Consider the following 144179-nt stretch of genomic DNA (forward strand, 5'->3'; position numbering starts at 1 on the left):
TGGATAACGAACAAGAGATGGCGACTCTACAAATCAGCCAGGCCTTCTTAGAATCACTTTTGTATGCTGATATAACTTATGTATTATTAAACCTACAGGCTCCTCCAAGATTATCCAGAACAAAGAAAAGGTTTTTAAAAATGAAAGCTTCAAAATTTTTTATTTTAGATAATGCTCTTTTTTGGAAAAATCATGAAGGTATCCTATTGAACTGTTTAATAAAAGATGAAGCTGCAAAAATTCTCACAGAATTTCATGCAGGGGACTGTGGTGGACATCTTTACTGGAAATCAACTACAGACAAAATCCTAAGGGCTGGATTTTATTGGCCCACCTTGTTTGCTGATGTAAAGAAATTTGTCACCACTTGCCATAAATGTCAAATTTTTGAAGGCAAGAGGAAACTTTTACCTCTATCGCTTAGACCAATTTCCACTGAAAATCCCTTCCAGCAATGGGGTTTGGACTTCATTGGGAAAATCCACCCTCCCTCTTCTGTCCAACATAAATGGATTCTCACTGCCACAGATTATTTCACCAAATGGATAGAAGCCATTCCTTCCAGACAAGCCAATGATACAGTGATTATAGAATTCTTACAAACCAACTTACTGTCTCGATTTGGTTGTCCTGAAAAGATAATAACTGACAATGCTGCCGCTTTCAAATCTAAGAAAATGATAAATTTCCGTAACAAGTACCACATCACCTTAGGCCATTCCATAGCCTATTACCCTCAAGGTAATGGTCTAGCTGAGTCCTCCAATAAAAGCCTGATTAATATTATTAAAAATGTGTTGGAAGAGAACAAGAAAAACTGGCACAAGAAACTTACCAATGCACTATGGGCAGATAGATTAACTACCAAGAGATCCATTGGGACTAGTCCTTATGAACTAGTCTACCAGAGAATAGGTATACCAAATATCCCGAGTGGTACAATAAAAACTCAAGAAAATATTTGATAAGAGGACTAAGGTAGAAGATTTTTACTTAGGAGACAAAGTTTTAAAATGGGATTCCAGGAGAGAAGATAAAGGAAAACATGGGAATTTCGACTTCCTATGGAAGGGACCTTTTATTATCCAGGCCTCACAGGGGAACAATACTTACTTTTTGAAGAACCTGGATGGTTCAGAAACAGAAGAAGGGCTAGTTAATGATCGGATGTTGAAACACTACTTTGATCCAACCTCTTGATGAAGGTAAAGCCCAGAGAGGAGGCCCTCAGCCTCATAAGTGTAACTGTCATATATAAAATAAAGTAACCAGTAGAAGGATATTTCAGAGCATAGCCAAAGTTATGGAGAAGGCCATCTAACCTGTTGTCCTTGACTTTCCACCAGGGAAAGCCATCCCCAAGTGGAGCCAGTGTAATGCTCCTATACCAATAGGTGCCATATTTCATGATTGACTTCATTAGCTCTGTAATATGTTCATAACTTTTCTTGTTGCAAAGGTTTTCCATATTTTTCAAAAAATCAAAAAATTCAAAAAACGTAAAGAGGGTATACCCTAAAAGAAAAATCAAAGGGTAAAAAAATAAATGGTCAAAAGAAAAAATGAAAAGAAATGAACCCCAAATAAAAAAGACCAAGAAAGTGTGCAAGTCCAAATGCCACTATTATTTCATTTTCTGTAAATAAAGCATCATGTGCAGCTTGTAGAACTTTTGCCACAATTGATGAATGGTCGAACAGCTTAATCTTGGCAATTTCATGTTTGAATTTCATGTTTTAGATAAAGAATAAATCTGTCCAGATTGTTTAAACTTGGCAGATAATCAGATAGGTAGAGAAGCAAAGGAGCTCAACTGTTTAATCTGAGCCCTTGGATGTAATAGGTGCAGGCTTAGGTAGGCTTATCATGTAAAGAAAATAAAAGTTGAAAAGGGTTTGCTAGTCTAAATGCACCCATAGAAAAAGAAGAAAAAATGTTAGGCCAAGTAAGCTGGGTAGGTAGACTGGTGTTGTAGAAGCATACTTGTGATTGATTTTGTCTCTCAAGATGTTCATCTTACTGTTATCACAAGTACCATGGCATATGTTTGGATGTTGTTCAAGCGAAGCATGACTAACTCCCCTTCTTACTTTCCCTAATCATTTACTAAATTCCCCCAAAGATATTAGGATCTGCTTGATATCCTCTAAACCACTTATCTCATTTCATAAGCATTGCCTAAAGTAAAACCTTGTTTTTACTTAGGAGAAGTCACCTTATTTCTTCTATAAACCCCTGTTTTTTCCCTTTTTGCCTAAGTTTTGTAACATTATAACTTAGCACTTTTCTATTCTTTGAAACCATATTAACGATTAACTCTATTATATAAATCCCTTATAATTCTTCCCAATCCCCGTATTATGTATATATACATAAAATTCCCAAATGTTAAATATCCTGCCCCGGTTTTATTCTAAACCATATGTTACTATACAAATGGGAATTATTGGTTTATTTGAAACCTTTAATAGCCTTACCGCCCAAATAAAGGAATAATTAACCTTCCGAGTTAATTATAGCCAAAATTCGACAACCAATACAATCGCTCCCGAAACCATTAAAACCGTGTTTAATTACATCAGTCCCATTTCTTAAAGTACACTCCATCTTAGGAGAGCGCCCATCGTCCGATCTCGGCCCTCGCATCTGACGGCTGTGGATCATTTCACAACTCGCCTATCCACTGCACGTTAAGTCTCAGGAAACTAGTGGTTTCGCGCCCGTACCTGGGACACGTGTCACTCCATCGCCGTGTTCGCTGCCCCTCTGCCCAAAACCGCCCTAGCCCAAAAGCAGTGTGGGAAAAACAACTTACGTCCCTCCCGCTGACCCTTCGCTGACATCATCCTGCCATGTCACCATCCGTACTGCGACGTCATCTGTCCCGTACCCCCCTGACGTCATGCTGATGTCATCCTCTCAATAAATGCCAAAAAATATTGGGTGTGGAGCCTGATTATCTTCTATATTCAAAGGTATCACCACATTGGACCCCATTTCGAAATGGGGGCGGCAACGCCACCCGTAAAATATTCGCTGCAAGGGGGGGCGGCTGCGACCTTTGGGAGCCCCCCCCCCTGGCGGGGGGTTTCGGGGGTAGTGCCCCGAAGCTAAATACAGCGGTAAAATTGCCTTGTAAAAGTATAGTAATTTCTAGTCAATCTGGGCCATTCATTAGGCGGATGATCTGACGGCAGAACTTATGTTTAGTTTAGGGTTTTTTGCCCTAGAAGGAAACCCCTCTCTTTGTATGAGGGCATTATATTTGAGGTTGTGTGATAGATGTGTATTTAGTGAGCAGGAAATAGAGAGGTGAGACTATGAGAGAAAACAGAGGATATTATAGCTGATCTACTGTAGGTTGTGTCTCTTCATTTTGCTGGATAATAGAAAGGAAGGATTGGCTGTTCAGGGTGGATATAGCCCAAACTGGGTGAACCACGTATATCTGTGTCTCTCTTGTCTTATGCACTTTCTGTGTTTATATTTCTGCAATATTTTATGTGTTCCATTGCTCCATAATATATAATTTTCTAACAAAAAATACCCGCCAAATCAATTTTCATTAAATAAACGATAAAATGTCATTTTCACCCTGATTCTCTGTAAATTGTGCTCCATGCAAAATATGTCCAGTCGACTGTCCGAGCAGTTAGCCCATCACCCGGCCAAGAAACTCCAGCGTCGTGCTCTGCAGTTCGCCATTCGACCTGCAAATACACAGTTTACCTCCGTAAATCCAGGTATCTTTCAAGATGCCTCAACAATCAAGAGTTGGAACATCGTCTTCTGGAACTTCTCAGTAGCCAGCACAGAGTATCAGTGGAAGGCAGCTGTAAACCAACTCATAGAGCCTTCCTCTAGAACATCCGACAAAGATAGAACAGCTAGCACGGCATCAATTTATCTTTTCCCTGTTTTCTAGACTGTTTGTCTCTATCTTTTGTTAAAAAGGGATTAGTCATCACTAGATATTATCTCCATCAGATATTTTGTAAGATATTTTGTATAAATACCCCCCCAAATGAAGTATTTGGGGTTGGTGGGCATTCCTAGACTCTGTTGTAACACTGAACTTTTGAATAAAGAACTGTTTGGAACCATCTGTTGTCTAGCCTACTAGATGAGGAATTGATGCAGAAGACTTGTCACAGAATTCTTGAATCAAAATCCAGATCAATAAGTCCCCTATATCTCATGTTTTACAGTTTTCTCGTTTTCTATATCATCTGTGTTTCATAATCTAAATGGTAAAGAAATGGATTAATTCAGAATTTTCTTAAAATGCACTCTATTTTCAGTCTCTATTATTCTCTGTGTTTTCTTCAGAATTTGTATAACAGTGAATTCTTAATTGCTCATGTTTCCTGATTCTTGCATATTGACTATTTGCTAAGGAATTCTTAACTGCTCCTTAACAATAATCATCCATTTTCCCTCTTTCGATATGTTGAAGGATTCTTAATTTCCCTTTATCCATTTGAGTCCATTCCATCTGATTCCAGCCTATATTTGTTCCATGTTTGACTACCTTGCTCTATAATACCATCCTCTGTTAAGAAACCTAATCCAGAAAGCTACCTTCTTTGACTCCATCATGCCCAATGGACTGAACTATTCAGTTTTCCTCATTGTTCTATTGAATCTCACCATCCAAACCCAAAACAAAACCCTTGAACTTCATAACTAGCCTAACACTTTTCAAAACAAAGCTAAATCATAAAGAGAGAGCCCTCTTTGGATATAGATTGGCTAGATTCTGTATCTAAAAGATTGGTCTGTGGTTATCTCGGCTGTATTCCCTTTCTTACAACTTTTGGGAACAACCTGAGTGATAACACCTGCAAGGATCCGAACTCAACTATCCCACCATGGAAAAATAAGCATATGTGGTGTACAAGGCATTGAATCATTTTAGCCCCTACCTCTTGAAGAATGATTGCATTGTTTTTGTGCCGCACCCAGTAGTCAGTTCCTTGCTTGTTCAATAAGAGCTAGGTGAAAGGAGTGTGAACTAGATGACAGGACCACAACAATACGATCTTGAAATCAAACCAGTTCACACCATCAAGGGTCACAGCCTTTGCAAATTATCAATGGAAGCAGTGCATGCGCAAGAGGAAGAGGAAGAGCTCGATGGCTGGGTGCAAGAAATAGAGATGTATAATGTTGAGCAAACCCCTCCCACTTCTCATGGAACCTTTTGGTACGCATAAGTGCACCAATACCTAGTGCATGGCACCATGCCCTCTGATTTTTCTATGTGGTACAAGAGGGTACTCCGACTCAAAGCTCTATCTTATTAGTTGGTGCATGGAGTGCTTTATAAAAATCACCACAATGGTATATTGCTTAGGTGGCTAGAGGCATAGGATTCGAAAAAGGTGATCTCCATGACGGACCAGTCAGGGGACACTTCGAGAGTAGCACAACATTGCACAAGGTCATGCGGGCCAGTTTCTACTAGCCTACATTGTTCAAGGATGCACATGCCTATGCCCGCAAGTGTCTAGTCTGCCAGAGATGTGCCAACAAAAATCGAAGGTCAGCAACCGCATTGCATCGTGTTGCAGTGGAAGAACCATTCCAACAGTGGGGCTTGGATATCATTGTGGGAATTTTCCCACATTCATCAAAGCAACACTGTTATATTCTAACTACTACATATTACTTCATGTGGTGGACAGAAGCAGTTCCGTTGAAACAAGTGAACGACTAGGAAGTCATTAGCTTCCTACAAAAGAACATCATCTCCAGGTTTGGTGTTCTAATCCAAACTTAAAAAGGAATGCAACAACTTATATATATAATCATAAACACAAAGATGCAACAGAAAAACACTTCATTTCATTAATAGAAAAATATTAAACTATGCTTACAAACAAAATGGAAATAAGATAGCTTGGGCGATGGTAGCTTATCTTTGAGAAGAAATGTGGCGGCTACATTCCTCTGAACTGTGTTAAAATGAGGCTCAAGGACCTATTTATTATTAGAAAACATGATAAAACCCTAAAAAACCAAAACCCTAACCCTAGGAAATGCAACACCAAGGGTTTGTGGGCCCCGTTGGGGTTAGTTGGGCAAACAACTTCCCAGCGTTGTAACTTGGTCATATCTCTGTTTGGTGGGTATGATACCTTGTTGGAAAGGTCTCTCTCAGTACTACAGGTTTTTCCACACACCCCTGCATTTGGCTATGGGCCTGCCATGGACCCCAAAAAATGTTTTTTAGGGGGTAAAAACTGGTCCGGAAGTTTAGGACCCAAAAAACTGCTAAAAATAGTAAATTTTGAAATGAACAAGGAAATAGATGAAACTGATTGGGGGGTCTAGGTGGAATAGGCGGGTGGCCACCAATATCCATGTTGAAACTGGTCCTTGGTGAACCACTTGCCCTGGTGAAGGATTTGGCCTACTTTGACAACTTGATATAGTTGTATCCTCTGTTGGAGAGTGTTCTTGATCTATGTGTCCATGATATTATCAGTTGTGGCCTATTCCATGCAGTCTAGGTTGAGCTCTGTTGGTTTGAGTTGTTCTACAATGTCAGATCTATCCAACAATGGTGGAAAGTATGGCTGAAGGCTATCTACATTGAACTCTAGGAGCAGACCAAGGAACGGTGGAATGTTGAACTCGAAGGCATTGTCACCGACAACCTTGGTGATGGTGTATGGCTAATATTAGAGTGGATGAAGCTTGCGGTGAGGTCCAACAAGGCACTCCTTCTGCAAATGTATCCAAACTTTCTCACCCACCTGCAACTTATGTGGCACTCGATTTTTATCATGGCACTGCTTGTACATAGCATTGGCTCTGTCCAATATATCATGGACCTACTGGCAGATGTGTTGAATGTGCTCAACGAAGCTATTATCCCTTTAATATTCGAACGGAATGTGAGCTGAATGTACTTGAGTGGCTGCAAATGGTATGACCACATCAATGGGGCATAATGGCTGAAATCCCAGCCCTACCTAAAAGAGGTAGTAGCCTATTGAGATGTGGAGAGATTTGTTGTAGCTGTGTTGGACATAGGGGAGAATTTCATCCCATGTGCATGGATGCATCGAGTTGTACATGTCTAGAATTTGTATGATCATCCTATTGACAATTTCTATTTGGCCATCAGTTTGGGGATGGAAAGTCGTGGAATTAGTAAGTTTTGTATCTAGCATCGACCAGAGACTTGACCAAAATGCACTTAGGAATTTGTTGTCCTGATCTGAGACAATGGACTATGTGATCCCAAAGTGTACTCATACTCGCTCAAAGAAGAGATTAGTAGTGGCCTCTATGGGGATACTCTTCTTGCAAGCCACCATGATGGCCATCTTAAAGAATCTGTAAACAACCACGAAAATGCAATCACTATCATTATTAGTAGAAGGAATGCCCGACATGTAATCCATGGAGACAGATTCCCAAGGCTGGCTAGGAGTAGGTAGAGGAGTACATAGGCCTTGTTTCTTGATGGTTGGTTAGGAAATGGTGTAGGTAGTGCAGGATCTAATGTACTTCCTAATATCTTGATGAATTTTCGACCAATAAAAATACTTTTGCAATACCGCCACTATTTTCTCTACTCCGAAATGTCGAGCAACTTGAATGCAGTGCACCTCCCTAATAATATTGGCACACTCACTTGAAGGAACAAAAATGTGTCCCAGGTGGCATAATAGTGCATCCTGAAGGTGAAAATTTGGAACTTGCTTCCCTTCTAGGAGTGTATGGTATATTCTCCTGAATTCTAGATCGCTTTTGTAAAGATGCGGCCACCCTGATGTCTCATGCCCACAGGAGTTGAGCACAGTGATCAGTGTCATGACTGATGGTTGGATGAGGAAATCATCAACATTATTGGTGTTTCCCTTCTTATACTTAATGTTTAAATGGAACTGCTGCAAAAGGTGGACCATTTTTTATGGAGATCATTCTACAACTTCCCTTGTGTTTGTATGAATTGTAGAGGTCAGTGGTCTATGTGGATGACTGTTTCCTTCCCCAGAATGTAATGCTTCCATTGATGGAAGGCATGCACAATGGAATACATTTATTTGTCATAAGTGGGGTACTTTCAGACTGTGCCTGAAAGTGTCTCACTATGTTAAGCCATTGGATGCCCATGCTGAGTAAAAACCACACCAATAGCATAGTCAGAGGAATCTGTCTCAATCTTAAATGGTTGTTGCAGTTCTGGCAATGTGAGCATTGGTGCAGAACAAAGGCAATTCTTCAACTCGGAGAATGCTTGTTGTTGGGTTTCTGACTAAAAAAACTTTTCTTTCACTCCGCCTTTGGTGACTTGACTTAAAGACCAAGCGATATGAGAGAATCCCAACATGAACCTATGGTAGAAATTGGCAAGACGCAAACAATTGTGGAGCTCTATGAGAGTGGTTGGGGCTGGCCAATCCCGAATGACTTGTATCTTGGATGGGTCCACATGTACACCCTGCTCATCAATGATGTACCCCAGATATTGGACGTGGGTCAGGCCCAAGGTGTATTTCTCCAATTTAGCACATATCTTGTGTTGGCACAGGGTTTGAAGAACCTGTCGAATATGGTGGAGGTGTTCTTACCAACTCTGGTTGAAGATCAAGATGTAATCTAAATACACCACCACAAATGCATTGGTGAAGGGTCACAAGATTTCTTCCATCAGTCTCATGGAGGTTACAGGGGCGTTTGTCAATTCAAACAACATGACCAACCATTCGAAAAGGCCCTCCTTGGATTTTAAGGCAATCTTCCACACATTGGAGGGTTCGATAGGCACCTAGTGATAACATGACTTCAAGTCAATCTTGCTAAAATATTTTCCCCCCTTGAGTTGGTCCAGAAGGTCATCAATCCATGGGATTTGGTACCTATTCTAGATAGTCATCTTGTTCATCACCCGATAACCAATACAGAGCCTCCAGGTCCCATCCTTCTTCTGTACCAATATAATCGGGATCCCACAAGGTGATGAGCTTGGCCTGATGTGCTCTTTATGCAAAATTTCCTAAATCTGCCTCTTGGTCTCATCATTCTCCAGAACATAGTGTTAATAGATTGGTCCATTGGGCAGCGACACTCCCGAGGTTTTATTGATGGAGTGCTTGACCTGAGAGTACAGAGGTACCCCTATGGGTGAGGTAAAAATATCCATGTACTCCTCCATGACCTTGTCCATCTATTGTTGTTGTGTAGAGGAGCCCTCCCTCGAAGTTGTGGCCACAACCTTCTTCTTGCCTTGGGGGCGAATCATAAGGAAAACAAATTTTCTAGTCTGGGAAATGATCTTATTGCATTTCTTTGCAGTGATCAAAGAGATGGTGGTAGGTGTGACTACCTCCGGTATCTTGTACAACTTATTAGCCAAAGTAATAATCACATAGTGAGGTTTAGACTCATATACAACATGTCGCTTCCAAAAGTATGGTTTTCCTAACAATGCATCACAAACTTAAAGAGGAGCAATGTCACATAATACTTCATCTGTGAAGGGCTTGATGTTGCAGGGAAGGAAATACTACTGGCTAACATGAATATCTCATCCTTGGTGAAGCCACCTGATGGTGTACAACTATGGATGTGCTATAGTATTTAGGTCCAACTACTTCATGACCTTTACTGAAATGAGGTTCTTTTGGCTCCCGCTGTCAATAATGAACTGCAATGGAGAACCCTTCACGCAGATCAATGAGTGTAAGAGGAATTCCCCCTCCTCTGTATCTTCAAGCTCAATCTTCTAGATCTTGGTGGTGACCATAGTGGCACTGGACTCCGAATCAATGATCTGATTCCCTTATCAGGTTCTGATTCAGAGTCAGAAGATGCGTCTGATTCAGAAGCCTTCGACTTGGCCACAAGTGACTACTTGGCTCGACACTCACTTTTATTATGAGTGGAGCTCTTATGGAACTCACACCATTTTCCCATATCCTCCTTCATATTCAAGGTGTTGTTGTTTGTTTGCATCTTTGTAGGGTTGTCCTAGGTAGATCCGCCTTGGCTTGGTCCTTTGTTCTATGGTTTAGGGGTGCCTTTTCCTTGCTTTGGATTCATAGATCCAAAGTCTTACTTCTTTTGTTTAAACTTTTTCTCAATATTGACATCATACCGATACGTCGTGCTGAGTGAGGAAATGTCTAGGAACTCTAACTCGTCCTAGATGTACTTGTGTAGACAACAACATACTTGAGCACCAAATTTTGCTCAGTATCCTTGATACCGAGCTTCGTGCGAAAGGCATGGAAAGTGTTTGTGAACTCTGGAACATCTTGGTCCCTTCCCTGCCAAAGCGTGGTCCACTATATGCATTTGTGATCATATCTTCTAACAAGGTAATATCGTTCCTTAATAGCGTCTCTAAGAGAATTCCAAGTGGGTGCGGCTAAAAAAACGAGGGTTCACTGTCATCCTTTTGTTCATAGTAGGTTTCCCACCAATCCTTGACGTGTGGAGCGGCTTTAAGAATTTAAAAAGTAACAATTCCCAATTGGAAAAGTCATGAACTGAAAAATATCCTTCCAATAGATTTAACCACTTATCTACAGTGTCTGCATCTATCAGGCCTTCGAATATGGGAAGATGAAGATGCATCACCTGTGGGTAGCCATTGAAGGATCTGGACAAAGTTATCCATCATTGTGTCCCTCTATCACTCGAGGGATTACTCAAGCAACATTTTGAAAGGATCTACTGCCCCCTCATCTTTCTTTTCTTCCGCCATGGGAGGTCGTCAGGTTTTTCGAGGCTGATCTTGCAATAGTTCAACCAGATCAAGCCTTAACTCCTTATACCCTGACCTCGTTGGGGACATTCAAAGAAAAATAGAGAAAGAGCAAACCGCTTTGATACCACTGATCCAAACATAAACAGGAAAAAACAACTTACAGATATAATCATAAACACAGAGATGCAGCAAAAAAACACGTCATTTCATTAATAGAAAAATACTAAACTATGCTTCAAAACATAATCGAAATAAGATAGCTCAAGCGATGGTAGCTTATCTCTGAGAAGAGATGTGGTGGCTACATGCCTATGAACTATGTTACAATTAGGCTCAAGGACCTATTTATTATTGGAAAACATGAGAAACCCTAAACAACCAAAACCCTAACCCCAGGAGATGTAACACCAAGAGTTTGGGGGCCCCGTTGGGGTTAGTTGGGTAGCCAACTTCCTAGGGTCGTAACTTGGTCATATTATCCCCGTTTGGTGTGTACGATACCTTGTTGGAAAGTTCTCTCTAAGTACTATAGGTTTCTTAGTAGGCCCTTGCATATGGGGGTCAAAACTCCTTCGGAAGTTCAGGACCCGAAACAATGCTAAAAAGAGTAAATGCTAAAATGAACAAAGAAATAGATGAAACTGACTCAGGGGTCTAGGTAGAATAGGTGGGTGGACACCAATATCCACCTGGATCATGTTCCTACATCACTTGTTTTTGAAAATGCAATGTACTTTTATTTGTTAAAGTTTTATGACTTTGCATTGCAAAATGGTATTATGTTGAAGCATTCTACTAATTACTACCCACAGGGGAATGGTCTTGCTGAGTCTACAAATAAGAACCTCATCTACATCATCAAAAATACCATTTACTTTGAACATCAAAACTGGCACTCTGCTCCAGTGAATTCTCTATGGGTTGACCGAGTCACACCTAAGCCTTCTCTAAATACTTCCCCCTACTTCTCGGTATATGGAAAAGAATCCATCATCCCGCCAAACATCTACTTACCTGCTCTCCAGTTGTCCCAATAATCTGAAGGCAAATCGTGTTTGTTAGTTCAGCGTAGGATGGACACACTGGAGAAGCTACAAGAAGAAAGGATGAAATCAAAAGAATTTTTTACACTTCACCATTACCGTATCAATAGATGGTTCGACAGAATGTATGTAGGGAGTACTAGCTTCAGTGTGGGTGACTTAGTCTTAAAGTGGGACAAAACCCATGAGGAAAAAGGCAAGCACACGAAGTTTCAATCCTTGTGGATTGGTACATTCATAGTCCACAAGAAGCTTTTCCAACACACGTCTCATATTCAATCGCTTGATGAGAAGATTGACACTCTCCTTGGCAATGGCCAAGACTTAAAATGTTACTTTCAATGATCCGGGGTCATGCCCCACACTATGTACATAGTATTTTCATTACTTTCTGTGTTATTTTATTTACTGTTTGGTTTTCCTTACCGTTCTGTTGTTTTTCTTTTGTAAATAAGTGTTGTGTCGCACTATTTTCTGACTTCTGAATGTGTATGTGGCTGAAGTTCAAAGAGTCTTGTGACACTGCAACACTTAGCCAATCCTGTGTCCATCTTCTTTGTGCTTGGTTATATCTTTTGGCTGATGAATTCTTGATGGAAAATGCGATGCATCTGTAAGGATATTTTTGGTCAAACCATGAACCTGTGTCCATTTTGGGAAACCTCATGCATGTACTTAGTCTTCTGCTTTGGTGTGTTCAAGCGTATCCAACTAGTAGAAATAGAGAAGGGGAAAAATCTAAATGAGAAAACCTAAATTAGAGGTATTTACATGCTTCTCTAAAGGAACAACTTCTCCTACTCTCAATAAGTCAGGATCTCTCTTCTACCCCATAAATAAATAACTATGCGCATTTATCTTTAAAAAATAACAAAGGAGAAAGAAGAGAAAGGCTTTCTGCACAGAGAGGTGAAGAAGGCAACTCCACCGAGGTACTGTCGAAGCTCGTTGGCAATGGAGCAATGCTTTTTTTCTTATGTGACTCTATCGGGGTACTATCTAGGCCTGCTGGCAATGGAGAAACACCAGAGATGAAGATCTATACTATGAAAAATCTTAAGCTCGCGACCCAAACTACCATTTCCAATTAAAAACATTATGATCTGGTTGAATGTTATATTGTGTTTAACTAATTTGGTGCAAGGTGAACTATGTCTATCCATGGGGTAAGTGGGGAAGCCGAAGTAATCTACACGATGAAGCAATACTCCCCAAAGGACCAAGGCTCTGCACTAAAAATGAACCAAAACAAAGAAGTCAGTATTCAACCAGTGTGTCGACAAGTGTTGTAGCGGCTGCAACACTCTACAAAATTTTGGCTTGCACTCAAATTTCAGAGCCTTCCTTGTCTTTTATTTTGATGGTTGCAAACACTCGAGTTCATTTCTTGAACTCCTGCAAAGTCTTTTCACTCTTTTTCTTACTTAATCAGCTGTCATATTTTGGCATGTTGATTGCTTTTTCATGCTTGTGATCTTTTTCTGGTGATTTCAAAGGTTTGTCTTTGTGTGTTTGGGTTGTCTTAGCTATGTGAACACCCATTGCACTCACACACGAAATTTTAAGCACTGGCACACAAGTTTTGTCACGGTCGTCCAAAGATCTATCCCAAGTGTCACACTTGTCTCTTTTAGCACTAAACAGTCCCACATAGGGTCATGCTTTTCTATGTTGTCTTGGTGGTCATTGTTGTCATGTTTTCAAATTATGCTAAGTGTGTGATCATAATGTTGAGTCCTCACAAGTTCAATTTCCTCTCACACTTACCCATTTTCCTAAAAATATCTCGACGAAACAACCCCACTTCATCAAACCCCAACAAAGCTGCACTACACAGTTTCAACTCTAGGTGGTCTTGCTCTGGTGTATGGAACTGCACAGTGCTTAAGGTTGTCATTCGAGTCAGTTTCACTACACAATCCCAGAGGTGAGAAGACTATCTTCCTTCCCAAAACTGCATAGAAACTTCCTCAAACTCGACCTGAGTTTCGCACTTCGCAAGATTAGTTATCAAGCCTCCTTCCCTCTTGCTGGAACCCCACATTTCACAGAGATCTAAAGTTGTATAGCCCCTAGAAACTACACAGAGGTGTCCTCCCAGTGTCCTCCATCATCCAAGACTCACTACTCTAAAAAACTGTGCAGAACTGTCCTCTAGTCCCTATGTTGTCCTACCTTGTCTTCCCTCTGGAAACTATGTAGAGGTGTCCCTCAGGGTCCCACCTTGCAGCTACCATCGGTGTCCTCAACTACGCAATCCTTCCTCCTAGTGGCCTCTGCATAGTTTTCCACGATAGTGAAGACTATGCCTCAGAGTTCCTTATCTAAGCCTAAGTTGCGCTCTACGTAGTCTCAGTGACCAGGGCCCCCTTCCTGTCACCTGGAACTGGGCAATGCGCAATTATTGGGCCCTCTTCCTAGCTTGTCATCTATCCCAGGCCCAAAACATGGAAAATAATGCATCATGCTAGACTAGGAGGTTTTGGATTTGATGTCGTCTTGTCATGAGTGAATTGCACACTGATAGATCATGGTGAGACGATGAATGAGATGAATAAGGAGCACACATTCTAGAAGACTTACTTATAGATGGACAAACAAAAGAAGCACATCAAACAACAAGCGAAAGGAACACATGCACAGAACCATCTTACAATACCAAGACCATCGAAGACCCCGCAACATCAGGCCATGCAGATGAGAAGACAAATCACACACAAGAGTACATCCATCACTTAGCAGTGCAACAACTTGACATGGCCACGACAACCATCCAGTACATGTCAGTAGTGTCATATCAAGTTGTGTCATGAGTTGTCGAGGCCACATCACCACTATGGGCCATATCTGTTGTAACTGAATGTAATGTAAAGTGAAAGTCCAATGGATGCACACAAGAAGTTGAAGAGGCATGCTAGTTGAAAATTCATAGGAAGTTGAACGGTCATGAGGGTATTCCAAGAGTCATAAGGGTCAATCATCACCCTTGGTTATATATACCCCTCCCATTGTATAAGCAGGGAATTTTCACCTTGGCTTCTCCCACATAGCCTTGAGAGTTTTCATTATATTCTTTGAGGAGCAAGGATTGGCTCCAATGCCCCACTACTAGGACTAGTGATGTATGGTGTGCAAATGTGTCTTTGGAATTTTGCTTAAGTCAGAAGCCTGTTAAGGCCAACATGTTTCCACGCATGTTTTGTAGATGTTTGTAAGACTATTCTTTAAACATTTGTAATGAATGTTTGCTTAACCTGTACTAAGATAGTTGAACTACTTTGGTTGTTTTAGTTCTTACATTGTCAAAAATGTGTTGTATTTCTTATCACTATTGTCACGTCCTTATGGACTACTCTACAAGACATTATACAAACCTATCTTATTTACTGGTTATAACGACTGTCACATCCATGTGGACTAATTTGCTGAATGGTGTATTTTTTTCCCTTACACTTCAGTTTTAACGACTACCGCATCCATTGTGGACTACTCTGTTGGATGTTGGACACACCCTTTCTGGTTCGCATGTGTCTCTTCCTTGGTGGTACTACTATCTCTCATTTAGAGACTCACTTTACTCTCCCCCTTTAAAGTAGTAGAACCTAGACACAAGTTACATGACGCACTCACCAGGCATACTCACCTCACTTTTTGAAGATATAAGCATAACACTCTCATGTGCTGAATAGCAAGAGCTAAGGAAAATACCTAAGTAAATGGAAATTGAGACATCGTATTGGATGGGAATCCTACACAAAGCAATGTGAGGTCTAGTTGGGACTTCATAGTAGGGAGATCCCCTGAATGTTGGTGGGTCTAGCACCATCAACACCATCATAGATCAAAATCACTAATCACATGTAACCATCATAAACTAGAATCATAGATAAAATGTAATCATCATAGAGCAGAGTCATAAATCAAATGCATAATAAAAAATAAATAAAATACTGATACTTTTCCTTTAATTGATCCTTATATTCTACCTTTGTATTTATTTTGCATGCACACCGGATCGGTTTCCACACCCGACAAACACCCAGTTCCTTCTCCTCAACCATGTCTACATACACATAGTGTGCATTACACACATACAACCACACACGACATACAAAACCATGAAATACATGAACCTACATCTGACATACCACACATATGCCTACACGTAGTGTACAACACAACATAAGACATACTCCTACATCCGATGTACACCACAACACCATACATACACCTACACCCGATGTACAACATAATACATCCATCTATACCTGATGTACAATGCCACAAAATACATGTACCTACACCTGGCGTACAACACAACACAATACATCTATACCCGATGTACAACACCACACAATATATATATATGAATGCTGAGTACAACATAATCAATACAATATCATGGTACCATGACTACACATTTCACATACCTAGTATCCCATGCCCACCACACAACATGTACGACACAAACACAATACCACATGTACACCAATACCATATGTACAACAAGTACATTATATTGTTTGTACAAAGCACCACCTGCACAACTTGTACACAATGCCACATGTACCTCATACCACCTGTAAAATGTGTACACAATACCACATGCATGACATCTACACAACATTGCATGTACACAACATCACATACATGACATGTACATGACACCACATGTACACATTACCATATGCACTACATGTACACAACACCATATGTACAACATGGACACCACACCACATGCACACATCACCATATGTACAATCATGCACACAACACCATATGTACATAGTACCAAATGTACAACATGCACATAACACCATATGTACATAGCACTACATATACAACATGTACATAGCACCCTATGTACATAGTACGAAATATCCAACATGTACATAGCACCATCTATACCCATCACTGCATATGAAACATTCGCACAACACTATCTATACCATGGCATGTACATAAAATTGCATAAACAACATATACACACACTATATATGTGCAACACTACATGTGCACAACATCACAAATTCAACATGTACAACATATACAACATATGGACAACAATAGTACCACACATCCAAAACCACATTGTCTCTACCATGAAACTATTGATTTGGGGTAGCATCAGATGTGCTCTAGCCACAAAAATTGGTGGAGAGGCTAAAGCACTTGAGATCTCCAATACCCACAAACGGTTTGGGAAGAATGTAACAAGTTTGGGAGATATTAAAATAATTGATATTTTTAATGGAGTCCCTAAGTATAAACTTAGGGAAAATAAAATATTAATGTGAATTGACGTAAAACTGAGTTATAATGGTCCAAAAGTCATGGATCAAGCCATATCTAATCTTAGTCGTTGATTAGGGACTTTATCTCGGTCATTGAATTGTCAACGAGAAAAGTATAAGATGAGGCTTAAGGGTCACTTGGAGAACACACCAAGTTGATCAAGAATTTGATTTTCTGGGGCAGGGCTTGCTGAGGAAATCAAAGGAGTGATCAAATTTGTAGATGAGGGGAAGTGAATGCAGTAGCAAAGAGGCAGAGATAATACCACGAGCATCAGTGCAGAAGCCGGGAGAGGGTTGACATAGAGCCAGCTAGAGGCCACGCAGAAGCAGCCAGAGGTAGCCAGGAGCTACGCAGAGCCTGAGGAGGGCCAGTGTGGGAGACACAGAGGCTCCATAGGCTAACACAAATCCCAGAGAGGCTGACCCAGGTTAGACACTAGGCCAGCAAGGCTGATGCAGACCATAGAGGTTGATGCTGGGAGATTTCATGGGGCAGATTGGGACTGATATCTGTCTTTGACTGAGAGGTACTACTGCCGAGGGAATTCTCTATTGGGTGATCCATTTCTGGAACCTAGATTGTATTCTAAAACTACTTAATAATAAAACCCTCAGATAGCTGCACCGGTTTTCCTGCATTGGGTTTTTCTGGGGACATTAGTCCAAAAGTAACAATGTCACTTGTATGCTTGTTTTTCCTTCATTTGATGATCTATATGTGTTGATATTGTACTTGTATTTATTTTCAGTATTTACATGGTAATTAACTTGTTAATTAACAGAAAAGTAGGAAGAAATAAATCAAAAAGTACAGGAGGGATTTCTAACTGTTAGACTTAGAAATTCCAACATGGAATTAGAGCATGGTTGTAGATCACAAGATGACTAAGGGCATCAGCTGAGAAGAGGAGAAACAACAGAAACAGCTATCCCGAGTGACAAAATCTGTTCCTAGTAGAACAACAACAAGAAAGGGGTGACGTAGTTCCTATGTCATCAGTTCGAGCTAGGAAAAGGATCAGCGAGGAGGTGCAAATTTTGCTGTTGTTGGGATTGCACAGAGCCTAGAGGCTCTAACCTTCAGTTTTCTGGGGCATAGGAGGTTGTGGGTAAGTTACGAAGTGAAGCTAGTGTGGTACTATGGTTAGAATAGTACCTAACAAGGCAAGACCAAGGAGGAGGAAGTTGTTGCAGAGGATTTCTAGCCAAGAAATCCGGATCAGTGGTGCAGCTGTACTAACAATTGGAGTGGGGGAATCTCGACATTAGCAAAGGGGTTTCCAAGAGGGAAATTGAGGCTCAAAGGGAGTCACAGCAAGAACTTCCAGGAGGGAAGTAGAGAGACTCGGAAGAGTCGAAAGAGGAGCAGCGAAATGGAAGTGAATGGGGTAAGAGCTCAAGACAGACTAGATGGAGCCTCAAACTTTGTAGTCTAGAAGGCCAAGATCTTGTTCGTTCTAAACATGAATTACCTCAAGCACTTCACCTTGAACATGATAGCGATCCCAGTTGACCTGACTGAGAACGAAAATTACGAGGAGGCAACGGTGAGTGCCAAGAGCATCATCCTTGACAGGGTCAAGGAGCATGTAGTACCACATATTTCTGAAAAGGACATGGCAAATGTGATGTGGGAGACCTTGACGAAATTGTATCAGCATACTTCTATGTAGAGGAAGATGCTACTAGAAAATCAACTGCGATCATACTAGATGAAGAAGGGAGAATAGATAGACACCTTCCTCAGTCGATTGAAGGAGATCCAGGAACAGTTGACTTCCATATGGGCCATGGCGGATGAGGAGATGTTGGTGAGGACCGCATTGAATGCAATCTTAGAGGATTGGGAGGTATTTTTCCAGAGCATACTGGTCAGGTCGATGATTCTAGATTGGGAGGAACTGTGGGCAGCTCTTCATCAAGAAGAGATCAGAAGGCTAACCAAGGTGGGAAGTAGCGGCAAGGGGGTCAGAATTAAGAAGGAGGAAGGGGAGGATGTTGCCCTAGCATATGAGGGAAAACAAGAGAAACAAAAGAAGAATGACCTCTCCAAGGTTAAATGCTTCCGCTGTGGGGAATTGCATCACTATGCGAGCCAATGTTCGAGGAAGAAGAGCAAGGGAGAGGCTTCTGAGACCAACGGCTCGGCATGCCAGTGGTATGGCACTATAATCTCAGAGGCTGAGACCCTCGATCTAATCCTGCAACACTGCAAGGGTCTCAGATACATCCAAGTCGTGAAGGATGGCCCTCCCTATAACCTCTCCTGCTGGAACAGCAGCCGCTGCTCTCGGACGCACTGCTATTTGTACAGGCCCAATATCTGAATAAGCACATGAGTTTTGATTAGTCTTGATGAACATTTGAAAAACACAAGAACATTATAAAAACAATAAACAGAGATGTGGCCAAATATTTTCACCTATGGCACCCCACTGCTCGCCAGCTGGCAACACCAAGTCTGGGTCACCCTGAAAGTCCATGCCAACATATGGATACTCAACAGAAGTCATCAGCTGACGGTTGAACCACTCGAAGAAAGCATCAGAGAATGAAACCTGTGATTGATCAGCATGTCTGGCCATAAGGTCAACCCATCTCTGCATCCGTGGCTCAATCGGTGGTGGCAAGCCAAGTGAGATGTACTGGGGCTGCATCAGTGGGATCCTCTCCAAGATGAAGTGGTCAAAATAGAACCATAACCAAAGTTCTTAGATCTTCCGGTTTTCACCTTGGTGAGCTATTCTTTGATCACTGGAAATACTGCATCACACCAGTTGAATAACCTGGGTTCGAGACATTCCAAGGCATACTGCATATAGGACCTGTTGGCCAAGTGAAGGGCCACGCTACCAACCAGTCTAGCAAAGGTAAGTAAAATAGTCCTCAAGGACTGATCTATGACATCTCAGATATTGATCTTGCCGTCCTTGCTCGGTTGATATCCTTCTCTATAGTATCGGTGAATATAATCCCTCATAGATTCGCCCCCACAGGCAGAACCTGATAGTGAGAGAGGGGTGCCACGCCTCAATAAACCGGTCAAGAAATAGATGTCCTCAACAGTCATGGGGATGGATTTGCCTCTTATTTGGAACACTTGGTCGGTAGGATCCCATGCATCGAGGAAATATTGCAACAAGTTGATTTTTTGCCTCATGCTAGACATGCGGAAGAACTTGAGCAAGCCACAGTTCCGCAATGCAGTTACCGTACCCGGATCATGAAGGGAAACCATGTCCTCTTCTTCATGCTCACGTTCACACCATGTAACAACCATTTTTGCTCCGATGAATCTCTGAAAAACAAACAAGAGAAGAATTAGGATCCTGATCTGGAAAAAAACAGGCAAAATTTCCATGAAAAATCAGTGCAAAAGTTTTCCTCCTTGCTCCCATCGCACCCTACCTATGCACCAGGTGAGATGCATCCTAACTAGCCAGTGGCCAGCCTGGGATGCATTGCACCTTTCAATTTATACAAGGTGCAATGGGGGAAGAACGAAATGTTCAAACCCCAGGGGCCCAGAAAAATAGGAAAACATGCTCAGAATTCAAAAAGGAAAGAATGCAATTGAAGAGCTCAGGTTTAGCTCCTACCCGGTCCAGATGGCACCGAAAATCGTCCGCAGAATCTCTTGGAATCAGTTGGTCAAAATCAAGGGGGAAAACACCTCCAGAGCTCCAACACTCACAACTCCAAAAGAAATGGTAGTACGACCGTCAAAAGAACATAGTGTTAACAATGAATCGAATATCAATGACCATTATCACGAGCAGTTTTACGCGAAGTTCAAGCTCGTTAAAAATTAAACCTAGCAATGAGCATATGTTCCACCAGAGTTTAAGCTCATTAAAAAATGAACCCACCTCCAATAAATAACCATTGTCAATGATTATCATCAGCTTTTGAGCCTTGGTCGTGTTCTTACCATCACCTCCACTCTGTTTTAGCTGATCATTCGCCTCCATTTGATTGTTTACCCCTTTTGAGGAACAACTGCGACGAGTGATCCTATTAGCCACCTTCTTTACACTGCCGTGATTGGAAATTTCCAAACCTTACCTGGAACCAGCTGCTATCTGAAAACATCACTTGCTCCTCAAAAAATGAGTCTCCTTTAAGCTCTTTTCATCTAACTCGTAAAATATGAAAAGATTGTCGAGCAATTGGCCTCTCCATCTCGTTAAAGTTATTGGAAGTGCTATCTCTCCTCTAGATTTTAATCTTTTTGGACCTGAGGGATTATTACACAAAAATATCGAGCATTTGTCTTGTTCGGCTCGTTAAAACTATCGAAAAGTCATCCCTTTTGCATTGTATTATACTTTTTTGGACTTAAGGGATTATATTATGAAAAATGAATATTGGATTTTTCTTTCCATCTCTTTTCAGACTCTCTAAAATTGAAAAGGACCGATTTATCCTTGTCGTTAAACTTGTTAAAACAATAGCGACAAACTTGTCCATTCAGACAAGAACGAGTTTCACTGTTGCTAGGCTCGTTAAAACATAGCGACGAGTTTGCCTGAAGGGCAAATTATAGAAAAAGCATATGTTATCCTCCTCAAGCTTGACAAAAATAAAGAGGTACTAGTTAGAAATGACTGGGGAAAATTGGGAAGAAAACTTGAAGAAACTTTGTTGGTAGCAGGTCTCTCTTGAACATGACACTTTCACTCCATCGCCATGATTGGGTCAGGTTGGGTTATTCCGTTCACCGGTCATACCACCTTTGGTCCACCGTACCATCCACTTTCGGGGTTAACGCTACCAATACATTTCAGTGTCACTGATATGTTCAAGGGAAGTTGCTCAGAGAATTCACCTACCCAGCTTGTGTCTCATCCGCTACAATACCTTGACGCTTCATTCTTTCATGACCACCACCCTGAACCTTGTATCATCAGATCGTTTTCACCTCTACAAAATCATTTGCTCTGTTTCGTGTCATAGATGTGGGATCCATTAATGCCCTCCTACAACAGGTCACTTCTTGTTGACATCAGCTCATTATCCAAGAAGCCGACCTATGGATAGCCCTTCCAGTACTTTGAAGCTTGCATGCCTCAATGGCAAGTTTCTCACTTCCAGCAACAGGTTTACATTAATGGCCTTCGATTAAAATATTTTATGTGGTGTTCAACATCGACTCATGTATTCGCACCACATGAATTGTACTGCAGTACCTTGAGGGTCATGATCATTATCGGTGATTCCTCTCGTGCCTGTTAACAGCTTACATCATTGGCTGGTAATCAGGCGATGTCCTTCCATGTTCGACATTAGAACATCTTTTTCACATGGATCGACTTGTACCTTTGGGCGAAGATCGAATGAGTTTTGAAGACCATGGATCTAGTTTCATCCATCTGGGCTGCGATATAATCAGGAAAATAAAGACATCAAATGTACATCATTGCTGCACAGATAATCATCCAAACTAAGGGATGATGGCTCTACCAGAATCATCAGTCTGCACACAGACGGTTGTCTGTCCTATGTACATGAAAATGAATTTATCAAGATGGGCATGGGAATGCACACCTCAGCTACATCATGAAAATATTATGAAGATAATGTATTGTATTGTATCTTATTACAGGTCACCTTCCAATGCAAAAAACCTCGGATCCTCATTATAAAGCATTTCACCCGACATCAAAAGATTTACGACCTCATGCTTTAGGGGGAAACTGTTATAGACATATTTGGTCACTGCAACCCCATTCACATATGTCCATAAACCAAGGGTTTCTAAGTCCCTAAAAGTGTTGTTTCATACCCTAAAGGACCAAGGTCAGCTGATTACATCATCTCCCAAAAGTTTTCCATGAGAAACCACTCAGAACTGGTTAAAGCAGGGCCATACAGACTGCCCAGTGCAAAGGGTATGATGCATCTCACCTGCCACATGCAAAAAGTGTGATGCATATTGAAAAGCCCTTCTGTAGGGTGCGATGAGCAAGAGCAGACAAATGGCACAAGCAGTTTGCTAAGTGGAGACCCCGAGAATCTTCTAGAAGTTGCTCATTTGACACTTGCCTCCCTGAATTCGCCCAAGGATGAGTAAGAGATCATGAAATCTCCAAGTGGAACCAAGAACTATCATAGAGATGACACTAATCAAAATCCCATAAGCTGACTCACCCCCTGCAAATATTTATAAATGGATCCCTCATCCCAGAGATCCAAGGGTTGGAATTTGGTAATTTGCAAAGAGGTGTTGCTGGTATCTCTTTGAAGACATTGTTGGGTGATCTTGCTTTGTGTGAGGTGAAGAGGGCTTTCAAGCTGGGAGGATGGCGCTGGGTCAGACCAAGTGGTTGTAATCCTCTCTTCTACTATTGTTACTAATAAAGCTATTTGAGTTTTCCTCCATATTCTTGTGTATCTTTGAATATTGTTTTGATATATGCATTTGTATGGTCAATATATATATGATCCTATATTGTTTACAGTGAAAGATCTCTATGCTTTGATGGTATTATGCTGCTGTGAATCTACAGGTGCTCTTTGAAGCAGGACAAGTAAGGAAGTAGTGGCGAGATTCTGTCAAAGGGGAAAGGAAACAAGGAAGGAGCCAAGCGGAACACTGAGGTTGGTACTCTCTACTTGTTTCTCATCTCTCTCTCATAAACGAAAAACAAGTGACTTTAATCTGATTGTTTCTAAGATAGCTACCCGTCTTAGTGGGACTAGCAGCTCTGAATAGACACTAGATTTCCAAATAACAGTGCTCTAGCCATGAAAAGTGGTGGAGAGGCTAAAGAACATGAGAAATCCAATACCCAGAAATGGTTTGGGAAGAATCTAACCAATTTGGGAGATATTAAAATAATTGATATTTTGAATGGAGTCTAGAAGTCTAAACTTAGGGAAAATAAAATATTAATTTGAACTAATATAAAACTAAGTTAGAATGGTCCAAAAGTCATGGATCAAGCTAGATTTAATCCTAGCCATTAATTAGGGACTTAATCTCGGTTGTTGAATTGGCAACGAGAAAAGTATAAGAGGAGGCTTGAGGGTCACTTGGAGAACACACTGAGTTGATCAAGAATTCGATTTTTTGGGGCAGGGCTTGCTAAGGAAATCGAAGAAGTGATCGAAGTTAAAGCTAAGGGGAAGTGAATGTAGTAGCAGAGAGGTAGAGATAGTACTAGGAGCATCAGTGTAGAAGCCAGGAGATGGTTGACGCAGAGCCATCTAGAGGCCACGTAGAAGCAACCAGAGGCCACGCGGAGGCAGGCAGGAGCTGCGTAGAGCCTGAGGAGGGCCAGCGTGGGAAAGGTAGAGGCTCCAAAGGCTAATGCAGAGCCCAGAGAAGCTGACGGTGGGCCAGAGAGGTTGACGTTGGGCAGACACTGGGCCAGAGAGGCTGACACAGACCTTAGAGGTTGACGCTAGGAGATTTCATAGGGTATATTGGGGCTGATATATGTTTTCGACTGAGAGGTACTACTGCCGAGGGAATTGTCTGTTGGGTGAACCATTTCTAGCACCCATATTGTATTATGAAACTACTTAATAATAAAACCCTCAGATAGCTTCACTGGTTTTCCCACATTGGGTTTTCCCAAGGACATTAGTCCAAAAATAATGGTGTCACTTGTGTGCTTGTTTTTCCTTCAGTTGATTATCTGTACGTGTCGAGACTGTACTTGTATTTATTTTTAGTATTTACATGGTAAATAACTTTTTAATTAATAGAACAAGTAGGAAGAAATAAATTAGAAAGTATAGGAAGGATTTCTAACAGTTAGACTTAGAAATTCCAACAACAACCTTGCTTCTAGTGTCTCTTTGCCATCCATGCTTATCCTAGCATGTCGCAAAGCACATTGTTTTCATTCCACTGATGTATCCTTCAACGTTACCTATCATAACATAAACATAGGCATAATACTAGCATACAATATCAATTCATATCCATGTGATATTGACCTCATATATTCATCATGACTACTCTTCCCACTTGATTCCCTTAAGACCAGGAACCTTGTCATTCCATTCACCTGCATAAGCAATCATTCCTCCACAAGAATGATTCCTAACGACCTTGTTAGACAACAACATAGTTACATACATACATACATATACATATAAATATTAGCATTAAACAATTTGTTAGACGACAACATACATACATACCTACATACATATATAAACATCAACATAATCATGACCATAACATAATTACCAGATAGCATAAGGTCAAGGTTAACAAAACTCCATTTATCTATGCACACCATGCACAACATTGTGAACAATCATTCCCAACATATCCAACGAATTTGATGCCTCAGATCCATTTACTTCACCTTTCTTGCTACCTTTCTCATGACTATACTCCCACTGTCCATTTACACCAATAGACTGAACCAATCCAACCGATTGTGATATTCTTACCTTCAACTTCCCTTACTCATGCATCGAGCTTCATCTGGGCCTTACATTACCTATTGGGTTTCATTCAGATCTCCTGAGCTCCATTCACTTTCCTCTTTCCCAACCAATTCCCAAGACCCTCAAGACATAAAAGGCAAGAAAGAATGAAAACAAGAAGAAAACCATGAAAACCAATAACAATACGACACAAGAAACGAAGTGGTATGGCGATACATTAGACATAAACAAAGTTGAAAATCAAGCTCTACAAATCACAAAAGACCAAAAGTACAAGACTAGCAACAAACATCATGACTCAATCCCATGGTTCCCAGTTCTTCCAAAGGAAATATCAACTTGAGCCTTATTTAGAATTTCAGGGCAGTCTCTTGCCATGCAATCCCCTACATCATACTACCATGAACACATAATTGTCAGTGCATAAATAAACATAACAATACACTAGTTACCTTATCTTGTTGTTCCAAGCACATTGTCTTGTAGCTGAACACGTCCATGCCATCTCTCAAGGGACTCCAATTCCCTTGACATATCCACCTGTAACTAGAGACTAGCTAATATACGTGTCAAATACATGTTCATGAATCTAGCACATATCCACATAATGTCAGATAAGATTAAGGTTAAGAAGACTTCATATAAGCAAAGCACTCATTCATTTGGAATTAGGGTTTCCAAACATAGCCAAAATATTTCTTTCCCAATTCCTTTCTTTGACATTTTCCTTGTTGCAATTGAGTGTTACTATGCACTGTCACATCACCCAACTATTAGTTATATAAACACATCAACTATTTCCTTGTCACGCTAATACCAAGCATGTTCCCTACACCATTTACACATGTCAAACACATGTTCAAGACAATCATATCTATCAATTTGAAATCAACCTTTACCAAGACTAAAAATCATGTCATAATCCATAGTCAACTCATAATCATTAGACATAATGCTACAACTATCACCTACTACACTCAAGTACATATCAATTGTCTCAACACGTATTTGTTAGTACAATCACCTTAAAACAAGATCATTTCCTGATGCAATCTTATAGACACATACTCATATCATGCGATTAATCAAACATTCAACAATAGATAGATGATATAATAGACACCAAGACTCAAACACCAAATAGACGACATAATCAAGAATTCAAGCACAAGTTAGATTACATAAGCAAGCTCATACCTTAATGTATCTCAGGGGAGGCTATCTTGTTTGCATAACCAATTCAGATTAGTGTGATATAACTTCACGATATATCAACTCAAACATAAATAAAATCATGATATCCATAACAATAAATAACTAACATGTTCCCTCGATCGTGGTGCATACGAGGATCTCGACGCAATCAACGGATTTAATGGTGAAGGCCTCAAAAGTTCAACCCACCACCTTCCACATGCATGGCAAGGCTGGCAGGGTCACGTCGGGCAACTGGAGAAGTAATATACCTGAGGGTGATGGCAGGAGGTGTATTCATCTCCATTATCGCTATGAGTTGTTGAAGGACTAGATGTGGGTAGATACATGGAGTCTGCAAGGAGATAGAAGCAACACTGGGCGAACAGACCAGGGATGCACTTGGCCAACCACTAGGAGGGTGAATTGGTATGTAGTATGTCCCATCTCCCTATTTGCAATGTTGGAAGTTTATGAGATTTATGGTCTGGGTTGGAATGGCATCATTCAGTGGGGTTCTGTGAGTCTGAGTCCTGCATTGTCTAGTTTTGTGTCAAGTCAGGGGGTTTGCATTGGAAATTGGCCTAGAGGCACCACCATTTCCCCACTATTTGGCATATGGTTGTCCCATTAGAGGATCTTCCTAACCTTGAAAGCTGGAAGGGTAGGCAGGGCGAGGGAATTGCATGCATGAGACTCGTCGGGCTTCTGGACAAATGGACTTGGGTAGAGGTTGATGCTAGGGGGGACGAGTGAGCCTCAGTAAGCATAAAGATACACTAGCTTGCTAAAATGGTGGCCTTGACTCTGCAATTGAGCAAGGCTGACATGACAAAGAACTGGTTAGATAGAACAAAACCTCTTAACGATGGGTGTTGGAAGTCAAAGGGAAATGGGGCTGAGGGAGAGAAGGGTAATTGGGTGTAGGGGGACATAATAGTGGTGACAACCTCCTGTCAGCATGGGGAGGTTAATCCCTCGAGTCTCACTCGTGTGAGGAGCAATGTATGGGGCCAGGCACCTGGAAATAGAAATCTTGAGTTTGAATTGGCTTGTGTCATTTCTGGAAATTGTATTAAAATTTGTAATGAGCCTCGAATGGATGGTGAGAAGTTCCTTCAGGTTTTATGTATGTTGGGTGATCTTTGTATAGTAATTCGTTTGGAACAAGTCCAAGGCATTTTGAAATTTGGTGGCTCACTCCTTCAAAGGGCATACACCACCACAAAACACATTTCAGGAGGTGGAACAAGATGGTTCATGCAGTGCCAAACTCGTGTAGCCCATCCCGGCACCTCTGAAGCAGAGGCCAGAAAAACAAGGGTAAGCAAGAGGAAGGGGAACCTAGCCCGGGAGGCAAGCCAAGAGGTCACAAACCGATGGTGAATATTATCAATGAAGCAGTGGAATTCTATCATGAAGGCATAGATGAGGAAATATGACAGCTGATAGAGAAGTGGGAGGCCAACCTAAATCAACAGGAAGGTCCTATGGAAATCGAATTCGATGACTGGTGGGTCTTAGAGCCCGATCCCGGCCACACCCACGGCTCAGTGACCCAATTCAAACACAATATTTTCCTCTAATGGTTAATGAATGTAATACTAGTTAGCGCCCTGGAACAAATGGCTATGAATATGGTTGTTGCAATGCAAACATTCCCGGATTACAGAAAGGAATTTCAGAAACTCATGTTTCAGATATAGAAGCTGTATGGGTGCCTCCTGTGAATCGAAAATCATTTGCCATGCATACTTCCAGAAGATGAACTCCTGAGGTCTAATGCAAAATACCTAGCTCTAATTGATTTTGCCTCGATAGAAGAAGCAGATCAGTGAAATGATGTCTCTTGTTTAATAGTTTTTTATGCGGATAACATTTACTTTTAATTGTAATTACAGTTATGTTAGTTAGAAAGTAGATAGAGGGATAGATATGGACATACATTCATATGTATCTTGGATAGAAAGACTCAAAATGCTTCATTTTTGGATGTCTTACCATGTTGTTAGGTGGTGAACGGACTTGGTTTCCCGCAGGGCAAGTTGAGATCATCTAAAAAATCTAAAAACTAGTTGTAACTTGCTGATTAAAATTAATAGAAAAAGGAGGACATACCATGCTTAACAAAAACAAAAATAACTAACTAACATGCTCACATCATAAGCTCATAAACATTTGTCATTCATACATAATAATCACTTCTTCATATTCATTCTAGATTAGTATGACATAATATCACAACATATTAACTCATACCTGAATGTCATAACCATAACCATTTGCATAGACCAATCCAACTTAGTATGATACATATAACAACAAGATCTTAATGTAATAACCCTAATAATCAAGTTAGTAGCATATAAAAACAACAAGTTATATATCATGCTCATCAACAACATATACCTAATCATCAAGTTACCTAACATAAAACAACAATAGCAATGCATACAAACACATGTGTAGATGACTACACTAATCAATTAGAATTCATCATACACATAACCATAATAATAATAGAATGAAAGTAATACACATAACAATAATGCATATAACAATCCTTAACCTACATACCTGCATGCCCAACATACAACCTGTAGGACAACATGCTCTTGCCTCGAGGTCCAATGTTGTAACTTCACTTTGATGATCTGCATCTCCTACTCTATGTCATTCAACACATTAGCATCATAACATACCAATAGCATCATGATGACCTAATTGCATATAATGACCTTATGCACAACAACCTTCAACATGAAAATGCATGCATAACAACATATAGACACCGACATGCATAACAAATTCATATACAACCATACACTCATGATGACACATCCCACAACAACACCATCAACCTTCACATGGTGACACAACTTCCATAATCACAACGACCATGCATACACAACAAGCACATAATCCACAAACATACATAACACATATGCAACCTACATGTATGCATGACAAACACATTCACCCAAGTAACACCCTCCTCCCACATCTACCCAAGTAACCAGCCAACTGGGGTAAATATGTGACAAGAGGATACTATGATCTGATTGAACCTCCTTTGTGACCTTAAGGAAATGAACTCGATGGAAGCACAATATACAAACTTTCTACATCACCTACAGGACCCCTGAGAACCATCCCAACACTTCAGGTAGCTAACCCCTGGGTCCCACTAAATTTTTGACAACTTGAACCTTGGACGCTCTCATACTATAGGTTTTCCAGTGTCTAGGAGGCTCTAGACACTCTCATGCTATAGGCATGCCAGCGTTTAGGGACTACTTTGTCTAGTGTTGTGCCAATGTCCCTAGGTTTTGAGCCACTTTTTCAAGCCTAGAGCCTAGGTCACTGCCCAGAATTGAATGACATCTCCATAACAGTAAAATAATAGGGAAACATTGACGCAAAATAAAATACTTGAACAAGCCCTTAACTAGAGCCCTACTAGCCATGACGGCATTTCATCAAACAAATCACAAATATGTAATTTACATGTGTAAATAATAGATTTAAGCATAGGGATCTCATACTTATCTAGGAATCGCTAAGAACCATTGTTCCCTCATATCATTTGCTGCATTATCATCTATTAGGTCATAGATACATTGTCCATTCATTTATAAGTAAAAACGTGATGAGAGCCATACATAGCCACTATCATAAAACACATAAATAACCAACATAATAGCAGAATAAATACCAATGAAATCACATCCATATGATCCACATATAAATCAGTGTAATACTCATAGAAATACAAGGAGAAATAATCTCTCATTAACGATGCAAAATCCAAACCCAAGATTGGACTACCACGCTCCACCTAACCATAGAATGGTTGAGCTAAATCTCTCTTCAACCATTCACGTTCATGCCATATTCCAAGCATGAATGTGGGGCTCAAACCAAAAGAACCAACCAGGGCATCCCGAGGCTAAACACCTCATCCTCATCAATAGAAACCAGGATTTACCATAATCCATCCTAGATCAGTAGGCCAACACAATAAAAATGTAATAACAGGCTTTACCATGATCTCCACCTGATCACTAGGCCAAACAGGAATGGATGCCACTGGATTTCTCCACCTACCCCATGAGGAATTTTCCTATCTCTTAGGCTCTCAGGCTTTAACGCAATCCAAACCTAGATCACTAGGCCCTAAATTGAGACCCACTCTTCAGGATTTATCGCATATCCCAAACCTGGGATTACTAGGCACAACGAAGAGAAAAACACCTCTTGGCTTTACCTTATATCCTGCCTTCACTAGCAAGGATTCCTAGGCCCATCGAGGCAACACAATCCTGGCTTTATTGCAACCCATAGTATGGCTCAGGGGTTACTAGGCCATTGGCTTTACCATGATCCACAATCCAGTTCAGAGACCACTAGGCCATGTGATCTATCATTCAGAGATCCACCTCACTCAGCTTTGAATCCATATGGTAATCTAGCTCAACCAAAACAAGAGAACCCCATCACACCATAGCTATCCAAATTGGAAATGCTAGGCTAAAAATATTGCCACACTTGGAAAAACCCATGCCATAACAACAAAAGAATCACATGCAATTCCATGCATTCCAAATACAGCAAGGAAAACGCACATGCAAATCGATACCTACAAAAAATATTGTTGTAGTTGCTTGATCCTGCTCTTCCTTGCTTTCTCCTTCCTTCATATTACCTTCTTTTCCTTTCTTGATCCAATGAAAAACCTGAGCAAAAGCTTAACACTGACAAAAGCTTAGACTCTAATCCTTAAACGCCTTTTTATCAATGAGGCCTCTATTTTATTCATTTTCATCCTCACATGCAACCTATGACCTTTCACCTTCCTTTTCTCCTAATTTCCATTATTTTCATAAATAAATTTGTTAAAATGCCATTTTTACTTTCCAAAGCCTTTGTTATTGCCTTTTCCAATTTCCTTTAGCCATAGTAACCGAAATGAACACCCACTAGGATGTTTTTGCCCAACATTTAGCTTGGAATGCGTGTCCCATCAACCATGGTCTTATATTTTCATACATGGAATTTTCACAAGGGTTGTTAGAGCTACTGAGGAGAGGCCAAGTATGTTTGTGCTACAGAGAAAGGCTAGCAATGCCTATGTAGGGGAAAAAGGACTAGAGTGTTTCAAGGCTGCTGTGAGAGGTCGAGAGAGCCTGTGGAAATGAAGGGGCTGAGAGTTGAGTGTGTGTTGTTGAGAGGAGAGGTTTTAGTATAGTGTGTTGCTGCAAAGAGAGCAGAGGGTTGAATACAATGTGTTGCTGCAGAGTGCATAGAGGACATAGTGTTGTGTAGGTTGAGTAGAAGAAATATTGTTGAGGAGAACAAAGCTAAAAATAGGCATAGATGCTACCAATTACAGTGAGAAGTAAGTTTCTTAATTGAATGTGGGTTAGATCCTACATACAAGAAGTTTGTGCTTCCATCTTTAGTGGGTGTATGAAGAAATCTTGGGGGTTGGTGCCTCTTGCAAGGTGGTGCTTGCAATAAATCCATGAAGTTGGTGCTTGACATGGTGCTTATGGTAAGTTGATTAGGTGTCTACAAAATGAGGGAGTTGGTGCTTCATGTTAGTGGGTTCTAGAAAATAATCAAATGGAGTTGGTGCTTCTTGTGAGTGGTGTCTCACAAACAAATTGATATAATACAATAGGTGCTCTTATTTTTACATCAATAAAAAAGCAAGCTTTAGTAGTTTTTCTTCTAGAAGGGTTTCCATGTTAAACCTTTGTGTCATATGTGTTTTTCTCATGATGTGTGTGCTTGTGTTGATACATAAGGTTGTTGTTATGGTTGGTTAATGGTTTCTCCCATATAATGAATCTCAAGTTTGAATGAGTAAAAATAAATTGGCATAAAAGTTTAAATTAACCTTAATACTAATTCACCCCCCTTGTATTAATATTGTTTCCAACAAAGGAAGTCAACATCCAAATGAAAAAAATTCCTCCAAACATATATTAAATCCATTGTATGGAATTACCAAGTATTTTGGACTTCCCTTTCATTGAAAAATAAGAAAAATAAATAATTTGATAAATTTGGATAATTAGAAGTTGCAAAAGAACCGTCAAAAGAAGGCACTACTGAAAAAGTTATTAACTCAAACTAAATGGGTCAATAATGGGAAAAGTTATTAATGACCACAACAACTATTTCAAGGCAACAAAAAGCAGTCGAATCACTTACTAGTATTTCAAGAGCATTTCAAGAGGTACCTCAGGCTCATACTTGTGTATCAACCCCTGTTTAGTAGTCACTGCAGTAGTTTTTCCTTGTTGCTACAAATGTCCAGAATAATACAACAATTTGTTTTCCCACATTTGGAGTGATAATGAAAACCCCCATTAGTACCAATCCTAGTAATAGCTCACACAAAAAATTAATGGTCATATCCTTGTCACCTATTGCAATGGAGTATATTTCTCCATTAGATTTTTACTTCGACCATCAAAAGAGGGTTGTGATTAACAAAATCTCAAAAAAAAAAAGAAAATTTGATAGTGAAAATGAAATAATGGAGGTTCCTATGTAGGTTGTTTGGGATGGCTCTCAATTAGATGAAAACCATGTATTTTAGGAGTTGGCTCATTACATCGGAGCATATGCAAATGCCAATGCTTTTCATGTTAGTAGGTTGGAGGATAATTTTAAGTAGAAACAACCTAAAATATCACAGCTAGAGAAGCAATTATTAGAACAAGGGAATATGTTTCAAGCTTATTTAAAACTACAAGAGCATGAATCTCAGTAGTAGTTCACTTAGAAGATAGAAGAGTTGCAACAAACATTGAATGGTGAGATCGGTAAACTAGAACGTGAGTTACAACTAAAAAATAAACAAAAGAATGTTCAATTTAAGAAACTTCATTCAAAAGTATAAGAAGAAGAAAACAGCGTAATTGACCTTGATAAGTTCAACAAGATGCCATTAACACCAATGTACAACTCATCCATGCACAAGAACAGATATGTAACAAGTTAATCCTTTCTCAAGGCCACAAGAGTCTGGAAGTTTTGATTTTTAATGGTATGATTGAAAAATAAGTTGAAAATGAAGATGCAGATACAAAACTAACTGATTTTCTTATGTGGTAGAATGTTGAGAAAATAACCACGCCTTGCCTACTCTGAGCTAGTGTACTGCAAAAGTAAATAGTTTTAAAATCCTAGAAAGCTAACTTGCTTAAATCACAAGAACTTATCAAAATTGCACTAGAAATTTGTTCTTTGTTGATGCAATCTATGTTTTAGATAGTCAAAGATATAGGGTTTGGATCAAAGATTTTAGAAAGTAAGTTACCAAAGGCTAATTATCTAAGAAAGTAGATGCATGAAAGGAAATGGGATGAATGAAATAATATTGAATGGATCCAAAAGATTGACCTTTGTAGATTTTTGGTCAAACCACAAAGTTTCTTTCTCTTGACTAAATTAGCCACCAATAGAACCATAGAATAGTTGTTAATAATTGAAGAATGTATATTTGAGTGTAAGGTCAATATTCATCTCGAACCTCTTGCAAAGCTTGGATAACTCCTATAAATTTACTCGCGGTGCCAATTTTCAAATGAAGCCTTTCTAGGCATTATGCGAACAAGCTAAAGACTTACATTTTTGTCAAAATAAAGACAAATTTTCACTTTCACACTTTTTTTATTATTAGGCTATTAAGTCGGAAAAAACTTGGAAAGGATATAAATAGTAGCACGATTCTAAGATAGGGATTCTAATTTTGCTAAGGAAGTAAATTGTGCACTACTCTAAAGTTATATGTTCTTAATATAATTCTAGGATGCTAATATTCTCCATTTTTTTAGATTGATTGATTATGGTACTATTACTTTAATTTTCTTACTCGCTTTCATTGAGATCGAAATATTTTTATTTTTATTGCTTTAATAGTGAATGATTAGAATCAGTTACTCTTGACTACTTAATTTTATCATTATTGAGACATTAGTGCAAGAATTTGTGTGAATAAATGAAATTTGTTTAACTATTTAGATGAACTATTGTCTTATTTACAATTGATCTATTAAAGCTAATAAACTATATCTCATATTTGTTTTTGTTCTTTTTGTTTCACATAAGAAGATAAGATACTCTCTCTCTCTCTCTCTATATATATATATATATATATATATATATATATATATATATATATATATATATAGTTTAGGGGAAAAAAAAAATATATATATATATATATATATATTAATGAATTGTTAGTCGTACATATTATTGTCCTTATGGTTGAATCAAGTGTAGAAATTACGATGTAAATTTAAAATTGCTCATGAAGTTTTAATCAAAATAACAAGACACAAACTTACTTTACTGCCCTACGGACATTAATACACAATTTAGAACAAAAATCTCATACATGCAATAAGAAATCACACACGTGCAAACAATATTTTTCCTGGGGAAAGAGAACTACTAACACCCCCAATGTCTATTTGCATTAATATGATGAACAGAGATGTATTACAATTGCTTTTCTCAATTGAGCATGACCTGCAAGTGCATAACCTATCTCGTTGCTCACTGAGAAGCTCTAACCCATACTTAGTCAATTTATACATCTGCTTCAGCCCCTATTTCCTTGTGAAATTCCTTGTGAAATTAGGTCCTATTATTTAGGAAGTTCTCCAAAAAGGATTGCGCAATTCCTCATGTTGATCATCAGGTTTCATGCAACACCTGTACACTTGAGAATAGTCTACAACTGATGTTACACTGCCTTGGAATCTCCACCTCAACTGGGTAACTCAAATTCTCTACATGCACTAGATATTTTGAGTTGATTGATTAGTTAACTAGATAATCAATGAGTTCGACTGATGTCCAACTACACAACTGACATTCCACTAGTTCCTCCAACAGTTGGAACTAGTTTAACTAAAAAAACTTGAGATAACTGACTTTGATTGCTACAAATTAGCAATCAAACATGTGTATAAATTCCTTGTAGATTCAAACTACTAATAGTTATTTACTAAAACAATAGACTTGAATCTACTCTACTCATCAACGGAAACAATTAAATGATCGCGAAATCATGAAGCATATGAGAGAAAGAATTCAATCAACACTTTACACAATGATTTCCTGGGAAATACATAGATAAAAATATCTACTATCTATATGTTTCATTAGCCGTAAAATATGAGAAGATTAGAATTCTTTTCTCAAGCCCGAGCAACCTTTGCATTATCTCTATATGTATCACAGCTTCCTAGACAAGCCTAAGCCAATACATAACCAGTTTTATGCTTTCCAAAGTCCCTATTTCCTTGCATTATTTCCTTGGGAATTAGCCCCTATTAATTAGGGAAATTCTTCAATTAGAATTGCACAATCCTCATAGGCCTTCCTCTAACTTCATGCACCACTTGTACAGTTCAGATGTTTATACAACTAATAGTACATTGTCCCTGAACTCCAATATCAACTGGGTAACTCTCAGATATGACATGCATGATTTATTTATTAGTGAATCATCAGTTAACTAGTTGATCACTGCAGGCAGCACCACACTACTAGACCTCCCACTAGTTCCTCCAATAGTTGGAACTAGTTGTTGACATAGATTGTCATTGATGTCAATATGGCAATATTCGAGGAGCCAAAAGAGGCAAAACAGAGCATATCGGACGCAGCAAATACAGAGCTATCGGAGGAGCAAACAGAGCTATCAGAGAAGCAAAACTAAGAGGAGCAAACAGAGCTATCAGAGGAGCAAACAAAGCCATCAGAGGAGAAAAATAGAGCTGTTGGAGGCATATCAGGAGTATTGGGAGAAATGGAACCCAAAGAAGGACTATCGAAAGAGTTATAGGAGGTGGAAGAGTTAAAGGAGGCAAAAAAAATGTATATATGCTATATACACTATTGAAGGTGCAAACATATACATATATGCTATATACACTATCGGAGGCGCAAACATATACATATATGCTATATACACTATCGAAGGCCAAAACATATACATATATGCAATATACACTATCAGAGGCACTACTACCCGAAACCCCCGACAACGATATATATGTGCGGACCTGAAAAAACATATATGTTCGGATGTATAAACAGGTGAAGTCCGCCAAGGGTGTCGAAGCATGGTTTTCAGTGTATTTCATATATGCGGGCCTTAAGCCTCGCCATGATAAAACATGCGAACTACGATATATACATACATACATACATACATATCTATATATATGTATGTATATATATATATATATATATATATATCATACAACTGCGATATGTTGCGGACCCACTGCAACATTATGCAATGGTTTAATGTTATATTGCATCTTCCCATCACAATAATACAAAGGGGTTCACCCTGAAAGCGCCAATTGCGATATATGTTGCGGACCCGATGCAACATTACAATTTGGCTTATTATCATACCACATCTACAGAAGAATCAGTCATCGGCCATCGACGATGACATAGGCTCGACGTATAAAGGACCTCCGGAAGCTGCGATTGCCAATTGTGATAGCGTTATGGAGGGATAGACCCAATGCAGTTATAGATGCGGGTATAATGTTTTTGAAGTCCACACTTTAGATTTTTGGTCAGGTTTTCTCGTATATTCCTGTGTATTTCAAAAATTTATTGTCTTGGGTTTTTGAAGGCCAAAATGCATAAACAACAGTTCTGATAGTTCAGTAGGCCTGAACGATGCCGATTGTGATTGCGATGGTGACGTGGCATGTGGGGCCTCCTTGTTGGTACTATCTCTCCAATGAAATCTCTCCGTAAACAATAAAGTCCTGTGTATTCTATTATTATTGTAAAAGGAGCGTTGTTACAGTTTTAATATGCAACATGTTTTTCTCTATGTATTTCAGTCCTCTCTTATGAATTTACATGTCCTTGGCATGTTGGTGAACTTGAAGAGACAGAGGAAGCCAAAGCAACATGAAGAGATAGGAAACTGAAGAACAAGCTAGCACAAAGAAAGCCAAAGTGAATCGCAAAGTTGAAGAGGCAAGCAAGTGCAGAGGAAGATGAAGCAAGCATTGAGGAAGCCGAAGAGCCAGTGGAAAGCGTAAACGAATAGTCAGAGGCATCAGGAATACATAAAATAGGAAAAAGGATAGTGTGTGTGCATATAATCAGAGCGAGAGGAAGCGAAGTTTAGGCAAAGGTAGGAGAGGCAGGAGAAGCAAGAGAACAGGAGTGAAGTAGAAGCTTAGTAGGCTTGGGAGTAGAGAACTACAGCAAAATAGTTTATACCAGGTTAGGGTTGGAGCCCATAGGGTTGGAGCCTCAAAACTGAAAGGATTGGAATCCTTGGGAGTTGGTGCTCCTAAGTGCAGAACTATTGCCTTGGCAAATCAGAGTTGGTGCTCTGGAGGTTGGAGCCTCACAAAAGTCCAAGTTGGTGCTTCACAACTGATTGCAGCCATTTCTATATTGTATCTATTCCATTGCATTGTTTGTGTTAATAAAAGCACTTATTCCAGTTATCTATTTCTGTGTTCCATATATATAAATGTTTTGGTGATAAAAAGAACAATTAAAAAGAAATACTGATTTACCCCCCCCCCCCTCAGTATCTCCAACAATTGGTATCAGAGTGGGCTTCTTCATATTAGCCTAACAGCTTGAAGAAGGATTCGTAGTCATGATGAGAAATCATGAAGCATCAGGAAACCTCCTCTGTTCGATGACACCAATTTTGGTTTTTGGAAAAAGAGAATGACCTACTACTTAATGTCCCTTGGACCTGAAGTCTGGCATTTTGTTCTAAATGAGTACCCAATTCCTCCCACTCTTCCAACAGATCAAGACAAGAGGAAAGCCTACATTGAAAATGCAAAACCCTTGAACTCCATCACTAATGGAATCACTGATTCTAAGTTTACAAAAGTCATGAATTGTAACTCTCCCAAAGAAATGTTGGATAACCTAATTGGCTTATACGATGGAGACTCAAAAGTCAAGAAGGAAAAGCTTCAAACTCATAGAAGGCAATTTGAAAGTCTGAAAATGGAAGATGAAGAAGATATTGCATCATACTTTCTCTGAGTAGCTAAAGTGGTCAACTCTCTTAAAGGATTGGATGAAAAGATTGAAGAAAGTACCATTGTTCAAAAGGTCTTAAGATCTCTTCCAAACAGATTTGACTCCAAAATAAGCGCCATAGAAGAAGCAAAGGATCTAGATACTCTCAAGATGGATGAACTCCATGGAATCCTCACTACCTATGAGATGAGAAAAGGTGGCCCAAGCTCTAAAGATGTTGTTGGGTCCCTATAATATTAGTGATTACCCCATTACTATTGTAGTTATACCCCTTATTTATATTGTTGTGCCCCTATTACCCCCATATTGTTATTTCTGTGCCCCATAGAATCCCTCTATTGTTATTTTTGTGGCTTTATATTATTATTGTTAGGTCGGCTGGATTATATTGTGACTCCCTAGACTCCTATATATAGAAAGGAGGTTTTGTCATTTGTATCATCCAAGAATTGCTCATTTATGTAATGTAAAGGAGGTTTTCCCCTCGAAGAGGCTGAATTCTAAGGCGTTGATCTATCTTTTCTATCTTTTCTTGAGCTGGTTTCATAACATTTGGTATCAGAGCTTTGGATTCTAGGGTTTCGCTGCTCCAAACAGGTAATCCTGGAATTTTCGCTATAACTTGTTTTCTGTGACGTTTCAGAAGTCGCAAAAAAAACCCATTTGAGAAGAAATCGCGTTGAACCTTGGGTCCAAATTTCAGAGCTTTTCGCACGATATTTGCGGAGATATGATCTGAGGAACTTGGCTTGTTTGCAGACTCCTGAATTACATTCAAAACAGGTGACCTGGGGAAAATCGTCATAACTTTCTCTCTGGGGATCGGATTGAAATTTCGTAAGAAGGTACAGAAATAGGACAGACTGTAGTTTCTTGTGTGTGTTTTTCAGATTCAAAGGTTGAAACAGTGACTCGTGGCACGTCGTACAAGTTCGCTCTACTGAACTAGTCTAAAAACAGGTCTCTGTGGGAGATTTCACATAACTCTTCCTTGGAGAATCCAATTTGGCTCAGACTTGTGGCATTGGAAAGAGGACGCAGAAGGCTACTACAGGTAGAAATTTCAGAATTGTATGATCCGAAATTACAGAGATACATCAGATTCAATATTAGGCTTCTATAAAGTGAAAAAAGGTGTGTAGTTTTTTTTAAATTTTTGTGTAAGCTTGGTTTAACGGAATTCAAAGGGCATAGTAAAGCATTATTATCGGTAACTGATGCCCTGAGGAAAGAAAATGCAAACACCTAGTAAGGAACATGAAAGCTCTAGCATGACCCATGAAGAAGAGGAAGAAATGCTACATGATCTATCAAAATTACAAGAACAAGTGCAACAAATGTCACGCTCACAAAAGCTAACAGAAGCTAAGATAAGTGGTGTGGAATCTAAGATAAATGGCGTGGAATCTAAGATAAAGGGCATGGAAGCTAATATGGATGATTCAAAGACATATTTGAAGAGAGACATGGCAGATTTGAAGATAGATATGAAGACAGACATGGAAGAATTGAAGAAGTTGCTACAAGAAAGGGTCACTAATGGTGAAAAGGTAGTAAAGGAAACTCATGATGAGAACAAAAGAAATGTTAATCATGATTCCATATATGCTAATGTTGGATTGAAGAATCACCATATTCCAAAAATCGATATGAGGAAGTTTGATGGCAAGGATCCCGCCACATGGATATTACAGATGGAGAAAATCTTCGATCTCAATAATGTGCAAAACGCACAAAAGGTACGTATGGCAACTGTTTATTTGGAACCAAATCAGTTTGTATGGTATTAATGGCTTTGCTCTCGTAAAAAATTTATCACTTGGGCAATTTTTACAGAAGAATTGATAGCACATTATGAAGATAGAAAAAGCAACACTTTTTTTAGCCAATTGATAAGTCTCAAACAAAAGGGTTCAGTAATGGAGCACATTGAGGAGTTCCAAAAATTGAACATAAGGGTAAAAGATATTCCAGAGGAGCATAGGATTGATGTGTTCATAGGGTCTTTAAAGGATAATATCCAACATGATGTTCGCCTTTGGGAACCTGATTCATTAGAGAAGGCATTCAGGTTAGCAAGAAAAATGGAAAGCAAAATTATGGCAACCAGGAAGCATACCACTCACAACTATAAAGACGGAAGTGTTGTTGCCCCTAGTCTTCCACAACCTATAAGGTTGACACCACAACAATTGGAAGAAAAAAGAGCAAAAGGGCTTTGTTACAGTTGTGATAGCAAATACACAAAAGGTCATAAGTGTGCTGAGAAGAAATTATTCTACATAGATTGCGAAGAGGAAGAAGAAAAGGAGTAAGAAAGGTCAAAAGAATAAGATATACTTCAGGAACAAAGCCTAGATGAAGAACAAATAAATCCGACCATATCTTGTAATGCATTGGCGGGAATTACCACTCCTCAAACCATCAAGATAGAAGGACAAATCAAGAAGAAAAAGGTAATAGTGTTGATTGATTCAGGAAGCACCCACAATTTTATTCATTGTAGGGTAGCAAAAGAATTGAATTGCTTCCTATATCCAGCACCAGAGTGTCAAGTGATGATTGCAAATGGAGGAACAATAAATTGCTCTGGAAAGTGCCATAATATCAAACTATCCATGGGAGAATATGTATTGACTAGCCCAATGCTTTCCATTCCAATGGGAGGTGCGGATGTTGTACTAGGAGTCCAATGGCTACAATCCTTGGGTACAATAGCTTTTAATTTTCAAGAAATTTTCATCAAATTTTCTACGGAAGGAAAGGAAGTTGAATTAAGGGGTATTGCAGGGAAACCAGGAAAGATAATTAGCTCTCATGGTATGACAAAGCTTCTAAAAAAGGAGCAAAGAGATGTAATTGCACAATTATGCTCGCTAGATGTTTCCACATTGGAATCATCTATTTCTCCAGATCTCCAAAAATTCCTGGACAATCATTCCAAGGTATTTGAGACTCCCAAGGGTCTCCCACCTATGCGTGATCATGATCATGCTATTCATCTGATTCCAGGAAGTGTTCCTCCAAACATCAGGGCGTACAGATATCCCTATGTCCAAAAAAGTGAAATTGAATGTATGGTTGCAGAAATGCTAGAGGCTGGTATAATTCAACCGAGTCAAAGTTCTTTCTCAGCTCCAGTAGTATTGGTGCACAAGAAGGATGGATCATGGCGCATGTGTCCAGATTATAGGGAGCTCAACAAGCTCACTATTAAAGATAAGTTCCCCATTCCTGTTATTGATGAATTACTGGATGAATTGCATGGATCAATTTACTTCACCAAGTTGGATCTTCGTTCGGGATATCATCAAATCAGAATGAAGGTTGAAGACATTCCGAAAACGGCATTTAGAACTCATGAGGGTCATTATGAATTTTTGGTCATGCCTTTTGGCCTTACCAATGCACCTTCAACATTTCAAGGTTTGATGAATTCAATTTTCAAACCATTCCTTAGAAAAATTGTGTTAGTATTTTTTGATGATATACTAATCTACAGCAAGTCTTGGAAGGATCATGTTGAACATGTTGACAGGGTGCTACAACTATTGGAGGAGAAACAATTATATGAAAAAAGATCCAAATGTTTCTTTGGAGTCCAGGAGGTGGAATATTTGGGTCATATTGTATCTCATGAAGGAGTTAAGGTAGACCCTAGCAAAATTAAAGCCATTAAGGAATGGAAAATCCCCACATCCATAAAGCATCTGCGAGGATTTCTTGGGTTGACAGGGTATTATCGCAAGTTTGTCAAGAATTATGGGAGAATAGCAGCACCTCTAACAACATTATTGAAGAAAGATTCATTTTCATGGACTCCGGAAGCAACAAAGGCCTTTGAACATCTTAAAGAGGCAATGTGCCAAGCACCGGTCTTAGCTACACCGGACTTCACAAAAACCTTTATTGTGGAATGTGATGCTTCAGGAAATGGAATTGGTGCTTTTCTAATGCAAGATGAAAGACCCATTGCTTTTGAAAGTCGTCCAATCAAGGGAAAGTTTTTAAGCAAAGCTATTTATGAGAAGGAAATGTTGGCAATACTCCATGCACTTAAGAAATGGCGACCCTACCTAATGGGAAGACACTTCAAGGTAAAAACGGATCATGATAGCCTTAAATACTTTTTAGAACAAAGATTATCCTCTGAAGAGCAACAAAAGTGGGTCACAAAGATGTTGGGTTATGACTTTGAAATCATCTACAAAAAAGGGAAGCAAAATGTGGTGGCAGATGCACTCTCAAGAAAGGATGAGGATGTGGAAGCATTGTTGTGTGCCATTTCTATTATCCAACCAGATTGGATAAATGAAGCAAGGGAGGAATGGAAGAATGACGAAGAAGTGTGGGCACTTATTCGAAAGCTACAACAAGATTCCAGTACTTCTGATACATTTAGCTGGAAAAATGATTCGTTATGGTACAAAGATCGCTTATACCTCTGTAAGAATTCCCAGCTAAAACAAAAGATTCTTATGGAATTGCACACTTCTCCCTTAGGAGGGCACTCAGGATTTTTAAAAACTTACCACAGGGTTAAGAAGGAATTTTTTTGGGATGGCCTTAAATCAGATATTCAAAAGTTTGTGGCGGAATGTTTGGTTTGCCAGCAAAATAAAGTTGAAACAATTAAGACATCGGGTCTATTACAACCTTTATCCATTCCAAGCCAACGTTGGGAGGAGGTTTCAATGGATTTTATCACAGGTTTACCCAAGTCTGAGGGAAAGAGTGTCATCATGGTGGTAGTTGACAGACTTACCAAGTATGCACACTTTTGTGCATTATCACATCCATTTAAAGCCAGTATAGTTTCTACTGCATTTATGGAAACAGTTCAAAAGCTACATGGAAACCCAAAGATTATTGTAAGTGACAGAGATCCCATTTTCACTAGAAATTTTTGGACAGAATTATTTTCTTGTCTTGGTACTCAGTTAGCTCATAGCTCATCTTATCATCCTCAATCTGATGGGCAAACTGAGATAGTAAACAAATGTTTGGAAGGATATCTTCGTTGCTTTGTATCTGATAAGCAGACACAATGGGTCAAATGGTTGCCTCTGGCTGAATGGTGGTATAACACTTCCTTCCATACAGCAACAAAAATGACCCCATTTATGGCACTTTATGGGTATCAACCACCATCCATCACATCATATTTAAGAGAAAATTCTAAGGTTCAGGCAGTGGAACATCACATCGAACATCAACAACAAGTCCTCCAACTCTTAAAGGATAACCTCGTGTTGGCACAAAATAGAATGAAACAACAGGCAGATCAACATCGCAGTGAAAGAAGTTTTGATGTAGGTGATTGGGTATTCCTACGGCTACAACCATATAAGCAAATGTCCCTAAAGCAAGCTAAGAAGGATAATAAATTATCACCAAAGTATTATGGTCTGTACAAGGTGTTGCAAAAGATTGGTACTATGGCATACAAATTGGAGCTTCCTGCAGCTTCTCGATTGCACCCAGTTTTCCATGTTTCATGTTTAAAGAAGGTTATAGGTGACAAGCTCCCAATTCAAACAATATTGCCAGAACTTGACGAGGAAGGAAAAATTATATTGGAACCAGAAGCAGTCACAGAAACAAGAACTCGACAGCTACGAAATCGATCAATTTGAGAGTATCTTATCAAGTGGAAGAACTTATCCGCTGAAGATTCCAGATGGGAGGATGAGAATTTTATGCAGAAGTATCCAGAACTACTCAAGCATTGAGGACAACACTTTTTTGAAGGAGAGGGGCATGTTGGGTCCCTATAATACTAGTGATTACCCCATTACTATTGTAGTTATACCCCTTATTTATTTTGTTGTGCCCCTATTACCCCCATATTGTTATTTTTGTGCCCCATAGAATCCCTCTATTGTTATTTTTGTGGCTTTATATTATTATTGTTAGGTCGGCTGGATTATATTGTGACTCCCTAGACTCCTATATATAGAAAGGAGGTTTTTTCATTTGTATCATCCAAGAATTGTTCATTTATGTAATGTAAAGGAGGTTGTCCCCTCGAAGAGGCTGAATTCTAAGGCGTTGATCTATCTTTTCTATCTTTTCTTGAGCTGGTTTCATAACAGATGCAGCATTCAAGACTTCAAAAGAAAAGAAGGGGAAAGAAAGGAATGGTTGTAGTGATGACTCCAATGTGGAATCCGAATTGGCACAATTTATACAAAAGCTGAAGAAAGGATCTAAGCTAAAAGGTAAGTACCCTCTTATCTACTTCAAATGTGGAAAAATAGGTCATTATGCTGCAAAATGTCCTCATAAAAATGATAGTGATGATGAACGAAATTCTAAAAGAATGGTATACAAAAAGAAAGGGATCAATAAGAAGAACTTCTTTTCTAAGAAAGATGAGTCCGATGAGGATGAATTTGCAGTTATAAAAAATAAATCAGATGAGGAAAGTGACCATGATGAAAGCCAAGAAACATTATTCATGGCATTCACAAATGATGGTGACACAGGGCTAGAAGGAAATGTAGATGAACTATTAATAAGTACGATTGAAGAAAATGAGAAATTACGGAATAAAATCATTTCTCTCCAAGTAGAAAATGAGGAAACAAGAAAAAGAGAAGATATATTGGAAACAAAGCTAAAAGAAAAAGAAGAGACTTGCGAAGAACGTGAAGTCGAAATAGTATCTCTGAGGAAGGAATTGGAGCAAGTTAAAAAGGGTTGGAAAAGCTCTCAAATACTTGAGACTATCCTAAAAAGTCAAAAACCGCAACATGACAAGTCTAGAATAGGTTTTAAAGGAGAATCATCAAGCACTAAAAAGAGTGCGAAAAGCTATGCCGATGCACTTTCCAGTAAGCCAGAAGAAGAAAAAGTATGTCATCAAAGGCGCATCCCAGATCCAAAGAATGAAGAGAAAATAACTCCAAAGAAGAATGTGGATCCAAATCATGGATATTACAACAGATACAAACCAGTATTCCATCAAAGGCCCATCTCAAATCCAAAGAATGAAGCGGGAGTAATTCCAAGGAAGTTATTTGACTCAAATTGTGGCTACTACAACAAGTACAAAACTATCTTTCTTGGACATTGTTTTCATTGTAAAAAATTTGGTCATCAAGCTAGACATTGCATGGCTCACAAGAGTGAAACACCAAAGCTAAAGGGTCAAATAATCAAACCATATGGCCCCAAAAGGTAGGGACAAATCAAAACCTTCAATTCATTTTATCCCTTGACCAAATTTGATCTAATTTGTTCATTATGCTACAATAATGGGCATTGAACAAAATTTCCCACTCAAAAGAGGAAAAGCAAGTAGTGAGAATCCCAACATGGATAAATGTCACCTAGCTCTATATGCTCAAAATAATGAAAATCATTGGTTTGTGGATAGCGGGTGCTCTAGACACATGACAGGGGATAAAAGAAAGTTTGTCTCATTGAGCGAAAAGGAAGCAAATGTATCCTTTGGAAGTGGATCTTCCAGAATTGCTAGAAAGGCAATTGTTACTCTTATCAATGGAAAAGGAAAAGACCAAAATGCTTTACTAGTAAACAGGCTCAAACACAACCTCCTGAGTGTTAGCCAGATCTGTGATTAAGGACATAATGTTGCCTTTAGCACCAAAGACTGTGAAATAAGGAACTCTTCCTCAGGGGAACTTGTGGCAAAAGGGGTTAGAACTCCAGAAAACATTTATGTTTTGAACAAGATTCAAGAAGATAAATGCTACTTAAGTCAAATATATGAAAGTTGGCTATGGCACAAGCAACTTGGACATACAAGCTTCGAGAACTTGATCAATGTTAGCAAGATTAAAGCTGTGTGAGACATCCCAAAGCTATTCAATCCAAATCAAGGAGTATGTGGTCCATGTCAACATGGAAAGCAAACTAGAACCAGCCACAAGACCAAGGAGTTCTCTACATCAAAGCCTTTGGAGATCATCCATGCTGATTTATGTGGACCAACTAGAAGTCAGGCACTCCAAGGAGAAAGGCACTTTGTTTTATTTATTGATGACTATACTATAATGATGTGGATATATTTTATAAAATATAAATCTGAAGCATTTTAGTGTTTTAAGAATCTTAAAGCTCTTGTAGAAAATGAAAAGGACACAAAGATTAAGTGCCTCAAAATAGATAGAGGGGGAGAATTCACATCAAAATAATTTAATGAATTCTGCAAAATACATGGAATTAAAAGAGAATTCTCTATTGCCAAAACACCCCAGTAGAATGGGGTAATTGAAAGAAGAAACCAAATAGTTCAATAAATGGAAAGAATAATGCTATTAGCAGCAGATTTGCAGCCAAAATTTTGGAGAGAGGCAGTCGGGATAGTTGTCTATACCTTGAATCGAACTCAATTAAGACCAAATAGGGAAAAAACTCCTTATGAACTATGGAAAGGAAGACCTGCTTCAGTAAAGTACTTCAAGATCTTTGGAAGCAAGTGCTACATAAAAATCAATGACGGCTCACCAGGAAAGTTTAATTCTCAGGTTGATGAAGGGATCTTCCTTGGATACTCTACACAGAGCAAAACCTACAAGTGATACAATAATCGACTAAGGAAAATAGTGTAAAGCATTGATCTAAATATTGATGAAGACCTTCCAGAAGAAGAAATTGAAGAACACGAAGTTGATCCTTTCATTGAAGAAGAAGAACCAGAAAAAGAAGAAATAGATGAGGAAGAAGAAGAAGAGGAAAAAGAACCACCTCATACCCCTTGAAATATGAAGTTTCTCCAGAAACATCATCCAGAAGAGCATATTATTAAAAATAGAGATGAAGGGATGCAAACCCGAAGAAGGATGATAAATACACCAAAGAAAAATGATATTGCTCTTTTATCCATGATAGAACCAGTAACATATACTCAAGCAAGGATCCTCAATGGGTAAAAGCCATGGAAGAAGAAATGTCACAAATTGAGAAGAATGAGACATGGGAGCTGGTACCTCGTCCAAAAGAAAAAACCATCATAGGAACCAAGTGGGTATTCAAAAACAAAATGAATGAAGATGGACAAATCCTCAGAAACAAGGCAAGGCTTGTTTGCAAAGGCTATTCACAAATTGAAGGAATTGACTTTGAAGAAACATTTCCACCAATAGCTCGTATGGAAGCTATCAGGATGTTCTTGGCATTTTCTTGCTCAAAAGGATTCAAAATCTATCAAATGGATGTAAAATCGGCATTTCTGAATGGGGAACTCAAGGAAGAAGTCTACATGGAGCAACCAGAAGGGTTTGATCTGATAGAAGGAAAAGACTTAGTCTGTAAGTTGAAAAAGGAATTATATGGGTTGAAACAAGCTCCCAAAGCTTGGTATGCAGATTGGATCACTATCTACAACATCAAGGCTTCAAGAAGGGAGTGGAAGGAAGTAATCTCTACATAAAGATGGATGAAGGTAAGTTACTAGTCACACTTGTTTATGTTGATGATCTAATTTTTGCTAGCAATAATGATGAGATGAGCCATGAATTTTCTCAAAACATGTCAAAAGAGTTCGAGATGTCGACGATAGGAGAGTTATCTCACTTCCTTGGACTACAAGTATCTCAAACTAGAGAAGGATTGTTTATATCTCAGGCCAAATATCTTAAATACATGCTTAAAAGATATGGAATGGAAGACTGTGTACCCATGAGCACACCTATGACCACAAATTGCAAATTGAGCAAAAATGATGACTCGCCTCTAGTAGATGCAACTCATTACAGGTCAATAATTGGATCCCTTCTGTACTTAACTACTATAAGACCCGACATAATGCTGGCAGTAGGAATGGTGGGAAGATTTCAATCTGCTCCTAAACAATCCCATTTTTTAGCTGTAAAAATAATTCTCAGATATCTGAAAAGAACTCTTGATTTCAGTCTTTGGTACCCTAAGAGCTCAACACTGACTGTTACTACATACACTGATGTTGATTGTGCCAAAAGTGTAGATGATCGAAAAAGTACTAGTGGAAATGCATTCTTCCTAGGAGACTGTTTAGTATCCTGGCTCAGCGAAAAACAGACATCTATATCATTATCCACAACCGAAGCCAAGTACATAGATGTAGCAGACTATTGTACTCAAATATTATGGATGAAGGAAGCTTTAAAAGATGTCAACATAGGTGCAGATCAACCAATTACCATCTATTGTGATAACACAAGTGCTATCAATCTCAGCAAAAATCCAGTGATGCACTCAAAGACCAAACATATACCAATCAAGTATCATTTCCTTTGTGAACAAGTAGCTGAAAAAAAACATCATCTTGGAATATATCAATACTAAGGAGCAGATAGCTAATACTTTCACAAAACCTCTTCCTGAAGAAGCATTTGAACATCTTTGTCAAAAGATGGGGTTATCTCTTTAGCATCACTCAAGTTCATTCATAAAGATGTTGCAGGATAGGGGGAGCAGTTCTATAGGGGGAGCAATTCGACAGGGAGAGTCCATATGCATTCCTCTACCATTGATGTCAAAGGGGGAGAGAAGAAGAATATGGCCATCAATAACAAAGGGGGAGATCATTGACATAGATTGTCATTGATGTTAATATGGCAATATTTGAGGAGCCAGAGGAGGCAAAACAGAGCATATCGGAGGCAGCAAATACAGAGCTATCGGAGGAGAAAATAGAGCTACCGGAGAAGCAAAACAGAGAGGAGAAAACAGAGCTATCGGAGGAGCAAACAGAGCCATCAGAGGACCAAAACAGAGCTATCAGAGGAATATCAGGAGTATTGGGAGAAATGGAACCCAAATAAGGACTATCAGAAGAGTTATAGGAGGCGAAAGAGTTAAAGGAGGTGGAAAACATGTATATATGCTATATACACTATTGCAAGTGCAAACATATACATATATGCTATATACACTATCGGATGCGCAAACATATACATATATGCTATATACACTATCGAAGGAAAAAACATATACATATATGCAATATACACTATCAGAGGCACTACTACCTGAAATCCCCAACAGCAATATATATGTGCGGACCCGATGAAAGATATATGTTTAGGTGTATAAATAGGTGAAGTCCACCAAGGGTGTCGAAGCATGGTTTTAAGTGTATTTCATGTATACGGATCTTAAGCCTCGCCATGATAAAACATGTGAATAGATGCGGGTATAATGTTTTTGAAGTCCACCCTTTAGAGTTTTGGTCAGGTTTTCTCGTATATTCCTGTGTATTTCAAAAATGTATTGCCCGAGGTTTTTGAAGGCCAAAATGCATAAACAATGGTTTCAATAGTTTAGTAGGCCTGAACGATGTCGACTGTGATTGTGATGGTGACGTGGCATGTGGGGCCTCCTTGTTGGTACTATCTCTCCAATGAAATATATCTGTAAACAATAAAGTCCTGTGTGTGCTATTATTATTGTAAAAGGAGCGATGTTACAGTTTTAATATGCAACATGTTTTTCTCTGTGTATTTTGGTCCTCTCTTATGCATTTATGTGTCCCTAGAGTGTTGGTGAACTCGAAGTCTAGATAGAGGAAGCCAAAGTGACATGAAGAGCTGGGAAACCGAAGAACAAGCCAATGTAGAGGAAACCAAAGCAACTCGGGAAGCCGAAGAGGCAAGTGGTGGGCTCCAGTATTGTAGCAATAATGCTACAACTCCTGGAGCTTCCTATCTCTAATTTTATCAACCCGGTAGTTCGTACAAACTTGGAAGCGACGGTGCTGTATGCACAAGTACTAGCTCTTGCCGCAGCTGTCACTTGGTCAGCTGGCACAAGTCCGCTAGGGGCTCAAGCCAACTTTTATGAGCTCTTAGAAGAAGCTTTTTAACTGATGGACGAAAGCTAACTCAAAGGGAGCTAATCTACTTGTGGAAAGAAACTGAAAGCCAAAAAGGAACACAAACCCTAGCAAACCCTAATTCTACCAGCTAGTCCTACCGATGCAAAGGAGAGCATGAAAACTACCGAAAGAGATGCCATTACTTCTAAGAAGGTAAAATGCATGTGTCTAAGTTATCATTATCTAAAGAAAACATCTTTTGGTATTTTTGCTTAAGTTGTTGAAATTATCATGCATGTGCTTCTAACTAGTTTTCCACTGTGCAGGGATGGATAAAGGGATGAAATGCTTTGGGAACGGTTGGGATGGTACAGAGAGGGTCTAAGGGATCCCTAACATTCTTTCTGAGAGTTTCACAAAGTCTGGATGACATGCAGCCGTGTTTATGAACTTCTACAGGAAGTCTGCAGGGGTTTCTACAGGATGTTCTGCAATTCTTCTACAGGATGTTTCAAAATGGGATGTTTGAGGATGGATGGTTGATGGAAGATGCATGGATGGTTATGGAGGTAGGATGGGGGTCTGAAGTGACCCAGGAACTGACGGATGGAGTGGTGAGATGATGTGGAAGGCTGACTTGCATCAACGAAGGTGTAGGCAATGGAAAAGCAAGAAGGTAGGGTTTCGTGGCAAAAGAGCAGATGGGAGATGAGGAAACAGACTTGGTGATGGAGGAGCTGATCTGGACGAGGCTCAGATGAATGAGGAGGTGATGAAGGTGATAGAGATGCCCTGCACAATGTTCATTCAAACGAATCAATGAATCCTTGCAAACAAACCAAGTCCTAGCTAACTTAATCCAACTGTCAATGAAATGAATAAACAGCAGCTTTTTTTGGAAAGAGAACCATGTACATCACGTGAGTAAGAACATTCAAAAAGATCTGAATGCATGACAAACTCCTACCAATCGATTCTAACCATAAAAAGCTACTTTAACCATCACAAACAACCAAAATAACAAAGCAAGATCTAAGAGCAGATTTCATTTTAAGAACGCAGCAAACACATAAAGATAAACAAGGGAGGTACTGAGCGCTTGAGATGGGCCCAACCCCAAGAGCTACAGCCCCCCAAGAGAGATTTAGAGCTGGTGCAAAGCTGGATTCATCTTTATTAATCAAGAATGAAGAGTTACATCAAAACTGTCCACAAGGAGAGCTTGAGAATGAGCTGAAAGCAAAGCTAGTCTATTGCACACAAATCGAATTACAAAATGACTACAACAAAGCTATGAAATGACTAATTACTAGCTACTATCTACTGGCTAACTAGCTAACCAAATTGACTAACCCAAATGAAGCCTTAAGCCCTCTTATTTATACAAATTGAGGACCCAACAGTCCTCCTAAAATTTAGGGACTTGGCTGCCCAAGACTTGTAGTTAACAGCAGTCCTACTTGACTTGCTTGGCTGCCCTTGTGCTCATTGATTTGGTGGCCTTTGAACTCCGAGCTGATGGTGGAGAATTCGAGGTAAGGGCCCATAAATGAGGGGGACACCTTCCTACAAATCCTCTAGCTTGTTCTCCCACGAATTTGGCTGCCAAGTGCTCATTAAGACCTTCAATTTTGTCTCCAAGTTGACCAAAAAGGCTACACAAAGCACCCATTAGACTTGTTGGCATAATGACTAACCAAATTCACTCTATTAACATAAAAATAATCAAAAACATGCAATAAACCAATGAGAATGGTGGATTAAGTCAAATTAGGAGGTTGAATGAGCCCAAATAATTGTACATTTTTAGGGCTCATCATCACCCCCCTACTGAAAGTGTTGCTCATCCTCTGAGCAACCAATCTCTCTCCTCGTCTTTGATGGCCCTGGTGGCTTCTTTGGCTAACATCTCGGCCGATTTCTCCTTTGGCTTCCCTCTTTTCAAACTTCCTGTAGAAACAGTTCGCTGGCTTCCTGTAGAAACAGTCCTCTGTCTTCCTGTAGAAACAGTCTGCTAACTTCCTATAGAACCAATTTTCTCTAATTTTGCTTGCTTGGCTGGGGGTGCCTTCTCCTTGAACTGTGTTGTGGCTGTCTTGGGTGTGTCCCTACTTGGTTTTTTCTGACCAGTTTTCTGTATCCTTACTTGGCTCTAGCTACTACTCTTCAATTTTAATTGGCAGAACACTGATTCAGACGTGCGCTCTAATTTTATGATACAAAGATTGATCCCAAATCAGGACCTTTCTGTTTCCTTGAGAACAACGTGTGTGGATTTGCACTTAATTTTAGCAATCATAAAGTATAAAGCGAGCTATTGTATCTAACCCAGCTTCCTTGTAGTAAGCTGCAAGTTGATCCTGGATGTCATGCCAGGATCCATCAAGAAAAGCTAAATCCATCAAAAATGCAGCCTGGTCAAGAGCCACCTGAGCAGGTGCCTTCCCCTTTTGAATATCCTCACGCCTTCCCTCATCTGTAACTCTTTCTCTCATGTATTCAATTTGTTCGTCTCCCCAGCCTGCAATTTTAGCAACTTCCTCATATCTGCAGCCTATTGTCCACCACGGTAATTTTAATGCTACTTTGGCAGCATCCTTAGCTTCAAGCTTACGACCAATGTTCAGAAAAAAACTCTGCATTAAACACAAATGGCCGACCAAATCCAGGAAAGTGCTTCCTATTCACGTAAAGCTCTCCTGTCACCAATGCAGAAACCTGGTCGCCTCTTTCCAAATGACCCAATGCAATACGCTTCAAATACATCTGGAAACAATGCAACCTTCTTTGTCAAATAAACCTCAAGATTTCCAATTTTAGATTCAGCTACATCCCCTTGTTTATACAATTTCTTGCCAGCATCTCCTGAAGCAGCATAGAGGCTATTTGCTGCGTCCTCATAGCCATTCCAATCTTCTTCTACCAGAATCCTAGGAATATATTGATCCACATGCAAGACTTCAAGAGCTTCATTTTCAATTTGAAATCAGTGGCTTACAGTCTTAGCTAAACGTGACACACCATACTTCTGAACTCGTATAGCGGGCATCTCCATGCCTTCTGGACTGGTTGGCCATCTTAGAAGAGTTGTGAAAGCCTCTGATTGGTCTTCTGACAGTGGTATTGCAAGAGGAATTATACCCCGTCTAGCATAAGGAGGGACAAGTTTTTTCACCCTTGGCCATATGATAATTGTCCATCTTTCTTCAAGCTCCAAACTTGATGAAGAACCTTAGGCTTCTCTGCTCTGGAAGTCTCTGCTGCACTTTCCTGTAGAAGACCCCACCCGTTTCCTATAGAGTGTGATTCTGCCTTTGAGTGAGCCCGATGCACGAGTGAAATTCGAGAACAGGCCGCAAAGCTCCATGGAGGTTGATGGGTTAACCAATTGTGGGAGCAGATGATGCATACTTCAGCTCGAAGTTGAATGGTTGCCGTGAGCTGCTGTGGCCTGTCATTGCTGCATGCATTGGTTTTTCTGATTGCATGTGGCTTGGCTGTTAATCTTTGATTGTTTTTTTTCCTGTGCAGGTGTCCTCTGGCCGAATCTGAGCTGCATGCAATTATTTCCACGTTCAGATCTGCACCTTCAAGCTGCTGCTGCTGCATGGTCACAAAACCAGAACTTGTTTTCGCCATTTCTCCCAAACGGCAAAGCGGATCGATCTGAAACTTGCTGAGCATGTTTCTATCATCATGATGCATCTCCCATAGCAAAATCGTGATCAATGGATGCACGGATTTCGAGAAAAATGGAAAATGGCTGAAGATTTCAGAGCTCGATTTCTCGGAAACCATGCATCGGAATCGGCTGAAACTGCTTGGGTAGGTTACCATCAATCATATGCATATCCCCATGAAACAGGTTTTGAAACGGATGCACGGTTATGGAGAAAATGCAAAAATGGTTGATGGTGATAGAGGCTGATTTCTTGGAAACCGTGCATCGGAATTGCATGAAACTGCTCAGGCATGTTGTCATCAACCTTGTACAATTCCCCGTAAAACGGTTTGTCAAATGGATGCATGGTTTTCAAGTTATGGCAAAAACAAATTTTGTTCTATGGATTTTTGCCTCAAGGCTTTTTGCATGTGCTTGCATGGAAGGGAAAACTGAGCTTGGGCTGTGATGCAGGTATGGAGATGATGGAGGAGGAGTTGGAAGATTGCATGAGGACTTCTGAACCCTTGAGGAAGCTACCATGTTCGCCAAACCACTTTTTGAAATGCATGCCTAGTTTCCCACAATTTCTACAGGAAGTTCCTGTAGAAGCACAATGAGAAGCACAAGGAGGTGGAAAAAATGATGGAGAAAGGCAAGGGATGGACACACAAGTGCTTGTAGGCCTAATCAACAGATTCCCGCCATTAGATTCACTTTTGAAATTGGATTTGGCTCGTCCAAAGGTTCTACAGGATGTTTCCTGTAGAAATACAGAGCTTCCTGTACAAGGCAAGAAAATTCCTTTGACCTTGATTTGAGTGCTCCTCCTGTCATGAAACGTCCTTCTTGCAACCTGCAATGTCACTGCTACAACATGAAATTATTCAATGGAGATTAGCTTTATTTTTCTTTTTCTTTTTCTCTTTTTTTTTTTGAAAAACAACTAGGGCGCCTCATGGAGGTTTTCACCCTAATTGCCTGCCCTGGGCGCCTCCAAGGGAGGTTTTCACCCAAAGATCTTATTCTCTTTTCTCTTTTTTTCCAACCCATTGACCGCCTCATGGAGGTTTTCAATCAATGAGCCAATCTAAGGCGCCTCCGAGGAGGTTTTCACCTTAGATTTCTATTTTCCTCTTTTTTCATTTTTTTTTCCTTTTTCTTTTTTCTCTTTTTTTCTTTTTTTTCTTTTTTTCTACCCTACCCTACTTGGAAAAAAAAATCATTCTCAAGTATAAGAATACTTCCAATGGAGCCATGTGCACATCGAGATTAGAGAAAAAATGATGTGAAGGCTCGAAATGCATGCTTTGATAGGTATCCAGATCTCAGAGACCAAATGATCTGATCTTGAAGGGATCAAACATAGCTGAGGAAGAGAGTACTGCTGCAACTTAGTGACTATCTGGAACCATGTCTCAATATAGCTTTGATATCCTTGGTCCTTTTGCTGATCTGGATCATTCTTCATGTCACCTTCTATCATGATTTTCTCATCTTCCTCTTTTTTCTGATCTTTCTCTTGAGTACATGGAGGATTTGATGGTAACCATGAAGGAACTCTCTCGATCTCTGATGTTGATCTCTTCTCTTCATCAAGTGCAATCAATGGTTCTTTGATCTCCTCTTTTGAATCTTCTTTTGCTGGATGTGATCCTTCAATGCTTTCAAGATGATCTCTTTTTTGCAATGCTTTTCCTGAGCTATGGTGAAGATCATTGAGCTCAAAAGGAGTCATTTGCACATGTTGTGCCTCAGCTTTGCACTTGTGTTGAGCTGCTCCAATGTGTGGGTTTGGAGATGATGGTACGGGTAGTTGAATGGAGGTGTGAAATTGAGATGGAGATGGATGGCAGTGTGGTTGGGTAGGCATTTGGGGTTGCCTTGGTGGAGGAGGAGGCGATGGTTGTGGATGAGCAGGTGGTGGAGGAAAATGAGCGGGATGAGAGTTGTACTGGGGCCTCCACTCCTAATAAGGTGCATTCCACTGAGGCTGTGGCTGAGCATAAGAGTGAAATGAATGAGCAACTGGTAGGGCATAATATGGATCTGTGAAGGAACAAGGAGGATATGACCAAGGAGGAGGTGTAGACCAGGAAGGATGAGCAGGGGGACCCCAAGAAGGCATGAAAGTGGCTTGGTAAGGGTCATAATAGGTCTCGGGTGTCCCTTGCGGTTCCTGCTGGTAAGATCTAGGTCCATGCGGCCAACTTTGGTTCATGTAATAGATTGATTCAGTGGCTCCTTTGGCTCTCTGATATGCAGCTTTGAATCTGGGTAAGGAAGGGCACCGATTTGTAGGATGGTATTCCTCACAGACAAAACACACTTCTATGGAGTACAATGGACATTCATTCCTAGGATGCTTTCTAGTGAACCTAGGACAAAAAATGACCAAAGCCCTCTTGGCTTCCTCTTGCTTCTGTTGGATCCGCAAGGTATCCAGTTGCAGGGCAAGAAACTGCCTCATATCACTCTTGAAATCTTTGATCTGATTTTCAAATTCATCTTTGGACAAGATGTTGCTCCCAACATTTCTACTTGTAGCCATTTGCTCCAGAGGAATGTTTTCTTCTTCTTCTCCCCTAGAGGTTCTTTAAATATGCCTTGATGTCCACCCAGGGGTTCTTTAATCACAGCCATCGAAGAAGAGAGAACGTTGGCTGTGTGAAGCAGTGGGGGTGTTGTGCAATCATTTTTCTAACTTATCTCTACTCCTACAAGACATGAAATGAAATATTTTTGGTTGATTTTTTTCTTTTTTCTACTTCTACATGCAAAACTGAAATAGATTGAACTGCAACTAACTATCTTGCTAAAATGAAAATGCGGAATTGAAATGAAAGCAGGAAAGGACTAATCTATTTTGCTCAAATGAAATTGCAAGAATGGAAATGCTAGTCTACGCTTGCGGAATTGAAATGCTAATCTACGCTTGCAGAAATGAAATGCTAATCTACGCTTGCAGAAATGAAATTGCGGAATTGAAATGCTAATCTATGAAAGTGGGAAATACTAATCTATGAAAGCGGGAAATGCTAATCTACTTTTGCAAAAACGAAATTGCATAATGGAAATGAAATAAACTACTTAGCAGAAGATTGTAGTGGAAAATAGAAGAAAAGCGACAATCACCAATACTCTGACGCTTCCCCGGCAACGGCGCCAAAAAGATGGTGGGCTCCAGTATTGTAGCAATAATGCTACAACTCCTGGAGCTTCCTATCTCTAATTTTATCAACCCGGTAGTTCGTACAAACTTGGAAGCGACGGTGTTGTATGCACAAGTACTAGCTCTTGCCGCAGCTGTCACTTGGTCAGCTGGCACAAGTCCGCTAGGGGCTCAAACCAACTTTTATGAGCTCTTAGAAGAAGCTTTTTAACTGATGGACGAAAGCTAACTCAAAGGGAGCTAATCTACTTGCGGAAAGAAACTGAAAGCCAAAAAGGAACACAAACCCTAGCAAACCCTAATTCTACCAGCTAGTCCTACCGATGCAAAGGAGAGCATGCAAACTACCGAAAGAGATGCCATTACTTCTAAGAAGTTAAAATGCATGTGTCTAAGTTATCATTATCTAAAGAAAACATCTTTTTGTATTTTTGCTTAAGTTGTTGAAATTATCATGCATGTGCTTCTAACTAGTTTTCCACTGTGCAGGGATGGATCAAGGGATGAAATGCTTTGGGAACGGTTGGGATGGTACAGAGAGGGTCTAAGGGATCCCTAACATTCTTTCTGAGAGTTTCACAAAGTCTGGATGACATGCAGCCGTGTTTATGAACTTCTACAGGAAGTCTGCAGGGGTTTCTACAGGATGTTCTGCAATTCTTCTATAGGATGTTTCAAAATGGGATGTTTGAGGATGGATGGTTGATGGAAGATGCATGGATGGTTATGGAGGTAGGATGGGGGTCTGAAGTGACCCAGGAATTGACGGATGGAGTGGTGAGATGATGTGGAAGGCTGACTTGCATCAACGAAGGTGTAGGCAATGGAAAAGCAAGAAGGTAGGGTTTCGTGGCAAAAGAGCAGATGGGAGATGAGGAAACAGACTTGGTGATGGAGGAGCTGATCTGGACGAGGCTCAGATGAACGAGGAGGTGATGAAGGTGATAGAGATGCCCTGCACAATGCTCATTCAAACGAATCAATGAATCCTTGCAAACAAACCAAGTCCTAGCTAACTTAATCCAACTGTCAATGAAATGAATAAACAGCAGCTTTGTTTGGAAAGAGAACCATGTACATCACGTGAGTAAGAACATTCAAAAAGATCTGAATGCATGACAAACTCCTACCAATCGATTCTAACCATAAAAAGCTACTTTAACCATCACAAACAACCAAAATAACAAAGCAAGATCTAAGAGCAGATTTCATTTTAAGAACGCAGCAAACACATAAAGATAAACAAGGGAGGTACTGAGCGCTCGAGATGGGCCCAACCCCAAGAGCTACAGCCCCCCAAGAGAGATTTAGAGCTGGTGCAAAGTTGGATTCATCTTTATTAATCAAGAATGAAGAGTTACATCAAAACTGTCCACAAGGAGAGCTTGAGAATGAGCTGAAAGCAAAGCTAGTCTATTGCACACAAATCGAATTACAAAATGACTACAACAAAGCTATGAAATGACTAATTACTAGCTACTATCTACTGGCTAACTAGCTAACCAAATTGACTAACCCAAATGAAGCCTTAAGCCCTCTTATTTATACAAATTGAGGACCCAACAGTCCTCCTAAAATTTAGGGACTTGGCTGCCCAAGACTTGTAGTTAACAACAGTCCTACTTGACTTGCTTGGCTGCCCTTGTGCTCATTGATTTGGTGGCCTTTGAACTCCGAGCTGATGGTGGAGAATTCGAGGTAAGGGCCCATAAATGAGGGGGACACCTTCCTACAAATCCTCTAGCTTGTTCTCCCACGAATTTGGCTGCCAAGTGCTCATTAAGACCTTCAATTTTGTCTCCAAGTTGACCAAAAAGGCTACATAAAGCACCCATTAGACTTGTTGGCATAATGACTAACCAAATTCACTCTATTAACATAAAAATAATCAAAAACATGCAATAAACCAATGAGAATGGTGGATTAAGTCAAATTAGGAGGTTGAATGAGCCCAAATAATTGTACATTTTTGGGGCTCATCAGCAAGCAAGCACAGAGGAAGCTGAAGCGAGTGTTGAGGAAGCCGAAGAACGAGTGGAAAGCATAAATGAATAATCAGAGGCATCAAGAATACATAAAATAAGAAAAACAAGGAAAGGATAGTGTGTGCATATAATCAGAGTGAGAGGAAGCCGAAGTTCAGGTAAAGGTAAGAGAGGCAGGAGAAGCAGGAGAACAGGAGTGAAGCAGAAGCTTAGTAGGCTTGGGAACATAGAAATAGAGCAAAATAGTTTATACCAGGTTAGGGTTGGAGCCCACGGGGTTGGAGCCTCAGAACTGAAAGGATTGGAATCCTTGGGAGTTGGTGCTCCTAAGTGTAGAACTATTACCTTGGCAAATCAGAGTTGATGCTCTGGAGGTTGGAGCCTCACAAAAGTCCAAGTTGGTGCTTGGCAACTGATTGCAACCATTTCTATATTGTCTCTATTCCATTGCACTGTTTGTGTTAATAAAAGCACTTATTCCAGCCATATATTTCTGTGTTCCAATATATAAATGTTTTGGTGATAAAAAGAACAATTAAAAATAAATATTGATTTACACCCCCCCCCCCCAAGTATTTCCAACACTAGTTTAACTGAATTTAACTTAGTTAAACTAAATTAATTAATTACAACTCAAAATAAATTCAACCAGGGCTCCTATAAAGTAGGATACACTCTACATGACTCAAGTTAGACCCTCAACTCAAATTAACTGAGCCAACTATGACAAATTAACTTAGTTAACTAATACAAGTTATCATGTGATGTGGATTTACAATTTTATTCCCAATTTAATTCAAGGAAAAAATTAAATTAGGATTTTCTTGTTGCATTTTCAACACTCCCTCTCAACATGATCCAAAATGGATCTTGGATAGACTTCTAAGTCTAAAGTGTTCCTCACAGAGGAAAATGAAAGTCAAGGGCTACTCTTGGAAACAATCCCATTGTGTATATCTTTTCATTCTGAATCTACTACAATTTGAATTGGTTAAAATGGACTTCGGATGAAGAAGTTATTGCAGAAAGAAGGTTGCCTTTGTCCTTTGAAAATGAGTCAAAATCTTATGAAAATGGGCTTAAGTCCTTATATGCAAAAGTCGCATGTGAAAGGTTTAAAGGGCAGACCCAAAATATTATGTTCCACAGCCTAAACCCTTATTGGATCCGTGAGATGTATCGGATCGGAGCGATGAAGGGATAAAGGCCTAGCGAGAGGACAAGGCGACATGCGATTAGCGATTGCGATATCGGCGATCGGAACTATCGAGGTGATCGGCGATCGGAGGAGCAGAAGGCATAAACCCCACCGATGAGACACACGAGGTGCGATATTGGCGATCGGTGGATCAGCGATCGACATGGTTAAAGGGAAGACCCCCAGGGCCGTTGTGAAAACGATGTGCGATATAGCGATGAGGCCGATAACAATACGCCAACATCAACGATCGATAATCAGCAATCAGTGATCCCCCATATAAAGGGCCATAAACAGTGTGACATGCGATAAACGATAAGGGCCAAACCTGATGGGATTATAGACCCGATTCCATAATATTTTAAATCTAGGAATTCGGGATTTCTGTGTATTTCCCATGTATTGGTTTTTTTTACCATTATGCCATGCGATAGTGATTTGAGATAGAATGGTGGACCCGATGGGTTTATCAATGCGATTGAATGCATTTTAAAGTTGGATAAAACGCTCCAATCATGTGTTTTCATCAGTTTTCTTGTGTATTGCATTATTGGGCTATTTTCGCAGGAGGAAGGCCGAATGGTTGGGTTTTACTATGCACGTCAATTCATTGCAATAGGAAACTGATTATTTTGTGGAAATAGTTAGGCTCTTCAATGATGGAGGACTGTAACCGATGCATGATAAAAACACAGAGAGCGTGATGGACCAGAGGGAGATGGAGGACTGAGAAAGGTTGCTGGAAGGTTTCCGAGAGTCACTTGGAGGTCAAGCAAACTACAGAGGCACACAGAGGCCGAGAGAAGCTCAGAGAGCTGAAGAGCCAGCACCAGAGCCGAAGATCCAGAGCTAGAGCCAAGAACAACAAAGAGATTAAATGATCCAGTTTTTGTTGGTGTCCAAAGTGTGCTGAAGATGGAAGAAGGCATTCCAGAGACAGTGAGGGAATTCTGAGGGAGTTGGTCCAAGATAGAGCAAGATTTCTCAGAGCACTGATTGAAGGAATCTAGTCCAGAGAAGCCTAGATCTGTTTGCAGAAGTATGGACAGCCAACGGGATAAGATGGTATTCTAAGCCCATTGTTTCTATGTAAACCAATGGAGTTGAGCGTGGAGCTTGTAAAAAGAATTTATGCCATAATCCCAGAGAGCCTAGTTGAGTTGAATAGAGCTCAAGGAGACGTAGCCCAAGAGGTTTGGGTGAACTCCATATTATATTGTTGTCTTATGTGTTTGTTATTTGCTGCACTGTTTTACTATTACATGTATTTACATATCAGCATAAGCAACAAAACTTAAATAACTTAACAGTTAAAGGAAAATTAAAAGCATACACCTATTTCAAGCACTTTTTAATTTCGTAATTGGTTAATCATAAGGTCTTGGGAATATATATAAGCTATGGAGTGGAAGAGGTTCTTGTAAGCTTAACAAGAATTCTTTAGTGCCCCATTTTCAAATCAGGTTGTATCAGAGCCTGAGATTGATTAACCCCACCTTCAGGAAGGTGATATCAAAGCTGGTTATACCAGAGCAAGTGGTATCAGATCAGAATGCTTGATTGACAGAGCAAAGGATTGCTTGTTGAAAAGGTGTTTGGGCAGTCAAGGATTGATTGTCTGATTGATTGTATGATTTTTTGCAGACTGACTATTGTTTGAGTTTGCAGAGGTGAAGGGAAAGCTATTGTTAGCTATGTCCAGGAGAGGACAAGAAGGAAGAAAGGTTGAAGGCATTCTTCTTATCCCAAAGGACCTCAAGGCAATCCTTGAAGCACAAGAGGTTTGTTGCAAAAGGTTGCTTGAATAAATCTCTTTGTTAATCTTGTTTGAAGTTCTTTTATTCATTGGCATAATGACAACTTCTACAAGTGAGTCCTCAAAATATTCTTTCTTCACAAGATTCTTTGATGAAGACATGAAGCAAGACTTGTTCATCATGATGGACAAGGTGAGAGAAATGTATGAGGATGGAAGGAAGAGCAACATACTTAGAGAGCAGTTGAATTCCGTGGAGGAAGAGAAGCAATTACTTTCTAACAAATTGCAGGAAATGGAGAGGCAACTTCATATTGCAAATATGAACCTAAAAAGGATGCATGAGTTGGAGACACAACTCTTTGTTGCCAAAGAAGCCTTAGTCAAGTATCAGCTTGAAGAAGAGGTAAACAATTCCTGTTTGTCTTCAAATTCTTCTAAGAATGCTTATATTGGTTCTTTTGAAAAACATACCAGAGGCATAGGTTCTAAGTTAATGTCCAAGATGGGCTATGAAGGAAAAGGCCTGGGTAAATATGCACAGGGTATTGTTGAGCCAATAATGGTTGAGGAAAGGCCTATGTATTTAGGTCTTGGCTATGGACAGTCTTATGGAGAAAGTTCCAAAGCTGCCATGAAGGCCATTGAAACAGTTCCAAGAAGGGGTTTCATTTCAGGTCTTCTACCTCAAGAGTGTGAAGATTATATTCAGGAGGAAGAAAAAGCTTGAAACATCATTTGCAGGATGCAGGTGTTCATAAGCATGCACTTGAACCAAAGAGTTGTGGAAACTCTGGCAGCCTTGAAGAGATTGATGGTGTTTCAAAGGGAGCCACTTTTTCATTTGATTCACCTCCTCATGAAGGCAATAAAGGTGAAAGGGAAAGGTATAAATCTGGTTCTAATCATATTCCTTTTGATTTTTTTCAGCATGATAAATTTCCATATAAGCATTGGAAAAGAACTACATGTTCCTTTTGTGGTTTGGATAACCATCATGTTTCTAGATGTTGGAAGAGAATGGCCACATACAGGAAACTTTTGAAGGAAAAGAAGCAAGAAGCCAAAGGTCCATTAGACAAGGAAAATCATGTTTTCAAGAGGATGCACATGTGTTGCACTTACTGCCATAAGCAAGGACATGTTGCTGCAAAATGTTGGACTTTGAATCCAACAATGCTTCCACAAAAGTTGAAGAAGGTGGAAAGAGAAGATGGCAGGAATCGAAAGGAAGTTTCCATGATTGATGTGTTTTAGGATGATTCTCATGTTGATGCTGATGTGCAAACAAAGGAAGCACCTTTGAAATGGATTGGTAAGAAATGGTTAGAGTTCTTATCCAATTAAGGTTGCATGTCTTTTTGCATCTATTTTCATTTCTTTGTTAATGAGATGCAAGTTGCAGGATTTTACCAAGAAGGTGAATGGAAAAGCTGAGTAGGAAGCTCACTTTGTTGCTGAAACATTATGTTCATTTCAGCTTCGAAAGTACAGTGTGCTTAAGAAAAATTTGAAGGATTAAATGCATGCATGAGAATGTTGTGCATGAACAAAAGGATGTTGATGTTCTCCTTGTATTTGAACATGTATGTGTAATTAACTTGAAGGGTTGATTGCTTTGTTTTAAACATGCATGTAATATTGAGTTGGGAAAAGTTGATGTGGTCTCCAAGATGGAGATAATGATGAAGTGTTTCATCTTTTGAAAAGAATCCTTGAGATTTTCTCTACGTACTTGACGTGAAGGGTCATTTGTTTTTGTGGGACTGTTATCTAGTCCATCATTTTTATGTAGATGTAAGACATGGAGTATTCACAAGATGTGAGAATCTGTTTCTTTTGTTGAGGCGGGAGTTTAGGCCATCCAGTTGTTGTCTGTATTTGTGTTGTTGTTAACTGTGGTTGTTAACAGTTGTTTTTGACAGCATGTCAAACAGGTACAAATGAAAGTTTTTGTGAAGCAGATGTAACTTCACATTGGTTTGAGCCACCTTGGATCAATGATCAAGGTAGAGAAGTTCAAACTACCTTCTGTGACCTTCTCAAAAGGAGTTCTGCATGAAGTCAAGTAGGAAGACAGTTCTTCCCAGGAGGACGAGCACATCTAGGAAGGAAAGTGGTCAAAGGCATTGGTTCAGAGGCACTATGCAAGGCAAGTGTATGGAGGTTGAACAAAGAGGGTGTTGTTACTCTCATTTATTGTTCATATCAGTATGCCAGTCTCTTGGAGACCAAAAGTTCTTTTAGGGTGAAGGTGTGATCCAAAATGGATCTTGGATAGAACTCTAAGTCTAAAGTGTTCCTCACAAAGGAAAATGAAAGTGAAGGGATGCTCCTAGAAATAGTACCATTGCATAGATATTTTTATTCTGAATCTACTACAATTTGAATGGGCTAAAATGGACTTCGGATGAAGAAGTTATCGCTGAAAGAAGGTTTCCTTTGTCCTTTGAAAAGGAGGAAAAATCTTATGAAAATGGGCTTAAGGCCTTATATGCAAAAATCACATGTGAAAGGTTTAAAGGGCGGACCCAAAATATTATGTTCTGCAGCCTAAACCCTTATTGGATCTGTGAGATGTGTTGGATCGGAGAGATGAATGGATAAAGGCCTGGCGGGAGGACAAGGCGACATGCGATTAGCGATTGTGATATCGGCAATTGGAACGATCGGGGTGATCGGCGATCGAATGAGCAAAAGGCATAGACCCTGCCGATGTGATATCGGTGATCAATGGATCAATGGATCGACGGTCGACATGGTCAAAAGGAATACCTCTGGGGCTATTGCGATTGCGACGTGCGATATAACGACGAGGCCGATAGTGATACACGAATATCAGCGATCGGCGATTGGTGATCCTCGATATAAAGGGCCATTGATAGCGTGACATGCGATAAGCGATAAGGGCCAGACCTAATGGGATTATAGACCCGATTCCATAATATTTGAAATCCGAGAATTCAGGATTTCTATGTATTTCCCGTATATTGGTTTTTTTACCATTACGCCATGCGATAGCGATTTGCGATAGAATGGTGGACCCGATGGGTTTATCAATTTGATTGAATGAATTTTGAAGTCCGATAAAATGCTCCAATCATGTGTTTTCATCAGTTTTCCTGTGTATTGCATTATTGGGCTATTTCCGCAGGAGAAAGGCTGAACGGTTGGGTTTTCCTATGCCTGCCGATTCATTGCAATAGGAAACTGATTATTTTGTGGAAATAGTCAGGTTCTTCAATGATGGAAGAATGTAACTGATGCATGATAAAAACAGAGAGAGCGCGATGGACCAGAGGGAGCTTGAGGACTGAAAAAGGTCGCTGGAAGGTTTCCGAGAGTCGCTTGGAGGTCGAGCGAACTACAGAGGTGCACATAGGTTGAGAGAAGCTCAAAGAGTTGAAGAGCAAGAGCCAAAGCCAAAGAGCCAGGGCCAAATCTAGAGCCAAAGAGCCAGAGCGAGAACCAGAACCAAGAACAACAAAGAGATCAAATGATCCAGTTGTTGGTGGTGTCCAAAGTGTGTTGAAGATGGAAGAAGGCATTCTAGAGACAGTGAGGGAATTCTGAGGGAGTTGGTGCAAGCTAGATCAATATCGCTCAGAGCACTAATTAAAGGAATCTAGTCCAGAGAAGCCTAGATCTATCTACAGAAGTATGGACAGCCAGCGAGATAAGATGGTATTCTAAGCCCATTGTTTCTGTGTAAACCAATGGAGTTGAGCGTGGGGCTTGTAAAAAGAATTTATGCCATAATCCCAGAGAGCCTAGTTGAGTTGACTAGAGCTTAAGGATACGTAGCCCAAGAGGTTTGGGTTAACTCCATATTATATTGATGTCTTGTGTGTTTGTTATTTGTTGCATTGTTTTACTATTACATGTATTTACATAACAGCATAAGCAACAAAACTTAAAGCACTTAACAGTTAAAGGCAAATTAAAAGCATACACCTATTTCAAGCACTTTTTAATTCCGCAATTGGTTAATCATAAGGTATTGGGAATATATATAGGCTTTGGAGTGGGAGAGGTTCTTGTAATCTTGACAAGAAGCCTTTAGTGCCCCATTTTCAGATCACAACAAGAAATGGATTATTGGCTACCCCGATACTACCTCTATGAAACTCGAATTTCCATATTGATAATGCCTTTGTCAAAATATTTTCATCGTGTTCCTCTGTAGGAATGTACTCCAACAACATGATTCTCCTACGCACACAATCTCGTAGATCATGATAAAGGATGTCGATATGCTTGGACCGATCATGAAAAATTGGTTTCTTAGAGAGTTTGATACAACTTTGATTGTCACAGTAAATCACTGGAGGATCCATCTACTAACTAAATAACCCAACAAGTATCTTCCTCATCTAAATAGCCTCACAAGCTACTTGACTAGCATCCATGTACTTTGCTTCTACCGAAATGAGTGCAATTTATCTCTACGTCTTGTTGTACCAAGAAACTGTTGTTGACCCAATACTGAATATTCCCCTTGATTTGATCTTCCTATTAGATGGACTCCCTACCCAATCTACATCTGTGAAGCTTTGTAGCTTCACTCCCTTTTTCCGTTTGTACCAAAGACCAAACTGAGTGGTGCCTCTGAGGTATCTCAACATGTAACATCCCTAGTGAAAATTCCTTGTAATAAAAGTTAATAACGGAAAAATAATAACCATGGTTGATGGGACACCTATTCCAAGCTAAATGTTGGGAAAAAGAATAGTGATGGATGCCACAGGTGATTGATTAATGGCTAAGGAAACTGGCAAAGGCAATGACAAAGGCTTTGGAAAGGAAAAATGGCATTTTGGCACATTTATTTATGAAAATAATGGAAATTAGGAGAAAAGGGAGGTGAAGGGTCACAGGTTGCATGTGAGGAGGAAAATGAAAGAAAATAATGGCAAATGAAGAAAATAGAGGCCTCATTAATTAAAAGTCTTCTGAGGATTAGTTCACAAACTTTTGTCAAATCAGTTTTGGAGTTGTCTCTCTATTCTCTCTCTCTCATACTCTTGTACACTTAGAGTTTTTTGGAGAACTCTTGGAGTGTGGCATACTTGGAATTTTGGAGCAAGAAGACAAACGAAGAGTAGGAAAGAGCAAGAGGACATCAGGACCAGTAGCTACAACATGTTTTTCTTACAGGTATTGAGTTACATGTATGTGTTCCTCACTATTTTTGGCATGCATGGCATATGCATGTGGTTTATTGGTCATGATCTGTCATTAACATGGAGGATTTCCTGGATTGATAGTGGATTTTCATAGCCTTGCCATTTCCTCCATAGCCAATGTGTTTTGGGTTCATTTCTTTGTTTTTCTGGTTGCTTCTCATGTTTCCTTTAGCTTGGGTTGAGTTACTAGTTCCCAGAGCCTTGGTTGGACAAATGCTCTAGAGCCCTGTAATAATGTGGGTTGAGTTACTAGTCCTGGAGCCTTGGTTGGAAAAATGTTATGGAGCCCTTGGTGGGTTGAGTTACTAGTCCTAAAGCCTTGGTGGGAAAAATTCTTTGGAGCCCTGTATCAGTTACGGGTTGAGTTACTAGTCTTGGAGCCTTGGTTGGAACAAACTCTCTAGAGCCCTGGAAGGCTTGGGTAGAGACCAATCTGGTGATGGTTTGTGATGCCCGACCATGAGGTGGAATCATTGGTTTATGGGTTGAGGCAGTTTGGCCTCTGTAAGCCCTAGATGGTTTTGATTGATGTGTTTTATGAGATCCCACATTCATGCTTGGAATATGGCACAGGGGTGACTAGCAGAAGAGAGATTTGGCTCATCCATGTCTATGGTCGGGTGGTTCATTGAAGTCCCAAACCTGGTTGGCCTTTATATCATTAATATGAGTTTATTTCTCCTCATTATTTCATGAGTATTATTATGGTTTATATGTGGATTATATGGCTATTGTTTCCTTGGTATTTATGTTGTTATTATGTTGGTTATGCCATGTATTATGATAGTGGCTATGTATGGCTCTCATCATGTTTTTACTGGTAAAAGAATAAACAATGTATTTATGGCCTAATACATGAAATGAAATCTAATGTCTTGAGGCATCAATGCTTCTTAGTGATTCTCAGATAAGCATGAGACCATATGCTCAAATCTATTGTTTAAACCTGTAGATTACATATTTGTGACATGTTTAACGAAATTCTTGTCATGGCTAGTAGGGATCCATTCTAGACCTTATCAATTTTTTTTTCAAATGTATCATTGTTTTGTTGTATACATTCATTTCTAAACATGTCATTGAGTTCTAGGCAGTGACCTGGGCTCTAGGCCTGAAAAGTGGCACAAACCCAGAGTCGCAAGCACAGGTCTGAGGAGAAAGGTCCCCAGACACATGTATACCCATGTTGTGGGAGCAGATGGAGCCTCATGGATGCATTCTTGTCCATATCAAGGGAGCGTCCGGGGGTTTAATGGTCTAAAAACGCAGTGGGACCTAGGGGCTAGTTACCTGGGTGGTTGGGATGGCTCTTGGGAGTTTTGTTGCTAATGTGGAAGGTCTGTATGGTGTGTTTCTATCAGTTCCACTTCCTTAACTAACACATAGGGAGTCGAATCTTATCATAGTAACTTCTTGTCACATGTTTACCCTGGTTGGCTAGTTACTTGGGTAGATGTGAGAGGAGGGTGTTACACAACACATGTTTAGTTGCCTTCGCGTAGAATTTGGTTGGATTAAACATTGCTTAACTAAGCTAGTTAACTACAAAACATATGTTTGGTCGTGTACGCACCAAATACATAAGTGAATCCACAAGATGCCTGTAAATAGTAGCCTCCACTACTTCACCTGAAGTAGCATGTTCCTTCCTCCAATTCTCTACTAAAGGAGTCTCCATGGGTTTGCTTCTCTCAATATGGAACTTCTTCAGTGTCTCATTGGCAGACTTTCCCTGAGAGACAAATAGCTCCTCATCTCCTTGCCATATTTCCATACCAAGTAAATAATGCATGATCCCCAAGTCCTTCATCTTGAATTGTCTTGTAAGATCCTCTTTGTAAGATTTTACCAGCTTCTCATCACTTGTTAGAATTAAATGATAGACATATAATACGATAGTCAACAATTTACCTAGTGAAATAGTTGTCAATCCTGGTGTACCAAGCACTGGGTGCTTGTTTCAATCCATATAGTGCTCACTTGAGTCTACACACATGTGACTCTCTATTGAAGGTCTCAAATCCTTCCAGCTACTCAATGTACACCTCTTCCTTATTCACTCTATTGAGAAATGTTATCTTCACATCCATCTGATGTATCTTCCATCCCATCTGCAGTGAAAGTGTTAGAATAGATTTAATTGAAGAGCACCTTGCTATTGGACGAAAGGTCTCCTTGTAATCAATTCCCTCCACCTAAGAGAACCCTCTAGACACAAATATGGCCTTGTGTTTCTCCACACTCTCATTTGTTTCTTTCTTTACCTTGTAAAGCCATTTTGAACTCACCATTGACTTTTCTACTGGCCTTGGGACCACTTCCCAAACAGAGTTTCTGATAATGGATTCATTCTCCTCAACCATGGCATAAACCCATATTAGTTGCTCCACTGCTTCCTTGAATGAGGATGGATCAATATGTACACTCTCACTCATCAAATCCATGTATCCAATGTACCGATCTGGTGACCTCCTATGCCTGGGTTGTGATGTGGGTTATCCCAGATTCTCTCTAGCATCATGCATCAATCTTTCAGCCTCTCTGGTATGCTTCCTTCCATCTCTGAAAGTCTCTACATGAGTGGGTACTTCCACTCTCTTCTCCTCTCCATGTGGCTACTCCACATCATCCTGAGGTTCTTCCTTTGGAGCTAAAATATCCCTCTAAGGGGAACATCTCATGGCCTTCTCTTCATCGAACTTCACATCTCTACGAACCACTATCATCTCGTGAGATGCAATTACAACCGATAGTTGTGAGGTGTATGAATGTATCCCACAAATATGCCCAAATCAGCTATTGGATCTACCTTTTTCCTTGCATCCTTGGTAACATGAAAATAAACTAATGAACCAAAGATCTTGAAGTGTGCCACATTTGGTTTCTTACCTGAAAAATATTTTTCTGTTATACACATCATGAGAATTTGATGAGGACTTGTTGATCTGGATCTTGGGAGGAGGCCCCCAAGATCTAAAAGATTGAAATGGATCTTGGGGGGAGAGACCCCCAAGATCTGAAAAACTTGCATTGCCAGAAGAAAAATAAGGAGAATGCCCAATAAATAAAACCACAAAGAAACTTTTATTTAAAATAGTAATGGAAATAAACCAGCGAGGGTGATGGTAGCTTATCTCTGAGAAGAGATGTGGTGGCTACATGCCTCTCAACTGTAAAGGCTACATTGTGGCGGACAATCTGTCCTTTTACAAAATGTGACTTTTTACTTATAGTATTTTTCAGTTACAATACCACGGGTCAATTCCATGGGTGAATGAATACCATGGGTGGATTTTACAATACCACGGGCAGATGCCATTTACAATACCATGGGTAAATTCTATGGGTCGATGAATAATATGGGTGGATGAGTACCATGGGTTGATGCCATTTTCCATTCGGATCATTCCTCCCTCCTTAAGAAGCAATGGTCCCCATTGCGTAAAGTTCCCTCCTGCAAAGTCTTTGTTGAATATGAAGAGCCACTAAAGATAAGGGTTTTATGTGGTTAACCCAAAACCCTGATAAACGAAGATCTGAGGATAGAGATAACCTATAATGCTTGTGACCAACTGTGATTCTGACAGTGTGCGGCCTAGCAAATGGACTTCGATGACAAGGATTTTATGCGGTTGACCCATAACCATGATGTTGGTTGTTGATGAAGTAGCAGGTGCCTACATAGCCTAGGGTGGGAGGGCACGTCTCCAAATAACCCAAGCCGAATGCTGCTATGTTGAAACTGATGAATGTGAAGCAGGTGCCTACTAAAGTGGGGTGGGAGGGCACATCTCCAATGGGAACCCACTCCGAATGCTGCTCCAGAATTAAAATGGACATAACTCGACCAATATAACTCAGAATATTTATTATAACCTATTTTTAGAAGCAGAAGGATCATTTTGCATCTTCCCATGGGCTGGAAATCTTTATCTGGACACTCTGAGATCTCAAATTCGCGCTACAATAGTTTCGCCGTCACAAAAATTCTGATAAAATAGCTGATTTTAAATCAGCGAGATCTCCCACATCTGAATTCCGATTCGACCTATTTTTTTTTGAAATTAGGTAATTTTTCGAGAGGAATCCAAATCTGGTATTTGTTTTTGTAAATTTTGTACCAAATGTTTCAGACCTGATCTGAAAATTCGCCGCCCAAAAAAATTCCTGCGAAAAAATGAAAAAAGAAAAATTCTTCCTGCTTGACCCAAGAAAGTGCTCTGTGGAGGTTGTAGCACATGCCTGAAGTTTGTTGAATATTGCTGAAAATTTTGAAACTGAAATATGCATCAAACCCTCATTCCCATGGAATCATAACCTGCTCTGATACCACTGATCCGAATCTTGGGAGGAGGCCCCCAAGATCTAAAAGATTGAAATGCCAGAAGAAAAATAGGAGAATGCCCAATAAACAAAACCACAAAGAAACTTTTATTTAAAATAGTAATGAAAATAAACCATCTAGGGCAATGGTAGCTTATCTCTGAGAAGAGATGTGGCGGCTACATGCCTCTGAACTATAAAGGCTACATTGTGGCGGACAATCTGTCCTTTTACAAAATGTGACTTGTTACTTATAGTATTTTTCAGTTACAATACCACGGGTCAATTCCATGGGTGAATGAATACCATGGGTGGATTTTACAATACCACGGGCGGATGCCATTTACAATACCATGGGTAAATTCCATGGGTCAATGAATAATATGGGTGGATGAGTACCATGGGTTGACACCATTTTCCATTCGGATCACTTGTTCTGCATATACAACTGTGTTGCATGCTTCAGCCCACAAGTGTTGCAGTAGGCCCTGATCATGTCACATTTCTCGTGAAGCTCCCATAATACTTATGTTCTTCCTTTCATCCACCCCATTCTGTTGTGGGCTATGGGGTGTTATTAACTCCCACTGAATGCCTTCTGATGTACATAAGTTCTTGAATTCATTCGACACTTATTATCCATTGTTATCTCTCCGGAGAGCCTTCACTTTCATGCTAGTGTCTTTCTCAATAAGTTCTTTAAATTCACAAAATTTATCTAACATCTGATCTTTCTTGTACATGAAGAAAATCCAACACTTATGAGAGAAATCATCTACAAATATTACATAATACATGTTCTTGCCCATGGAGTCTATCAAGAATGGTCCATACACGTCTGAGTGAAGTCTTTCAAGGATTGCTTGCGCTCAAATGTCCTTATCATGAAAGGTGGATTTGATGTACTTACCCATTGTACAACCTTTGCATGTATCTCTATGCTCTAGTGTACCTTTAGGAAGTCCTGTAGAAATCTATTCCATGATCTTCAAACCTTCGTGGTGCAAGTGAACCAATATTCTATGCCACAACTCACTAATGTCTCAGCGCTACACCTTCTCTACTTTTGTGCTAAAAGCATCACAGTCTTCTACATCTAATTTGTAGAGGTTCTTCACCAGAACCCTGATCCCCTTCACTTGTCTTGAGGCTATGTGACAAAGAAAATCATTTCCTTTGCTAAATATCACATTGTAGCAATGATCCTCCAACATAGAAACTGAAACCAAATTCTTATTCATACCCGGGACATACATGCCATCTTTTAATGTGAGAGGAGAACCAGACTCCCTCTCAAAAGTAACAATATCGATGTCAGTCGTGCTATAAATTCCATTGTCTCCCATTTCTATGTGCATTTGGAGGTATTTCTTCTCCAAGTCACTAAATAATTCTTTGTTGTTGGTCATATGGAAAGAGGCTCCACCATCCAAATACCACACACTACCTGGTGAGCTCCAGTATTGTAGCAATAATGCTACAACTCCTGGGGCTTCCTGTCTCTCATTTTATCAACCCGGTAGTTCGTACAAACTTGGAAGCGACGGTGCTATATGCACAAGTACTAGCTCTTATCGCAGCTGTCACTTGGTCAGCTGGCACAAGTCCGCTAGGGCTCAAGCCAACTTCTATAGGCTCTCAGAAGAAGCTTGCTAATTGATGGACGAAAGCTATTCTCAGAGGAAAACTACTCTACTTGACAAAATGGACTGAAAGCAAATCAAAGCATGTAAACCTAGGAAACCCTAATTTAACTAGTCTAACCTCTACAATGCAAAACATGTGAATGAAACTCCTACCAATGCTGTTGTTACCTCTAATAAGTGCAAATGCATGGATCTAGACTACTTGCATCATGAAAGATATGTTTTTGTATTTTTCCCTTAAGTGTGTGGAATGATTGTGATTTTGTGCTAACTAGGGTTTGATTGTGCAGATGGGATGGAGAAGGAAGGAAAGCGTGGGACAGGTTGGGAGGGCTAGGAGAGGTCCCTAGGGATCCTTAACATCCATCCACAGAGGTTCCTCGCATTCAGATGCTCAGCAACTGAGAGAGTGGCCTCCTACAGGATGGCTGCAGGGGATCCTACAGGATACTCTGGTTTCTACAGGATGTCTACAAATGGCTACAGGATGACCTACCGTGAGTGTTTGGAGTGATGGAGGAGTAATGGAATGGTAGGAGGAGATGTGTAAGGTAGGAATAAGGCTGGTGATGGCTTCAGAAGTGGAAGAATAGGATAGGGAGTGAATGTAGGGAGTAGGTTGGAAGATAGAGGGCTAGGTCAATGAAAAGGCTAGAGAATGGAAGTACGTGAGGAGTGAAAGACTTTGGGAGATAACAGAGCGGAGCAGGGGTCAAAGATATGGTTGCATGCGTGATCAAGATGGAGGACGAAGTGATGGAACGAGAGAGAGCAGTGTAAGTGAAACAAATGCTTATGACTGTCACTAAACCAAAAATGCATCAACCTAACTATCTGTGCTTATAAACTCAATGAACAGCAATCTAAACGCGAAGGAGAATGTGCATGAAGCTGTGGTAAAGGAGTGTGGTGCAGGTGTGAATCATGTGGAAGCATCTAACATAACGTGACTGTGTTTGCAGCAATCATGGAATAAAGAAATGCGTATTTTTGGTGGTTAGTCATGGACTTCACTCCAATCCCAGATGAGATGGCAGTGAGCCTTAACAACCTTTTTGTTGGAGCTCCAATCGATTATATCTATCCTCTGCTACACTAAGCAAGTGGAAACAAATTCATCATAAGCAACTCCTATCTAACTCATGAAAAAGACCAACTTAACAACCTGTAATTCGAATTGCATGTGCAAATGAAAAGCTCAAAGTGCTGAAATGAAATGGAAACATTACTACAGCAGAGGGGATCTATGGCTCTCAGGTTGGGCCCTAACCTGAGAGCTATAGTCTCCTTAAGAAAACTCAGAACTAGATCAGAATCTGCCTTCTTTATTCATAATCTGATATCATGCCAAATTGGCTTACAAAAAGGAACAAAAACTGAGTTGTGCTCCAAAATTACAATAGCAATACGAGAGTTTGAACAACCTATCCAAGGCTAAGGCCTCTACACTTATACAAAAACGATGATCCAACAAGTGTCCTTGATTTTAGGAGCTCGGCTGTCCAACTAGAGTTTAACTGCTGATCCTGTAGGACGGTCATAACTGTTGTTCCTGTAGAGCAGTTTAGAACTGCTGTTCCTGTAGAACAGCTGGCTGCTTCTAAGCTCGGAGGGGAGATGGATTGGAGCTCGGAGTTCTTGGTGGGAATCACGAGGATTGTCCCCAAGACCGTGGACATCCTCTCCTAAAAGTCAGCAGTGCCACCTCATTGTCTCCTTGTCTCCATTTTCGTTGTCTTTTGCTCCCTTTTAATGCCAAAACCTGGAATCACAATGCATTAGTCACGTAGATAGAGTGCCTACCCTTCTTCCTACAAACAACATGAATAAACTAATAAATGCATGCATAAGCAGTAAAAAATGAATGGTTTGAGCAAGTAGAATAGGCCAAAATGAGCCCAAATTGTACCAAAATTGGGGCTCATCATCACCCCCCAGCTGAACCATTTGCTCATCCTTGAGCAACCTTGCTCCTGCTCCTTGTCCTTGGCCGAGGACTCGGGACCGAAACAGGCTCTTTCTTTTCTGCTTTTGATGGCCCTGCCTTCTCTGCCCCTGGTGGTGACGAGGGTGATGCTTCCTTCCCTTTTTCTATTTCCTTGAGTCGGGCTTCGGAAGGCGACTGGCCTATCTTTCGTGTCCAGGAAGTTATTTTTGGGCTCCCCTTTTCGGGGGTAGCTGATGTTTTAGAGGGGGTCCTTGCACTGGGTGAAGTAGGGACATCCCCTGAAGTGGTTTGGCTTCTGGGTGGAGGCTGTGGCTTGCCCGCGGTCATCCTCTTGCTTCTCCTGGCTTCAGGTGGTAGAGGGGTCTCCCTCTCCCTTTTCTCTTTCGGTTTTGGAGGTGTGTTGAGGGCAGCCAGTGCCATTGCTGCCTCCTTTTCAAGAATGCCAGCCTTCTCTTTCTTGTGTTTTGCTCTCTCGGAGCTCCTTGTAGAGGGCCCCTCCGTTTTAGATTTCGGGCTTCCTGTGGAAGACCCTGCTTTGCCCGCTTCCGGGCCTCCTGTAGAAGATTCTTTCTTTGTCTTCGGACTCTCTATAGGAGGCTGTTTCTCAATGACCTTCGGGCCTCTTGTAGAAGCCCCTCTTTCCAACCTCGGGCTTCTTGTAGAAGCCCCTGTCTCTGTCTTCGGGCTTCCTGTAGAAGCCTGTGGTTGCACTTTCGGGCTTCCTGTAGAAGCCTCTTTCTCCGTTTTTGGGCCTCCTGTAGAAGCCTGTTCTCCAATGATTTTCGGGCTTCCTGTAGAAGCCTTGGTCGTTGCTCTTGGGCTTCCTGTAGAAGCCTGCTCCTTACTGATCTTCGGGCTTCCTGTAGAAGCCTTTGTCTTTGTTTTCGGGCTTCCTGTAGAAGCCTGTTTTTGTGTTTTCGGGCTTCCTGTAGAAGCCTGTGTTTGTGTTTCCGGGCTTCCTGTAGAAGCCAGTTTTTGCGTTCCTGCAGATGCAACTCTCACCACCTTTTCTTGCTTGGCTGCATGGATTTTGCTTTTGGCTTTGACTGCAGGAGCTGACGAGGTGCTTGGGCTGGCAGGGACCACCTCAGTTTTGACTGCCCTGCTTTTCAACCTCTTTTCCCTTGCTGACAGGATGGGGGTGTCCTCTTTTGCTCTGTCATCCTTTCCCTCCTCCTTCTCCTTTCGTTCTTTCTTCTGTGTTGGAGTCGGGACCTTTTGGCTTTTCCCTTTCTTACTCTTGGCTACGGGCTCTTCTTCTTCACCGCTAGAGGACCCCGTTTCTACAAGCAACATTTTTATGTCCCCTTCTCTTGTTAAGTTCCTAAATGATTCCCATGCGAGGGGGACTTTATATGAGTGGAGAGCATCCTCCACAAGCAATTTTATCAACCCATGATGGGCTATCTGATCAGGGATTCCGTCCTTGAGCTTTGTAGAGCACTCCATCAAGGATTGCAGTAAAAAGTAAGGAATGCTCAGCCTCTGTGCTGCAGGGAGGTCAATCTGGTGTCTTAGTTCATTGAGCAGCCTGAAGTGATACGCATATACGATGCTGTAACGACCCTCACAGGTGATATATTTCATAATTTGCAAACTGACTTCATTCCATGGTGGCAACAGGCTTGTCCTTTTCACCCCATTTTTGTCCTCTGTGAATGATTCTTCAGGTGGGAAGAATTCCTTCTTTGCTTGCTGGCTCTGCTTCCGCTCTTCTTTATCCCACGGCAGACCCATGGGCAGTTCTGTGATTCGACTTATGTGCTCTGGGGTGAGTTTGAGGCTTAGACCTCTGAAGGTTATTGTGGCCAGTGTCTGGGACTTAGGCTACAGAGCCTGCAAGAATTCCTCAGCTACTTCATCATCGTAGCCCTGTAGCTTATCACAAAAAGGCATCCATTGTGCTCTAGTGAAGAGCTCAACCACTGCCGGGTTTCTCCTTAATGTATTTGAATCAGTGGGCTCTCGCCTGATAAACCCACCAGGCATGATGAACACAGTGGTTTTGACCAAAGGCGGTAGATACAAAGGAAATTCGGTCTTATAGACAGAGCATGCAATGAATTCACAGACCACAGTCTAATTATACTGCTATCCTGTAGAAGCGATAGTATAGGCACGGCAATCCAATATTTTTTTTATGACCAGACTGTGAATAATGACCTTGCCACCTTTGAAAGCCAATTGCGGAAGGAGTTTCAGGGTTACCTCTTTTCTGCCACCTTTTCTTACGTGAAGACTTCACCTTCCTGTAGAGCTGCGTTCTTGTAGAAACTGCTTCCTGTAGGACTGCGTTCCTGTAGAAACTGTTCCTGTAGGAGCAGTGCGCAGGCTTCGGGGAGAACGGTAGTTGGACTGCGATTGAGGTGCGCTTCACTGGTGTTCAATCGGCCGAAAGCTTGGCGTATCAACATGCAGAGGTATTCAGAAGAGTTACTCAAGTTTTGAAGTGGAGGTGGATGGATATACGTGCACAATCTAGCCGATTAGATTTTGAATCGGCGCATCTCGTGGCGCGGAGGGTGAGTTGTCCCCGCCGGACCATTGGGTGACGTCACCCATCATCCGCCTGCACATTCACTTGCTGCCGCATTCATTCCCACAGATCTGCCGCCGCCCTTTTCGATTAAACTCGTTTCTCGGTTGACGGGACTGATCTTCACGTGCGTGCTGCGTGTTCCCTTTGTCGTGGCTGCCACCCATCATCTGACTATCCCTTCACTAGCCAACGTGGCCAGTCAACTGGCCTTACGGCCGCTCAACCATTCATTTCTACGCCATGCAAACAAATCAAAGTAATACTCATGCGATTTGATGGAAGGAAGGATTAGAACACTTACCTGCGCGCGTCTGCACATGATTTCCAGTTTTTGGACGACGGATCTACCTGCTGCCTGTGGCTTACACAGTCCCGGAGGCTCGTGGTTACAGGATGATGGCACTGTAGTGGACGCTCTGGTTGCATGCGCCCGTGTGTTGTTTGCAGATGGCTGGGCGATGAATGGTATCCACTCCTGCAGGTCTGACTGCTACAGGATTCCCGCGGGGTGCCTTGTGACAGTCTCACCTCCTTGGGTGCATGCCACTTGACAATGGAGATGACCTGCTAATCGCGCTCCCGAAGCTTCTGATGCTTGACATGGACATGGTATGAGCTCTCGGTGTTCATTTTTCTCTGACAACTGATTTTTCCATGAGAACTCATTGATCTGGTTTGCTGGTGCAGGGATCTTAGTTGCATGGTGACGAGGATGGTGGAGCAAGGTATCAGCGTCGTGCATGGGCCCAAAAGAGGCTTGCATGCGTCCACACCAACCCGTAGTCATCAGATCTGCTCATGAAACGCATTATGGCTCGTTCTGAGCTTCTACAGGAAGTTTCCTGTAGAAGTACAGAGCTTCCTGTAGACAGGCAGCTCTTCCTGTAGAAATTTGCACCTTCCTGTAGAAAAACTGTGCCTTCCTGTAGAAAGACAGCAGTTTCCTGTAGAAGATTCAAACCATGATAAAATTGCACATACCTTGAAAAACGTAAGCGTTCTTGGAGGAGGAGCTTGTGAGGTGTCCTGGCTGCATGAGAAGGACCTTTGACTTTGACTTGAGAGGCTTCCTCTCCTCCATAGAACACCTGCAATCTACATGCAAATTTCACATAATGATTTATTGATCTTGTTTTTTTCTTTTTCTTTTTTTTTTCTTTTTTTTTTTTTGAAAGATAGCAGGGGCGCCTCAATGAGGTTTTCACCCTTGCCACCTGCCTTAAGCGCCTCAGAGAGGTTTTCACTCAAGGATCTTTATTTCTTTTTTCTCTCTTTTTTTTTGAAAGATAGCAGGGGCGCCTCAATGAGGTTTTCACCCCTACCACCTGCCTTGGGCGCCTCAGAGAGGTTTTCACCCAAGGATCTTTATTATTTATTTTTTTTTTTTTTTAGATGCTTCAGGGTGTGCCCAAAGCAGGGGCAGGACCCTTCTCTATGACCAATACTGCTTTCTCCATAGTTTTGATGAACTCTTGTCTTGAGGGAGGCTTCCTGTAGATCTTCAATCGATGCCCATTGACAAGCATGGGAATGGCTTCCTCATCAATGGTTCGAATGAGGACAGATCCATTGTCATGACATTTTTCCACTGAATATGGTCCTAGCCATCTGGTTCTCAACTTCCCCTTGAAATCTTTGTATCTGGAATCATACAACAAAGCCCAATCTCCCGGCTGAAATTGCTTGTCATGGAGATGCTGGTCATGCCACACCTTCCTCTGAAGTTGAACCACTTCTGAGTGAAGGAGGGCCTGCATGCGGTGCTCATCCAGTCCATTAAGCTGCAATAGCCTTTCTTGTTGTGCATGGCTGAGATCTAGATCCAGCTAAGCTGCCATCCTCAAAGTGTTGTACTCAAACTCAATGGACAGCAAAGCTTTCTTCCCATAGACCAGCTCATAAGGTGTGAAGCCGGTGGTGGTCTTCCAAGTGGTGTTGTAAGCCCATGTGGCTTCAACCAGGCGATCTGCCCAGTCCTTTCTGCTGTTGCTCACCACTTTAGTCAAGATCCATTCTAATGCTCTATTGGTGACTTCCACCTGCCCATTTGCTTGAGGATGATAGGGGGTGGAAGTCCTATGCTTGATCTTGTGATGAGCTAGTAGATCTTCAACCAAGTTGGATGTGAACTGGCTCCCTTGATCGGTCACCAGCTCTCTTGGGTAGCCAAACTTGTAGAAGATGTTCTCTCTTAAGAACTCGACCACCTTCTCTTCTGTTGCTGCTTTGATTGCTTTAGTCTCTGCCCACTTTGTCAAGTAGTCAGTACACACAATGATGTAGGATCTCTGCCTCGAAGAGGGATTGATTGGACCCACAAAGTCCATGCCCCACTTCTCAAATGGCTCAAGAGTCACTTGAGGTTGGAGAGGCATCTAATCCCTTTGGGTCGGTTTCCCCATTCTTTGGCATTGGTCACACTGGCTGACATATCTTCTGACATCTTGATGAAGTGTGGGCCAATAGTAGCCTGCCTGCAGGATCTTGAAGGTAGTTCTCTTTGCTGCAAAATGTCCTCCACAAGGCCCATCATGACAGGTGAGGAGGATGTCAAAGACTTCCTCTTCCCTTACACAACGCCTTAAGATCTGATCGGGGCCAAGCTTGAACAGGTTGCCCCCGATCCAAGTAAATGAGGCACTCTTTCTGATGATTCTGCTCTTCTCTTTTGAAGAGAGGTGCGGAGGAAACTGAGCTGAAACAAGGTAGTTTGCTATATCAGCAAACCATGGAGAGAGTACTGAGATAGCAAACAGATGCTCATCAGGCATCTGGTCATCCACCGTCCCATCTTCATCTGCAGACAAATCCAATCTAGACAAGAAGTCAGCAACAACATTTTCTCTCCCTGGTTTATCAACAATGGTTAGATCAAACTGCTGCAATAAAAGTAACCATCTAATAATACGAGCATTCACATCTGGTTTATTCATCAAATATCTAATAGCAGCATGGTCAGTATGTACAAAAGTCTGGTAACCAGTAATATAATGTCGGAACTTGTTCAGTGCATGGACCACAGCTAAGAATTCCTTCTCGGTTACAGTGTAATTCAGCTCTGCTTTGGACAAGTTTTTGCTAACGAAGTAAATGGCATATGGAATTTTTTGCTCAACTTGTCCTAAGGCTGCACCTATGGCTTTGTTCGAGGCATCAGTGTGGATGTGGAAAGGTAGGGCCCAGTTTGGACCTCTCAAGATTGGTGCTGACACCAACTTGTCCTTTAACTCATTCAAACTCCTCTGACAATCGTCAGTCCACTTAAACTCCACATCTTTTGCCAACAGACCAAACAATGGTGAGGCTAACTTGCTGAAGTCCTTAATGAATCTCCGGTAGTATCCTGCTAATCCCAAGAAACTCCGGACATCCCTTACTTTTTGAGGAGGTGGAACCCTCTTGATGAGAGCAATTTTGTTAGGATCCACCTGCAATCCTTGGGAAGAAATGGTATGGCCTAGCACGGTCCCTTCAGTCATTAGGAATTCACATTTTTCAGGGCTGAGGGACAAGTTCATCTCGGTGCATTTGGTTAGGACTTTCCCCAGGTTGGACAATGCTTCCTGGAAGTTGGCCCCATAAGGAGTAAAGTCATCCATGTATATTTCCACTGCATCATGGACCAACTCCGAGAAGATGCTCAAGACAGCTCTCTGAAAAGTAGCAGGAGCATTGCATAGCCCAAAGGGAAGGACTCGGTAGGCAAAGGTACCCCAAGGACAAGTGAAGGTGGTCTTATCTTGGTCTTCCGGGCTGATTTGGATTTGATTGTACCCGCTAAACCCATCCAGGAAAGAGAAGAACTTCTTTCCTGCCAGTCCATCCAACACTTGATCTATGAAAGGTAGAGGGAAATGGTCTTTTTTGGTAGCTTTGTTCAGCTCACGGTAATCTACACAGATCCTCCACTTCCCATTCTTCTTGGGAACCAACACTAGAGGGGACACCCATTCACTATCTGAGATGGGGTAGATGAATCCGGCATCTAACAGTTTCTGCAATTCTTCCTTGACAATGTCCTTAAGGGCTGGATTCATTCTCCTTTGGGGTTGCCTAACTGGTTTACAATCCTCTTTGATGTATATATGATGGGTACAGACCGAGGGATGGACTCCTTTCATCTCCTTATAGCTCCAAGCAAAAGCATCTAAGTGGCTGGCCAATAGGCTACACAACTCCTTCTCCTGGGAAGGAGATAGGGAGGAGCTGATCTTTAATGCTCTCTCAGGGCCGAACTCCACACTTTTGACTCTGGGAGTGACAGGGCTGGTTGTACAAAGGTCCACTAAGGTGCTAGCTTGGGCATCCTCCACCAACTTCTCTAAAGATAGTGCACTGGAAGGTGGATTCTGGATCAGGGTCTCAATCAAATCATCCTCGGTTGGGGGATTTCTTCTAGTGGTATCTAGGGTACACAGAGGTGCTGAATACACCTCGTCTTCTTCTCCTTCCTCCAACCAGAGTGGTAAATCATGCTCTAAATAAGGTTGGGCAGGAGGGTATAGGACTAGTTGCTTGGACATGGGACCATTTTTGATGGTCATGTTTCCTGCCCGACAACTTATGTAAGCATCTGCAGTAGCTAACCAAGGCCTTCCCAAGATAAGAGGATATCCAGTAAGCTTGGCCTTTGGTTGCAGAACCAGGAAGTCTGCAGGGTATTCCCAAGAATCGATAGAGACCAAGACATCCTCCACAATCCCTTCGGGAGTCACGGTGGAGCGATCTGCTAATTGCAGTACTATCGAGGTCTTTCTCAAGGAACCCTGAAGATTGAGTTTAAGCATGGTGTCCCTGGTCATCACATTGATGGCCGCCCCCAGATCAATCAAGGTGTGGGGGATAATGGTGCCATTGATGTGAACATCTACTACAGGACTTCCAGGATCTAGGTACTTTGGGCAGATGACTTGTCCTAGCATAAGGTCAGACAACTGTCCTATGACATTGATAGTTGAGGCATCTTTCTTCCGTCTGCTTGGGTGTTTGAAACACTTCTCCTTAACCAGCTTGTTATATATTGGCACATCCTTGATGGCTTGGAGAAGTGGGATTTTTACACACAACTGCTTGAGCTCACCCAAAAGCTCATCTTCTTCTGGGTTAGGTTGTGTGGTGGCTGTTAGTCTCTCAGGAAAGGGTGGAATAGGCTTTGGTTCACTCTCCTGATGGTTTTCCTCATCCTCTGGGGGAGGAGGTTGGCGATCTGGAAGAGTCTTTCCAGATCTAAGATTGATCTCCTGGATCTCCACAGCATAGGTAGGGCATGAGGTCTCCCCAGTATATACCTGTTGAGCCTGTCTATTGTTGGGGTTCGGGTTCGGTTGAGCAGGCATCTGAGGTTGCCTTGGAGGAGCAGGAGGTAAAGGCTGAGGTTGAACTGGTGGTGGAGGCAAAATGGCAGGAGGAGTGTTGTATTGGGGCCTCCACCCCGACTGAGGAGCACTCCATTGAGGCTGCGACTGGGTATGTGAGTGATATGGATGAGAAGTAGGTTGAGTAGGGTACTGAGGTGGATAAGACCATGGAGGAGGCATGGACCATGAAGGATGAGCAGGGGGACCCCAGGAAGGCATAGGAGTTGACTGGTTGGGGTTGTAATAAGCTTGAGATGCCCCTTGCATCCCCTGTTGATAAGGTCTAGATCCTTGAGGCCTCCTTTGGTTGATGAAGTAGAGAGGTTCAGTGGGGGCTTCGGTTCCTTGGTACATGGCTTTAAACCCAGGTAAGGTTGGACACTGATTTGTTGGGTGGTCCTCCTCACAAACGAAACACACTTCAACCGAATGCAATGGACATTCGTTCTTAGGGTGTCTTCTGGTGCACCTAGGACAGAAGACAGCCAAGGCTCTCTCAGCTTCTTCTTTCTTCTGCTGGATCCTGAATGTGTCCAGCTGCATGGCAATGGTCTGTCTCACCTCACTCTTAAGATCTTCTAATTGGTTTGTAAACTCATGTTTGGAGAAAGGGACACCAGTGGAGAGGAGATTTCCTCTACCTCGTTTTCTAGCTGCCCTGGAATGATTTCGAAACACAGTCTTGATGTCCTCATAAGGCAGTTGGTAAATGTCCCCCCCAGCTAACATGTGAAGGGTGTCTAAGAGATCTTCAGGGACTCCTCGGAGTAGAACCAACTTGAGGGATTCAGGGTCAAGTGTGCACCTGGCCCGTTTATAGCTAAGTTGGAACCTCTCCTCATAATCCTCTAAAGACTCATCATTCCCCATGGTCATTCGAAAGATCTCTCCCTTGGTTTCCTTGGACCTACAATAATCCCTATACTTGGTATTGAAGGCTTGCTGCATCTGAGCCCAAGTAGCGATGCTATTCCCAGGTAATCCCATGAACCAGCGTAGTGCTGCATCCTTAAGAGTGGAAGGGAAAAGCTTCAGCTTTTGCTCATCTTCAGTATAGTCATAGGTTCTACAAAGGACAGCAAACTCAAACAAGAAGGTATCAGGATCCTCAGTGGTCAGTCCATGGAAGTGAGGCAAGGCGGAGGGGCTAATGTTTTTCATTTTCATATCTCCATTGGTCTCTCGGATGGGGAAAGCTCCTTCTATTCTCTCATCTTCTCTCCTATTATCAGCCATGGCTTCAGATGGAGTGGTCTCTAACTCTTCTTCTTCTATAGGGTCTTGGTATATCTCAGGATGTTCACCTATAGGTTCCTCTGGGTCACTGTCACCAAAGAAGAGAGAAGGGTGACTCAGTGATGTGGTGGGGGTGTTTGGTAGGAATTTGCCTGATCTATCTCGGTTCCTACGAGGCATGAAATGGAAAGGACTTTTCTTTTTTGAGTGCTTTTGCTTTTTCTTTGGTACCTTCAAAACTGAAACAAAGTGATCTACAACTACCTATATTGCTCAAATGAAATTGCAGAATTGGAAAGCTAATCTAGGAAAGCAAGAAAAATTACTCTAGGAAAGCAAGAAATATTAATCTATGAAAGCAGGAAATGCTAATCTATGAAAGCAGGAAATGCTAATCTATGAAAGCAGGAAATGCTAATCTAGGAAAGCAGGAAATGCTAAGCTACTTTTGCAGAATGGAAATGAAATAAACTACTGAGCAGAAGTAAGAGTACGAAAGTAGAAGAAAAGCAACAATTACTAATACTCTGACGCTTCCCCGGCAACGGCGCCAAAAAGATGGTGAGCTCCAGTATTGTAGCAATAATGCTACAACTCCTGGGGCTTCCTGTCTCTCATTTTATCAACCCGGTAGTTCGTACAAACTTGGAAGCGACGGTGCTATATGCACAAGTACTAGCTCTTATCGCAGCTGTCACTTGGTCAGCTGGCACAAGTCCGCTAGGGCTCAAGCCAACTTCTATAGGCTCTCAGAAGAAGCTTGCTAATTGATGGACGAAAGCTATTCTCAGAGGAAAACTACTCTACTTGACAAAATGGACTGAAAGCAAATCAAAGCATGTAAACCTAGGAAACCCTAATTTAACTAGTCTAACCTCTACAATGCAAAACATGTGAATGAAACTCCTACCAATGCTGCTGTTACCTCTAATAAGTGCAAATGCATGGATCTAGACTACTTGCATCATGAAAGATATGTTTTTGTATTTTTCCCTTAAGTGTGTGGAATGATTGTGATTTTGTGCTAACTAGGGTTTGATTGTGCAGATGGGATGGAGAAGGAAGGAAAGCGTGGGACAGGTTGGGAGGGCTAGGAGAGGTCCCTAGGGATCCTTAACATCCATCCACAGAGGTTCCTCGCATTCAGATGCTCAGCAACCGAGAGAGTGGCCTCCTACAGGATGGCTGCAGGGGATCCTACAGGATACTCTGGTTTCTACAGGATGTCTACAAATGGCTACAGGATGACCTACCGTGAGTGTTTGGAGTGATGGAGGAGTAATGGAATGGTAGGAGGAGATGTGTAAGGTAGGAATAAGGCTGGTGATGGCTTCAGAAGTGGAAGAATAGGATAGGGAGTGAATGTAGGGAGTAGGTTGGAAGATAGAGGGCTAGGTCAATGAAAAGGCTAGAGAATGGAAGTACGTGAGGAGTGAAAGACTTTGGGAGATAACAGAGCGGAGCAGGGGTCAAAGATATGGTTGCATGCGTGATCAAGATGGAGGACGAAGTGATGGAACGAGAGAGAGCAGTGTAAGTGAAACAAATGCTTATGACTGTCACTAAACCAAAAATGCATCAACCTAACTATCTGTGCTTATAAAATCAATGAACAGCAATCTAAACGCGAAGGAGAATGTGCATGAAGCTGTGGTAAAGGAGTGTGGTGCAGGTGTGAATCATGTGGAAGCATCTAACATAACGTGACTGTGTTTGCAGCAATCATGGAATAAAGAAATGCGTATTTTTGGTGGTTAGTCATGGACTTCACTCCAATCCCAGATGAGACAACAGTGAGCCTTAACAACCTTTTTGTTGGAGCTCCAATCGATTATATCTATCCTCTGCTACACTAAGCAAGTGGAAACAAATTCATCATAAGCAACTCCTATCTAACTCATGAAAAAGACCAACTTAACAACCTGTAATTCGAATTGCATGTGCAAATGAAAAGCTCAAAGTGCTGAAATGAAATGGAAACAATACTACAGCAGAGGGGATCTATGGCTCTCAGGTTGGGCCCTAACCTGAGAGCTATAGTCTCCTTAAGAAAACTCAGAACTAGATCAGAATCTGCCTTCTTTATTCATAATCTGATATCATGCCAAATTGGCTTACAAAAAGGAACAAAAACTGAGCTGTGCTCCAAAATTACAATAGCAATACGAGAGTTTCAACAACCTATCCAAGGCTAAGGCCTCTACACTTATACAAAAACGATGATCCAACAAGTGTCCTTGATTTTAGGAGCTCGGCTGTCCAACTAGAGTTTAACTGCTGATCCTGTAGGACGGTCATAACTGCTGTTCCTGTAGAGCAGTTTAGAACTGTTGTTCCTGTAGAACAGCTGGCTGCTTCTAAGCTCGGAGGGGAGATGGATTGGAGCTCGGAGTTCTTGGTGGGAATCACGAGGAATGTCCCCAAGACCGTGGACATCCTCTCCTAAAAGTCAGCAGTGCCACCTCATTGTCTCCTTGTCTCCTTTTTCGTTGTCTTTTGCTCCCTTTTAATGCCAAAACCTGGAATCACAATGCATTAGTCACGTAGATAGAGTGCCTACCCTTCTTCCTACAAACAACATGAATAAACTAAGAAATGCATGCATAAGCAGTAAAAAATGAATGGTTTGAGCAAGTAGAATAGGCCAAAATGAGCCCAAATTGTACCAAAATTGGGGCTTATCACTACCCATCACCGATGTCACCATGAAAGTGATGAGGTGAAATCCAACTCACATTATGAAGCAATAGCTTCACCTATGACTCATCCTGAGGGATTCTTGTCGGCATTCTTGTGCAGACACTTTGTATCATAGTGTACCAACTCATGACAATGAAAAATTTTAATCTTCCACAAGTCCTTCTTCTTGCCACCCTGACTGGAATCTTATTTAGAATGGTATGACTGCCCTTTCCATTTATTCACCTTTCCATCTAAGGCACAGTTCTCCTCATCATCATGCTTGGATGAGGATCCATCTTTGTTGTTCCACCGAATCTCTTCTTGCACCAGGTCGAACCACAAATTCTCCCACTCTGGTAGTTTCTCTCTCCCATTTACCGAATCCTACTAGTTGTTCTAGCTCTTGGGAAGGCCTAAAAGTGCTAGGCTAACCAAATTATCTTCAACAATTTTCACACCAACACTTCCAAGCTCATCCCAACATTGGGTGAACTTGGTCAAGTACTTTTGTATTGTGTCTCCCTTCTCCATATTGATTTTCCTAAGCTTGTCCTTTAGTGCCAAATTCATGTGGTCACTGTTGTTTTGAAACAGGTATGTCAAGGCCTTCAACATTGCATATGGAGTCTCCTTACCATGGAGGTTCAAGACAATATTATCTTGAACTCCTTCTAGGATAATCCTTCTCACCTTTGCTACACATTTTCTCCACTCTGCCAGATCTTGAGCATCACTTGTTGGAGGCTTAGAAATATATTTGTCTATGAATTCCTTAAGCTCGTTGTCTTCCAACGCTGCCTCCATCCTTTCCTTCCAAGAAATATAGTTAAAACTACCTCAAGGGGATATTCAAGTTTCAATCCATAGAATGACATCTTGCCGACTCTAAAGTACGATACTGCAAATTCAGTTTTACCTACAAAAGACAAAATCTTATTCTCCTCTTCTAGAGTGATTTCTACTCTGATACAATGTAGAAATTACTTGTAGATTTAAATTGTAATTTACTAAAACAATAGATTTTAATCTACTCTACTCATCAATGGAAACAATTAAATGATTGCGAAATCACAAAGCATACAAGAGAAAAATTCAATCAGCACATTACACAATGATTTCCTGGGGAAAGCCACAACTAAAAACCCTTACTATTTGTAAATTGCATTAGTTAGAAAATATGAGAAGATTACAATGCTTTGCTCAAGCCTGAGCAACCTATGCATTATCTTTGTCTGTCTCATAGCTTCCTAGACAAGCATAGACAAATACTTAACCATTTTTCTGCTTTCCCAAGTCCTTATTTCCTTGCTTTATTTCCTTGGGAATTATCCCCTATTAATTAGGGAAATTCCTCAATTGGAATTGCGCAATCCTCATAGGCCTTCCTTTGATTGCATGCACCATCTATACAATTCGAATGATTATACAGTTGATAGTACACTTTCCTTGAACTCTAATCTCAACTGGGTAACTCTCATATCTGACATGCATGAGTTATTTATGAGTGAATCACTAGTTAATTGGTTGGTCACTACAGGCAGCACCACACTACTAGACCTCCCCCTAGTTCGTCCAACAGTTGGAACTAGTTTAATTGACTTTAACTCAGTTAAACTGAATTAATTAATTACAACTCAAAATAAACTCAACCAAAGCTCCTATAAGGTAGGATACACTCTACATGACTCAATTTAGACCCTCAACTTAAATTAACTAAGCCAACTAAGTCAAATTAACTTAGTTAACTAATACAAGTTGTCATGTGATGTGGAATTACAATTTTATTCCTAATTTAGTTCAAGGACAAAAATAAATTAGGATTTTCTTGTTGCATTTTCAACAACATTCTTAACTGAACTCTAACTCCAACTTGAATTTAATGAGTAAACTGGGTACACAAACCATTTCACACAAGTTAATTGCATCTGAGTTGTCTCTTGATGTGGAAATTCAAATTTTTTCAATTTAATCAAGGAAAAATCAAATTGAGAATTTCTTGCTACATTTTTCAACATCAAGAATGAAATTAAGGGGAGGAATTGGTTGTTGGTCATATGAGTGTTAGACTATGGGAGACCAATTGCGAGTCTTTATCTGTCTTAATTTTATCCCTAGCTTCTTCTTTTTAGAATTAAATAATGAAGGGGCATATAAGTGGAACGTGACTTTGCATGTCATTAATAACGTTTACATGTTAATGGTGTCTAAGTATACAAGTTCATTGCTTTAATTATTTGTTTCAAAATTATCAATATGCATTGAAATGTTATAATAGTACCAAGAATGAATTATGTTATTGGTTGTTGCATGCGTTCTGATTTTGATAAGAAATTATAGAGTGCATTGGTGTATAGTTGTGGTAGACTGGTTTGTAGGATTTTTTGTACATTTTTTTCATATTACATTAGTACTATTAACAATTATATCCTCTATGTTATATTTTATTTCATACATCTCCATGAGAACATTACATTTGATTAGAATTTTTTGGTGGCAATCACGTTATTTTATTGAATATGTTGTGCCACCATTGTATCAAATGTATCAAGAAATATTAGTTCTTTGTTCACATACAACATTTTCTCATTGTAATTTTTCACATTGTTGTTCCTATAATATAGGTATGGAAATAATTGATCTAGTGGGATAGGTCTATGGTAATTATTTTTTATGTATTTTATGTCTTCATCAGATTAATGATATATACACATATTGTTGATAGATTCACATATTATTAATTATTTCAATTAAAAATTTGGATACAGTTGGAACAAATGTTTTAGTTATTGTTCAGTAATTACAAGGGACAAAAAAACTGGTGCAAATAAGACATGTGTGGAGCTAAAGTTTGTGCGAAAATAGTCAATGTGTCAGGGTAAGGTTTGTGTGAAAGTAAAGTATGTGTGAACGTGAAGTATGTGTGGAGGTAATAGATAAGTTTCATTATTCCACATAAGATGAAGGCAAAAAATAGAGTTTAGTTGCCTACATGTTTTCCTTCTAGGAAGACTTTAAATTTAGGCATGTCTTGTCTAGGAATATGCATCACTTATTCATATGTCTTTGTTCCATCAATGGAACTAAACATTCTTGTTCCCATATGCTAAAATCTTATTTGGTAACTATACATTCCTTTCAATTGTTCCTTTTCAAAATAATAGGAAAATTAGATTTGGACATACTATGTTCTTTTAGACACACGATAACCCTAGTCCACGAAAAATGTAGCTAGAAAACTTAATCCTATTTTCATTAGGATTTTTCATTATTTCCCTTAGGAACATAAGGATAGCTTCTTCCATAACCAAGACATTGTGATATCCTCAAATAAAACTCAACAAAGAGACCATCACCTTAAATTGTGGCTTCAATATCTTACTAGCCACTAGTAATTCAATTTTCACTACTTCACAAGAGTTTTCAACTAGACTTTGTAAAACACTCAATTTTTTATCTTCATCCAAAGTTAAAAATTCCTCATTCAAATTTTTATCACTAATATTCCTTCCTTTCACAGTTAACCTCAACATTTTCACCATAGTTTCCTCATAGTTCATACTATAAATAGGTACAAACAATTATACTTATTTGTGTCTCTAAAAATAGTTGGCAAGGCATCTTTTTTCTCTATCAACCATATCTTTTTCATGCTTAGAAATACGTGATGTATTACCAACCTACTCAATGCCACTTATCCTCATAGATTGGGGATTATTCCAAGTGATTATAATGATTGGTCATAGGTTTGATGGCTCTAGTCATCCTAACCTAATAAATGACTCATATGGAGTGTGAGGCCTCTTCCTTGTGATGTTAATGGAGGGTGTCCATACTCTTTGTTTCACTCTTGGTTCCGTCAAAATAATCAAATAAAAAAAAATCATTTCACATCTAATCTACAACTATAGTTGATTGTGTGGTGGGGGTATGCCTTTAACATCATAGGAGGGGGCAGGAGGGGGTAGGAGGGGGTTCGGTAATTGTGGTTCCCTTTTGAACTAAAACCTTATGTTTTCCAAAGTCCAAGGGGTGACTTCATTCCTTATTCAAAATATAGAGATTCATGAAGGGACCAATGATGCATTCTTTAGTTTCAGGAAATTGAATATACATTGTTCCTACTTAGTGGGTTGGTTTCTTGAAACTAAGCATTGCAAGAGTCAAAAGACAATGGTTCAGGTGTCTCATTCATAAGTCTTTAACAAAACAAAGGGTAACTTGCCTGTAAACGATGTAAGGTGACATAAATGAAGGGTGACGGAAAGCTAGAAATGAAATAGTAATAGCTAGTAATTATATAGGCAAGGGATGAATTTAGGGGTAAGTAACATTGAGTAGGTCAGTAGTACATCACGTATTTCTAAGAAGGAACAGAAAACGGTTGACAGAGAAGAGATTGAAGCAATTTGCAATGAATGGAAAATTATTTGTAGTTCATGATAGTTGTTCTTTTTTCAAATTTCATGTCATTATAAAATATTGATAATTTTCCTATATGTTATTCATGATATGTATTAGATACTACCTAATCATGTATAACAATCACAATTATACTTTCCTATCAATGTTAAAGTATCACACGTAGTAAATTTCATCCACTTGTATGTTTTATCACTGGCATGTGTATGTATTTCAAAAAAAACATACATCAAAATCATACAACATTGTCTACCGATAAGGATATAGCTACCATTGTTGATGACAACTATGGGATATTATTTTAGTTTGCATTTTTGGTTTTTCCCATAGTAATTGTTAGTTGTTACATGCATAGAACCCAAAATTTTTTTTGATAATGTCATAATATCTTAAACTAATTGTTGGGAGCTTGAAAATACTGAGGGGGGGGGAGAGGGGGTGGGTTGGGGGTGAATTAGTATTGTGCATTGAGTCACCAAGTTATACTTTTTTCCCTTTATTTACAAACATTGAATCATCAACCTATTAGTAGCACAATATAAATAACATATCTAAACATAAACATGAATCAACAACAACATTACATGTGCACAAGTAGATGATAAGAAACATATAAATATTAAGGTATAGTCACATAAACCATCATCACATGATAACATAGGATATAAGTTGGAAACCCTTCCGGGAGAAAAACCACCATTTGTGTGTCCTTGTATGCTTCTTATTTATTATTAAAATATTTTTTTAAATTATGTACTAGCCCTCACTAGTGTGCAAGCCCAAAATTTCATTCATTTGAGAAACTAATCACTCCATGCCACTACCTTATGGAAGACACTACTTCCTAAACTTTGCAGGCCACCACCTATTGTAATCCACCACTTCCTCAACTTTGTCATCCACCACCTACTACATGACACTACCTGCAAGATGCCCAAATACCTGATGATTTTTCTAACCACCACTAGATGTAAACCACCACTCCCATGTTCTTAGGCCACAGCCAGAATGAATCCATCACTCCCTGAATCAACAAGCCACAACTCACCCACTGAATACCACAACCTTCAAACTCTCGTGGACTTCTTTTCATCCATTTTCAAATGAGGGCCCACTACTCAATACACAAAAAACTTGTAGGCTTCGTTTCATCTGTTTTCACACTGGACCCATTATAAATATATGGTAAATAAACTAAATACAAATACTCGTCTATGCAATATAACTCTACTCTCATGAATGACAACAACTCATCAGCATGCAACCAAACTCCACTAACAAACTCACTCAATCATAATCTCTGTCATAGGCAAGTGCGTATCAAACTCTTCCCATATAATTCATCCCATGAACAAACCCTCACTAACTGGTATACATAAAATCACACTCATACATATATCTCTCAACAACACACCTCATCAACATCATTATGACACTCAACAACAACTCATCTCACCATTCACACCTTCTTGACATGGCCCCAACAACATCTCTGCATACACATGAAATTACATAGCCATACAAACTACAATAAAAACATACAAATAATACACTCATCCATGTACAAATTAATACCCATGCAATCACAATGTTAGCCACATAATCAAGCAATATAAAATCTACTACCTCTTATGCATAGAACTTTGTTGCAGGTAACTTATATCTTGATCCATGTACACTATGAATGCACTATATCATTACTTAGGTGGATGCATTGGCACACTGGAATTCTAATCGGATCTCTATAGTAGCTACACATCATAACATAAATATTTATCACCATATTACACCTCTATCCCAACTTTACCAATTATCTTTAATCCAATTGTTATAGACATTTTTGGGCACTACAACCCCAATCAAACATGTCTATAAACCAAGGGCTCCTAAGTCCCTAAAATTGTTGTTCAATATCCTAAAAGAACAAGGTCGGCTGATTACATCATCTCCTAGAAGTTCTCGATGAAAAACTACTCAGAACTGGTCAAAACTGGACCATCTCACCTACTCCATGGTCAAAGTGTGATGCATCCCACCTAAATGTGCACGGGAGGTTCGATGCATACTGAAAAGCCCTTCTATGGGGTGCGATGGGCGAGAGTGGACAAATGGCAGAGTCAATTTGCGAGGTGGATGATCATGGAATCTTCCATAAACTTCTCCTATGACACTTGCCTCTCTGACTTCGCCCAGGGATGAGTAAGAGATCATCAATCTCCAAGTGGAATCAAGAACTATCAGAGAGAGGACACTAATCAAATATCGGAAGCTGATTCACCTCCCTGCAATCATCTATATATGGATCCCTCATCCCAGAGATCCAGAGGTTGGAATTTTGTATCTTGCAAGGAAGTGTTGCTAGTTTCTTGGTGTAAGATCATAGTGTTGGGTGATCTAAGCTTTTCATGAGGTGAAGAATGGCTTTCTTGCTGAGAGGATGACGTTGGGTCAGAACAATTGGTTGTAATCCTCTTTGTTATTCTTGATATTAATAAAGCTATTCAAATTTTCCTCCACATTCTTGTATGATTGATGATATATGCATTTGTGTGGTCAATATATATCTGGTCCTATATTGTTTGTGATAGTAGATCTCTGTTCTTGGATAGTGTTATGCTGCTTTGATTCCACAGGTGCTCTTTGAAGCTGGGTAGACGAGGAAGTGAGTGGCAAAGATCTATCAGAAGGGAGAGGAATCAAGCAAGGAACCAAGCGCAAGATAGAGGTTGGTCTCATTTGTTCCCCTCTTATCTACTTCTCATAAAGGAAAACGAAAGTAGTTTTAGTTTGTTTGTTTCTAAGATAGCTACCAGTCTTAGTGGGACTAGCTGGGACTAGTAGCTCTGCATAGACACTAGATTTCCCATAACACCAATCCACTACTATATCTTTGGCTCAAATAGACCTCTGCAATACTCACTCCATAGGAAGTGCACTCTATTATAGGTACCCAACACACTAATAAAGCATGATATTACCTTTGGACATGCATATATGTCAATTCTATGAGCATAACCACTTCAAATCATGCTCCAATGCACATACTACGTCTCTTTCATTTACACTTCCAACACACGCATGCATTCACATTCACAAGTGCTCAGCCATGCCAATCATATTCTACATGAAGGTATGTTTTTGGTTTATACACATTTCTCTAAACTTAGATCGATCCATGATAATGACATTTAACTATGATGCCCCACACCTCAATGATGGACCAGATCAATGTGATTATGGAATTCCATTACATCTGGTGACTGAATGAAACCACTTTTAGAGGACCAAAATAATTGTTAATGTGTTCATACACCTTCGATGATGAATTCAAACCTTCAATCATGGTTATTACTTTGGTTAATTACCATGGAAAAAGCACGTAGTTTTAATTGTGCACACACATGCAACGTTGATGTAGATTTATTCACCTACAAGGCTAAGGATGCAAGTTCACCATGTTTAATATGGGTTATGGACGTGAATTTGCGACTGGAAATTTGAACATTGGTGATATCAATTGTTTTTTGATGAAATATGATCATCTACAACACCTACAAGATAATCATTTGAACCAAGGAATCTACAACCTCTTGCAACCAACATGCCTTCATGCCAACACCATGCACTTCTTCATGTTGAACACACTCCCCTTGAACATGTGTCGGGCTGCAACCAACTATCCAAACTATTGTATAATGATTTTTGTTGCTGCATATACCTCCTTGCCACATGCAAGAGGCTACTCCTCATGGATCAAAGAGACCAACAACCCATGACCAAATAATAAACATGATAATACAAGGCTTCATAAGACAATACATAGTGACATCGATGAAATACAATGTTGCATCAATGACATCCAAAATCCCATACATAGTTGAAATAACTCTCATGACTCTTCTATGCATGCCTATTACAATCCAACATACTTAATGATGAAATCAAAAAAATAGAGGGTGATATTACACAAATTTCCTCACATGGAAGATGAAAATGATTCACTACAACACATGCGACAAAACATGACTCTCATATATATGGTTGAACAAAATGTGTTCTTCTATGCATAACTGGCACAAGATCCTTTTAACCACTTTTCCAATGATATATAAATACATATATATGGTTGAAACAGATACTCTTACACTCATGGAAACATATATGAAGCTATTGAAAATAATAATGAGTGAAAGTAAAGTGAAAATGACATAAACTCTTGAAAATCTAAATGCATGCATAACTTCCCCTAAGCTCATTATACCTATCATTGATCCAAACTTCTCATTGATCCTATTAAATTGATCATCCATGAGGGCTCATGATAACACCTTATGACGCTACAACTCATTGTTGGCTTGTTGGGGCCTGACCCAGGTTCAGAGTTGATTTAGCCAAACAAATCTCAGTACTACTAGCCCTTTCGGCAACAGTCCACGAAGCTTGGACTGAGGTCTCACCCAAAGTAGTATGGGAGGGTTTTAGAACTAGGTTCCACACCTTGGAGATTTCTGATGAGTTCAAGTGGTCCGCGGTTTGACCCTACGCGCAAGTCGCTATGCGCACATTCCCTTAACTCACGACCCGATATACTGCCTACGCGCAACCCTACTTAAGTGTTGAATGCGGCACTTCTATGTTATTACCCAAGAATTTACTGGTATTCCAATGTTAGTTGATTATCTTAGCCTACTTGCATGCTTTAAGTTATACTTAACAACATAAACCATTCATACAGTTGCGCGCAGTAAATAAACTGTATATTTGCAAACTATATCAAACATGCATTAACTCAAGAACAGATACACAAAATTATTATAAAACTTCTCTTTATTAATTCCTTCCTCGGTTACAGACTCGACTCCGCCCTGCGCACTCAGCTACAGGGGTCCACGCACTCAGCTACAGACTACTAGGCCTCTACGGACTCAGCTTTGGACTACTAGGCCTCTGCGCACTTAGCTGCAGAGCCTTCTCCTACTCTACAACCCAAAGACACACTTTTCACTTGCAACTCAATCCCTTAGACTTGTTATTTCTATCTCTACTCTTCTTTCTTATTTTACACTTAGAGCCTCACACTATTTATATAATCCCATGGTCCGCAGACCATGGGTAGGTCTATCCGACCGACATTACATTACAAAACTAGGGTAGACAACCCTATGACTCTATCATACTTTCGCGCCCCGCGCCTGCAATTTGCGGAGCTTTACAACAAGATTAGGTCAAAACTTAGGCTTTGAGCCCAAAAGCATGCCTTGGGGGGATTCCATGCCCAACAGGCCCCCAACACAAACATCGTGAGTCGCCCTCGAGTCACTCTGTCGATGTGGTGATCTTTGCGTGGAGTCCCTCCAACTATTCTCAAATTGCACAGAGGTTGGCAGCGCACTCAACTACTACTTGTTGGATCTGTTGCGTACATTATTCCGAGACCTCTATATCTAGGGTGCTTCTCTACATCAATGTTTGCATCCCCTATATGTTCATGAGCTTGCCTTCGATGTTTGTCGTGATGGTGAAGGCCTCGTCAATCCAAGGCTAGGCACACGCTTCTAGGATTGCCTCCTTATGTCGTGCTGCATCGACCGGCTCCTTTAGTGCTTTAGCCTGCTGCATCCTCACAAGCCACTGGGTGAGGACCACTGTCTGCGCAGTTCCTCAAACACTGTCATACTGCTATTGGAGTTCTCATGCCTCTGTCTCTAAGCGCTAGATGTTGGGGTCCTCCTGCAGAGTTGTGAGGACCTCAAGTGATTCTTCCAACATGTTGGTGCAGTCTTGCACTGCACCTCCGATTTCCTCCAATCCCGCTGTGATAGTTCTAGTGCGTTGTTCTCTGACTTCCGGGGGAGTGGATGGCTGCGCCTTTAACCACAACTCAGTGATCTGAAGATTCAGGTCCAGCTGAACCTTTCTCATTTCTTCCCTGGGCTCGTGGACTTCTACTGCTAACCTGTGGATCCGCACCTCCACTAGTAAATATGTTGGGATGGCTAGCTCTGGGACGCTTCGGCAAGCATCACCTATTACCTACACCAGCTATTGATTTTGTGACACCAATTCGTCATGCCACAAGTCGAGTTGTTCCATATTTATCTTTTTCTCATTGAGGACTTGGAGCACTATTTTGTGGCTTCGCACTGCTCTGCTCCACTTAGATCCGGACCCAGGAAAATTCTTAATACTTATTAATGAGCTGTTTATAGATTAGATCTACCTTTTATGGTCTTTAAGAAAACATTTAACAGAAATAACCAGTTCGCGCACCCGGAAAAGATACAAATTCACATAAACTTATAACATGAGTATTCGCGTGGAGATCAAACAGTTATATCAACCATAAATTAGCCAAATCCACAATATTTCATATTTAACACATAATTTCATAATTAACTTATCTTTATTTACTTTCTTCACCAATACATCCTGATCCACCCTGCGCACTCAGCTGCAGGGGTCCGTGCACACAGCTGCGGACTCTACCAGGCCTCTGTGCACACAGCTGTAGAGCCTCTGTCTATCTACCAACACCCTTGACTCGGACTTACAGATGCTTCAAGACTTCGTTCCTCAAAGACCCATTACAGCTCATATCCAAAATTACATAAAAACTACTTTCTACCCATATAGCCTCGCTCTATTTATACCTTCCAATGGTCCACAGACCATGGGCAAGCTGACTTACTTCCTATTCTTCTATATTATTTCTTGGGTAGACAACGCTTTCACTTTATCTATTACATTTTGTGCTCTGCATATTTCAGAATTTTTACAATATTTTTATCCTAATTTATAGGCTCTAAGCCCCCAAAACTGTTATGCAGGACCTCCGTTACCCAACAGGCCCCCAACACAATCATCATGACTCATCCTGAGTCACCCATCGGTGCGGCGAGGCACGCTGCCTAGGCTCTGTGGTCCACCTCCCCGTGAGTGATGTCCTTCATTCTGCTGCTCCTTCTTTGTCTCCTACAACGCTTCTTCCCGTTCTTGCTTCGTGGTTTCTACCAAGTCTTGCAATTGATAATGCTCATTCTTCTCTGCTTGGTTAACACAGAACACCCCCTTGTAGGATTTTAGCTCTAGCTAGGGTGCCACATACAGGACCACCTCGTACCAATGTAGCCAATTTCTACGTTCGTATCTTCTCTTTGTACTATCTGCTGCAGCTTGTGTTGCAATTTTGCTAGACCATTTCTGTTATCCATGAGATCCCAATCTTCAAGATAAACCAAAGATGACTTGTTAACTGCAATTCCTCCAATTGGCTCCGTATTCACAGCTTTTCCTTCATCCTTTATGGTTCGCTGACCATCCCATGGGTAAGGCGACGACATCCGGACTAGTTCTGCTTTGTGTCTATAAACTATCGGCACATCCCCCCCAGTCGACGCTGAACTCTGTGTGGTGTCTGTAGCTATCCACATCGTATTCTTAAGAAAACCCGACATCAGTGGCCATATCACAACATTCGGCCTCACTTCTTGAGCGTAGATAATAAAGAGTTCCCTCGTGGCTAGCTTAAGTTTCTCAGAAGCGTCGCTTTTTTGGTGAAGGTCTCCCTGTGATTTATAAGTGTTTCGAAATTCAAGTTTGTTGGCTCCTACCTTTTCCGCTGTCCTTATATAGAGCCTACGGTAGATTGTTCCAGATCCGGTTCATACCTTTTCTCTTAATTACCCACCGCCCGCTCCCGTTTGCCATAACTCAGACATCTTGTAATGAATAGTGATAGCAACGATCACCTCTCTGCTTGACAACACAACAGCGCATCCTGTTCTGCGCAACCGCGACCCTTGTGACAGATCATATCTATGCGCACCCCGGTGGTCACATAGCTTCCCCCCAGACTGCTTTATTGTCCTGCGCTCTCTTTCAACTAGCTGGAGTGGTGAGACTGTCCTTCGGTCAGTTAGTTAGGTGGTTGACCCACCCGTGTAGAGCTTCAGGCGACTGCCATTCTTTCTTCCTGGGAAGGGGTCTCCATTGAGCTTAGCAACCTGGACTGCGCCTCCATCGGTAACTTCTTTGACTACATAGGGACCCAACCAATGCATTCAGAGCTTGCCGGGGAATTTCTCGAACTTGCTGTCACATAGTAATACTAGATCATTCTCCTTGAAAATGTGCACCTTGATATGGCAATCATGCCACGCATTTTCTTGCTACTTTTGTACTTGCTGATGGAATCCAGCCAAAAACCATTCCTCCTCAAGTTCCTCCAGTTGCATGAGCCGTTCCTCCAAAGCCCCGCAGTTGTCCATGCCTGTTATTGCTATGATTCACAAACTAGCTACAATATATTCCATGGGCATAACGGCTTCCTTACCATATAGTAACCAGAACGGTGTCTAGCCTGTCAACTTCTTGCATGTGGTTCAGTAAGCCCATAGCACAGCAGGGATGCGTAAGTCTCAATCGTTTCGCTGCACGTTACAGACCTTAGTCAATGCAGTCTCCAAAATTTTGTTGAACGCTTCGACGGTCCCATTTGCTTGCAGATGGTATGGCGTACTCTATTGATGATAGATCTAGAATTCCTCAATGAGTGTGCTGATCATTTCATTCAAAAAGTACATTCCCCAGTCACTCATTAGAATTTTGGGACATCCAAACCATGTCAACACATTTTCAAACAAAAATTTCACCGTTGTAGCAGTTGTGCAGTGCTTAACCAGCTTTGCTTCTGCCCACTAGGTCAAATATTTTGTCGCGGTGATGATATAGCGCACACCCATCTTCCCTTGAGGTGCAATAGGTCCCACGAAGTCGATTGCCCACTTATCGAATGGTTGTAGCGTCATCTATGGATTGAGTGAAATTTCATCCCTTCGTGATGTTTTCCCAGTCCATTGACACACATCACAAGCCTGACAATATTCTTTCGAGTCTTAATGTAGAGTTGGCCACCATAGTCCTGCCCGAAGATTTTTCTATGTGGTGGGGCGACCTACATAATGTCCTCTAGCAACCCCTCCATGTGCTTTGGCTAGGATCTATCCTCACTCGAATTTAGGTACATATCTGTGTAATATTTCGTCATTGACCATCTTGTATAGGTGTCTTACAATAACAGTAAAGTTTGTTGTGCGTATCACCAATTCTTTCTTTTGCTGAACAAAATATCCTTACGGTGTGGTTCCTGTGGTTAAGAAGTGGATTATGTCCTCAAAATGGCCATCCAAGACGTGCAACTACATATAGCTGTGCATCCGGTAGGCCTTCCTCCAAGTTTGTGTGCTCTTCGTCATTCTGAATTTGAGATAGGTGGTCTGGGCCTGCATTTAAACATCCTAGCTTTACGACGACTTCGGAGTCATATTCTTGAAATAATAACAACCATCAACAAATGTGCCCACCCAACATGTCAAGCTTATTCACTAGGTATTTTAGCACTGACTGGTCAGTATACATCTTAAAGTGTCCTCCAAGCAGATAGTGGCAGTATTTCTAGAGTGCGTATACCATCGTCAATCCTTCTTGCTCAGTAGTGGAGTAGTTCTTCTCAGCTTTTGACAGTTGTCGACTTGCGAACGCGGTCGGATGATCAATTCCCTCTGCTTCTCCTTGAATGAGTACCATGCCCAATGCGATACAGGATGCGTCAACATGCACATGAAATTCGATGTCCCATTTCAGAAAGACCAATATAGGGGCTGATGCCATATTTTCCTTAAGTGTTTCCAGACTTCTGTTGCATTCCTCATTCTAGCAATAAGTAGCATCCTTCTTCAGCAACTGTTCCATTGGTTCCGTGATATGCATGTAGCTTTTTATGAACTTCTGATAGTAACTAGTGTGTCCTAGTGTGGCACTCATTTTTTTGACACTTCGCGGGGCTTGCAAATTAAGTATGACAGCGATCTTCGCCGGATCCACCATCAAACCTTGCTTACAAACCACATGGCCGAGAAAGTTCCTGAAGGGGACGTGGAAAGTACACTTCTTCAGATTGAGCACAATCTGGTGCCTACGACAAGTATCTAACATTAATCGTAATCTCGTGGTATGTTTCTTAACTAGCCCAAAGACGGTCCAATCATCAAGATATACCTCTAAGAACTTGTGTATAAATTCCTTGAATGTAGCTACCACAATGCGGGAGAATATTGTTGGTGCATTCTTTAGTCCAAAGGGCATCACCATATACTGAAAACATCCCCATTCGGTGGCGAAAGTAGTCTTGCTTCTGTCCTCTGGTGCGATCTTGATCTGGTGGTAACCTGAGAATCCATCCATGAAGGAGTAGGCTTCCTATCCTCCCACATTCTCCAGTACCTCATCTGTAAATGGCATCGGAAAGGGATCGTTGACACATGCATCATTGAGCTTTCTGAGATTGACACAGATGCGAATTTCACCCTTTTGTTTCTTCTCCTGCACAACCATAGGACTTACCCAGTCAGACTCTTCTACCGGTTCAATTATTCTTGCTGCAAGCATCTTATCCAACTCTTCGCGGACCTTCGCTTTGTATTTTGGATTCAACCGGTAAGGCCGCTACTTAACTGGTTTGCATCCGACTTCAAGGTTATCTTCATCATTCCTAGGTCACCGAGGATTCCTTTTAACTCCATGATTTTTGTAGGGAGTAAGTCTTGGTATTCTTGAAGCAACTCGACCACCTTTTCCACCGTGGCATCATCCTAATAGTCTCCCAGCGTTGCATACTTTGGCTCTTCCTCTGTTCCAATGTTTACTTGTTTTGTTTTTAGTGGCGTGGTGATGTCTGGATCCTCGATTGCTAGTCTGCGCACCTTGTGACTCCCCTTTATTTCTGGGATATTGATGTTTCTAAGATCCTCCTCATCATCTTCTACCTGCACATTGTAACATTCTAGGGCCCAACTTAATTGTTGCGACCAGTCCGACTGCATGATTTCTTCTGGTTCCGACGGTATTTTGAAGATAGTGGCCTTTACCACCTGCAACACATCGTCCACGTATCCATCCATTGATCCTCAAAGAGGAAATTTGACAGAAACCCTTCGCACAAGATATCCCATTCGCCTATGCCATGTCAGAGCTCTGTTTCAGTATACCAATTCCTTGGGATGACGTCTAGGGTATGATAAAATAAGTGTACCCACTCTTGTTGAGGCTCTTCTCCATAAGCTTGGACCCATCTGGTCAGGTGCATGCATGGATCATCACGTCCATCGTATTTCTCTGTTATGCATAGTTTCAGTCTCCCAAATCATATATGTATCATGTGCCTACAATTGAGCCAATTTTCAAAGGTTCCTTCATGTATGCCCCACCAACGTGCAGGCGTCATGTGCAATGCCCATTTCAACACATCGAACTGTTGGTGCTCTGGTACCGTACTTTCAAATTTGATCAAGAATTCATTGACTACTGTTAGCCCATCATACATTGGTAGTTCATGATCCTGAGCTTTAATGCAACACAATGATTTGGTCACCATATTGCAGTTTAATGTGGTTACCCCATTCAGCCGATTATTCCATCGCTCCTCTTCTTCGTTTGAATCTTCGGTGCAGGAGTCCGCATGCTCCCATGATATTCTTCCTTCCGCCATTGGATTTCCCCTCACTTGATGTCATGCAGTTATTTTGTAAATACAATCTAATTCATCATCACTTCCTTCGTCGCGCATGGGTTCAGTGTAACATGGTCCTTCAACTAGGTCTAACGGAATGACTACGCAGAGCGACCTCTTCTCAAAGATCGTTTTACGCTTCTTTAAATTAATAACTCCATTCATGTCAGTGGCCCAGTCTATTCCTAATAATGCGGGGTAGGGGCTACTTTCATCCACAATTTCGATGTTCGGGTGCTCGCGCCTTCTATATCTACCGTAACCCCTTGCAGTCTTCCCATGGGCAAGACCTTCTGTTGATTCACCATCCTCAATTGAATAGGAGACCATTGCAGTGTGGGCTTCCCCATGCACTCCCACGTCTATCTAGGTAGTACATTTGCATCTGAGCCCAAGTCCAGAATCTCATAGTCACCAATCTGTGTTGTTAATCGCATTTCCCTCCCAGTCTGTGATGCATGTATTCCCAATTTTCAGATCACGTGAGGTTCACTTGACCCTGCGCACCTATTTATCACTTCTTTCTAGCCCTTAACTGCTCTATTATCATGAAGCAATTTCATGCATGTCTCTAAAAAGGTAGTCAGCATCGAGGGATCCCTTAGCTTGGATTGATCCCTACTACCTGGGGTAGAGACCGTCGCGAAGCTCTCCCTAGCTTCCAGACCTGTCTCCTTGCAAATTCTTGTGTCCTCCTTGGTTGGTTCCCCCTTGTCTTCTCCTGTGACCATGCCACTTCTGAGCACCATATTTAGGTTGGGATCTTCTTCGCGTGGTTCGAACCTCATCATCTGGATGTTCTGTGTCGTCGTAGGTTGTGTTGCCCTTTTCTCACGAATCTGCACTATCAGTGTGGGGCAATCTATTAGTTCATGATCGAATTGCTCATAGTAAGGGCACGATATTCTAGTCAGATTAGTACAGTCCCGCGCGTAGTGACCTGGTCCACACAGTTGTAACAGATGAGCTGGTCGCGACCCCTTCTTGACCCCATTCCTCCCCGTCCTCATCCACGTCCCTGGAACCCACCGTGCGCTATTGTTGCGGCTGGATCCTAACCTCACACTTCAGTATGCATTCTGTAGGTAGGTGAATGGTCCATCAATAGTTGATAGCTACGGCAATCTCATTCTTCGTGGCCCACCGATCTGCAAACTTTGCAAAACAACCGCTAGGGGGTTTGTCTCATGTTCTGTAATAGATGACAATTGTTCGTGGCATGCTTTCCTCCCTCTTGACATATCGCACACCAGAGTGTGGGTGCTGCGCTCAGCCCTACCTATGCCTCTGGTTGCAATGGCATTGGTCCCCCCGCTACCACATAGTTTGCAAACACCGAACAGTGATCTTTATCATGACCCTGGCTCTGACACTTTATACACCATACTTCCTCCCAGGCTCATAGGTGAGGTGCCTATTCTTGTTTTAACTTCTACATTTCTAAACACAGGTATTGTATCTGCGCGTGGATTTTTCGAACTCCTAATCCCAGATCCTATATTGGGGTTTCATGCAATCTCATCGCGGTTTCTAATGCTTCGGCTTGGGTTGAGATCTTTTGATGTGATAGCGTCGTCCTCAGATGTGGTGTCAATGATGCCACAAACCACACACAGTGTTGTGCATTTGTCAATGTCATGTTAGCCTCACGAATTATGCTTTTTAACCTCTGATCCAGATCCCATGGGGTTTCACTCGGTAGCATCACTTTGAACCCAATGACTGACTATGTCTCTAATTTTGGCCGACCAAATTCTTTTTTTAATTTGGTCTAGATCTCTGTTGTCCCCGCATTTGGATTAGCGCTTGAGTACTTTATATACCATGTCAGCGCTCAATACTGCAACGCGCTGACTAAAGTAGCCTTCTTGATGTTATCATCCGTAACTCTATGCACTGCCCATACCACCGCTACCACGAACCAAAATTGTTTTGGATCTTCGCTTCCTACTCCTTTAAATACCGATAGCTACATTGCGCTCGTCATCCTTAACCTTTGGCTTGTGCGTCGGTGTTCTATAAACTCGTATTGTTCTTGATCCAATCAATCTTCAAGCTCTTTCCTTGTAGGACTCTAGTATTTCAACATCAGACACCCCTTAGGCAGATCCCGGTCCTGGCAACGGAACCATTTGTTGGCTTATAGGGGCCTGACCCAGGTTCAGAAGAGTTATTTATCCAAACAAATCCCGCAGCTATCGGCCCTTTTGGCAACAACCCACGGAGCGCAGACTAAGGTCTCACCCGAGGTAGCAGGGGAGGGTGCTGGAACCAGGTTTCTGCACCCTTGGGATGTCTTGATGTGGTTTGGAGGGTCTCGCATCGTTATGTGGCTTCGCACCACTATACTCTGTGTAGATCCCGACCTAGGAAAATCGTTAATACTTATTAATGCACTATTTATAGATTAACCTTTTATGGTCTTTAAGCAAACATTTAACAGAAATAACCAGTTTGTGCACCCAGAAAAGATACAGATTCACATAGACTTATAACATGAGTATTCACGCAAAGATCAAATAGTTATATCAACCATAAATTAGCCAGATCCACAATATTTCAGATTTAACACAGAATTTTAGAATTAACTTATCTTATTTACTTTCTTCACCAATACATCCCGATCCACCCTGTGCACTCAGCTGCAAGGGTCTGCACACATAGCTGTGAACTCTACGAGGCCTTTGTTCACATAGTTGCAGAGCCTCTATCTATCTACCAACACCCTTGACTCATACTTATAGATGCTTCAAGACTTCATTCCTCAAAGAGCCATTATAGCTCAGATCCAAACTTACATAAAAGCTACTTTCTACCCATAGAGCCTTGCTCTATTTATACCTTCTCATGGTCTGCAGACCATGGGCAAGCCGACTTACTTCATATTCTTCTATATTATTTCTTGGGCGGACAACCCTTTGACTTGATCTATTACATTTCGTGCTCCACATATTTCAGAATTTTTACAATATTTTTATCCGAATTTATAGGCTCTAAACCCCCAAAACTGTTACGCGGGAACTCTGCTACCCAACAGTTCGTCATCTACGTGGGCAATAGCTACTCTGTTGTCGTGGATCTGACTACGAGGTTGGTTGAAAGGGTACCAACCTAAGGGGTGCGCGCCTGTAAGTCCTGCAACTACACTATGACGTCCCCCAACATAGTCTGGTGCTCACGCATGAAATCCTAGAGAGCCTTATTTGTGACATCGTGCACCGTCTCGCTAATATCATCCAAATCACCCTCAGTTAGGGTGATCGGTTCAATGGACAATTTCAAAGCCTTGACCTTCTTCCGCAATCCTGCCAGTTTTGCTGGGTGTTGGCGCTTCATCTGTGTGGACACGGTTCATGGGTCCGCGCCTCCTTCTTCAGTTTCTGCTTCTTCCACTGCCTGCCCTTACGAAGGCGTTGTTTGGCCCTCGGTCACCTTCGCAGCTACTGCATGTGCTATTGTTGTTGCTGCAGCCTTTTCCTACTTGGTTGCTTTCTGCGCCGCTTCCTGCGCTGCCTGCACTTTGGCTGCTGCTGTTTCCTTCCATCGTTTTTTTGCCAATTGTGTGATGTGCAGCTTGGCATCGTATTTCTTCTTTTGTGTTGATGACTTATCGATTTCTACAATTTTTGGGGTGTACCATTCCAGTGGCCATGCCTCCAAGACATTGAAAATGGCGTTGTCAGTTGCTACAAAATGTAGCTTTGTCCACTGCTTCGTCGAATCCTTGCACGCCCTGATATATATATGTTATGCATGTTTGCCTTAAATTCTACAAAACTCTGCAGACTGTTGTAAACCATCGGTGACAACCACGGCTTATGGTTGATCCACATTTGGATGTTCATCTCCATGAGCACCCAAAAGATCTTGCTGTCGAGTATCCTTGTAGCATCCTTTGTGGCCCAGAGCGAAGTGTACTTCGCGGCCTCTGGTAAATCTCTATCAACTGTGGGGAATTGGTTGTCCTCCAGCAATTACCCTGCTACGAATACTATGGACATCAACATCCATGCATAGTGGAAGGTTTTACCCTACTCCTAGGCTTCGCAGCAATTCTCTAAAAATTCAGTGCAGAGGAATTCGGACCAGTTAAAATGGACCCCCTCCGCGCACTGCTCAACCAGTGCAACCACCGGCACAGGTACCTCGTCTGCGCAGCACTTGCGCATAACTTTTCCTGTGAGGATTTGGGTTGCCACACGTATTTCTTTGTCCTTGATGTTGGATATGGCATAGCCCCTCTTCTTCTTTTCTAGCTTGTACTTCTTCTTCATGGCCTCCGCGATGGCCAAATCACTGCCCTTTCCTTCCAATATGGCTGCGGGGTCTTCTCCTTTGTATGGAAGCTGGGAGACATGATGAATCAAGTCTGTCATGATGGGGATGGGCTCCTCTAGCCATAAGCACCCATCATGCATCAGGTAGAGCAGCTACCTGATGACGAAAATGGTTATTGGGGTGCGGTAGAAATGTGGCACCCAAAGTAGGTTTAGCAGCCTAGCATTCTCCACTCCGTGCAACCACTTCCGTGGCTCTAATGCTGTAACCACCCCTGCAGTGTTTTGCTTCATGAGGTTTCCGATGTGAAGGTGAGGGAACTTCTCGTGGTAAGCGAGGTCCCAATCTTTGAATTTCATGGTTGGCATGTTGCCCAGGTACGTGCCCTCAAACATGATTCCATCTAGGAGGAGCGGGGTGTGGAGCGAGCCCTTGGTTTCGTCCAGGTCCTTGGGTACTTTGGCCTTCCCTTTTCGTGGGGGGACATAGGCGGGTAATTTTGTCACAGAGTGTGTATGCTAAGTATCCACCTGCATGGCTTTCTCTTCTTCTTCTATGATGGTAAGATCCTGCAGATCTTCTTCTTCATCATCTGTGTCTATAGTGACAACTTTCCCTTTCTCCTCCATCGACAGTTTGCTGCGCAGTAGGTTCCGCGGGGACACGGGTATAGGAGCCATTACTTGTTTATCCTTCTTGGGTCTTGGTGTGCGTGGTGATTTTGGGATATCTGCCACAATCTCGCAACCTTCTGGAGCATCCCCCACAGTTAGGGCTTGCGCGGCCTTGTCAGTGGTCACCTCTGCTATCCCCATACCATCCTTAGTTGCCGTCATTATATCTATGTAGTAATCTATCACTCACGAATTCAGGGGTTTAATCAACCCTTGGCTCACAACACTTAGGGCTATTCTCAATCGTTCAATTCGCAAATGACCAAGTGTTGTTTGTTGGGCACCCCTTTGTATTTTATAGCACTTTTTGAACTCGAATTCGACTGTCCCCCCTAATTCCTGTTCATTAATTCTTTCTTGGTGGTAGATTCTCCCAAATCTTGCCTATAAATCGTGTCTTAAATGCCTTCCACCTACTCCATTTGGCCTCAAGTCGAGCATCCCATTGTGAATAGTGACTTCAACGGTCACTTTCTAGCCAACCCACGCAGCAGCGCAGCCCCCCGTGCGTGGTTGCGGACCTTGTGACTCTTTTCTTTTGTGCACATCTCCAATATCGCGTAGCTCCTAGGTAGAATAGTTTATAGTCCCGTGCTCCCTTCCAACTACCTAGAGCGCTAAGACTATCCTTCCCTTGGCTAGTTAGGTGGCCGCACCACCCATATGGAGTTCCATCCTGTCCTCCGTCATCGTTCTTGGAGAATCCCCCCTTTTATTGTTATGGTCGGCATCGCGCACTTCACCATTTGCAATGCGCTACCCTGGTCACTATACTTAGAAATATGCGGTCCAAGCCAAGGCATCAAACTAATCAATTCATGACAATAGTTCTCAAACTTGGCAGTATGATCATACGCACCTTGCCTTACCATCCTAGTTTTTTCGGTGAGAAACTCTTCCTTTATCTCGTTCTCCAACTTCTTGACTTCCGCGTCCACCAGTGTGATTTTCTTTCTTAGCCATACCCTGTCTTCTTCAAGTTCTTGGAGTCTAAGGTTTCCCTATTGGATTTCTTCCTCAAGTCCCATGCGTTCTGTTTCTTGCAGTTGTGTGATTTCTTCTTTTCGGGCTTTGCGAGCCATCATATCTATGGGTACTACTATGCGCAGAATAGGCTTTGCATGCTCCATAGGGATTATAACTTTTACTTCATACTTTAGCTTTGGAAGTGCCCATGCGGTTAGGGTTTTGCACATGGTCCTATAATCCCATAGAACTACTGGTACGCACAGGTCCCAGTCAGTTCACTTCACATGGTGGACTGCGTTCAGTGCTTCGCATACTTTGTCCAAAGTTTCTGCGTGAATATTCTTCTGCATGCTTTGTCTTAACATACTTCCTAGTCCTCATTCATGCCATTGCCTTGCCCATTCCTTCTTGTCAGTCGTGTCTCTTATCACTAGGACGGTGTGCCCTCGTGCAGGTTGCGAACCATACGCCTGTACCCATCTAGAAAGGTGGGTGCACAGGCTGTTTTGTCCATCATACCTAACTTTCATCCACATCTGAGGCTTTTCAAACCGCATGTGCATCATCCTTTTGCATTCACACTAGTCTTCAAAAATTCTTTGATGCGTACCCCACCATCTTGCGGGCATAGCGCGCAGTACCCATTTCAGAGCGTCAAAACAATGTTGTTCTGACACTTCTTTTTCAAATTTGTTCAGGAAATTCTCCACCTCGTTCAACGCATCATACATAGGCAAATCTCTTACCTCTGTTGCCACGTAGCGCAGTGACCTTGTCATCATGTTACAGTTGAGCATGGTTACCTCGTGTAACCGTTTCTTCCATCGTGCTATTTCCTCGTCCAAATCTGAGGTACAGGAGCTTTTGCACTCCCACGAGAGTATGCCATCCGCTGTTGGATTCACCTAGTCCTGCTCCCATGCAGTTATCTTGTAAATGCAATCTAGATTGTCGTCACTATCGTAGTCACGCACCGGCTCTGTGTAGCGTGATATTTTCACAGGGTCTATAGGTACCACCACGCGTAGTGACTTTTTCTCAAAAATCATCTTGTGCTTCTTTAGATTTTCACTCCATTCATGTCAGTGGCCTAATCTATTCCCAATAGTGTAGATAGGGATTGTTGTCATCAACAATCTCTATCACTTCAAAATCTGCAAGTGCGCTCACACCTTCGATATATACCATTATTCCCTGCAATCTTCCCATAGGTAGAACCTTTTGCTAGTTTTCCATTTGCAATTGAATAGGAGACCATTGCAACGCAGGCCTTCCCATGCACTCCCATGTTTGCTTTGGTAGGAAATTTGCATCTGATCCTAGATCCAAAATTAGTTTATCCATTTCATATTCCCCGATCTGCATGGTCAATCTCATCTCTCTTCTTGTTCGCGTTGTGTGCTTCCCGAGCTTCCGGACTACAGGTGGTTCTCCCGGTGCAGTCCTAGCACATCTAGTTATGAGTTTTTGCAGTCCCTTCACAGCCTTGTTGTCCCATAGCAGCTTCATGCATGTCTCCAAATAGGTAGTGAGCATTGGTGGGTCAATTTTTTATTCTAGTTTTTCTTTACTACCTGAAGTGGAGGCCTCCACGAAGCTCTTCTTAGCTTCCATGAATGTCTCCTTAGCGTGCTCCAAATCAAATTCTAGTTCCTTTGTTGGAGTCTTGTGAACTTAAACACTCTCTTTGGGCTGCTTGCCTTTGTCATCTCCTGTTGTGATACCACTTCGGAGCACGATATTTACATTCAAGTCTTGCTTGCGTGGCTCAGACCGCATCATTTGTAGGTTCTATGTCGGGGGGGGTGTTGGAGTGTTCCTTTATCGTGTAGCCTTGCTATCAGCGTGGGATAGTCCTCTGTCTCATGATCAAAATGGATACAATATAAGCATGATGGCCTCATCGGATTTGTACAATCGCTGGCATAATGCCCTGGTCCTCTGCAATTGTAACATATCAGTTGTCTGCGACCTCTTCCTGGTCCCATTCCACCTCGATCTCATCCGCGCCCCTGAAATCCAGTGCACGCCATCCCTGCATTTTGATTGACGGCCTGTGTTTCGATCTAAATTCTGTAGATAGGAGTCTGATCCATCATTAGTTCATGACTTCTATAGGTGCGCTCATCGTGGCCTTCTGACCTACAGAAATTACATAACAACTGCTAGGAACTCTACGTATACTTTTGTAATAGATGGTAGTTCTCTATAGCATGCTTCCTTCCTATCTGATAAATCATGCACAATAATGCAGGTGTTGCGCTCGGTCCTGCTTGTGCCTCTGGTCTTAATGGCATTGATCCTCCTCCCATCAAGTCATTTGCGAAAACTGGACAATGGTCCTTGTCATGTCCCTGGACCTTGCACTTTACGCACCATACCTCCTCCTGCGCTTCTAGGCGAGTTGTCCTATCTTGTTTCAAACTCTACATCTCAAGACACAAGCTTTTCAACTGCGCATGGATCTGTTGAACTCCCAGCTTAGGATCTTGTATCAGGGCCTCGTGCAGTCTCATTGCGATCTCCAAGGCCTTGGCCTAAGTGGATAGTTTCTACTATGACAACGCGTTCCTTAGATGTGGCGTTAGCGATGCTACAATACCTGTGTAGTGTTGCTCATTCATCAAGGTCATGTTGGCTTCACGAATCATAACCTTCAGTCTCTAATCTAGCTCCCAGGGGGTCTCGCCTGGAAGCATTGTGATTTCCTTAAATCTGATGATCGACTATGTCTCTAATTTTGGCCTGATAAATTATCTGTTTAGCGCAGCTTGGATATTCACGATCCTTGCCTTCGGATTATCATTGGAGTTCTTAATGTACCAAGTTAGTGTGTGATTATGCAAAGTTCTGACCAGTGTTGCTTTCTTTATATTATCATATGTGACTCCATGTGCTTCCCATATAGCCCTTACCATGAACCAAAACTGGTCTAGATCTTCATTCCCTACTCCTTTGAACACCGACAATTTTATCATGCTTACCATATTAAACTGTGGTGGTGGCAGACGTGGTGTGGGCAAAGAGGGGGGTGAAGATGGTGAAACTGGCAGTGGTGTAGGTGGAAGTGGTATGCGCAGAATTCGCTGCTTTATCAAACTGATCGCACTTCTTGGTGAGACCTTCGTGAGCTCTTCCTCACTTTCCCATGAAGGTGAAATCAAGGGGCTAGTTTCTAGTTCTACGCTACCTTCGTTTTTGTAGATCCTCCCACTTTGTGTAGCCCCAAACATCAATTTATTTGCATAACCCACTTTTCACACATTAGCATTTTAATCCAAGTTTTCAAAGATTTAACATACTTACCTCACGGTCCTTTGAGGAAGCATCGTTCTACCTCTCTATAGCTAACCAAAGTATCTACCACAAACTCGGTGATAAATCCCCCTATAATTCGATCGAGCCAGTGATCCACAGTGCACGCGATCTTATCTTCCGATGCTTCTAGTCTGCGCACCAACTCTGGAGTCCACAAAATAAGTTTGTCGAGCCTACACCTTCCTTGACTGTCTGCTAGCTTCATGATCCACTCGTAAAACTCAGAGGGGAAGGATGGAAAGAAAATTTCATGGATTTCCGTATATAAGTAGCAATCAAACCACTCTTCCTTTGATAATCACATATTCCTAGTTTCCTGCGCCGTGAACTCATGAATCTTCCTGTCCAACCACTCTTCAATTCCTTTCTTTGTCGAATTCTAGTGATATGACATCAAACATCTCTTATGTAGATCCCTGTCCCGCCAACGGAACCATTTGTTGGCTTGTTGGGGCCTGACCAAGCTTCAGAGTTGATTTAGCCAAACAAATCCCAATACTACTGGCTCTTTCGGCAATAGTTCGCGGAGCGCAGACTGAGGTCTCACCCGAAGTAGTATGGGAGGGTGCTAGAACCAAGTTTCTACACCCTCGAGATCTCTGATGAGTTCAAGTGGCCTGCGGTTTGACCCTGTGCGCAAGTCGCTATGCACACTTTCCCTTACCTCACGGCCCGATATACTACCTACGCACAACCCTACTCAGGGGTTGAATGTTGTGCTTCTACGTTATTACGCAATAATTTACTGGTATTCCAATGTTAGTTGATTATCTTAGCCTACTTGCATGCTTTAAGTTATACTTAACAACATAAACCGTTCATACAGATGTGCACAATAAATAAATAGTATATTTGCAAATTATATCAAACATGCATTAACCCAAGAACAAATACACATAATTATGATAAAACTTCTCTTTATTAATTCCTTCCTCGGTTACAGACTCAACTCTGCCTTGCGCACTTAGCTGCAGGGGTCCGCACACTCAGTTGTGGACTACTAGGCCTCTGCGCACTCAGCTGCAAAGCCTTCTCCTACTCTATGACCCAAAGACACACTTTTCACTTGTGACTCAATCCCTTAGACTTGTTACTTCTCTCCCTACTCTTCTTTTTTCTTTTACACTTAGAGCCTCACTCTATTTATACAATCCCATGGTCCATGGACAATGGGTAGGTCTATCTAGCTGACATTACATTACAAAACTAGGGCAGACAACCTTGTGACTCTATCATACTTTCACGTCCCACGCCCGCAATTCACGGAGCTTTACAACAAGATTAGGTCAAAACTTGGGCTTTGAGCCCCAAAACATGCCTTGGGGGGATTCCATGCCCAACACTCATACTAATGTCTTTTCATACTGTTACAAAAGACTCCCCTTGATACCATGAAAATATCACATGGATATTCTACAATATTCTATGAATATGCATCAAATAATAATAGACTATAGTGGGGACTAGCCTCTTCTACTTCACTTACTATTGTTCCTTCTTCTTCCACACTTTAGTAGGATGTTTCTATAATTTTGCATTATGTTCTGGTTTTTCGTTAGGCCTACTCTAAATTTGTTGCTCATTTTTCCTGATCTATCTTAAGGAACTAAACAAATTGCAATCTATAGCTATGTGACCAAGATTTTGATAGGTATAACACCTCACATGACTGAGATATGATTCAACATGATCAAATCTCCTGCTAAACTTGTTAGATATTTTCTTTGCATAGGTCATGTTACTACTTTGTGTGTGAGATCTACAATCCACTACCTTATGGCAAAACAAGCTACCTGAGAAAAAAAAACTGTTTAAATCATTTGTATACCTTACTAATGGTACTCTCCTTGGCTTCTAATACTCCCTTTTAGTTATATCTATACACTCTACTTCTACAATTAGTTGCACCATGTCCAATATTATGGCAGATGTAGCACTCTACCTCATTCATCAAAGGAGAAAAGGTGTTTGGACTCCTTTTAAATTTTCCAACATCAAATATAGGAGTGAATGATATTCTTGCCAAGGGTTCTCCACGATATTCTCTTCTCAGCTGTCACTGGTTCTACTTCTTGTTTCTTTTCTATCTACTCATTTTGGTGCCTTTTTCATCTAAACCATTCTTAGGCTTTGCATCATTATTTTCATGTGCCTATGAGCTAGAATATCCCATTTGAAAACCAAGATTGTATCTATTCATTGGAGATATTTGGCTCTTAAACATATTTTCTATGGACTTAGTTCACTTCCCCTACTTCAACTGAATGTCTTTCTGTTCCAACTACTTCCTCAATGAGACAACTTTAGCCTCAAGTTTTTCAATTGTTCCTTCCTTTTCTTTTTGTTGGTTGCCATTACATCCTCAAATCTTCTTGCTTCAATCAATCGGTCTTCAATATGATAACTTCTTCCTTTAGCTCAACCTCCTTGTCATCACATATTTGCAAAAGTTTCTCTTAATCTCTACATGTCGTTTCCAACCTACTTACTTAAACAACTATTTTATCAATAACTTCCATGGATGACACATATTCATCTTTAATGAGATTAACATCATTGTCATTTTCACTATTCAATTCAATATGGCTATCATCATATTTTTCTAAAACATAACTAAAAAACAACTCATCTTTACTTATAAATTCATATTTGATTCACTGGAGCACACCTAGTTATGTTGAGCCTTTATCTTCTAGTTTCTCCTCATGGTGATCTAATGTACCATTCTCACTAGGCTAATGAGACTCTTCTGGATGAAATTATTTCTTCTATGAGGTTGTTGGCTTGATGGGCCCTAACCAAGGGTTAACATTATTTAGCCAAGAAAATCCCTACACTACTAGCCCTTTCGGCATTAGCCCACGAAGCGCGGACTGAAGTCTCACCTGAAGTAGTATGGGGGGATGCAGGAACCAAGTTTCCACACCCTGAGATGGTTGTGATGTCGGTTTCATGGCTTAAATCTACCCCAAAACTTGGGTTTTTAACCCCTAAATTTTCCCCAGGGGACTCGTTCCCAACAGGCCCCCAACACAAACATGGTGACTCGCCCTCAAGTCACTCTGCCGACACAGAGATCTTGTCACAAAGACCTCCCAGCTCTACTTGGAGTACTACCACTTCGTAAACACACTGTGTTGTTGCTTGTGCCATCTCCTCAACCAGTTGCTTCATCGTTGGCCCTGTACTATCTGACTGTATCTTCTGTTGAGTCACCTGTAAACCAGCCATCTTCCCTTCAATGGTGGCAGTGAGTGCATAAGCTTGATCAAGCCAAGGCCCGATTCTGGCCTTGAAGAAGCTCTCCTTGCACTGCGCTGCATCCACTTGCTCCTTTAGGACCTTTGCCTCCTCCAGTTTTGCTAGCCTCTGTGTAAGGCCAATGGTGCGCACCATCACTTTGACTTCATCATATCGCTACTGCAGCTCTCGGGCCTCCGTTTCCAACCTTTGCAAGGTGAGATCCTCTTGCGAATTGGTGACCACTTCGAGTGCCTGCTTGAAGAGTGTGGTGCATTCCTTCATTGTGTTTTTCACCACTACCACGGTGTCTTTCGCAGCTATCTCGTGCTACTCTATGAATTATGGTGGGGTTGAAGGTTGGGCCTTCAACTGCAATTTGATAATATTGAGGTTCAGGTCAAATTGAACCTTCACCAACTCTGTTCTGGTGTCGTGCACTCCAGCAACAAACTTTTGAATATGCACATCTACTGGCTCATCATCAGGAATGGCTAGCTCTGGGATAAACCTACATGCCTCAGCCACCACCTTGGTCGCGCGCTCATTTTTGTCTATGATGGCTTTGACGAGGTTAACAGCGGAATCTCTTTGTACCATCATATGAGCGTTGTTGACTTTCTGCTCACTGATTACCTGTAACGCGCACTGTTCGTGGGCCCAAAATTCTGCGATCACGCCATCCTGTAAATTATGAAGCACCTCACTGGGAAGCATGGACAAGTTGAGCCCAATACATTTGAGGGCACTGACACTGGGCTTGTCAGCTTCAGTCTCTGTGGTTAGCACTCCATCTGATAACATTATTTGCTAGGGATCGAGTGTGCACACCATCCCTGCTACTTCCAATGTGCCGGGCGCCAAACTAGTTGACACTGTGCTGCCATTTCCCACGCTAGTTTAGACTCGTGACGCCTGGATCTGTAGCTCACATAGACCCATATGAATTACCCCCAAGGCATGATTCTATTGTAGCTAGAACTGCTGCAGTAGTTCCGCAGTGGCATCTCTGACCATATCACCAATATCATTTAAATCACCTTCTGTTAAGGTGATCAGATTGAGAGAATTCTTGCTGGCCTTAGACTTCTTTCGCGGCCCTACCTTCTGTGGATCTTTGTTGCACTTAATACAGAACGGACTGGTCTCTAGGTCTACTCCTCCCTGGTCTGACTACTGTTCCTCCTCCTCTATCTTCGAAGAATGTGACTTCTGACTCCTGTCAGAGCCGCACTCCTCTCCTTCCACCTATTCTCCCATCTACTTCGTAGTGGCGCACTCTACCTTAGCCTTGTCCTCAACCAACTCCTTTTTTTGTAGCCAACTACTCCATCTTCAGCTTGGCCTCCTCCTTTTTCTGCTGCGCTGCGATCTTGCTAGACCCAGCTGTCAAGTCTGAGGCAGTGCGCCAATCTACCAGCCAGTGATCGAGGACCATTGTAATTGCATCGTCTATGGCCAGGTATGGTAGGTCATACCATTTCTGGTCAAGGTCCTTGCATGCACGTATCGAGACCCAATGGTAGTCAGACTTGAGTTCCACATTCTCCTGTAGCTTCTCAAACATAGTGGGCGACATTCGTGGTTTGTGGTTGATGGCCATATGGATGCTCATCTCCATCAAGATCCAAAAGACCTTTCTGTCCTTGACCCTTTGAGGGTCCTTCGTAGCCCACAGTGAAGTAAGCTTCGCTGTCTGTGGTAGGTCAGGCGTGAACGAAGGAAACTGGCTATCCTCTGGTAACCCCCACGTGACCAGCACTATGGATAGAAATAGTCAGGCATAGTGGAATGTTTTGCTGTGATCATGCACCTCTCTGCAGTTCATGAGGAACTCCCCACAGAGATAGTGCACCCAGTTAAACTATACGCCCTTCACGCACTGGGCCGCTAAGGCGACTACTGGTGCCGGCACTTCACCTGCACGACACTTTCGCATAATATTTCCTGCCAAGATTTACATTGCTACTTTGACTGTGGGGTCAGCTATACTTGTGATGGCATAGCCACACAGCTTCTTAGTGAGTTTGAATTTGTCCTTCATGGCTTCAGTGAGATCGCGCTAGCCTGTCTTTCTGCCAAATGCCATGGCCATATTTTCTCCCGAGTATGGCAGCCGAGTGATCGTATGGATCAGCATGTCAGTGATGGGTATCATCTCTTCTATCCATAGACAACCATCGTGCACCAAGCACAGCAACTACTTGATCATTACCATGGTTATGGGTGTGCGGTTGTAATGTGGTAGCCATATCATATTTAACAGGCCTGCCTTATCCACCCCTTGCACCCACTTTCTTGGCTCTAACGTGGTCACACCAGAGTCATTCTAGGAGCCGCAGTGTATGAGTTAGTTCGTCGCTAAATGAGGAAAATGTTCTGCATCAACCAAATCCCAGTCCTCCAATTTTAAAAGGGGGATGTGTCCGAGGCGAAGACCTTCAAAGAAAATTTGGTCTAGTAGAAAGGTTGTGTGTAGTGTGACCTTACTTTCATCAATATCCTTCGGAACCTTCATCTTGCCTCTGCACAGAGGAATGTACTTGGGTAGTTTAGAAATGGTGTCAGACCCCTCCACATCAACATCCTCCACCCCCTCCATATCAATGTCGTTCGTGCCCACATGGAGTTCTTCAACCTCGACTTCAGGCTCTAGGTCAATCACCTTACGCTTTTCCTACACAATGGGATTTCCTATCTGTGGCTACTTTCTAGATGATGCACACACTGGCTGTTGTGTTTTCTTCTTATTCTTCTTTGATTTTGGACCCTCCTGGGTCGACGTAGGCCTCGGTCTGGGTGTCCTGGGGGATTTAGGAACTTTTGTCGGTACTTCTACACTTTCAACCTCTGGGACAGCTCCCTTAGCTTTCATTACAACCTTCGAGGCAGTTCCTTCGGCTGCCATTGCTTCTCCTACACTCATGGTTTCTGCAGGTATCGACATTATTGTAGACAACAGCACCCATGTCTGTGTTGGCAACTTCTCAAATACTAAGTTTTCTATCAGGGCTTCAAAGATCTCAGGGTTCATACACGCCTGAGAGCTTAATACCTCAATTCTCAAAATGCCAAGTGTTTTTTGTTGGGCAGCCTCAAGTAATTTATAGGCATTTTCAAATTCAAATCCGACCATTCCCCCCATAACTCATTCATAAATTCTAGATGGGTGGATTCTTTTCACAGATCTTTCCCTTAAATTCCGACTTAGATGTTGCCCGCCCCCCACTCCTTTTGGACATTTTCCGACTGCCAAGTCATGAACAGTGACCATAACGGTCACTTTCCGACTGCCCTGCGTGGTCCCTTCTTGGATAGCGCAGCTCCTTGCATGTGTCTGCTAACACTGTGACATTCCTTCATTTCACATAGTTCCCCAATCACGCAGCTCCCCAACCCGGGTAGTGTAGTTTATAGTCTCGTGCCTCCTTTCAGTTGCCTGGAGCACTAAGACTGTGCTTCCATCATGTAGTCATCTAGCTGGATCGTCGATGTATGGCTTCAATCGGCTGCCATTCACCCGTCCTAGGAATGGTTCTCCATTCAATTTTACCAACTGAACTGCTCCACCATCGGTAATCTCCTTGATGACATAGGGCCCCAACCAATGCATCCTAAATTTCCCTGGAAATTTATCAAACTTGTTGTCATATAACAAAACCAAATCATTTACCTTGAAGGTGCGTAGTTTGATGTGTTGATCGTGCCATGCCTTTTTGCGCTCCTTTTGAACCTGTTGATGGAATCCAGCTAGAAATCTATCTTCTTCAAGCTTTGTTAGCTGCGCGAGCCTCTCCTCTAGGGCTCCGCGATCCACCATTCCTGTGAATTCCGCTATGCACAGACTAGGTACAATGTACTCCATCGGCATCACAACTTCCATGCCATAAACCAGTCTGAATGACATTTGTCCAGTGAACTTCTTGCAAGTCGTTCTATAAGCCCATAGCACCATGGGTACGCGAACGTCCCAGTCATTTCTTCGAGCATTGCAAACCTTCATGACTGCACTCTCCAATATTTTATTAAATGCCTCCACCGTCCCATTAGCTTGTAGATGATAGGGCATGCTCTTCTGATGGTACACCTGAAACTCCTCCATCATTGCGTTGATTGTCTCATTGAGAAAATACGTATTGCGATCGCTCATTAGAATTTTTGGACAATGGAACCTTGTTAGTATGTACTCAAAGATAAATTTTGTTGCTGTCACACTTGTACAATCTTTCACATGCTACGCTTATGCCCATCTAGTTAAATATTTAGTCACAGTGATGATGTACCGTGCACCAATCTTCTTTCATGGTGGATGAATTGGTCCTACAAAGTCAATCACCCACTTCTCAAAGGGTTGTAGTGATAGTTGTGGATTCAAAGGTAGCTCATCCCTGTGCGAGGGTTTTCCCATACTTTGGTATGCGTTGCATGCTTAACAATATTCTTTTGAATCCTTATGCAAGGTTGGCCACCATAACCCAACACGTAGAATCTTTTGCGCTCTTGTTTTTCCTACATAATGACCTCCCGTCGTTCCATCATGAGCCTCAGTGAGGATGTTGTTTCATTCAAACTTTGGCACATAACGTTGCAATATTTCATCTGACCCAATTTTGTACAAGGTCCCCGGCAATGACAGAAAAGTCTATCGCACGCACTGCTAGTTCTTTCTTCTGTTGGCTTGTATATCCTTCCAGAGATGTACCTATTGTTAGGAAGTGTATAATATCTTCAAAGTGTCTGTCCGCGATGCGCACTGCAAAGAGTTGCACATCAGGTAGCCCCTCCTCCAAATTAGTAGGTTCTTCTCCCATTTCGATGCATGACAGATGATCTGGTCTAGCATTCAAACGTCCTGGTTTCACAATAACTTCAAAATCATACTCCTGGAAAAAAAATATCCACCTGCATATCTTTCCCCCCAGCACAAGCTTGTTGACCAGCAATTTCAACGCGGAATTGTTCATATACATCTTAAAGTGTCTACCCAACAAATAGTTCCTGAACTTCTGGAGCGCGTACACCATAGCTAAGCCTTCGCACTCTGTTGTGGAATAATTTTTCTCCTCTTTGGACAGTTTCCTACTTGCAAACACAATAGGATGATCCAAGTCCCCTTCACCGGCTTGGGTCAATACTACTCCCAATGCAATACATGATGCATGCACATGCACATGAAATTCCTTCTTCCAATCCGGGAAGACTAGGATCGGCACGGTGACCATCTTCTCCTTCAACACATCCAAGCTCTTATGGAATTCTTCCTTCCAACGGAACGTAACATCCTTTTTTAACAATTTTTCCATCGATGCAGTAATCTGGGCATATCTCTTGAGGAATTTCCTATAGTATCATGTATGTCCCAATGTTGCACGCAACTATTTCACACTCCTTGGCGCCTCCAAATTGATTATGATCGTGATCTTAGCCAGGTCTACCATCAAGAGTTGTCTGCACACCACATGGTCCAGCAAGATCCCAAAAGGGACACAAAATAAACATTTCTTCAGATTGAGCACGATTTGGTATCTCCGACATGTATCTAGCATCAAGCGTAGACTTGCCACATGGCGCTTCACCAATCCGAACACTGTCCAATCGTCAAAGTATACTTCCAAAAATTTATGAATAAAATCCTTGAACATCACGATGACTATGTGCAAAAATTCGTTGGCGCATTCTTCAACCCAAAATGCATCATCGTATACTAGAAGCATCCCCATTCAGTCACAAAGGTTGACTTACTTCTATCCTCCGGCATGATCTTGATTTGATGGTACCCAGAGAACCCATTAGTGAATGAATACGCTTCTTACCTGACAACATTATCCAAGACCTCATCGGTGAACGGAGTTGGGAAGGGATCATGCACGCAGGCATCATTCAACTTCCTGAGGTCTACACATATCCTTATTTCTTCCTTTTTCTTCTTTTCGTGAACCACTATAGGGCTTACCCAATCATATTCTTCCAACTGTTCAATAATACCCGCCGTGAGCATCTTATCTAACTCAACGCAAACCCTTTCGTCATACTTCGGATTGAGGTGGTAAAGTCTTTGTTTCATAGGGTGATCTTCATGACACCCAAGTCTCCTATTATTCCTTTTATATCAGAAAACTTCATGGGGACAAGTCTTGATATTCGTGGAGTAGCTCGACGACGTTATCTACTGTCACGTAGTCCCAAAATTCTCCAATCTTTGCAAACTTCGGTTCGGCCTCTGTGCCAATGTTCACCTGTCTAGTTCTGAGTGGCCTATTATGTTGAGGTTCTCTAGTTGTGGTTCCTCAATTCTGTGATGACCTTCAGTCTCTGGGATAGTAATCTTTCTCGGTTCATCTTCTTCTTCTTCTACAGTTAAATTGTAACACTCTAGCGCGTGGCTCATTTAGGTAGTCTAATCAGGTTGAATCAGGTCTAGAGGATCTTGTGGTTCCTAAATATGGTTGTCTTCACCTCCTGCAATGCTTCATCGATATATTCAAATCCATCCTCAAAGCTGAACGTCATAAAAAATCCTTGGTGCAAAACATCCCATTCTTTAGTGCCATGATGGAGTTCTGTCTCTAAGTACCAATTCATTGGTATAACATCCAAGGTATGAAAAAGCATATGGACCAACTCTAGCTGAGGCTTTGCTCCATACACTTTAGTCCATTGGGCCAAGTGATTGTGTGGATCATTCCTCCTGTCATAATTTTCTGTTAATCGTACCTTTGGCTGGCTAAAGTGTATCCTCATGATCCTTCTATATTTGCGCCAATCCTCAAAATTGTCCTTGTGTGTACCCCACCATCTTGTAGGTGTAGCAAGCAGTGCCCAATCTAATTCTCAGAAGCTATGCTTCTCGAGCACTTCCCTTTCGAATGCATCTAAAAAGTGATCAACATCAGTTAAGCCATCATAGTGAGGCAGATTTCTTACCTCTGATGATACACAGCGCAACAACTTGGTCATCATATTATAGCGCATCGTAGATACTTCATGCAGCCAGTTCTACCAGTGCTCAAGTTCTTTGTCTGATTCTGACGTGCAGGAGCTCTCACGGTCCCATGCAATATGCCCATATGCTGTCAGATTCACCCAATCCTGATCTCATGTTGTTATCTTGTAAATTTGTTCCAAGTCATCATCATTTTCATAATTATGTATTGGTTCTGTATAGCGTTGTCCTTCTGTAGGTTCTAGTTGCACCACTACATGGAGTGCTTTCTTCTCAAATATCATCTTTCTTTTTTAAAGTTGATTACCCATTCATGTCAGTGGCCCAATCAATCCCAAGGAGAGTGGGGTAGGGATTTCTATCATCCACAATCTCTATTACTTCAAAATCCACTAGTGTGATCATGCCTTCGATGTCAACTGTTACCCCCTGCAGCCCCCCCATTCGGATGATTTTCTATTGATTTTCCATCCTTAACTAGATCGGGGACCACTGTAGCGCAGGTCTCCACATTATCTCCCATGTTTGTTTCAGTAAAACATTCATGTCAGACCCCAGATCCAAGATAACTTGGTCCATTTCGTATTCCCCTATCTGCTCGGTGAGTCTGATCTCTTGTCCATTCCTTGCCTTATGCTTACCAAGATTTCTAACTATGTGTGGTTTTCCAGTAGCATTGTCCTTTCCAGCGCATCGATTTATCAGTTCTTGCAGTCCCTTTACAACCTTAATATTTTGGAGTAGTTTCATGCAGGTCTCTAAGAATGTGGTAATCATGGATGGATCCATTTCTTCAACTGGTTTCTCCTGACTTCCTGAGGTAGAGGCCTTAGCGAAACTTTTCTTTCGCTTCCATAAATGTTTCTTTTGTGTGTTCTAGATCAAACTCAGTTTACTTTTCTGGTGCTTTGCGGACCCACTCACCCTCTATAGGCTGCTTCCCCTTATCCTCACCAGTCATCGTTCCACTTCGCAGCATAATGTTTACCTTAGGGTCTTCCTTGCAAGGCTCAGCCCTCATCATATGTAGGTTCTGAGTCGGCTACGGAGGATGCACCCCCTTTTCGCGAATCTTAGCCAATAATATAGGGCAATCCTCAGTCACATGGTCAAACTGAGTACAATAACAGCAACAGTTGCATCGCATTCAAGCAGTCTCTCGCATAGTGTCTTGGTCCTCCACAATTGTAATAAATAAGTTGCCCTCAACCTCTACTAGGTCCTCCTCCACCTTGGCCTAGGTTGCGCCCCTGATACTCACCTCGCACTCCTCCAGTGCCTTAGTCCGGAGGGCGCGTTTCTGCCTACACCCTGTATGCAGGTGTCTTATCCATCATTAATTTGTAACTACGAAAATTGCACTCGTCATGGCCTACTGACTGACAGAAATTGCAGAAAAGTTGTTGTGGCATCTGTACAAATTTCTACAGCAAATGGAAATTGTCGATTACATGTTTCCTAGTTACCTAGCATATAGCACACCATAGCGCAGCACCTATACTTGGCCCTGCTACAGCCTCCACCCTTAGAGGCATTGGTCCCCCTATTGCAACATAATTTGCAAAGACTGAATAGTGATGCTTGTCATGCCCCTGACCATTGCATTTTAGTCACCAAACTTCTTCATGCACTTCTAGCTGAGTTGTCCTGTCTTTCTTTAGGCTTTTCATTTCAAGGAAAAGGTTCTGCAACTGCGCGTGAATCTGTTGAAACCCCAGATTAGCATCCTGCATTGGTGTCCCGTGCAATCTCATCGTGATTTCCAGAGCTTCTGCTGGGTCCCAATCTTCTGTTGTGTTAGCACAACCCTTAGGTCAGGCAGGAGTGAGGCCACAAACCATTCGTGGTGCTGCCCATCAGTCAGGTTCATCTTGGCTTCATGGATCATACACTTAAATCTTTGATCCAAATCCCAGGGCGTCTCCCTAGGCTTCATCATGATCTCGTTGAATCCCACAATGGATTGCGCTTGAGACTTAGGTCTACTGAATTCCCTATTCAGCGTAGTCTGGATGTCTGCCAAAGCGGACATTGGGTTATCATTACTATACTTAATGTACCACGGTAGTGAGCGGTCATGCAAAGAACTAACTAACATTTTTTTCTTCCTTTGAGCATCCATGATACCCTAATATTCCCATACATCCTTCGCAACAGACCAAGACTATTCCAGATATTCATTTCCTACGCCCTTGAACACAAGTAGCTTTATAGAGTTTTCCATATTGAACAGTGATGGAGGTGGCGACGGTGTGGGTGATCAGGTAAGTGGTGGAGGTGAGGATGGAGGTGGTATGGATGGATGGGGTGAGGATGGAGGCGGTGTAGGTATTCACGGGAACCCTTATCTTATCAATTGAATAGCACTCAATGGAGAATCTTGTGTTGCTCCTTCGTCATCACTAAGAGGGGGCTCAATCAGCGAGCTATACTCAGGACCTTTTCTTCCTCCATCCTTGAAATACCTTCCACTTCGTGTAACTCCAAACATCAAGGTAGCTGCATGACCCGCTTTTCACACAAGAGCATCTTAATCCAAGTATTTAATGATTTCAAGTACTTACCTCGCGACCCCTTGAAGAAGCGGTGCTCTGCCTAACTGTAACTAACCGAAGTATCAACCGCTAACTATGTCACAAACCCTCCTATGATACAGTGGAGCCAATGATAGACAACATGCGTGATCTTATCTTCAGAGGCTTCCAATTTCCTTAATAAATCCAGGGTCCACACAATTGGACCATCAAGACTCCACCTTCCCTGACCGTCTACCAACTTCATGACCCACTTATATAATTCAATCAAGAAAGAACAGAAGAATATTTCGTGAATTTCCATGTATAGACATATGTCCAACCACTATTCCTTCATCAATCACGGATTCCTGTTTTCTTGTTTCGTGAATTCGTGGATCTTTCTATCCAACCAGTCTTCAATCTCCTTCTTAGTTGGATTCCAATGATGCTACATCACACATCTCATTATGCAGATCTTGTTCCCAGCAATGAAACCATTTTTTGGCTTGATGGGCCCTGACCCAGGTTCAACGTTAGTCAGCCAAGAAAATCCCTACACTACTGGCCCTTTCGGCATCAGCCCATGGAGTGTGGACTGAAGTCTCACCTGAAGTAGTATGGGGGGATGCAGGAACCAAGTTTCCACACACTGAGATGGTTGTGATGTCGGTTTCACACCTTAACTTTGCCTTCATGTAGGTCGATGAGCCTTTAGGGCTTATTGATGTACTTCTCTATTAGTATTTTATAACTCCCGTGAAGGTCTGCAATTGAGCTTTGTGTAACTCTAACAATTGATCTTGGGACTTACGTGCCTCTGTGACTACTTTTTTGTATAGTTCCCCGAATTATCTTAAGTGTTCACCAATTTTATCATGCAATTAAGATTATCTTTGCGTAAACATATATTTCTACTTGTGTTCATATAACAGAGGAAAACATATATATTTGCGCATCAAGTTAGCAATAAAACATAAACCCAGTGCTTAACATAACATAATCAGAAGTAAAATACACAGTAATTTTAGAATACTTTTCTTTATTGACGATCCAGATTTTCAGTACAGACTCTGACTACCCTGTGCACCCAGCTGTAGGGGTCCATGCACTCAGTTGCGGATTTCTGCCCTAGGCCTCTGTGCACTCAGCTATAGAGCCTCTCTCCTACACTAAGACTCTCACTCTTATCCCTTTACAAACTCATCAATGACTCTATCTATCCATCCATGAACTCAACTTAACTAAATTGACTCCTCTAAGACCTCCTTTTTATACAATCCCATGGTCCGCGGACCAAGGGCAGATCTCATCAAGCCAACACAACCTATCTAAACTAAGGGCAGAAACCCTTTTTGACTCTTCATATATTCACAGTCTGCAACCACAAAATGCGAAGACTTTACATTTCTTTATACAAAATTTGGGCTTTCTGCCCCAAAACTTGGGTTTTTAACCCCAAAATTGACCCCAGGGGACCCGTTCCCAACAAAGGCCTTCTTCTTTTTGTTCTTTTTTCTCTTCTTCTCTGCATTGTTGTTACTACTATTTTCTCCTCCATATAGGATATACAATTTTTACCATATCTATTTATCATATGTTAGATCCACCATCTTCTCCATATGTACATTATAGACATTCTCATATATCACACATTTTTCTTGCACATTATGTTGCATCACTTTTTCTAAAGGAGAATCTTTATCATAAACTTTGAACACTAACTTCCAAATGCTAGATCGATAAGCCAATAAATTAGGTTTAACTTTCTCTTTCCATACCTAGAACTTTGTTGCAATGAGCATATATACTCATTGTTGATCCATTATGAAAAAGAAATAAAAAAAATTACCTGGATCTACTTTCCAGCAGTTAATTTACACCTAAAAGAACCCTCTATGATACCAATTTTTGGAAGCTCTTATACCAATTATTGGGATCTTGATGATAGCGAGAAGGGAGGTGAATTAGCAATGTGAAGTGAATCACCAAATTATACTTTTTCCCTTTATTTACAAACATTCAATCACAAAAATATTATCAGCACAATATAAATATCATATATAAACATAAACATGAACCATGAGCATCAATGCACATGCACAAGAAGATCATAATCAGCTTATAAACATCAAGGCACAAGCACATGAGAACATAGGATATAAGGAAGAAACCATTCCAAGAAAAAAATCACCATCTACTTGTCTTCATTTGCTTCTTCTTTATTATTAAAATCTCTCTTTTACATATGCACTAACCACCACCAGTGTGCAAGCCCCAACTTTCGATCATGCAAGGAACCACTCCCTCCATACCTTCATCTTGTTATTTGGATTAGTGGAAGGCATCCAAAAGTTCTCTGCAAGTTGGCGTTGCGCTCTTGTCAGAGAAACCTTGAGTTTTTGGAGTGACCTTGGGAAAATAATTTTTTCTCCCTCATGGAGTGTCCAAATTACATGCTTGATGTGTCCATATTATATCATACTTCAAGATCTTTCCAACGAGCTATCCAACTCTCAATTTGGAGTAGTTTAAGGCCCCCAAAAGTGGTTTGGAAGATGGCGTTGCGCTTCTGTGAACTGTGCTATGCTTTTGTGAACTGCATTGTGCTTGTGCCAGAGCAGCCCAAAACTCATCCAAAATCACCAAAATTTTGATTTTTAAGCTTGAAAACCTATTTATTGCTATTCAAAGCTTTCTCACAAGTAATTATAAGTATTTTTCGCACCTTTTTCCTTTGGCAAGATGAATGCAAATGCAAGTTCTCTTCATCTAGGGTTTAGGTGAAATTTTCATGCTACAAGCATTAGTGTAACTGATAGTTTGGTTAGTTTTGATATTGGAAACATGTAAATATTCCACCTCACACCTTTGTACATGTTTAAAATGCCTTTTGATTCACTAAATAACTTATCAATCATCAGATTGCCTCACCCTTACCTAAACCCTAGCTCATACCTAGCATTTTGACTAGATTTCCTAGCAGCTCTATTTTCCAATTTCTCCTAATCATTTATTCCCCTCATTTCACTCCATTTAAGCTTCCTAAGTTTTCTACCACCTGTATCCATCTCAAAAAATTCCCCCATCATCATATCCCTTCCCTAACTCCTTCATTTCATCATTTGCTTCATTGAGCAAGAAAATAGTCAGCTTAAGACCAAACAGCAAATCATGGAAAAAGAACAAGCCACGCTATTGCAGCAGGTTGGAAAAGGCAAGGAGATCATAGAACCAAGCGAGCCTGAAGGATCAAAAGGTACAGGAAAGAGGAAAAGGCCGAGAACAATGGGCCTAAACAAGGCATTGCAAGAAGAGCAAGAGCACATTCTGTTGAATAAAGACCTTGACCTAGAGGAAAGGATTGCCCTAGAGGTACATCAAGGTAAAGAATATTGGCTTAACAGGGTGAATGGACAATTAGAGAAGCTCCTGGAGAAGGAAAACATAGATACTCAAATGCTCAGACACATGGTGCATCATTATCAAGCTCAAAACATGATCGCCAATGTCAAAGTGAAACAACTTGAAAACAAGCTCAAGGAGGCCAAAAAAGAGCAAAAGGATGAGAGAAACTTGGAGATGCTTGCTGAAGCATCCATGAAGCTTTAAAAAACTCAATTTTACATCTTCCCTCCAATTTTGAGCCAATTATGAGCATTTTGAGTTTTTTGAGAATTTTTGGTCTAAGTTCAAAAAATTGGCCTTTCCAGAAGCGCAGCGCCTTGGTGCTGCGCTTTTTCCTCGGGAATCCATTTGAAGAAAATTTTATATTTTTGGAAAGGTCTTGTCATCCTCTAAAAACCAATTTTCTTAGATTTTGCAGAGGTGGCTTAGTTTGGGAGAAAAAGGCAAAATAGTGGCAAAAAACTAGCATTCTGGACCATTTTTTGACAGGCGCTGCACTTTTGGAGTGACCTTGGGAGAATGGTTTTTGAAGGTCTTCCCGTGCTCCAAATTTAGAAATTCAAACTGTTATAGAAATTAGACGTGAAGGGCTAGTTGACCATTCTCTCATATTTTCATTTTGACCCCTATAAGGCACCTGAAAATCAGCTCAAATTTGGCGCTACACTTCTGCATTTTCTGTGTTTTCAAATGGAAAATTTCACTGTGTAAAATTTCTAGTTTCTAATATGACTTGGTCAAATTCAAGATTCTCTTTGTAATGGCACAAGTTATGAGGCTAGGTGATGTAGGAATGAATAAATTTATATCATAGGTTTTTTTTATGTTTGTTAGGCGTCATAAAAGAAGAAAGCTCCTAATCAAACTCTTCATGAGGTGTTTGAGTTGCACCTTCTCACTCTCACCTGTTGGTTGAGAGAATATTGGAGTCAGTTCCTCCACCAAGGAATTCGACTCCTGAAGGTGGGAAAGTGGTCTAGGAGAGTCTATATGTATCATTTCTCCTCAGGAGAAGAGGGTTGAACTTTTTTAAAAGGAAGGCTTGCATTGTAATCATCTCTCAGCTAATATAGATACAGGTTGCAGCTATTTTCAAGGAACTCTATCACAGTGAGTTCATGGTGTTTGTGCTTCACTCTTTTTTTTTATCATGATCTAAAAATCTTTGCATACATTATATTTCTCCTCTTTATGAATACCTTGTGATAAAATACTCAAAATTCTTATATTATCAAGCTCTGTTATCTAGGTTTCATGGTTATATGTTTTTTCTTCTTAAGCTAATGAAATCATATTTTAATGCTAATTAGTTTCTTCCTTTCTATATCCTCTATACTACACTTACAAAATACTTAAATTACACCATGGCTTCTGACATCTAGCTCCTTCTTATGTTTTCTCAGGTATTCCCACAACCTAGACCTACTTGTGGCTCTAAACCCTAAGTTCAGCAAATCCTTAAAAAACCAAATTTTCACAAAAAAATACACATATCTAGATTAAAATTCATTTTCTTTAAAGTCATATCACTAATAAGAGACTTAGAGAGATCCCTCTCATGCTCAGTAGGGCTAGCTACTGGGCTGAAGTGGTTTTAGGTTACCCTTGTTGATTTCCTTTTCAGCCTAGGAGATTGTAAGGATTAACATAGTGGTTCCTGCGTTGAAAGCCAACAGATTCTGGGTGAAAAGCACAAGTTGTGGGGAGCCCAAAGCTTGCCAAGTAGTAGAAGACATGATGCTAACAAACTTTCCTTCATCTAATATAGTGCCATGTACTACCATATTATAGGCTTGTACTGTGATTTGGAAAGGCACATAAGATGGGAGGTGGAAAGCAGTCAATGGACCCCAATTGAAAGAGATAACATAACTACTTGGTGGGGGCATCACATGATTGCCCCCATGCTCTGTAGGAATAGAAGAAGGACCCTCCTGAACAGCCGAGACAGGAGGGTCACTCTTCGATTCATGAGAATCTGAGGAGACAACAAGAACATGAGCAGTATGATCACCACTCTCTTTGGGAACAGAGTGAACAACTGAAGGTGGAGCCAAGTCAACACTCTTTTCGACCAATGGTTGGTTGGGAACAGACACAAGAGAGTTTCGCCTAAAAAGAGCAGGATGGGCAAGAGATGAATCCAATCCAATCTCTTGACCAACCAGGAAAGGGTCAGAAGAAGGCCTCCGATAACCAACAGGAAGATGGGGTTGAGGAGCTGCAAGGTTTTCTAAAACTTTGGAAGCTTTATCCATAAGAGGAAAAAGGTGAAGAATATGTTCTCCTTCACATAACCTATAGGGGAATCTAATCTTCCCTTTCTTCTTACCATCGCTAACCAAAGGTGCAACATCAACATGAGCTCCAGAGGTCGATGGGGATGGTCGATCCAGATTTTGAGGCCATACCTCTAAGATTCTAAGAATGCCAGGACAGTCTCGAAGGAGATGGTCACCCTTACACAGCTTGTAGGGAATCTAACCTTCCATGGAGGATCAGAAGGTTTGTATACAAGAGGTGAATTTGGAGTAATAGCCACACGGTTGGCCTCTTATTTATCTGACTTATTCTTCTCCGTCTTCTTCTTCTTCTTCTTAGCCTCGTGGTTACTGGATTTCAAGATTTCATCGAGCGAAGTAGAAGAGGAAGAGAAAGAAAGAGGGGAAGAAGGGGACAGGTCAACCTTAAAATCAATGTGATGTGTTTCAAATGAAGGAGATGGTGGGGCAAGAGTTGGGACACTCAGGATCACCAAGGTCGAAAATAACCAAACAGGTAAACCAATGGTTAACACAGGGAGGAACATTGTTGCCATATAAGGAGCACCAACATTTCGAAAAGAAGGAAAAGGACTAGGATTCTCATCCGAGGGGAATCCTTGACTAGCGGACTCTAGAAATGTTGCCATTGGAATCGACCCTAAAGAATTACTAAGGAAGATAACTTTTACCAGGAATATTTCATGGGAAGTTAATTTTAAAACACTGAAACAAAACTTTGCCTTTTCATATTTTAAGAGTCGAGAAAAGGACGAAAGGTGACTCTAGTCGCTTTTGGAATTAACGAGCTCAAAAGGACAAGTGCTCGATGATCTTTTCAAATTTAAAGAGTCAGTAAAGATCAAAAATGACTACTCAGGGTACTCTAGGCATGAAGGATTACCAGGTAACCGTGAACTACAGAATACCTCCTGGTGAACCGAGAAGTACGGGCAGGAAATCTCCCTGAATGTTGTATTCGGTGTATCACATTTACAAGGCAACAGACTCGGCTTCCTACGGATAAAGGATTGCAGAGCTAGTGGGGTCTCCCTTTATATACACAATGGTACGGGGAGCACAAGTCCGTACTAGCATTGTCTAGTGCCGAAGAGAACGATAGCTGCTAAGTTTTAAGACACCAGAACACGTCTCTAGCCTAGACCTCTAAATGTAAGTGTTAAGTTTCAATGCTTCCTTAGGTTAATTCGATAAATTTTAATGGTTGAACTTGAATTAGGTTTCGGCCCTACCACTATCATCTGACAAAACTCCTACATGCAGCTATATAAGAAAAGAGATCTTTGTTCGATGAAAGTTAACACTAATTGAGAGATAGGGAACACAAAATCAATGCAACAACCAAAGAATGAAATCTTTCTTTAATAAATCTCCTAAATGCACTTAATCTTCCCTTAACAACAAAAGAAGTTTCATTTCATTTCTAATGTTTATGACAATGCAATTCTAGCTTCTCAATGACGCTACTGATGCAATATTTTCGCTTAAGTAAACTAGAATGATGTTCTTTTTTTCATAAAATGCAAAATGAATCTTTCACATAAAGCACTTTAATGAATTTTTTCACAATTCCAAACAAACAAGCATCAATCAAATCCAAAGCATGATTAATGAAACCGAAAACAACTTCTTCCTTGAATCAAACCAACCAAACACATAAATTCTTCAAACGAGAAACCAAGCAATGTAATCTATGCTTGGAAAGAGAAAATAGACACTCGAAATAAGAGAACAAATGAGACTCTTTCACTCATTCTATTGAAAATGAATCAAACAAAGCATCCTAGTCACTTCTGGGAGGAAGAAGAGAGTCTGAGGGTCAAGACACACTAGCATTGGAATGGGAGAAATTCTCATTTTTTTAAACTCAGAGACCGGAGTGACTTTTGGGCCAAAAGTAGCGCTGATCGGCACGATTGGCACGACTTTCAAGCTAAAACTAGCACTAATAGGCCTGATCAGTGCGAACGTTTGGCCAAAAATAGCGTTGATCGAGGGATTCAAAGAAAAAAATAAAAATTAAAAAAGAACTTCACACAGGGCCAGAATTAACACATCAGAGGGTGGGCTAAACCAAGTAAGCACACAAATCAAGCTAAATGAAGATCTCTAGTCAGGGAGAAGACGGTCTAAAAGGCTTACAGGGTCGAAATCATGAGAGCAAAACACACTGGCCAAGATCGAGGACAAACCCTAATCTTCACTTATAGGCATCGGCGTGACTACCTAACTGACAACAAGCGCTAGAGGGAAGTCGGCGCGACTGTTTCTCAGCATATCGCACTGATTGGTGTAACTATCAGTGAATTAAGCGTGCTAAGCAAGGGAGCCAAGGAAAAAAAAAAAAAAGCAAGGGCTAGATCTGCTACTATGAATTTCAAACTCAAACCAGTAAGAAAAGGAAAAGAAACAGAACCAAAGGGAAAATGTGGAACTATAAAAGTTCACATGAAATCATGAAATCTCAAACAAGACAAACAGAAGGATTGGTGCCCCAGTGGAGTCGCCAATTTGTGGTGAAGTAAAATTATACATGCGAACACAAACAAATTCCTCTAGCCCAATAATGGGTCTAGCCACAACTAATACATTCTGTGGAAGATTTCCTTAGGTTAGAACCAATAAAGAGGGCCTACCTCTTAGTACGCTTATCACGTTTGATGATGTCTTTGCGTGCTTGCTCCAGCTATCTCTCGCTTCCTTCTTCAAACACCTGAAACAAGTAAACAATAGAAAACAACAACCGTGATAATAGACAAATTTTAATTCAACCTACTTAACAAGTCAAGAAACATTAATCCATGAATATGTAAGATGAAAAATCATGTACGAAATCAATCGATAGTTTCATATATATTGAATCAAGAAGAGATTACAACCATTGTCTTGACATTTTCGTTCTCCTCTGACAAGACCAGGTTCCCACACACTTTTGCTAGCATTCCATGATGGCATCAACAACAATAGTTTTAAGTCTCTTCCCTTTAGGCTTCACTCCAAACCAAATCACACTTCTCCCTCACACAACTAGAGAGCTACAACTATGAATAGCTTGTTTTTTACTCCAAACTTAATTAGCACTAGCACACCAACATTAACACTACAACACTAGCTTGTGTTTGGGAAAAACGGAGGTTTATATAGGATGAATGGATGGGAGATGGATCCTCTTCTCATGGGAGAAGGTCTTATCCCTTGAGGTAGTTCCATCATTATAGGGGAAAGGAGCCCAAACTAACATCCTCGACCCCATCCGGCCAAACCATTTACCTGACTTCCGTTACGAAGCTTCTAGAGTTGGAAGCTTCGGCTCTTTATTTAAAAAACTTTCTGTAAGAGGACCAGCATGACTGAAACAAAGCTTAGTCACTCCGGTCAACGCTAGGGACAATGTTAATCCCTGCATATCGACGCAAGGGGGACAAGGGCCATTATTACCGGTCTTGTAAACTGGGAAAAATAGAAGTTTCAGGGGAAATGGTGCAAAAGGGAATTGATCTACTCATGAAGAGGGACACAATGGGAGTTTCTTCATGAAGGGAAATCAGGTAGGGTTCACTGTAGAGGTCCTCCAGGATCAAGGAACAAGGAGTACAGGGATAGTGACAAAATGTTGTGTAACACTAGGACACTATGCCCGCGAATGCACTAACCCAACTCGTCTGTCGTGAAAATATTGCACTCAGTTTGATCATGAGACTAATGACTGTCCTACACTGATAAAAAGGATACGCGAAAAAGGGGTTCTACCTCTGCAGTTGACTCAAAACCTGCAGATGATGAGGGTTGAGCCTCACGAAGAAGATACGAATGTGAATATAGTGCTCTGAAGTGGAATTGCAATGGGTGATGATAAGCGGAAACAACCTGAAGACAGCGCGTGGGTTAGCAAAGCTCCAGAGAAGGAGGCTAAATTTGATTTGGAGGGTGCACGCAAAACGTTCATGGAAGCAAAGAAGAGCTTCACTGAGGCCTCTACCTCAGGGAGCCTAGATAAACCTGTTCAGGAAATTGACCCTTTTATGCTTACGACCTTTCTAGAGACCTGTATGAAGCTGCTACGCAATAGCAAGGCTGGGAAGGGGTTACAGGAACTCATAAATAGATGTGCCAGAAACACTCCTGGTGAACCGCGCACGGTATGGAAGATTGGTAAGCATAAGGCAAGGACAGGATGTGAGATGAGACTCACTACGCAGATAGGAGAATATGAAATGGATCAAGTTATTCTAGATCTGGGGTTAGACGCGAACGTTTTTCCAAAGCAGACTTGGGAGCGGATGGGGAGACCCGCGCTACAGTGGTCTCCGATTCAGTTAAGGATGGAAAATCAGTAGAAGATCATCCCCATGGGACAGTTGCAAGGAGTAACTGTAGATATTGAAGGCACGAGCACATTGGTTGATTTTGAAGTAATATAAATTGTGGATGACAGCAACCCCTACCCTGCGCTCCTCAGCATTGATTGGGCTACTGACATGAATGGGGTAATCAACCTAAAGAAGCAAAAGATGATATTTGAAAAGAAATCGCTTTGCATAATAGTACCCCTAGATCCTACAAAAGGATCGCGCTATACTGAGCTAGTCCGCAATTATGAAAGCGATGACAATTTGGACTGCATATATAAGATAGCAACGCGAGACCAAGATTGGGTGAATACGACAGCGGATGGACAAATTACACGGGATCGCGAGAGTTCCTGCACCTTAGACTTGGATGAAGAATTAGAGCGCTGGAAGAATTAGCTACATGAAGTAACTACGCTAAGTTGTAACATGATGACCTGGTCGTTGCGTTGTGTGTCGTCGGAGGTAAGAAATCTGCCCACTTATGATGGCTTGACTGATGTGGATGTGTTTTTGGATGCATTTGAGAGGTAAGTACCAGAGAAGCAGTGATTCCAGGCTTTGGACTAGGCACTGTGCGCTACGCCCGCGAGATGTTGGGGTACACACAAGGGTAGTTTTGATGATTGGCTCTAGTATAAGAGGATGATCAGAACACGCTTTGGGAAGCCGAAGGTACGAGTGACAGACAAGTATGATGGGAAGGATGATCCATGTGCACAATTGGAAAAATGGGCTAAGGCCTATGGAGTGAAGCCCCAACCTGAATGGATACACTTGTTCTGTCACACCCTGTATGTCATCCCGATGAATTGGTACTTGGAGACAGATCTTCGCCATGGCACAGGAGAATGGGATATCTTGTGCGAAGGGTTCATAATGATGTTCAACTTCGAGGACGGGTTTGATTGTATTGACGAAGTGCTACAAGAAGTTAAAGAAGCGATATTTAGGATACCGCAGGATCCTTTGGATCTGCTTCAGCCCGATTGGACTACCAAGCTAAGCCACACGCTGGAATGCTATAACATGACTATTGAAGAAGAAGCCGAGGACCCCCAAAAGATTAATATCCCTAAAACCGAGGGTCACCGCGAGGTCGAGGGACTGCCAATCGAGAATCCTGATATAACCACGCCACTGAAATCTAAACAAATAAATATTGGCATGGAGGCAAAGCCCAAATTCGCGAAGATTGGAGATCACTGGGATAACGCGACAGTAGATAAGGTCATTGAATTGCTCCACGAATACAAGGATTTGTTCCCCGCCAAATTTACGGAGTTAAAGGGGATAATATGAGACCTGGGCGTTATGATGACCACATTAAAACCCGACGCGAAGCCGGTTAAGCAAAGACCTTACCATCTCAATCTGAAGTATAAGGAGAAGGTCCACTTAGAGTTAGATAAGATGCTCTCAGCATGCATAACTGAGCTCGTAGAAGAATCTAATTGGGTGAGCCCAATGGTGGTACAGGAAAAGAAGTAGAAGGATGAAATAAGGATATGCATAGATCTCAGGAAGTTGAATGACGCTTGCATGCATGATCCTTTCCCGACTTCGTTCACTGATGAGGTATTGGATAATGTAGGTGGCCAAGAAGCGTACTCCTTCACTGATGGGTTCTCTAGGTACCATCAGATCAAAATCACGCCTGAAGATAGAAGCAAAATGACCTTCGTGACTAAATGGGGATGTTTCCAGTACACCATAATGCCTTTCGAAGAATGCATCTGCGATTTTTTTACGCGTAGTCATTGTTGCATTTAAAGACTTCATTCATAAGTTTCTGGAGGTGTACTTTGATGACTGGACTGTGTTTGGGTTGGTAAAATGCCATGTGGCAAGTTTGCGCTTAATGCTAGATACTTGTCAAAGGTACCAGATTGCACTCAATCTAAAGAAATGTTTGTTTTGTGTCCCTTTTGGGACTCTGCTGGGTCATGTGGCATGCAGACAGGGATTGATGGTAGACCCCGCCAATATCACAATGATAATTAACCTGGAGGCACCAAGGAGTGTGAAACAACTGCGCACAACCTTGGGACATACTGAGTACTCTAGGAAGTTTATCAAGGGCTATGCCCAAATCACCGCACCTATGGGGAAGTTGTTGAAAAAGGATGTCACGTTCTATTGGAACAAGGACTATCAGAAAATCTTGGATGTGCTGAAAGGAAAAATGGTCATCGCACCAATTTTAGTATTCCCGGATTGGAAGAAGGAGTTTCATGTACATGTAGACACATCATGTATAGCACTAGGAGCAATACTGACACGGGCTGGCAGAGGAGAATTGGACCATCCTATAGCATTCACAAGGAGGAGGTTATCTAAGGGTAAGAAGAATTATTCCACCACCGAGCAAAAAGGACTAGCCATGGTATACGCGCTCCAAAAGTTTAGACACTATTTGTTGGGTGGACATTTTAATATGTATACGGATCATTTTGCGTTGAAATACCTGGTCAATAAGTTTGTATTGGGGGGGAGAATCTACAGGTGGTTGTTATTGTTCCAGGAGTATGATTTTGAAGTTCTTGTGAAGCCTGGATGACTGAACGTGGGACCAGACCATCTGTCACACGTTGAAACGGGAGAAGAGCCCACTAATTTGGAGGAAGGATTGCCTGACGCGCAACTCTTTGAAGTGCATGTCGCGGATGGCCACTTTGAATATATCATACACTTCCTAACGACAGGAACTACCCCAGAAGGCTACACCACCCAGCAGAAAAAGGAGTTAGTGGTGCGCGCGGCAGACTTTTCTGTCATTGCCAGACATTTGTACAAAATGGGGTCTGATGAAGTATTGCAACTATATGTACCAGAATTTGAAAGAAGCAGAATCCTCGTGAACACTCTTAGGGGTGCTGCAGGAGGGCATTACGCAGGAAGGGCGACTGCGTAGAAGATTCTACGCACAAGGTTGTGGTGGCCAACCCTCCATAAGGATTCAAAAGCCTATTGTAGGGTGTGCGACGTGTGTCAGAGGATTGGCAGGCCATCATGGAGAGATGAGCTGCCTCTAAAGCCAAGATCTTGGTGCTCGCAGAGTGACTCGAGGGCAAGTCACCATGTTTGTGTTGGGGGCCTATTGGGAATGGGTTCCCCCAAGAGTAGTTTTGTGGCTAAAAGCCCATGTTTTGGGACAATTTTGTAATAAAGTTGTAAAGTCTCCGCATTTTGTGGTCGTGGAGCGTGAAGGTGTCAAGATTCATAAAGGGTTGTCTACCCTTATTTTGTAAAGTGTTAAGTCGGCTGTAAAGATCTACCCATGGTCCGCGGACCATGGGATTGTATAAAAAGGAGCTAAGTAAGTAAGCTCTAGAAAGAAAAAAGTGAAGAATGAAGAGTAAGTAGTGAAGTAGAATGGAGAAGTCTAAGTGTTTTCGAGTCTTATCATAGGTAGAGGCTCTGTAGCTAAGTGCGCAGCTAAGTGCGCGGACCCCTGCAGCTGTGTGCGCAGTGTGGATAGAGTCTGTATTAAACTGGAAGATATCAATAAGGAGAAGTATTATGCAATCGTTGTGTATTTAGTCTCTGTTAATGCATCTGATTATATTGCAATCTGGGTTTATTTTAAAATGTTTATTTGATGCACAAATGTATGTGATTATATATTTTAATTGAACGCAAGTAAGAATATCAGTTTACGTGACGCTAACTATAATTGATTGGTAGAATAAGTAAGACACTTGAGATAACTTGGGAACCTATACGATACATCGTCATAGTGGCGCAAAAGTATCTGAATCGCTGGTTAGGGCTGCGCGAAGGTCAATTGTACACCTTCGAGGAGGTACTGAAGGGCGGAATAGAGGGTAGATCGATAAGACCTAAGGCTTAGCAACCTACGCGAAGGCAGGAACAAGGGGTATAAACCAACATCACGACCATCTCAGGGTGCGGAAACTTGGTTCCAGCATCCCCCCATACTGCTTCAGGTGAGACTTCGGTCCGCGCTCCGCGGGCTAATGCCGAAAGGGCCAGTAGTGTAGGGATTTGTTTGGCTGACTAACGCTGAACCTAGGTCAGGGCTCGCAAAACCAACATCGTCTGACCTAGACCTAGGGAAACTAAACAACCTATCCAAACTAATATAAGAAGATTTTTCTTTCCCCAATGGGGATGGACGAAGGCTTAGAAACTAGGCATCAAAATTATGCCCTTCTCCCACGTGACAAACAGGCTAGTTATTAATTATGGCTAATGGAGACGATACTCCTACCGTGTGAACTCTCCAGAAGCTAAGTTTTGGCAATTAAATGGTGCTCTGGTTAATCACCCAACATTCGTAACCTGGGCAATGATTTTAGGGCATTGGAAGCACAGTAAGTTTCATGACGGAGACCGTGCGTGCTCGCCTCGGTGTTGGCTCAGCTTGAGCAGCATAGTGGTTGATTGTTTGTTGTAGTCTGGATTCACTACGATTTTCAAATAAGTATTTGGGACTCGGGCTCGACTTGGAGAGGTGGAATTCTTCTTAGTGTTGAGCTAGGATGGGAAATAAGGCAAATTCTCATCAATTCTGAAAGCAGGTTTAAGGTGGATTGTTTCCTATGCTTCGTGAAGGTAACCCCTCTACTTTGTCTTTGGTTCTTCGGCAAGGTTCTTGTTTATTCAGTGGATGTTCTCTAGGTCATTTCCAGATGGAGTCTTGTGAAGTGGAAAAGTGACCAGGAGAGTGGCATTGGTAATTCTCGCAGTGGGGATTTCGGGGGTCTGAGTTGGAGGGTTTCAACTGCTCAAGCCCTAGACGTTGTCATTGTTTCTAGTTGATGTCTACCCCCACTCAAATTTTACCACCTTCTTTATTCTATTTTGTCTCTTGTGTTCACTGTCTTCATTATCCTCAGTCGGGATTTGCTTATAACTCTCATTTTCCCTCTATTCCCTCTAAATTGTCATTGGTATGGTGTTAATACCCTGTGGGCGGGGTCTCCAGTGCAGTGATCATTTGGAAGTTCGTTCATCCAGTTACAGAAGGCATCCATGTCATACGTTTAACCTCAAGAAAGTATATATCTTATCTCTCAAGGCTTCTCCTTGTTGGGTGTGTAGTGCTTCGAAGCTGGACAGGCTCCCTTGTGTTTTTGGTAGGGGCTCTATCTTCTGCTCTGAAAGGGGGTGTCGGGTCCCTTTCCACATCCCATTTTATAATCTTCATAGTCCGGTAGGGATGTCGCGCCATCGTGGGTGCTCACGCTATGGGGGTGGATACCATTTCCCTGCAGGTCATCTGGCTCTCAGTAATTTTGCAGGTATGGAACGTGACGGTGAGGTGGCTCACTCTCTGGTTCATTCTCCTAGCTGGGTTGACACTCCAACTTCATTGGAGTCCATTGCAGAGCAACTTAGATGAATTCAGGAAAATATGGACATCATTTGAGAACACCGATATGAGGACCGTAATGAGTTGGTTGCATATATGAATGATATTCAATTTATCCAGAATGAGATTTTGGAGCAGCTGGACAATCTTCATCGGAGCCACCATCGCACCAATGAGCGCCTTTGCGATCTGGAAGCTCGAGTTGAACACATCGACTTCCACATGCATGAACGTGTTGGCTTTCATGTTGCACCTCCTATAGTCCCTCCCCATCCCCCTCCTTGATATGTTGTTGTCAATATTTGTGCTCTTTTTGTCTCTCTTTTGTGATGTATGGCTCTTAAGCCTAGTAGAAATAATGCTTGTAAGGATCCATCTTTGGCATACTCCAACCCTAGTGCAAACAAGTCTAGTCTGAATGAGGCTCGGGGGCTATAGAGACACATTTTGTAATATCTATTTTTATGATAATATAATCAAAGAAATTTGACTAACAAAAAAAATGCTTTCATACATAAATATACATAAATTTATATGTAAAAGTACCATAAATATTTATTTATTAATTATAAATATTTATATATATTTATTTTGATCATTTTCTTTTGATAGATTCATCTTTTATTATATTAAATATATATACTTATATTCATAAATATAAATAATATATATATATATATATATATATTATTAATTTATAAATTTGTTTAGTAATAAATCCAAAAAAAAAATATTCCTAAATTTTTATTTTAAATTCGTTATTATTATTATTATTATTATTATTATTAATTTAATAATTAATAGATTTTTAACATTAATTTAACAAAGTCTTTCAGTAGAAATCACATGAGAGAATTTTTTGGCCGACGTGTTTCGAACCAACAAGTGTGATTCATCATCAGGACTAGATGAAGAGGCAGACCATGGCAAAAGCTTAAATAGAGAGCAATGTAAAGACATAATTTCAAGTAATGACTATATTTGAACAATAATGTTTAAATTATAATATTAATATATTAATATATTAAAAACAAATATTATTCAGTAACCACTATATTAAACGGCTAGTTTTTGAAAAAAATATTTAAATAATGATATTATTTCATTAATTTATTAAAAATATTAATAGGTAACGGCTATATTAAAAAAAAAAAAAACAAAAAACAAAAAAACTCATTTGATTTCTACTAAAAGAGTTTGTTTAATTCATTATGAATCGCAGAAGCTTGAATACAGAGATTTTTAACATTTCATTTGAATAAAATATTAGTTATTTTCCTTTGGTTATGATTTAACCATTGTACTTTTTTTCATCTTAACAATATTTAATAGCTTGCTTATATGAGACTATCTATCTTAGTTTGATGATGAATCATACTAAGTGATTCGAAATTAGTCTGCGAAAAATATGTATGTGATTTATAAAAAAAAAAAAAAAAAACCTTTTTATAAACATTTTGCACTCACAAAAATTTACATTATTGGTTGGTGATTGGTGCATATGTAAAACACGGGTTGGTTTATTATTTTATTTATAAAAATTTACGTTATTAATTGGTGGATAATAATGGTTAGACTTTTACTTTGGTTAATTGCTTTTGGATATTTTATCATATTTTTTTATTTGTTTTTGGATATATAAAAACATAAGTTTTAGTGAATCAAAAGCAATTACCTAATGAAACGTAACGTCAGGTCTTATTAGTCCCTGCCATCTGGCATCCGGCAGGGACTATAGTAATCGTTCGTAGCCGACTTAGCATTAATTTGCAGTTTTTTAGTATGTTATTTGCAGTTTTATTATAAAGTTCGGAATTGACCTTGCGTTGATGTGCGCCCATCTATTCCTTCGCCATCTTATTTGGCCTCTTCCCGAGGCGGAAGAGGCCCGACCATAGCCTAAATTGCTATTTAGGCCCAGTTCATTATGCCTGACCGTGAGCGGTTTGCTGTTAATGCTAACATTAATTGGTTAATTCTTAATGTTAATTCGTATTATATCCGAACAGGCATATGCTAAGGTTGTTGTTGTGCAGGTGTCCGCCATATGCTAAAGGTTTGATCTTAACGGCTGTTGTGCAGGTGTCTGTGCATGGCGGGAGGTGTCCGCCTACCCGCTCAGCAGAGTCCCCAATATCAGCACCTGCCTACCCGCTCAGCAGAGTCCCCAATATCAACAGCTCTCTGCGCAAAACCCCGTTCATTCATCTGAACCCTATCTTTCTGCTATAGCAATGAGACCTTTTACCCAGAGATCCGAACTTCATACTGTCACTGTTTACCCGAGATTACAGAGAGACATATCTGAGCTTCTTTCAATATGGAGATCCAAACTGTATGCTAGAGAAACCTTCGTTGTCTCTTCTCCCATATTCCCTTGACTATAGTAGTATTCAAACTGTTAACTTCTAGCTGTCCACCCGAAGTAGGCCCACCGCTCAGCAAAGTCCGGCCCTTGGCTTCTTGTCGGTGGCACTGGTTCGAGTTCTGGGGATGGCGACTAGATTACATGATCGTTGGATGAAGCCGAAGCGCAACAGCTATGTTTCTGCGGTGAGATACAATGAACAAGGTGAGATAAATAGTTTTTTAAACCTGTACTGCTTTCATACATGAAACTGAAATCTACATTTACTCTTCTGCATTTTACTGGATATTTTTAGTTCTGCAATTAATAGAATTTTCTTTTTTCTGGAAATTGCAAGTAGCGCAAGTTCGAAAACTATGATCAATTTTCTTTTTCTATTCAATATCTGAGATTGGCTGGAAAAATGACCAATCAATCCTGAACCAGGGTTAGACTAGTTCCTCCCATCCATTAGCTGAATGCGCGGTCTAAAGTCTGAGGGCACTGCTATTTTAAGCATCCTTCAACTCTACCTATTGTATCAATGTTCAGATTGTATCCATGTTAAATCTGAAGTATATAATTAGATTCACTGTGAAAAAACATACCTGTGCAGACAAAAAATGTATGTTGACCCTCGAACCAAGCCTGTTTTGTGGCTCTAGCCTTTTGTCTGAATAAACAATCAATTTATCGTTGTTAGATAAAGTAAAAATGCATTCTTTTAATGATTAACGCGGTGCTTTTAGAAGTTCTTACATGCAAAATATTACCAGGTTATTAATGACTGTGCTTTTGGAAGTTTTTACATGCAGAATATTACCAGATTATTAGATTATTACCTTTCGACAACGGTAATGAGCACTGGCGATGATTGACTATCAACTGCCCTTCTGGCACTGACTAGCCCCAGCTAGGCTAGAAGTTGCAAGTTCGACTGCCCCTGTATTGAAGTTATTCTCAAGCGCCAGCAAAGTTGCAAGTGGGTTCCCTACCGGGTTGGAATTATGTTCTTTCAACATAACAAGGGTTGGCATTCTGTTATTTCAACATAATAAGTTCGCCTTTCTCTGCATTATGCATGTCGCGCCTCATGCCAAGCCATTGCCACGATCCTGGCCAACCACCTTACTTACGAGCATGCCAAGCTCAGTCAAATAGCCATCGAGCTATGAGAGTTGAATAGGCTTGTCTGTACGATGCATTCTCACCGTTAACCAAGTGAAATCATCTTTAGCCGTTGTTGTTTCAGTCACAAACCGAGAGCATCCAATATCATGTTCGGTGATGACCAAAAATCCCATTGCCATTCCAACATCCCACTATCCA

The 144179-nt window shown here is 41.1% G+C and overlaps 1 pseudogene; it reads right to left on the bottom strand.

Annotated features, from left to right (window-relative positions):
* Positions 1 to 52723: 52723 nt before the first annotated feature.
* On the bottom strand, positions 52724 to 99055 carry LOC149205153 (protein IN CHLOROPLAST ATPASE BIOGENESIS, chloroplastic pseudogene; annotated as a pseudogene).
* Between the last annotated feature and the right edge of the window lie 45124 nt (positions 99056 to 144179).

This window comes from Pinus tabuliformis, chromosome 1_2 (genome assembly GCF_031772625.1).
Source record: "Pinus tabuliformis cultivar Carrire ecotype Pingquan chromosome 1_2, CPIR1, whole genome shotgun sequence".
NCBI classification, from domain to species: Eukaryota; Viridiplantae; Streptophyta; class Pinopsida; order Pinales; family Pinaceae; genus Pinus; species Pinus tabuliformis.